The sequence below is a fragment of the Metopolophium dirhodum genome, chromosome 1, assembly GCF_019925205.1.
Source record: "Metopolophium dirhodum isolate CAU chromosome 1, ASM1992520v1, whole genome shotgun sequence".
Lineage (NCBI taxonomy): Eukaryota > Metazoa > Arthropoda > Insecta > Hemiptera > Aphididae > Metopolophium > Metopolophium dirhodum.
Window position 1 is genome coordinate 134,659,220 of NC_083560.1, and position 144,179 is coordinate 134,803,398.

At 37.5% G+C, this 144,179-nt stretch overlaps 10 protein-coding genes across 11 annotated transcripts; 4 read left to right on the top strand and 6 right to left on the bottom strand.

Annotated features, from left to right (window-relative positions):
* Positions 1 to 2,884: 2,884 nt before the first annotated feature.
* LOC132935613 (uncharacterized) lies at positions 2,885 to 16,805 on the top strand. 2 transcript variants are annotated; one of them, XM_061002210.1, is made up of 7 exons: positions 2,885 to 3,433; positions 9,698 to 9,958; positions 10,104 to 10,355; positions 10,723 to 11,019; positions 11,097 to 11,431; positions 15,506 to 15,689; positions 16,454 to 16,805. In XM_061002210.1, exons 1-7 carry the CDS (start codon positions 3,409 to 3,411, stop codon positions 16,630 to 16,632), a joined length of 1,533 nt encoding a protein of 510 aa, XP_060858193.1. In that variant the 5' UTR covers positions 2,885 to 3,408; the 3' UTR covers positions 16,633 to 16,805. The 2 variants fall into 2 exon arrangements, with proteins under 2 accessions (XP_060858193.1, XP_060858192.1); XM_061002209.1 differs by having other exon boundaries at positions 2,886 to 3,433; positions 10,041 to 10,355.
* Positions 16,806 to 23,725: 6,920 nt separating this feature from the next.
* On the top strand, positions 23,726 to 28,313 carry LOC132935015 (uncharacterized). The gene is made up of 3 exons (XM_061001447.1): positions 23,726 to 27,531; positions 27,587 to 27,824; positions 27,893 to 28,313. Exons 1-3 carry the CDS (start codon positions 27,401 to 27,403, stop codon positions 28,157 to 28,159), a joined length of 636 nt encoding a protein of 211 aa, XP_060857430.1. The 5' UTR covers positions 23,726 to 27,400; the 3' UTR covers positions 28,160 to 28,313.
* An 8,240-nt stretch (positions 28,314 to 36,553) lies between these two features.
* LOC132932538 (uncharacterized) lies at positions 36,554 to 37,799 on the top strand. Its single transcript, XM_060998924.1, has 2 exons — positions 36,554 to 37,206; positions 37,274 to 37,799. The coding sequence occupies exons 1-2, from the start codon at positions 36,554 to 36,556 to the stop codon at positions 37,797 to 37,799; spliced, it is 1,179 nt and encodes a 392-aa protein (XP_060854907.1).
* A 301-nt stretch (positions 37,800 to 38,100) lies between these two features.
* LOC132932539 (uncharacterized) lies at positions 38,101 to 39,358 on the bottom strand. Its single transcript, XM_060998925.1, is given in 4 exon segments — positions 38,101 to 38,331; positions 38,391 to 38,469; positions 38,555 to 38,618; positions 38,650 to 39,358. Coding segments are annotated over 4 exon segments (1,083 nt in total).
* Positions 39,359 to 57,523: 18,165 nt separating this feature from the next.
* LOC132932540 (uncharacterized) lies at positions 57,524 to 58,285 on the bottom strand. Its single transcript, XM_060998927.1, has one exon. It carries the CDS (start codon positions 58,283 to 58,285, stop codon positions 57,524 to 57,526), a length of 762 nt encoding a protein of 253 aa, XP_060854910.1.
* Positions 58,286 to 63,232: 4,947 nt separating this feature from the next.
* On the top strand, positions 63,233 to 64,038 carry LOC132932541 (uncharacterized). The gene is made up of 5 exons (XM_060998928.1): positions 63,233 to 63,299; positions 63,445 to 63,519; positions 63,626 to 63,697; positions 63,788 to 63,832; positions 63,905 to 64,038. Exons 1-5 carry the CDS (start codon positions 63,233 to 63,235, stop codon positions 64,036 to 64,038), a joined length of 393 nt encoding a protein of 130 aa, XP_060854911.1.
* Positions 64,039 to 64,322: 284 nt separating this feature from the next.
* LOC132932542 (ATP-dependent DNA helicase PIF1-like) lies at positions 64,323 to 79,820 on the bottom strand. The gene is made up of 5 exons (XM_060998929.1): positions 79,737 to 79,820; positions 68,029 to 68,469; positions 66,714 to 67,970; positions 66,478 to 66,649; positions 64,323 to 64,393 (listed from the first exon to the last, which is right to left on the bottom strand). The coding sequence occupies exons 1-5, from the start codon at positions 79,818 to 79,820 to the stop codon at positions 64,323 to 64,325; spliced, it is 2,025 nt and encodes a 674-aa protein (XP_060854912.1).
* A 2,509-nt stretch (positions 79,821 to 82,329) lies between these two features.
* LOC132932543 (ATP-dependent DNA helicase PIF1-like) lies at positions 82,330 to 83,148 on the bottom strand. The gene has a single exon (XM_060998930.1). The coding sequence runs from the start codon at positions 83,146 to 83,148 to the stop codon at positions 82,330 to 82,332; it is 819 nt and encodes a 272-aa protein (XP_060854913.1).
* A 2,636-nt stretch (positions 83,149 to 85,784) lies between these two features.
* On the bottom strand, positions 85,785 to 86,744 carry LOC132932544 (uncharacterized). Its single transcript, XM_060998931.1, has one exon. The coding sequence runs from the start codon at positions 86,742 to 86,744 to the stop codon at positions 85,785 to 85,787; it is 960 nt and encodes a 319-aa protein (XP_060854914.1).
* Positions 86,745 to 87,631: 887 nt separating this feature from the next.
* Positions 87,632 to 92,218, bottom strand: LOC132932545 (uncharacterized). Its single transcript, XM_060998932.1, has 5 exons — positions 92,157 to 92,218; positions 91,918 to 92,089; positions 89,159 to 89,482; positions 88,496 to 89,109; positions 87,632 to 87,890 (listed from the first exon to the last, which is right to left on the bottom strand). The coding sequence occupies exons 1-5, from the start codon at positions 92,216 to 92,218 to the stop codon at positions 87,632 to 87,634; spliced, it is 1,431 nt and encodes a 476-aa protein (XP_060854915.1).
* Between the last annotated feature and the right edge of the window lie 51,961 nt (positions 92,219 to 144,179).

Sequence of the window (144,179 nt, forward strand, 5' to 3'; positions counted from 1 at the left end):
AAATATAATACAAGGCTTCTAATAATATATTGTTACAATGATGTTTGAAAAATATTAAAAATCCATAGTCAAATTTGTGTCTATTTGAGTCCAAAAGCGTGAAAAATTAATACAAGATTTTTATTTTTTTAGGTTACAGAATAACCTTCTTACGTGGAACCTTATTGTAAGTTTTCAATCCTTAGCTATAAAAGTTGAACATTATACAAATATTTAACTACAAAATCATTTTTAAATTTTCAATTTGATGTTTTCAAAAATCGAACTTTATATACTTATAAAAAAAAAATTGCGCTTATGTATTTTTAATATTTTTCAACTCCTATTGTAACAATATATCAGGAGGCTTGTATTAAAATTTCACGCTTTTATTGATATTTACTGCTCTACAGTAGGTTACAAGTGGGGCACTGTAATGGATGGTGTTAAATTTGAATTCAATGGTATAATATTGTATAAGAAAAAACGATTCTGAGCGAAAACGGTCAGTCAGCCTATGATATTACCAAGTATATTTGATGATATTATTGTGAATAAAGTAATTTATATACAACCAACTTACGTGGAGCCTTGTTTTAAATTTTCTATCCTTAGCTATAAAAGTTGAACATTTTATAAATTTTTAACTACAAAATAATTATTAAATTTTAAATGTGATAAATATTGTCAAAATTTGAACTTTAAATGCTTATAAAAAAATGCCGTGCCAATGTATTTTTAATATTTTTCAACTGCTATTGTAATGATATATCAGAAGCCTTGCATTAAATTTTCACGCTTTCTTACTCAACAAATACAATTTTATTGATATTTATTGAAAAAAAAAACTAAAAAAATTGAAAACTGACAAGTAAACAGCTCAAAAAGAGTTAAATTATTTTCAAAATTGTATCGTGCTTAGAAAATGCTGTATAGAAAACATTCAATGAAATTTTGAAGTATCTACAGTCACACGTTTTTGAATTACAACAAAATAAGAAAATTGTTACATGAGAAATCAAGTGAATATCAAATGATGTAAAAATATGAATTTCAAACGCTCATAAAAATTTAATTTGACTTTCTTGTAGACATTTTTATTTTGATAAAGGTAGACAAATTTATGGCTAATCTTGTATTACATTTTCAAATCTTAGATTTAAAATGAAAAATTTTTATGGATTCTCAATTCAAAATAATTAGCTAATTTTCGTGATTTTTTCGTATTTTGTCAAGATTTAAACTTTAAATGCTTATAAATAAAAACTGTGACTAAGTATTTTTAATATTTTTCAAATGTCATTGTAACAATATAGAAGGAGCTTTGTTTTAAATGTTAAAGCTTTTTTACCTAACAAATAAAGTTTTATTGACATTCATAGAAAAAAAGACTAAGGAAATTGGAAAACAGAAAATATTTCTAAACAGTTCAAAACAAATAAGAATATTTTCAAAAATTTATCGTATATAGAAAATGCAAATATAAACAACCAGTGAAAAATGCATGTATACACGTTCATTTGTTTTAAAGTTACACCAAAAACTAAAATTCGATTTTGCGTAAAAATTCCCGTTTTTCCTTCATTTTTATTTTGTTTTCCGGGTGCTTTTGAAAACTAATGAGAATTTTAAATTTTGACCTCCCCAATGTACCAACAATATTCACTTTCTCATCGAACAAGATATTGAAGTTGAAAATCAAAGCATTAACTAGACTACTTATCGTGTAGGTACACAGACAACAAATTTTTTTTTTAAAATAACACATCATTGTAAAACCAATACATTGATCGCTCCGTTCAGAATCTAAAATTGATTAAATCGTCAACCTCGAAAACCTTGAAAACTCAAATCGGGGCCTCGCTACGGCCGTTAATTTTAGCTGAAAAGACCTAAAGTATTGACAAAATTAAAGTTAGGTAACGTTGCCAGATTTTGATTCTGTAAAAAAATTTTAATTCACCAGGATTATTGTCTATAGATCCTACGAAGCACTTTGTAAAAACTAAATTTTATATTACTGTGGACTGTAATTGAAAACTTGAAAATATGAACTTTTTTGAATCATAATCAAAATATTTTTTCAGAATCAAAATCAGACAACGTTAACTAACTTTAATTTTGTCAAAACAAATGTATGTTTTTGTAAAATTCGTGTCGTGAAATTTAAATGGTTATGGAGTTATTGACATTCGTGTACAAAAGAGGTTTGATGGTGTGGAAGGAAGCGATACCGGCATTTAATTTCACTCACAATAATAAATAATAATCATTTACGACTAACACGTAGATCCCGGGCGGCTATGACAAGATTAGAAATTGCCTAAATGTTGCCCTTTAAATAATGACCGTAGCGAGGCCCCGTGTCGGTGCCGGTCATTTATTAAGGAGTAAAATTTAGGCAATTAAATTCACATGTTGTGTCGGCCTCGTGCGAAACGTGCATGTGTGTGATTATGTAAATCGATATTAGTGCGAGTGAGCTATAATATTACATGCGCAGAAGCTCGAATTTTTATTTTACTTTAAATAGTAGTAGAAAAATATGTTTGAAAAAGAACAAATTTTGTGCATTATTCAAATGCATATTCTAGCTTCTATAATTATAATTTTCAAAATCAAGCTTTGATCCGACCTACAAAATGTTCTCTACTTTTAAATTAAAAAAAAATTAAGGATTCCGACTATTCTACAGAGCGTGAGATTTTTTGCTGTAAGACATGTTTTTGTACTAAAAAACCCACCGGCTCCGACCACCTTAATTTATGAAAATGTCATGGTCGTTTGAATCAATTAAATTCTATTGCGTCAATTGGTCACCGAGATCTAGCTGTTGAGGGTTCTATGTGATCGTCGACCAGGTCACCTCACGTCGTTTGTTGACATTTTTCCTGATAACGATTTTTGTAGGCGATTCTCCGAAGATAACAGTGCGCCCTCCTTCACGACTGTACGTATCAGACTATTCCTTCATTTTTTATGTCAGTCCGAGTTTTTAAATTAAATAAAAATCTTTTAGTCTCGTGTTCAGTTTTGCTTCACCGTTATCGGACAACCGTCGGTATCGGCACCACAATGATGGCCGTCTTCCAGTATTTTGAAAGTTCCAGTGCCCCAAATTATTTGCAACACATGATTTAACAAATGCATTGGAAAACTGAACGATTGTGATTTCGTTTTGATCACATATTTGAGAACACGATGGACTTTGAATTACATTAGTGCGGTACAAAGTATTTGAAAAATTGTACCTCTATGGTGCTTGTTTTAGCACGTCAAGTACTGATTCTGTAATCTTGTGGTTGGCAAGCCAATGTCGTTTACTGGTGTTTCACTAGCGCCTGAATTCTAGATATGTTTGATACCGGCTATGTGAATAGCTATTAATTGTACTATAGTGTTGTTTTCCGTCATAGTTGGCTACAAGTTATGACTATGTACCAGCCAATAAAAGGTAAATATGTGTTTGCTGAAGAAAGAGAACTTACAATTTATACAACAATTTATATAACAATTACTATCGTGTACTTTATGTATACTTAATCAGGTTACCTATTAGTTCTACAAAGTATACATTGGTTAACATCACATATTGCAATATAATAATTGTATGTTCGTCTCAACATTTTTAAATAAATATAATCTAATAGAGCTAAAATAATACTTTAATTAGAATAATTTAATTAATATTTACCTATAGATACTGTGCCATAGTTAGCCTTAGTTGTGCCTTTATCAAAACAAAATGTTATATGCTTTGTATTACATATATTGAATGCATATTAAGAAGACGTCGGACCTGCATGTGTTGTTTTACTAATGCATAATAGATGATAATGTTCATACATTTACGTTTAATAATAGATCAATTCACTCTAATATTTAAGCTAACAACACAAAAATAAAACTGTTGGACGTACAATTTGATATATTATTATGCGTTAGTATGACTGAGACAACTCATACAGGTAAGACGTCCTCTTAAGAGAATATTGTACTCATAATCGCATTATCTTTGATTATAATTTCGTTGGTATAAATATATAAATGTATTACAGTTTTATTTATGTACAGGACTCAAAAAATAATTTCTTTACAATTTTTCTATACCAAATTATAAGTATTTTGGCTATCACCCATGTTGCCAACCTCTAGCTATGGCACTACACGTTTATTATAATCTATTAATTAGTAACACAAACTGAATTTTTAAATAAATATTTTACACATTTCTTATATTATTTAGTTTATTATTATTTATTTTATAATAGTCATTATTTTTTTTTTTTATGTTTACCTACCTTTATATAATAAAAAATGTATATAAATATTGAAATTTAGTTATATAAAGTATGTTGCGCATGCATTGGCACACATTAATATGTTCAAATTGAAAATAAACAATTGAATGCGTATTTGTTCAAATTTTTCTATAAATAAAGAAGTCTAATATTAAAATAAATATCTATGCAGTGGCGTATATAGGGGGTGGGCTGCAGCCCCCCCTAAATATCAGTCTTTTTAAGTAGAATAACAATATATTTTATTAGGTACAATTATAAGTTATAATATTTCATAGCCTGTTGAAAAATAATAAATACGAATATACTTATAGAAACTGTTAAATATATAGTAGACAGTAGCCTCTAAGTAATAGATCACTTGCTAGTTTCTATCTACTATAGCCCACCCCAAAAATTATTTCTATGTACGCCACTGTATCTATGAGTTATGAATTAACCTTAAATGGGTCGCGCGGGGTAATTTATTACCCCACTAATTTCAAACTATGTTTTAATATTATTTAGGTTGGTATAAGTGTGGTGGGATTTTATCTAGCTTCTATTTATATGTTGTGTATTATAAAAATAATGTTAATACTTTTTTAATTAGTTTAAAATAATATATCATTTATTTGTCTAATAAGTAATAAAATAAAACAAATGTAAAATGAAAAGTATTAATTACATTTCGTATTCTTTTTTTGTTATATACTTAAGAAAATATTAAATTAAAAATAAATAAATGTGAAAGAAAAATATATTATGTTTAATCAAGAGAAATTTTTACCCCGCGGGACGGAATAGGTACTCATAACTCGCGCGACCTACTAAAGGTTAATAACTATATTATTCAAATTAAAAAAAAAAAATAAATATTAAATAATAGCCCGCTGCCCACTGTCCGGACCAATCGGGAAAAGTCTTGATATCCTTCCGGCATAATCCACTTTATCGATATAGTAATAAATATTAAATAATAATGATATATTACAATAATAACAATGTACTTAATGTTAAATATTTTAATATTTTTTGTAATAGTAAAAATGTTTTACTATATTTGAGGGTGGTACTGCAAAACGTTCTAGTACCAAAAATTGTATTTTTCAAGAGAGCAGATTTAAGGTTTTTTACTAGGTATCAAATACCTATTCAATATATATATTTTTTTTAATTTAACTGTTACATAATGTGTAGTACATATTATTATAAGTTCTCATTATTAAAAGTATCATTTTATTTATAATTAATGCAATAAATCTAATTGCAAAATTGTATAGTACATCTAAAAGTTGCTATTTCTGCCAATAACACGTTATGTTGTGAAAAATGAATATAATACATTTTGTAAAAAATGAAAATTTTTGTCAAAACATATAAAAATTCAAAAGATGTTTATAATAAACTTCTCAAAAAATGTCTTAAAATTGTATTAGGTACTTTTAGTTAGTTATTATTGTATATAATATATTTCATGTAACTAGGGGGAGAGAGATATGATCCATATTTGCATAAATAATACTAATATTCTTGTGTGATATAAAAACGAACATTTTTATATAATATATTAACCAAAAAACTGAGTTGATAACAAACGTTAAATTATACAGCCAAACTTCTCTACTGTAGAAAGTTTCTGTAATGCTGAGCTTTGGTAAAGGCTGGTTTTGCATCATATCTAAACTGCCTTATATAGTATCATAAGCCTGAGTTGACTTAATTTAACTATTGATTTTGCTTTTTGTTCTTATAACTAAATTTGTAAAACTCTAATATCATCACCATTTTCGTTTTTATTTGACATAATTTTTGTGTACAAAATGAGCATACATCCTGGCTAGGATGTACAAAACTATGGTTCAAGTTTTTAGTGAATACCTTATAATATATTTTACAAAAAAGATGCCAAAGGCAGGTTGTAGAGTTGTTCTTTAATTTTTCCAATAACTCCACATTATTTTTACTGATAGTTCATGTTGTAAATAACTTTGGCAGTTAACCATCTTACAGTCGTCTGGTGGTTGCAGCCCGAGGAATTTGCGGTGGTTGTTGGATAATATTACGGATGTAAACTGTCTGTTGAAATTTCTCTTCCATCAAGAATTTTGTATATTTTTTTGATATCCGGGTTATAAGATAATCTAATGATTAAAATGGTCAATTTTTATGCATATCAATGCTTTTAATATTATTTAAAAAATTTTATATTATTATAATTGTAAATTGTTTGTGTTTTTTTTTAGTATTTTTGTGTATTTATTTTTTTTATTCTTGTCCAAGGGTATATATAAAAACAAATATAATATGAATATATGTATATGTTGCAATCACTTAGTGTAATTGTATTTTTCATGAAATAAGGTATCCATTTCATGAAACGGAAACCCTTATTTTACTCTTGTTTTAAAGCTTCTTTTAAGTGTAACAGTCGTTGCCACAACCCTAATAATATTTGTAATAATAAGTAATAATAAGTATTAATACATATTACATATTATAATATAATAATAAATAATAAAAATATTAATAATTATAATACAAGTAATAATAAATATATTTAATAGATTAAAAATTTAACTTAATTTAAAGTGGTTGTATTTTTTTGATTAGAGTTTAATATAAAACATGTTATATAGATTTGTGTAGTCGCGTCAATGTTATTATTTCAATTTCACAAAAAGTTACCTATTGATGTAATTAATTTATAAAATATATGTCCATTTATGAACTTAAATTTGACTTGCACAGTATGAACAAAGTTCATAAAATTAAAAATATGATTACAATAAGTAATTGCGACATATATATATATATACAATATTTACAATATACACACTTAGTTAATTGTATAATGTGTATTTATTAAATTTAAGGATAACATTTTTTTTATATAATTAAAACAGTAGTGGACTCTTTAATTGTAATAACTAGATATAGGTAAATAGATTTTCATATAACTTTTTAAATACATTGTTTTTATTAAATATTTTTTAAATAGATTTAAATTATAAAAATAAAAATTTTTAGGATGAGGTATTACATTGAGTTATTATAATTTAATTATATTAAGTATCAAATACTTGAATTTAAAGAAAGTTGAAAACAAAATTATTACATAATGATATGATATATATTATATGATACTATATTTAAATTTTCTAGTGTAATTTTGTTGTAATCGTTTTCACATTTAGAGTTAATTAAAAATGCCTATACTTATATTATAAATATATTATAGTTAATATTATACCGTTTATACTAATATAATAATGCACAATTGAGTATAAAATATTTTACTTCTTTATTTACTAATTATTAATGCTGGAAAACTTTCTTTGTTTGATGCAGTTTCATTATTTTTCAATTAATCTGTTACTTTATTTTTATATACAATAAAAAAATAATTTTAAATATCTGTTATTAAACTAATAATTTAAATCTATTTGTTAATTAAGAAAATATATTATTTTATAACAGATATTTAAAAAAATTGTTCTTACACGAAAATTGTAGCTATCTTCTGACAATCAGTTGGTGTTTTGTTAATTTGAGAAAAGTAAATGTTAAATAGATCAAAATATGCATAGATATTATATGAATAGTTTCAATTTATTATGAATAAAATAGCCTAACGTATCTGGTTATTCAGATAAAAATCAAATATACCTATAATCTATATATTAACTTAAATTATTTTATTATTCTGAATATAATCATTAATATTTAATTATATTAACTATTAAGATTAACTATTAACATTTTAATATTATTTAATAAAATGTATCTTACTTGTCAAACTGCATTACACATTTTGTGTGCCCTTTACATTTTGAATTATTAAAAACTATAATATTATGTAAAATATTAAATAAGAATATGAATCTAGATTCTAATTATGACGAAATACCATTATTTATTTTGACATGTTACTAATATTAACTTTGGTCATTGATTAATACTTACATTATCAATTACCACACATTTGCATCTGGATATCATAATATACCAACTTTATTTATAGAATTATAGTTACTGTTCTCGTATTGGACAACTTGTTTACTTATCAAATAATTTAACAATGTGATTAAAACATATAGCAAAAAAACTAAAACTATTGAAATAAAAAAAAACTAAAGTATATTTTTAAAATTAGTATTTATTTAGATACTTGGAATTAGTATGTTATATAGTAGAATGATAGTTTGTTTAGTAAACACCGTGGAAATAAAATATAATGATTAAAAAGTGGAATTGTTTTAAAATAATTATGGCAATAGTACATTTTGAAAAATAAGAAAAGTTATTCTCATATAAAATCCTTTGTTTTAGCACATTTTGCAACAAAATCGGATGTACCACATTTTGAAATAAAACCTCAATGGATGCAGTGTTTGGTTTGAGTGGTTTTTTTTTGAGCGTACCCATTATATTTTGTTTTGAGACTGAACACTGGGAACGTAACATTTACTTGTAAATTAACAAAGATAGTTCATAATATCAACATTAAATTTTGTGGACCTTGTTGATACATAATTTAATAATAATTGACTAATTTTATGTTTTAAAAACAATTATTACTAAATAAGTGTTTATATAATTATATATATAAATGTGTAGGACAAATTTAATATTGTTTTGGTGTGGTCGCTGTTGAAGGGGTGTACAGGGAAGAAGTACCTACAGTGATGTGATGGTTAATTATGTGTGGAATGCACTTTCATCCAATACCCGCTGAGTCCTCCTAATTTTTTTTCCAAATCAAGCACTGCATGGCAATAATACTGTTTTATCTAAAACTTTTTTTATAAATGAGTATATTAAGTTAAATATTGATGTTACTAACAAAACTATAGTACCATTTAATTTCAAGCCATTTTTAAAATACGAAAAGATTTACATACTTTTTTCAACACGTTTTGCAGTACAACCCTTCATTTATATTTGTAATAATGTAAAATTACCTTGATTTTAACATGTATGTATTATCTTATACTATAAGCCTTATAGAGTGTGACCCTGTAATCAATCAAAACAAAAATAATTAATGACTATTATTAAATAATGTATTATTTATTTTATAAATATGTTTACACTTTACCTTGCCAGGTTACATGTCAGAGCAGAATAATGCGTTATGATTTTATGTAACAATTTTCCTAATTTCGTAGTTAAGCCTCCCTGTGATTTGTACCTATTTTTGTAAGACGGAAACAACATATATGGGTGCAACGTCCTTAAGAGTTTAACCATCTTTATATTATATACATATTTTAAAAAGTAATATATTTTATGACAAACTATATTTGTATAATATATTCTCCATAAAATATAAATTGTATTTATATTGTAAAGTACCTATCTAAATCATGACTGGCTACAAAATTTACATGTTATTTGTTATGATGACATAACCTACTTTTTTTTTGTTTTTACAGAGTCAATTCAGTTGGTGACAACACCAACAAATCGTCCTAGATCAGTGTTAATAAACAGTAATAATACCAAACTAGAAGAATTCATATTGAATATTCACAATAATATGTCACCATTCAGATTCATTTTGTTTGTGATCTCAATTTTATTTGGTTTTGCTGTCATTATTGGTGTTTTATTTATAGTACCATGTGAATGGTCTAACTGTATTTCTTCAAAAAATATTAAGCTTATTTGGTCTGATTCTATTTTTATTGACATAGGTATTATTTATACTATCCTATATATAAATATTATTTTATTTTATTTCTTGTACCTAATTCATTATTGTCTGCATATTAACAGAGTTAAAAGGCAGGCCAAGTACGATTGAGTTAAATCAGAAACTTATACAATTGTTATTTATAGTAAGAGGATCAATTCTCAATAGTCAAAATGTACCACCAAGAACAGAACGTTTACCATCTATTGGTGGGGGTCTTTTGCAAATTGACGCAATTACTGGTAAAGAAATGTGGCGTAAACGATTGGATTCACTACCCGATACAATCGATTGTACATTACTAAATAATCAGTTCAAAGAAAATAAAGAAGTATACTGTATAGTAGGAGCTTCAAATAAAAATATATTGGCTGTTATATCCAGCAGTAAACATAAAGGTACTACTTTATTTGGATTTACATTTTTTATTAATATTAGCAGAGTAACATTTAATATTATTTTATTTTAAGTGTAGGAGTTATAACTTATGCAACTTGTTTGTTCCATGTTTGCTTAAAAATAATGTTTAAAAAAAATATTTTATTACTTTAGAATTTAGTTGTAAAATACCTACTTGAATTAAAGTATTTTACTTATTGTAAATCTTAATGTTTTGGTCCACTATTCTATAGGCTTAATTCCACTAGTCTATAGGTACTGTATATAGGAAAAAATAACTATAGATACCTATGTTTATCCATAAGAATCTAATATTTTAAATTATTTATGTTGCACCATAAAAAAAACCATTATTTTGTTCAATAGGTGAACTTGTTTGGAAGAAAAATCGACCAGAAACAAACACTACTAAATTAAATAACAAAAATGATTTAGTTTACATGGAATTTCCTGTAATTATACCCGATTGCAATTCTGATGGTGTAAATGAAATGGCTTTTGTGCACCATGAAAATAATATGCCTACATTAGATATTTTATCTGGAAAAAGTGGAAACAAATTAATGAGCAGTATAAGTAATGATAATTGTACTAAAATGACTGATCTTATTTTAAAATATGATATGTCTTTAGTTTATTTTTGTCGTAAAAATACTGTTGTAGGTATGTACATTGATACAGCATACTTAGTTTAAATATATTTTACAAACATTTATTATAATTTATGATTATACATTTAGACTCTCTAGAATCAATTCCAATTAAAACTATGTTAAATTGTTCTGGTGATTGGATACCAGATTCTGTTCACCAAACCAAGCGAGAACATGATCAAATTGAAGAAAATCAATATTTGCTAACACTTGGGCCTTATTATCTTAAGATCAATAACAGCTATTACAATTGTCCAACCGATTGTATGGCAGTTGTGTATGTCACAAATAGTTCTAAAGAAACAGTTTGGTCTAAAAAAATTGATCGTTCTTATGTAATGAAGCCAGTAACATTTGAACTCCGCAATAATATATCTGGATTTGTTATCAAAATTTGGTCTTGGGATAGTGAAACAATTGAGGTGAGACTTCCTTTATTTATAATAATAATAAATAATTAATAATGTATTAGGTATTAACATTTTTAATTACCATTTACCTAATATTACAAAATAAGCTAGAACATAAATAAATAAAATAGGCAATAATGTAATATGTTTTTACTGAAGAGAATGTCACATATTCGATTTTTTAGATTATTAAAAACGGTACATTATTCATTTCATAATTTAGATCTAAAAGCCTCATAAATTATATCTACTAAGAAAAGTCGTTGTATTTCAGTCATATAAAAAGTATTTACTTTATGTGGAAATTATTTTTCGATATTTTAATTAAGATTAATAAACCCAATAAATTTTGATGGATAAAGTTGAGTATTAATTTTATCATTTTTTTTTTGAAGAAAATTCAAGTTTATAAAATATAAATTATATAAAATACGGCATGAAACCGTTTATGAAAAATTTGGTTACCAAAAACTTTTTTGTAAGTAGTTACCAGTTACCAAAATGATTTCTAAAAATTTAGTTACCGCTTATCAGTTTGGAAGCGGTTTTAATTCTTCAAGATAACCGGTACCCACTTCGGAAACGGTTTTTTCCATTTGTATTTTTCAGAAAATTTTAGTTTTACTTTAATTTACACAAAACAAATATCAACTTCATAAAATGGTTCAGGACAAGCTTAATTAATTAGTAAATACCTTTATCATTTGAGGCTATGGATAAATATAAATTTAAATTAAATTAGTAAATTACCCATAACCATTGATTGAAAAATAGTTCATGGAAAAGTGTTAATCAACGTCAGTTACAATAAAATAAAATAAATAATAATCATCTCATATGTTCCATAATATGTCTATGAACCAATGAATCATAATTAGTATTTACTTATTATCAGAAAGTATACCATCTTAAATCTTACTTATTATCTTGTAAATAAAATTATTAATCAAAAAAATAGATTACAATTTCCAAAAAAAAATTAATAGAAAATTATAATGTAACGTTTTTTTTTTGTTGATATTTTTGGTTTTGTTGAATTGACTAGGTTTTTTAAAAAAAGGTTACCATTACTCGTTACCTCTTAATTGAAGTTAGTGGTTACCGGTAAAATTTATACTTAAAACCGGGAAGCAGTTACCAGATCCAAAATTGGTCACGGTAACCGGTTTCCGTTAAAAACCGGTAACCGGTCTCCAGCCCTATTATAAAATAATATTATACCACATAATATTATACCTTTAAAAACATACAAAAAAGCAGAGTGACATATTTTTACAAAATTAAAATCATATCATTTTAAGAAAACATCTTCAGGTGGAAAAACCTATAGTGGTTTGTATTAGTTTCTCGTCGGAAAAAATATTCAGTTAATATATTAAAAGTACATTTAAACCTAAAATGTAAATAGCTGGAAACTTTGCATGATCACAAATTGTGAAAAGGGATTTGAAGGGAGAAGGAACAGGAAGGCTACAGTTATAGATATAAAATTAAATTTGTTTAATTTTTTGGCGTAAAATGTTAGTGAATAAAATTTGTATACGTTTTTTAAACATAAAATTAACAAAAATTATTATTATTTCATAGCGATATCAAACAAATTTAAATTATATTGCACGGTCAAAGTTTTAGTCTTTTTATGGTATACATTTTTTTTAACTAGGACTGAAGCCCAGTGCCAACCTAGCCACCAAAGATTCCTAAAGATTTGTTTTGTTTTTTATTTTTAAACTTTTTCTCTTTTATAACTAACTAGCTATAGGTTCCTATCGGATCTCTTGCTATGTCGTATACAATACAGGTCGATACATTTTTTTAAAAATTACGTTTAGTTTTCACAGTTATGCTGGTATATGCCATATTCATAACAACAATAACAAAGTTATTATTAATTATAAATATTCACATTTCTGTTTACAGTATTTTGTGTTTAAATTTACTCATTCACCAAAATTAAAGTGACAATAATATAACATTTCAATAGTTTACTTCAGTCAACAACTATAGTCAACTACTATATAATGTTAGGTATATTGACTAAATACGCGTGTACAAAAGACAGTTAATAATTGGCAATATTTTATAAATCTTGGGGCCTGTGGGTGGCCAGGCTGATACTCAAGTGATTCTTTCCCAAACAACATTTTTTTTAACAAACAATTTATGGATGTGTTTTGTAGTTGAGATTTAACTTCAAAAACATTGGTTATTTTAGCATTATTAGCTTATCCAATATTTAGATATATGTTTATATATTATATATATCAATAGATACTTTTGCTTGAATTAAACCTACTAAATATTTGAGGTGATTTAATTTTTCCTAATAATGTCAGTATTGTGTTTGGAAGTTGATTAACAAACTAAATAGTAGTGATACACAACAATATATTTTCAATTATCGATATCGGTTCATTTTTATCAATATCATATCGCAATATCAAAATACAAACGATATCGATTTCGACCATATCGATATAAATTATGAAACTATTAAAAGTTTTAATACAATTTAAATAATTTTGAATATCATTCTATTAACTAGATTTTTTGATGCACACTGTTGCAAATGTTAATTAGTAGTATTATCACTGTACGCAATAACACTCACACTCACAATAGTAAACTTGTTTCTTATTTATCACTGTACCTACCATTACTATTTATTTGAAAGGCAAAGTGTTTCCATATAATATCACTATAGCCTCCAGGTAATTGTATTAACTTAAAATCACTCATAATTGTTAATTATTAATTTGTAATTGTAACAGTTATTGTTTATTGGTTTACAACAAAATAAGAAAATCGCTACATGACATATCGAGTGAATATCCAATGTTGTAAAAATATGAATTTCAAACGCTCATAAAAATATAATTTGACTTTCATATAGACATTTTTATTTTTGATAAAGGTAGACAAAGTTATGAAGTTATATAAGTTAATTATCATATTTAAAATTTAATTATTTAATTATTTTGTAGTTAAAAATTTATAAAATGTTCAACTTTTATACCTAAAAATTAAAAATTTAAAACATTGTTCCATGTAAGTAGTTAATTCTGTTACCAAAAAATCTAAAAAATACATACTAGTTATTTTAAGTTCAAATTTGGAGGAAATTAAGTTTTTTTTTCTATGAATGTCAATAAAATTGTATTTTTTTTAAAGTTCAAAGCTTGACAAAATACGTAAAAATCACAAAAACGTGCAGTTTATTTTGAGTTAGAAATTCATAAAAATTTTTCTTTTTAAATCTAAGATTTGAAAATGTAATTCAAGATTTTTCATAAGTTTGTTTACCATTATCAAAAAAAAAAAAATGTCCACCTGAAAGTCAAATTAAATTTTTATGAACGTTTGAAGTTCAAATTAAGATTGGATATTCACTCGATTCCTCATGTAGCGATTTTCTTATTTTCCTGTAATTAATAAACAAATAATTGTAAATACTTGAAATTTACAACATATGTTTATTTTATCAATGCATACACTTATTAAATTTTCAACATATTTTTATTCATTTTTAGCTGTTGACGGACATTTTCAATTTTTTTGTTTTTTTTTTATATGTGTCAATAAAATTATTTCTTGGGTCAAAAAGTGTGAAAATATAATACAAAGCTCCTGATGTATTGTTACAATAGCAGATGAAAAATATTAGAAATACATATGCACACGTTTTTTTTGTAAGCATTTAAGTTAGAATTTTGACAACATTTATTAAATTTAAAATTTAAAAAATTTAAAACAAGTCTCCTTGTAAATAGGTTTTACTTCAATCACAATAATATCATAAAATATACTTAGTATTACATCCATCATGTACTGACTGACCGTTTTTGCTCAGAATCGTTTTTCGTATACAATGATATATCATTGAATTAAAATTTAACACTATCCATTACAGCGACTGACTTTTTTTTTTTGATGTGTGTGTTGCTAGTTATATAACTAGTGTCTTACTAATATAGATTTGTCTGTAACTAGTTACGAATAAAAATCTTAAAAAAAAGCCATATCACCATAATAAATAATTAAAAAATAGTAATAATTACACAACTTTTTTTTCATAATGTCTTTTAGAATGATATTAAGCTCACTAACATTGAAAAGGTTGAATATATTCAAGAACAAATTATAGTTATTACATATAATTCATCCAGACCTGAAGATTTCTACATTAAAAACATAAGTTCGAACAGAATTTTACAAGTATGTGAAAATGTGTCTAACTGTCAGCCAAAACTAGAATATCAAAGATATTCATGTAAGTATAGTACTTGGCAAGCTATTTTGTCATATATTTCTTCGGGTTTCAACTAAATTATTCGAAAATATTTTGGTAGTTAAGGATAATTCTCAGTTTCTCTTATACATATAATTGATTGTTTCTAATAAAGAAAAAATTAACTTGAAAATGTTTTTAAATTTATATATTTTAAGTAAATAAATTACATGACATAATAAACCCAACTGATGTTTATAACTCCTAGCAAAATATATCCTACTAAATATATTATATAGATAACTTAAAAATTATATAGAATTAAATTTGTGGTATTTTGCTACATTTTAAGTGTACAAAAAAATATGTAGCTATTGATGCATCAAAAATCTAGATAGTATTTTGTCTAACAATAATATATTTAGAGAATATGGCTTGAAGTTGCAAAAGTAAATTTTTTATATGTTATATATTGGTTAAACAAAGATAAATCATATTGAATATTCTGTAAATATTAACAAAATATATATATGTTAATTCACTGGAATAAAGTAATTTAGTAAACTCTTATTGTAATTAATAATATATAGATTATGTATAAACTATAAAGTAGGTAATTCAAAATTAATATTTTTTTTATTTGAAATTTGTTATAATTTCTATTAATTTGCAAACAAATCAAATTTTTTTTATAAATATTGAATTATAAGTATTGAACTAATTGATTATTAAAATTAAAACACAGGGTTTCAATCATACATATGAGGTTTTATTAATAATCTAATTAATTTTTTTATTGTTTCTAGTAAATGTGATGGATATAGACAACGATGGTTACAGAGAATTAGTTTCTGTATCGGTAACATATCAATTTATCAATGGACTTGGTCAGTTCTACATGAATGATAAACACTCACTTCAGCTTATATCTAAAGTTAATGTCTATCAATTAGAAAGCCAACTTATTGGACATTTTGAAAATTAAATGTATGTTTGAATTGATTTATTGTAAGAATCTGTTAGCTAAAATATATGTTCCCTAGTTTTCGTAACATAATTATAAATGAGATTAGGGGTGAACAGATATTTTATCTGCAGTTTCATCCTTGTCAAAAAATTGAGTTTACAAATTACAGACATTTTGTCCTTGGCATAATATTATATTAAGATAATACATTTTGTCCTTGCCCCAGTAACATTTATAATATGCAATGTTAGTGCTTATGCACTGTACTTTGAGTACAATTCACACATGTTTCCAGTATGTGGAAAAAATATTGTATGAGTGCATAATGACAGCTAACGGCAAAATCTTACCGTAGTATAAAAACCTAATAAACACAGTTCTCATTTAGAACCACGATGAAAAATTGTTTTTGGTCACTAACAATGCAGAGGTGCTGATTATTACCGTGCCATCTGCTTTCATAGTGACTTCATACGTTAATGTGTTCATATTATTATTTCGGGACTCGTGAATCGTACTTATGTAGTTAGCACACACGGTGTTTTAGTGTTTACAAAATATATTCTATTGTAATAGTTATTATATACGTATTGTAGTATATCCAGCTATTAATCTTCCTAATTAGTAATAACTATCATAATATATAAGATGCAAATTTAATTTAACTACACTTAGTGACTCGCTGAACAATTTTTATATTTGAGGCATAACAAAAGATTAAGTACCCACTTCCCCAAAATATTGTTATTATGCCCTATAAATATTAACTAATAATAATAATACTAAACTAATTACCTAACTATATTGACTATTGTATATCTCTACATTTTATAGCTTATATTATTAAATAATAAATTAAATACAACTTAATATTATTATTTACTGTCTGAAGAAGCCTTTTAGGTTCTGGGCAAAGATTTTAAATGATGTGTTTTTTTTTTAAATTTTTTATTTTTGTGTCTGTCATCACTCTTTAGGACAGTGAAAATGCTTGGATTTTCTTCAACAATAACTTTTCTGATAGGAAAGTGAATTTAGTTGGTACTTTGGAGGGTCAAAAGTAAACATTTTCCAGTAGTTTTCAAAAACGACGTGAAAAACAAATGAAAAATTAAGGAAAAACGGGAATTTTTACGCAAAATCTGTTTTTGAGAAAATGGATTTTGGTTTTTGGTGCAACTCTTAAACAAATGATCGTAGGTACATGACATTTTGACTGAATGTTTATACTAACATTTTCTATACACCATAACATTGACTTATTTTGAGCTGTTTACGGACATTTTCAGTTTCCATTTTTTTAGTTTTTTTTTCTGTAAATATTAATAAAATTTTATTTGTTGGTTAAAAAAGCTTGAAAATTTAATAGAAGGCTCCTAGATTTCAAAGGTAGATAAAAAAAATTAAAAGCCAGTCACAATTTTTTTTTTATGAGCATTTAAATTTTAAATATTGACAAAATTTTATATAAGCACCCCCCTAACCCTAGAACAAGAAGTTTTACCTTCACTAATTAATAAAAAAATACCACTATACCAGCTACCAAGCTAACGTTTTGTCATGAAAACGAGAAATTATCTAGTGTTTACGAGAAAATTATATCGTTATAACAATATGTACTGTCGTACAAACGACAGAATATCTAGTGCCAACAAGAAAATTATATTGTTATAACCATTTAGTTTGTGGTACGAACGAGAAATTATCTAGTGCTTACAAGAAGTTATGTTGTACGAACGAGATATAATTTTTTTTATTGTGATTATAAGTTGGCCCTTCTACAGTTCTACGCCTCCGTATAGATGAGTATAGAGTACAGACTACACCAGTATACTGACCAAATTATTTTTTTATATATATACAAGTAGGTAGAACAAGCAGCGGGCAAGGAAGATTATCTCATAGCTCAAGAGTTGCCTATATGTTGCTCCTTATGTTTGAACAATCCCGAAAAAAACATATTTCCCAAATTTCAGTTTTCCATTAATATCTTTCCAGTCAAATACTTTCTTGTTAAATATTTTAATTTCCTGTGTAATATCTTTCCAGTTAATAATTGTCCTGAATGAAATTTTTTTGTCTTAAGGGGCTTTGCTATGGAATTGATTTAAGGAGAATCATTTAGGCAATTTCTAGTCTCATCGTCGCCGCCCGAGATCTATGTGTTAGTCGTAAATGATTATTAGTGTATGTGGCGTCCATGCGGGTCAATTGTAGCGCTACGGAGGGCTCCTGCACGCACTCGCACACACATGTCAGTATGTAATATTGTGATCATGAAAAAATGTTTATTTTTCATTCAAACATACGATTCTAATTCCAACAATACGTAGCAACGATTACCTTGATTTGCATTCTGACAAAATATTATTTTTTTCTACAACATGTACAAGGGATCGATCGAGGCACATTTTTAAAATTGTATTTAGTTAATTAAATATTTAAGTTGGAAATTCAGATTTTTTTTTGGATTTTTACAATTTTTATTGCAATTTAAATTACAAAAATTAAAAATCTGGCTCGATCGTTCCCTTGTATATAATACGGACAATCCTAATATTTTTTCAGAATAAAAATCGTGATATGTCGACACGTATCGTTAGAATTAGAAACAGTAGTTTTTGACAACCAGTTAGTAATAATTCCAATATCTCATTCGTGCTTAAACTTAAGATTATTACAATATATTTGTTTTCTTGTACAATATATATATATATATATATACTAATTTAGTAATTTATTACGTATATTTTATCTCCAACACCATGTTTATAATATTCTCTCAGAATAATATTTATTTTGAATATTTTCCAAAGTTATTCCTATATTTTCTTTTCATTTTCAGTGTATATGTAATATATATCTCCCAATTTTATAATATCTAAAAAAAAATGTTTTCTTTTATCTATTTATTTCTATTTTTTTTTATTATGGCTTCTTATTATTAATTTATTTATCTATTATTAAAATTTTTTTTTCTACATTAATGTTTGTTTGCTCTTTTTTTATCTTATTAATCCAAATTTGAGTGTACAACTTCTATTCACTGTATTTTTCAATTAATACTGAATTTAAATTATTTAACCTTGATTTCAACCTTTGATTCAACTGCATCATACAAGTATTAGAAGATATTACCGTTTTTTATTGTTATACTATTCATATTTTCATACATGCCAAAAAAAAATTAGTTTATTTTTCTAATTATTTTCCCTTATATACCTTACTTCTAATTCATAATTATTCATTTTCCTCGTATTGTAGATTGAGTTTTCTAATCTACTTGTTCTTACTATTTCTATTTACTATCAAAATTTCATGAAGTTTATTCCCGCTTCTACATTAATATTATTATATTATTATAGAATTCATTCTGTACACGTTGTGCCAGGTTCATAGACTCCCTTAATTGTTCGTCTGTCTCCTCCCTTATCACGGCAGGTAGTTTCACTTGTTTAAATATTATGGTCTAGCTCTGTTTTAAACCAGCAGTGGTCCATCTATAGCCAGATGATATTGAATCGGTATATCCGAGATCATCCGGGAGTTCAGAAGTCTGAACTGGTCTATCAACCAACCACAGATATTCGACATTCTCGATATCCTAAACTATGTGTATGTAGAGTGTAGACCATCCAGTCCACCATACTGGTTTATAAAAATCGATTTGAATGAATGCCGCTCCCGATGTACGAAAGGTTCCGCCCCCATATATTGGAAAAAACTCCCTTTCTCTTATATATTCACCCGCTCTCTTCAATACCACCACTAATAATTAACCGCCTGCTCGTTCGACCCAAGCCAATTCAAAATTCTGATTCTTCGTTAAACGACTCGTTTCCCGTAAAAATAATTACTTCCGTTGTTGCATAGTTGTGTGTAACTAAAATTTCCTATAGTACTTCGTCCCTACAATATTATTAATTTTTATTAATAATTGTATTTTTACATACACCATCTAATTAATGTCAAACTACTCACTCAATGGTGTTTGAGTCCTGTATTATTCTACTTCAATAACTACTACTATTATTATCTATTACAATCATTTTATAACATTAAACATTAAATTTTATACTTTTTATTTCATTTATAACTAAAATAATTTAATTAATTTCATGTACTTATTATTATTATTTTCCTAAAATTCCGTTGTCGCTACATCTGGATTATCATTTACTTGTTGTTCCGTTGACCTTTAGTTATTTTCATTCCCACATTTATATCTATATCCTACGCCTACTAACACCACTACTACGATCAACATCATTATAACTAGTATTACAGCATTGTATAATTTATTTAATTTTCTTTTTCCTGATCTGATTTAATAACATTAATTACTGTACTTATTTCTAACCTTTTTGACAAAATTTTTCCGATAATCGTCTTCAACTGACGTTGTTGAACTCCCCCTGTTTTTGACTATTGTTTAAAATTTCATAAACATTGATTTTTGGTGTCGTTGTTCTTTGTAATGTGTTATTCGTTGTTACAATTAATTAATTTTTTTTTTTTATTTATTTACTCCCTCAATTGTACCGTCTACATTGTTTAAATATTTTGCTTTATAATTTTTATTTTTCCCGCCTATTGAATTGTACAACACTTTTGCATATAATATGTTCTAGATTTATTTAGAATTCTATCCATTATAATATTTTGATTCGCACAATTCGCATTTTATTTGTATTATTTCAACATAGCTGTTTTCGTAGTTCAAATTTGGAATGTAAAATTCATCATCTACTTGTTTCGTGACATTAATTAAATCCAATTGGCCTCTGAATATTAATTCTATTACTTTTCCTATTAAATTTTCATTTTCTGCCCTTTGTCCTTTGAATTTTATTGCAATCATAAACCTATAATAGTATTTCTATTTATTCTACAGTTATTTATAATTATTTTATCTTTACTAGAATTAACTCATTATTGCTATATATATTATTACGTATTTTTATTTTTATTTTACTTTGTTTAAAGACTCGTGAGAGCTATTTCTTCCCTATTCTGAACGTCGCGTCTTGCTGTAATAGTCAATGTTTGCACTAAATACCTGTACCTTTCTTTCCTTACTAATTTATAATATTTCACTATGTCCATTATTATTAATATTATTCCTAGTATCACATATACTATGTAGACTATGTATACATACTCTATTTCACGTTCTTCGGGTTACATGCAAATATGCAATTGTTTCATTCTTTTTTATTTGTACTTTCGGTTTTGTTATTAAAATATTGTGACTCCTTGTGTTCATTTGCTTCCGGTTCACTTTCCGTGGTGTAAAAATCTAAACTCGACGTCCCGTCTGTTTGTACTGCGTTCGTAGTATTATTCATTACATTTTCTCAGGGCTTGAAACCGATTTCAAAACCGGTTTCAGAAATCGGTATAAACCGTTAAAAAATCGAAATCAAAATCGAAAACGAAACCGAAAAAAATTGGATATCGGTATTATAATCTAAAACCGAAACAGAAAAAAATTGGATACCGGTATTAAATATAAATTCAAAACCGAAATCGGAAAAAATTTGAAACCGTTGTTATAACTTATAACTCATGTCGTCAGACAGTCGTCAAAATAATATTATTTAATATATGTATATGTAATATAGGTGGGAATATTTTAAATTGTAAATTATTGACATAGGTCAGGCCAGCGAAGCAATAATGTGCTGAGGCGATAATAATATTTTCTATATAACACCGCCGTACTCGCAGGCACGATCCCCCGTTGTCGCTGAGTGATTCGGCGAGCACGTAGCTACGACGTGCGTGTGAAACGCCGATCGTAGTACGGGCTAGGCGATCTGAATTTGCTAAGTGTTTTATTTATGTTTGTTTTAATACAATAAAAGTGTTTCCGACCTGAAAACCCGAGTTAAACATTATTTTAGTTCTTACCTTTTATAGCAGGGGTCGGCAATAGGCGGCCCGCGGGCCATGTCCGTCCCGCGGAAGGAAAAAAAATGGACCGCCAAAAATTTTCTTAATTTTCCTATATTTCCTATGCATCACTCCCCCCACCCTTCATAACAAAAATTAAACTAATATTGAAATCGATTTTATGAGGCGCTTAGACAATAATAACGGTTTATCATTATCTGTGTTGTTGTTGAACGTGCCGCAGTAATAATGTATTACTTTATAAATAATTAAATATTAAATACTTTGTCTTAAAATGTGTTTTTAATACAAACATAAATACATTAATGATAAAATTATGTTTAAGATTTTTTTGGCCCTCGAAATTTTTTTTTTTTAAATATCTGGCCCGCCATATAAATTAATTGCCGACCCCTGTTTTATAGGAACAGCGCCGGGATATACGTACTATGTGTCAATGAAGTTTTATTAAACTGAATAGTGCCAAGGTATATGTAATCTTTGAGTCATTTTAACTAGATAGGACATAGGAACGAACTAAGAATTGACAAGCGCATACCATCGTACCTCAACGACTTAACAGTGCCATTCTAATTAACTTTAGAGAGTGTCATTAACTAGAGAATACGAGGGTAAGGCGTATAGTTGGTTTAATATTGTCTAATACGGGTGATACCACAGAGTAGCGCCCAACAGGGTTCTTTCACAGGCGGAGACATTTTTTTTTTTTTTTTGTGCGTGTGCCCTGGTACCTCAACCTTGGCACGTTTAATTTTTCGAAGTATTTATGTACGAGAAGTACAACAGTTTTTACGTGTGGTCTGGGAAAAATTCCCTTGGCACACCAATTTTTTGTACAAGTGAAGTTCGACTAATTGTACATTTCTTGTAGTGTAACCGGGAGCAAATTTATAAAAATTTAAGTTAAAGTTATAAGAGTTTGGGGTGCAGTAGAAACCCAGATCGCAATTGTGTGCGTGTATACCGATTAACTAACAAATACGCCTTTGATTTTTTGTCTTACCGACAAGACAACGTTTGTGCCGCGTGAGTACAATTTTGCTAACCGTGCGTCTACACATATACGCCAAGGTCAGCAACGTTTTGTAATATACTTAAATATTAATATTAGGATTGTAGATTAGTTTTTTAATAATTTAAATATTTTTTTTTATTAGTTTAATTTTCGTTCGTTTTTCAAAATTGTATTTAGTTTATTTCAAAAAAAAAAAAAATATTTTTTAATTTTAATTCTTAAATTATTTAAAAATTAAGTAGTTATTGTTAAGTATAAATATATTAATAAAAATCAACCTCCTTCATTACAAAATTTTTCTTTAATTCAATTAAATCTTAATATGATATGAATGACAAAGAGCTTATAGCCTCGGGTTCGAAAATTACTAAATTAACAGATATTTATTCACATAAAAAATCAGAACTTATCGACCTATGCAAATCTAAGCAATTAAAAAGCGTAGGAACCTTAGATAATCTAAGGGCTAGATTTTTAGAATATTATAAAGGGATCACAGAATTAGACGACATTGAAGAAACCTTAAGCGAATAAAAACACGAAGTTCAAGAAAATTCAATAAAAGATAAAATCGACATTAAAGATTTACTCATACAAAGTAACTTAAGTGATTCAAGTCCGGAAACAAGTAATAGTACTAAAAATAAATCAATTACTAACGACATTAAAAATATAACTAACGATTTAGAAATTAACGCTAATAAATTAATAATTCAGGCAGACAATAGTATAGTAATACTTTATATCAAAATAATTTAGAGCAAACCTCTGACAATAATTATAATAATTTAATAAACTTAAATCCTAACGAACCAACAAAAAATGAACACATATACGAAGATATCGAAAGTCCAATTAAAACTGAATCGAACTTAAATACCACCTTCTTTAGCAACTCACAACTTGTAATAGAAAACACACCTGAAAAACTAAATAATTCAAAAAATAAAAATCCAAAACACAAAATGAAAAAAATGATAATTAAACCAGAGTAGTATGAAAAAGGGGATTCTAGAGCCTCATCCTCATCCCTCATCCTCATCACCTCATCCCTCATCCTCATCACCTCATCCCTCATCCTCATCCTCATCACCTCATCCTCCTTGCCGCCGATTCGTGACGTATATTATATCCCTGCGCGCACCCAGCTCAGCCACATACGTATACGATATACTCCGCCACCCCGCTCTTCCCCCTTCTGCTGATCATCTATTACCAGGGCCTTGCACCCGAATCATTTATTCGGGTTTCGGGTTTCGGGTGCTGGATGTATTTGGGTGTTCAAACACCCAAATAAAAAATTTAAGCAAACATTAGGGTTTTCAAAACCGTTATTATTCGGGTTAATATTGGTTAATATGGGTGCTGAGAAATCTGGATAAAACAGAACTTTTGATGACCCCCCCCCCCCCAAAAAAAAAAAAAACAGAAAGTGTTCATGTTTGTGTTATTTATAATAAAATATAAATGTTTTACCCAAATTCGCAACGTTTGTTTTTAACTAAACTAGGTTAATTAATGTACAGTAGTTACCTTTTTCTATGAACTATAAGAAATAAGACAATGGGAAAGTAATTATTTACCTATACCTATTCGTTTTATTATAGGTATAAGAGTCCACGTAACTCATTTTTTTTTTACTATATAACATGTCTAAATCTAAATAGGTACTGGAATTAAATAACATACTAGCATATTTAAAAAAAAATTGTAGGTACTTATTAAAAATATTCAGAAAAATTTTATTTGATAAGCAAACAAAAAACAAAATGTTTACAAGGCTTTCTGTGGTCAAAAAATAGCTAACTTGCTAGAGCCTAATCCCATTTAAAAGTAAATACAAAAACATAATGAATAGGTATATTTTGCAAAATCAACAGTTACAACAGATTGATATTTTAATTTTGCATAATGTTACGTACCTATTATATAACAGAATAGGTGTTGATTATTTTGTGATGACTTAAAAATTAAAAAAATTAATCTTTATAAATATTATGAATAATATTATTATACTATAACTAAAAGGTAATATAAAAAATATATAGGTATTCACAAATTGTACGGTGAAATAATAATAAAATTGAAAATTGAGTAGGTACGTATAGTGAGAGGCGCGTCGTAGACTCGTAGACCGAATGTAATACAAATTAAAAATGTACAATTTCCCACATGCCAAGTCGATGGATATAATAAATAATAAAATATTAAAATGTTTAAAATAGATGGCCATAGGCGGGGCGCTGACTGTTGAGCCATAGACAAATAAAATAAAATATAAATTATGATTTCGTGATTACCGAAAAACTGGTAAATAATAAATATAGCCGCGTATTACGATATTCGAGTTACTAAATTAGATATCATAGGACATAGGTAATTCCGCTTTGGAAGTTCGTCGCAAATAATGAAATAACACAAGTTATTATTATAGTTATTAGTGTTTGGTATTTTGGTCACGGCTGTCAATACTTTCAGTTTTGTTGAGACCACGTCTATTTTATATTGCTATTGGCTATATTTGGATTTATTTTACTAATATAGTAATAAAGTAATAAATTATATCATATAATGGGTATGAGAAATAATTAAATACTTAATATTTTAATCAGAATCAATTAAATTATTAAACATTTTAATGGATTTTATTTTCAAGAAATTACCTATGATTGTTTGTTAGATTGTTCCTGTTATTATTATTATTGATTATTTAACTCTACAAAATCGAACTCACCACAAGAAATACATACGAAATGATATGTCGCATGAAGAATGAGAAAAAAAATTATTCGGGATTTCGGGTTAACCCGAATATTTATTCGGGTTTTGTTTAACACGGGTGTTTTGAAAACAGAATCATTCGGGTTATACGGGTTTCGGGTGTTTGATTTTTTAAAGGTGTTTAGGGGTGTTAGGGGTTCGGGTTAAATCGGGTGCAAGGCCCTGTCTATTACACACGTGTATTTCATCAGCGCGTGCGTACAACAGTCATGAGACCAACATATATATATATATATTTATAAATATTAATATAGTTTTAAGTCTATACATTTTTAGTGACTAAACTAATGACAAACTATTGTATATATATATATATATATATATGTTTAATGTAAAATATATCAAGTATATCAATAGCATATGGGCGAGGTTAACCCATTATAATGAATTTCGATTTAAAATGTCTAACACATTAATTACCGATATTAGTACTTTCTGTCGGATGCCTACAATAAAGAAATAATATTCGTTCTTTACATACTTATTCGCTCGAGTCGCCAGGATGTCGCAGACTATTAATAGCCCTGGTATAGACATGTCCTATCCATTCTTATATTATATATATGTATATTATACCCCCCACCTTACCCGCAACCTCGACCCGTCGCCCGATTGCGTACGTGTACGGCTATGCGTTATCACTTCTCTCGTTATCATATATTAAAAAAAAAAAAAAAAAATATAATATTCTGCGTTAGAATCGAACCGGGAGGGTATGAACGTATCATTACCCCTCCTTCCCACCTAACCCGTTGAACAATATAGTCAACACTGCTATATTTAAATATACGCTAAATAATATACATATAGCGTATCATTGTCTAATGTACATTAAATATAGTTTTCCTCGCCATTTATATTGAAATACCCTTTACGCGTATAATAGGTTTATTATTCGTATTTACACACCGCCTGGATATTAGTGATTGAAAGACATTTCCTACCCGGCGTCTTGACAATAGGAGACATTTCTACTAATTTGTAAACACAGTGTCCCTACGATTACGTTTAGTACGTCTGCCGTCTTAAACCGTGTTACACTTACTTTTTATTTATTTTTTTGTGAATTTAAAAATGTTTGACAAATTAATGTTATTTATATATTATTTCATAAACCCACTTCGGAGTCGTACTGCAGATGATGACAACCGCGTTTTGTCCCGTTACGACATAATAAGGATACACGGAGAAGGTTTTCAGGATGAGTAAGCTAAAATAATTTTTATATTTATAATTTTCTACATATAACAATTTTCACAGTGAGATAAATAATACTACAGATGACAACAACATTGAAAATAATATTCGATTAAATTCTTTTTCATTACGCGAGCTTTATGCAGAATATTTGGTGGTCCGGGACCGTAACATAGGATTGAGTGAATGGGCATCACGTGCGGGATTAATATCAAGAGAACTTAATTTAGAGTTTAGTGTATTGGGATTGGTGATGGTTGATGATTTTATGAATAATTCAATTCCCATGGATGAATTCATGGTAAGTTTAAACATAGAAAAATATCTTAATTAAAATAAATAGATTTACTTACAACTTGAAACTTTCAGATACAGATATCAGTTCAGGACTTATTTTTTATGATTGGGAGAATCACTCAACTCCATACACAGCACTATTTATTTATGCAATTACTATACAGAGGTCGTAGAATAACGGAAATGGAGAGAATATGTGAAATCAACTCAGATGATGCTAGAAATAGTCGAATTGATTGGAAGATGGTGACAGTTATGATTTTATCATTTTATGGCTTGACGGGTGATACATTCAGTTTTATATTAGAGATGTTAGAAAATAAAATTATTGTTAGATAATCACTTTTTTTATAATCAAAGTTATTTCTAAAATTATTTATTAATAACATTTTTTTTATCTCTCTATGTATGTTTTGGTGTTTATTAATATATACATATTAATATATGTTTTGTATTACAAGTTATTCTAAAATTATTTTTATCTCTATGTATGTTTTGGTGCTTATTGATATATGTTTTGTATCACAAGTTATTCTAAAATTAATTTATTAATAAATAATGTGTTTATTAATAGAGGTTTTAAACATTAAACATTTCCTAAAGGCTAACAGGAATAGATCAATAGGTATCCTGATTAAATTAAATACTAATATTCACACAAACCATTATTATTACTGAAAGACACATTCGACATTATCGGTAAACAAAATTATATATTTATGACACACAATATTATGAATTTGTGTAACTAGTAGGTATACTGACTAAGGAGAATAGAGGATATCGACTCTGAGGGTCTTAGACGTCGTCTTTGAGTATATAGTTTGGTCACTAAATGCAACAATTATACTATCCTATTTCGACTTCACCGTTTATATACCTACTACATTTATTTTAATGTTTGAAATAATACAACATTTAATCTAATATATTTGAATTAAACACAAATATGCTTATACTTACTTTTCATTTTAATATTATATTTTTTGTGTAAAATAAAAACAACCGTGATATTTAAAAACAAGTTGTAACAATTATAAATATAATAATATAACATATTTATATGTTACATAACACTTATGTATATAATACGAACTCTACCTTATGTACGATTAACTGCTGATCGATACATTAATATTAAAACACACACACATAATTGCAAGGGCTATGACTAACACACACCATGGATTAGTAAAGCAGTTCACTATATAAACCTAACCTAACCTAACCTAACCTACGATACAGTCACATATTATAATAGAACATAGCTTAGGTATATTATATTTGCGAGTATTATTATTTATCAGTGCTTAGTAGACAATAAACCATAATTATAACTGAAATGGAATCCTAGTAATTTAAATATATTATTTAAGATTCTGATATCTACATATCTGCCCCTAACCTGTGGTATTTATATCTATAGGATCCTACGATTCTCCCTGAATATATTATATTTAACTGCTCGTCCCCCCGATCATGATCCAAAGTTTTTTTATTTATTGGTAATAATGCTACATTAGCTTACACCACAGCCGTCTTAATCAACATTCGCCAAACACCCCGCACCAGCACCTACGCAATGTGAGACGTAGATTATTCTAATATTTATCGGAAATTAAATAATTTATATGAAACAAAAAGACACGATATATAAAAAGTATTTTCAATTATTAAAATAATATTAAGGTTTACAATAAATATTTACAAAGTTCTTACTTATCCATTAAATGGATTATAAAATTGTATCATTATCTGAGTAACATATATTTCTCGGTATTTCAACATCTTCTAGGTAATAATATATAAAAACGTATATGATGCCTCATCCATATTATATATCCAACGGTATATTAATTTTCATATATCCTTTATACTTTCGAACCAACGGATACATTATGTATCAAACAACGTCTTGATCAATTGTTATGTAATACATTTATACATCTGAGAAAAACAACATTCATCAAGACTAGTCATGCATCTACATGTTTGTATGCCAATAAAACCTTAACTATTGTTAATCAACAATTGATATATTTTAAGAACGCATGAGAAAAACATACATGTAAAAGCCATATCACTTGTGTAATATTTATTTTTTACATTATGTATCACACCTACCATATTATTATTACACATATACCCCTCTTGATCACTAATCCTTAATCATAACCTATCACTTATTCTTGATCCCTCGATCCTCTGATCTCGTGTTCTATATTTTTCATACCTGTGCATGAGAAAACGCATACACGAACGCGCATACAACAACTTACATATTATCAATAACCTGACCGACATATATATATATTAATTCATGCATGTACACGGGAAAGACACATACCATTACCAGTCACAATCACGGGAAAAATATCATAATTTCATTAAATATATGTAATATTATAAAAAATATCATACCCATGTCTAATTACCATCAAAGGCATATATACAGTTTAGTTATTAAATGTATCTAAATGCATGACCATCACTATAACGAGTCATTATTACAAGTTTCAACATCCGAAACATATCGTTGCACTATAATATAATAGTTAATACATATACATACATACATACACACACACACACACACACATACACACGTACATACATTTGCTTACATATTTACTTAAACAGCATTCATGCATACATATAGACTCGATTGATTATTTCAAATAATAATTTATATAAAATACTTTTGATATATACCTATTTTATTTAATACCTGAATTCTTAAACATATATTTACAGTAGATATATGAAATATATCACAACGTCGCTGTGCATACTAATACTACAATTAAATGCAATATAATACCTACAAAATCATATTTAAATTCCATGGTATTCGATAATAAGAAAGATAATATTATATAGTTATTTTCATCACATATTAGCAAAAACAAAATAAAATGTACCTACGTCAAGCTGTGATAATCTTTCACTTATGATATCATTTAGTAAACCATATATATTTCAATTATTTTTAACGCATATCTTACACAGATGGCCCAGCATTTATTTTATACAAAATAATAGGAATTTATTATTTATACAGTTATATCTATACTACATGGATGCTTATCGCTGATACTTTTCATGTATTAGGTATTCTATATATGCATGTTCTGTAAAATAATCATGAAATCGCATATTACCATCACAAGTTAGGATATATCTTGCCATATCTATGGGATGAGAGCGCTTCTTCATCATACATCTAACCTAAACTAACCTGTACATATTTGTGTAACATATAGACTTATAAATACTCTAACCTTTTTGTAACCATGTACAAATAAAAAACACAAAGTTAAAATATTATTGTTATATTTTTAAACCATTCAAACTTTGTTATAAAAAATAGTATAATTCTATGTATATTTGTGTTGTAAATAATTGTTATGTATATTGTGAATAGTTTCAATGTATATTATACCCATGTTTGTTTGCGTAAAAATAAAAACCAATGTTAAAATATAATATTATGTTTATTAAACAAAATGTACATACATTCATATTTTTTAAGAATTATTGATAAACCATTTTCTTATAGCAAAAACTTTATAAAATGTACATTGTTTAGGATTAAATTCCATATGAAAAATACAACAAGGTAAAGTTTCGTCATCACATATTTGATCCAAACAAGGGTAGCGCAAGTCTTCAATGTTGATGAGTGCGACGTGTGGTATATACTCCATAAGAACTTGTTTTTTCTGTTCGCCTTTGACGTAAATGCATCTGAATTTTAATGAATTCAATATTTTACCGACTTCTTCGTACTCGACATCACCAAACTCTATAGCTAGTTGATGATAATTACGTTCCAACCACTTGTTGGTCTTACGACTTTTGTTTTCCTGCATCGAGTTTGAATGTTTGAAAATCCAATGCTGAGTTGCCCATGTTTCTGTGTATACTATAGACATTTCTTTAATCATATATTTATTGTTGACGCCAAGTACGCATTGCATGTCTAATATGGCCGAAGACATTATGGCTTGTCTTTATAATAAGTTTCTATAGTGTTAAGACGACTCAGAATAGCTGCTATTATGTTTTTCAACCATTTTGTACTTTCTTTGATTGATTGTAATGATACTTCAACTCTTGTTATATGCTCAGTTATTTGTATACATGTCAATTGTATCGCTTCTACTTGTTCTTCTTGAATTTGAATGGATTTATGATTTTCTTCGAGTAAATGCTCAATTTTATCGAGTTTATTCGAATACGATTTAACAATTTGTTCGAGATTTGAAATATTTTTTTTTGTTTCACCAGACTGAGAACTACCAAACACGTTCATGTCTGTAGCTCGACTGATACTATTTTCTAATGTCACCTGTATTTATCCAACTATTATGAGTGTTATCAAACCCGAGCCATTTCTCAAACATTAGATTTCCCTTCCTACGGATAATTTTTTCTACTAAATAGTCATTTGGATAATTTGTTTTCAATATTTCTTCTAAATAAAAGCAACCAGCAATCGGTTTTCCAGTATAATCTTGTAGCTGATAGATAGTAGGTAACGTATTGTTTATTTTAACAATTTTGAATATTTCTGTAGAACAGCTCGGTAAATAACCTTTTGCAAATACACCTTTATATGTGCTTATACGAACGTTATCGCCTATGTTAAATTTAATTTTTCCATTAATAATTTTTCTTTGTTTAATTTTGACTGTCATTGGATCTGCATCAGCTTGCACTGGTGTCATGCCTATGGTTCTGTGTTTTGAGTTGTTGTACTCGTTAATCAACGACGGTAAAATGGAAACCCATTCATGTGAACCTCGTGCAGTGAACTCTCTATACATTTTTCCTTTAATTGTTCTGTTTAGGCGTTCCACGATGCACGCTTTCGTTGTACTATACGTAGAATATTTATGTATATTATGTTTCTTCATCAACGCGTCGAATGTCGTATTGTAAAATTCTTTTCCGTTATCGACTTGTAAAAGTTTTGGTGACCGATCAAGTAATATTGTAGCCATAGCGCTAGTAACTTCTTTCCCTGATTTACTCTTTAATGGTTTCACCCAAGAAAGTTTTGTAAATGCATCAATCACAACCAGAAAATATTTGTAACCACCATTAATCTTTGAATAAGGAATCATTTCAACCAAGTCGGCTTGCCATAGATCGTTTTTACGATAAACATTAACTCTATGCCTCGTATAATTTTTTCTAGCTGGTTTTTGGAGTTCATAAGCTATTTCACGTTTAGACATTTGGAATTCGTTTTATTATTCCCGCTTCATGTAATTCTTCGAAAATGGATATTATTTCGTTTGAAACACCTGTATTACCAGCTGACTTTGACGCCAACAGTAACTGCAATCGATCGACTAGCTCATTAGGATCATTCCAGTATACTAAATTATGTTTTTGCAGTTTCACTGATAAGCCTCTACCCGATCGAAACAAATTTTGGATTATATCATGATATTTATTTCCACCTTTTTTAATTTTTTTCTTGTCTGCTGTGAGATGAGCTGATGTTTGAATCAATATAGATTTATATGCGTCTAAATCATTTTTGGTGTATAATTTAGGATTTTTTGAAAATATTAAATTACCAAGTCCTTGTGTTAGTGGGTATAAAGTATCTTCAATAGTCAACGTATTGTCGACGAGATTAATTTCTTTTTTACCTAAAACTACTCTTCCATTTTTTTGCACTTTAGGTCCATACGTTTTGTCTATATCGTAAGATTTATACCAGTCGAACAAAACTAGCGAATCGTCTGTGTCGTTAAAATATTGAGAATCTTGAATATCAATGTCTTGCTTTGTGAGTGGAGCTTGAAATGTTGTTTTATTAATATTTTGTTTCAATGGTTCGATAATCGGACTTAACGTTTCTGATACTAGTGAATATCTGCTTTACCTTGTTTTAAAGCGGTATACTTGCGTTTAATATTTTCTTTGGCTTTAATCAGTTCTCCGAGTACTTCACCACTGACAGCCATGACTGTGAATGAAGCATTTCCACAATGACTACACTTTATATAACGACAAATGTGTCAAATCCATGACGATATCGACCGTTGTCACGTTCACAGTCTTTGTTTATGACGATAAACTCAAATCTTCCCAGACGCCAACACGAAGTGCAAAAGTCCTTAAACTCTAAGTATGACATATCACCAGAGCAATGTTCATTGTATACATGCCTTAAATTAGTCTCATCTTGTTTGAATAATACAATAAAATTAGCGTTATCGCGCGAAAGTTGTTTTGGTACTTTTGAATAACTCTGAGCCAGATAGAAAACATCGACTAAATTATGACGACCTCTGGAGAAGGAAGTTCTCGCAATCTTTTGGTTTTCAGTAATAATATCGTCGAAAATAAACACAGAGTTTGGTAAAGCTTTCTCAGGTTCAATAACTTGCTCATTTTCATAGAACGTAAATAATTGTATACCATCAATATCTGATAATATATCACTTAGCATTTTATATTTGGGTTGATCCAATGTTTTTGAATATATGTATACGTTGTGAAATCGTATTCCGTTTATGTTGGTTAATAAAGTGAAAATTAAATTCGTTTTTCCGCAGCCGGAAGGACCGACAATAAGCGCACGTATCGTATTAGGTAGAAGCGCTCCGTGTCTGTGTTTTTGATCCGATGTAGGCGGGTCCACGTTTTCAACTTTCAGTTTTATTTCTTGTTTGATGAACTTCATTATAAATAACTGAGCAACGATGATAAATCATTCAGTACACAATGTCACTCGCTCGAAGAAGCAACAAGAATAAAGGCGCTGGCCTTATCAACACGCTTATAAACAAATTACCAATCGAGCTTCACGTACCTGGTATTATATATATATAAACCTTATAATATTATATACAATAATCTTTTTATATTTTAGGTTATCAATACTGTGGACCTGGAACAAATTAAAAAAAAACGATTAGCTCGTGGTGACAAAGGTATAAACCTTCTAGACTCTGCTTGTAGAGAACACGACATTGCGTACGAACATAGCAACTCTATCGCAGATCGTAACAAAGCCGATTATATATTAGAGCAGCGAGCCTGGGATAGGTTCAAGTCAAAAGATTCGAGTTTAAAAGAAAAAGCTGTGGCTTGGGGTGTGACTACTGCCATGAAAACTAAACGTAAAATAGGTGGAGGTTGTGGGTTTAAAGCGGCACTTAAAGCGACTAAGAAAGTTTTAAAGAAAAATATTGGTGAAAAAAACTTGATGAAATTGACTAAAAAATGTGTAGCCGTCGCGCGAAAAACATTCAAAACTAAGAAGACTAAAGTTCCACGAACAATAAATATTCCGAAAAAAGGAGGTGTTGTTTGCCACTCATTCCGATTTTCGCCGGGTTGTCAGCTCTGGGAGCCCTGACTGGTGGCGTAGCCAACGTTGTAAAAATGGCCAATGAATTTAATAGAAACACTCCATCCCATTTGGGCAAAGGACTATATCTCACACCGTATATAGGCAACTCATACAAAATAGAAACACCACATAAAAGTGGTGGGGGTGTAAAAGCGAAAAAAAACTAATATCTACGTTACCCAGTAGAGCGTTCTACGATTTCGAACTTATAAAAATCGCTCGTTTAATGAAAATACCTCATTTCGTCGGCGTGTTTACCAGAGATAGGTTATCTACACGTCCTAAACGACAAGAATCAGCGATTATTAACTTGGATGCGGAAAACGGTACAGGAACGCATTGGGTAGCGTATAAAAAAATCGGAAAAAAAGTCGAATATTACGACAGTTTTGGGAATTTACCTCCACCATTAGAAGTACAACAATATTTTCACGGATGTGACATACATTTCAATTACAGCAGAGAACAGAAATATAATACCACAAACTGTGGACACTTGTGTTTAAAGTTTTTATCATGTTCACATTAACGTTAAACGGAAACTCTAGTGAGTTGTCATGCGAGATCTTTCCACCGTTGGAAGTAGAAAATACTGCACAGATTTGTGTTTTGAGTTTACAGACAAATAATTCTATACCAAACATAGAACCTGGTTGCAATACTATTGCCTTCCGTAATTTCATCAATGAAAAAGAGTACGTAATTATACCTACGGGGACGTATGAGTTGGATCAGTTAGAGTCTATTATACAAAAAATGATGCCCGACTATGTCAGTATGTTTGAATTAAAAGCAAACAGCAGAACATTAAAGTGTGTGATATCGTGCAGCCATGATGTTGATTTAGGGGTCGATAATAGCATAGCGAAATTGCTAGGTTTTAGAAATGTACGATACACTACTGGTGCTACTCATGAATCTGAAAATATTGTCAACATAATGAAAATAAACTGTATAAAAGTAGAGTGTAACTTAATCACCGGCTCATTCTGCGACGGAGCACCGAGCCATATCATACACGAGCTTTATCCTACTGTACCTGCAGGATATAAGATTGTTGAGGTACCTAGGCATCCAGTTTTCTACGGACTAAACACGACTTCAATAACTAAAGTAAATATAGTGCTACAAGATCAAAACGATTGTCTAACTAATCTGCGCGGTGAACCGATAACAATTCGTTTACAAATTACGCGTGGATATGGGGCTCAAATTTAATATAAAAAGAGCTTGAATCAAAAAACCTATCAGTATACCACCTGCCGTTAAGAAGTCTACATCGCTAGCAGCGAAGAAGTACAAACCTGTCCAAACCAAACTCACAAAAACAATTTAAATTTTCTCCGTTCTTTACAATGATGGATGACTCATATTTAGACGTGACAGCCGACTATGTCGACGATTGTAAAATAACTCAAAAAAGTTACCATTCGTTCACACCGTATTCAAGCACCGCTCTATCATACAATGAGGAAATTAGAATTAATGTTCAAAACATGGATTCTTACACTTTACCGTGTGACAGTTATATTTTCATTGAGGGGAAAATAAATAAACCTTCCGATGCAGTTGGAGAAGTTCGATTTTCGAATAACGGACTGGCATTTTTATTCTACGAGTTGCGATATGAAATAAACGAAATAGAAATACAGAAATTGAAATCACCGGGAGTTGCGTCTTGTTTGAAAGCATACTGCTCGTACACTCCAAACGACTTGAAGACATTAGATAACGTGGCTTGGGACTCGGCGATGGATAGTGAAGATAATAAAAATTTTATGACCAATAATATATTTTCCGGATGTATTCCATTAAAACATGTATTCGGATTTTGTGAAGATTATAAAAAAATATTACTCAATTGCAATCAGCAACTGATTTTGAATCGCGCATCTACCGACCTTGGTGCGATACATGTTGTGGGCGAAGGCGCAACCGCTGCCGTCGATAAAAATAAAAAAAATACAATTGAACTGACAAAGGTGGAAAATGCCAATTATCAGAGTGAGCGATAAAGAAAAATTAAAGTTATTGAAAGTATTAGATTCTCGTAAAACACTATCTTGTGCGTTCAGAACCTGGGATCTATGCGAGTATCCCGTGCTCCCTAGAAACACTTCTCATTCGTGGACTGTTAAGTCTAGCAGCTTGCTCGAAAAACCAAGATTTGTGTTGTTTGGACAACAAACAGATCGGAAAAAAAATATCGGAAACGATGCTGGTCGGTTTGATCATTGTCAACTGAAAAATCTCAAGGTACACTTAAACTCTGAAGTGTATCCATATGAAGACTTTCGAGCTGATTTTAAAAATAATACCACCAGCATACTCTACAAAGCTTATACAGACATTCAAAAATCGTATTACGAAAGAGATAATTGTGAACCGTTGTTATCAAAACATATTTTTCAAAACTATGTGCCAATCGTCGTTGTCGATTTGCCGTATCGGAATGATAACGTTAAATCATCGACCGTAGACCTACGAATAGACTTTGAAACGGAGACAGTTATTCCAGAAAAGACATCGGCTTATTGTTTAATAGTACATGATCAGATTATAACTTACAATCCGTTTAGTGGAGATGTTAGAAAATTGTAAACCTTGTAAATAACTCTTATATTTTTTTTTTTTTTTATATACTTTATAAATATCTTATATTATTTTATATACCTTGTAAATATCTTATAATTATTTTTATATACCTTTTAAATATCTTATAATTATTTTTATACCTTGTAAATAATATCTTGTTTTAAATATAAATTGTAAACCTTATTGTATAAACTTAATCTAATATATAAAAAAAACTTGTTTTAAGTATCACGCTTGTTTTTATTTTCACATAAATTTAGTACAAATATTAAAATAGTTTGCGTTTTACGCTCCGCATAGATGGTTTTTATTCTGCCAACTTTTGACCCGTGAATCCTAGAAGAGCTGGAGGGGATGATGGTGAGAGGTTGAAAGACGTTGGACCGTCATTCTCATCAACTGCAGGACTTGGTGGTGAAGATTCAATATATTGAGGCGCTGTATACCACGGAGGGGGCTGTGCAAAATTGTCTGAATCAAACGATGCGGGAAGAGTGTCTATGATCGTCGTCGGTAGACTGCCAGGATCATCAAAAGGCTAAACAAATAATTATTTTTTAATATATATTCATCTTAAAAATTAAATGTGAAATTTACCAATGGTTTTGTTTTCCGAGCTGGTGCCCATGTCGCCTGTGTTAAAAATTCATCGATACCACGTTCCTCGTCAACAAACCTAAATAATTATTATAATTATTAATTGTATCATTTTTTTAATTTATAAATTATAAATTACCCTTGCTTATGAAAGGTCTTCGTGCATTGGAGACATACTCGAATATCTCGGGGGTGAAATGAGCCTCATTTCAGATTCGGCGAATAACTATAAAATAATAATTATACATTAAATATTTTTCTGGTGACATTTCTCCATTCCATCGTTGCGCCCATTGTTCAGCTAATTGACTTGTTACAAACATTTTCAACTGGCTAACAAAGTTTAAGTCGGAATTCGTCGTGATTCGTTCATTCCGGAGGTTTTTAATAAAAATCATCATTTCACCGTTTGTTTTTGGCGGTTTTTCAACTTAAGTGAATTATCGATCAATATAATTACCGATCATCGCAAATTGATTTAAAACAACTGGTCGTATGATATTGGTTTTTCCTATGACCGTTTCAAAAATACTCTCCTCTAGATATTGTAATTTCAACAAATTTTTTCTATCGAGCAATACACGACATCCTTCCTTTTTCTTAGACTCTATGACTAGCACATTTTCTCCTTTATACACCATGTATGATATGACGGTAAATTCATCCTCCAGAAAAATCTGTTTTCTACATTTTTGTGGAGGATCTAATATGAATGACAGTATATTCCCCATCGTCGAGAATGTACGTTTTAGAAAATCCGGTGTTATTTTGACATAGCGCGACGGTGTTGTTATATGAATAACAATATTGAAGTTGTCTTTCGAATCAAGTCCAACATTTAAAAACTTATGATCGGGGAAGTCTAGTATGAAATTGTTACAGTCGATGAGCTCTGCAGGCGGTGTCGGAGGAACGTACATATAATTCTTCTTATAAATTGCTGCCATGTTTTCAATCGAACCAGCCATGTTAATAATTATTTTTGAAAATGAAAAATCACTAAAATTTTTAAAGACGGAGCGAACGATACGTGTATAACGGTTTAAGGCAGTAGACGGACTAAACAACTGCCGGCTCTTTCAATCAAGAGTCTCTATATAGGTGGGGACATTTTTCAATATTAATTAATTTTGCTGGAATGCAATTAGTTAATTGAACAAGGAAATGTCCACCATACAACTCTAAGTATTCAGGTGCAAGCTATTAGTATTTCGATTCAAATATAAAATGGCTATTAATAGTCTGCGACATCCTGGCGACTCGAGCGAATAAGTATGTAAAGAACGAATATTATTTCTTTATTGTAGGCATCCGACAGAAAGTACTAATATCGGTAATTAATGTGTTAGACATTTTAAATCGAAATTCATTATAATGGGTTAACCTCGCCCATATGCTATTCATATACTTGATATATTTTACATTAAACATATATATATATATATATATATATACAATAGTTTGTCATTAGTTTAGTCACTAAAAATGTATAGACTTAAAACTATATTAATATTTATAAATATATATATATATGTTGGTCTCATGACTGTTGTACGCACGCGCTGATGAAATATATATTATATGATAACTATGTAGACTTAAAACTAAATTAATATTTATCGTGTACACTTTAACGGGTAAAATATATTAGGTTTGGAATCGACTAAGTACGGAAATATGATAACTGATAACAGTGATAACTGATTAAATGTATGTTGCACACGTGCGTGATCGGGCGGCCGTTGGTAAGGTCGGGCAGGTAAATATATATATATGATAACAAATGATAACTGATTACAATAATATATGATTAGAATAACGTGTAATATATATGTTGATAACGTGAGTGATAAAATATAATATGTTGATTAAATACAAGTCCACGATCGGGCGGTCGTTGGTAAGGTATAGTGGTGGCGGTAGAAATTATACGTCTCGTACGTATGAGAGCAATTGTCGTAAACACCAGTGAAATTAGATAGAATACACATCTCAAGCGAATAAGTTGCGCAGCGGTGCGGTGATCGATCGGCATGCGATGGGCTCGGGTTCGAATCCTGGTCCTGTGATTAAAATTTTTTAATTTGCCGCGGCGGCAGTGTTGGCCGGTGGCGGCCAATAGATATGGAAGAGCGGGGTGGCGGGGGTACATCATACACGTCGTGTGTAATAGATGATCAGTAGAATGGGTAGCGGTGAAACACGATTGAGCACGGTCCCTATTTTGAAACAACCCGATTGAGCACGATCCATATTTTTTAACAACCCGATTGAGCACAGTCAAATGAATGCAACGTTGCCAATTTTTCTGTCCGACTACAACCAGCTAGGCTACACTCGTATTTTGAAATACTAGTACCTATATATAAAGCCGGTGGGAATATTTGTCAATCTTTGTGCTTTACTAGTCGTATGGGAGGTATTTAACATAGAATGGTGATTATTTTCAATCGTGGTTTCCCATCTTTTGAAAGCGGCACGAGTATAATCGATAAATAATATACGAGTCGTGTAGGAAATTAGGATCGACATAATCGTCGAAATAGGTACACTCATGCATTGTCGATTACGCCAATTAAGATTATCTGTACGACTGTAAGATTGGATATTATTTGTTATCTATATAATATATAGTCATATAGAAGTGGGCTTTTGTATTGCCAAAATATAAGTAACTTAGACTCAATACTATCAGACGTTAGTGGTTAGTGGTCGTTCGTCGTTAAGCGTTAGTACGTTACACAGTTTTATTTTAGATAACTTTTTTTATATACGTAGAACGCGATGGACAATAGTGAAATAAAAGTTATTTTATCCGAGAGAGGAAAAGAATTAGCCAATGTTGGTACTTTTAAGTACAGATTTATTGGATCGATTAAAAAAGGCGAGTTATTAAAATGGCGATGCACAAAAAATAATTGTACAGCTATGATTTATTCTGGACCAGATAAAAATATCGTTATTAAATCAAGTGGACAACATAAACATAAAGAAAATTCACCTAATAAATTAGAAAGGCAAGTATTACGTGAAAATTGTAAAAGACGTGCTGAAGAGTCACTATCAACTCAACCTTTAAAGTTGATTAGAAGTGAACTTTTAAATAAACAATCTTCAATTGTTCATAAAGATTTAAAAACGGTTCGTAAAGCTATGTACGATAGACGACGAAAAGTACTTCCCAAATTGCCTAAGTCACCGGAAGACGTTTTTTAGATTCTGAGTGAAACGATGAATGTATTGATTTTACAATGATGTGTGTTTTTTTTTTTATTTTTTTTTTTATTTTTTTTTATTTTTTTATTTTTGTGTCTGTGTACACGATAAGTAGTCGAAATAATGCTTCGATTTTCGACTTCAGTATCTTGTTCGATGGGAAAGTGAATATCGTTGGTGCATTGGGGAGGTCAAAATTTTAATTTCCCAGTAGTTTTCAAAAGCGATGTGAAAAACAAAAGAAAAATTAAGGAAAAACGGGAATTTTTACGCAAAATCGATTTTTAACAAAATCGATTTTGGTTATTGGTGTAACTCTAAAACAAATGACCGTAGATGCATGAAATTTTCACTGGTTGTTTATATTTGCATTTTCTATACACAATACAATTTTGAAAATAATTTGACTTTTTTTGAACTGTTTACGGACATTGTCAGTTTTCAGTTTTTTTAAATTTTTTTTCTATAAATATCAATAAAATTTTATTTGTTGGGTAAAAAAGCTTGAAAATTTAATAGAAGGCTCCCAGGTTATTGTTTCAAAGGCAGATGAAAAAAATTAAAAATCCTTAGTCACAGTTTTTTTTTATACACGTTTAAAGTTCAAATCTTGAAAAAATACGGAAAAATCACGAAAATTTGCAAATTATTTTGAGTTAGAAATTCATAAAAAATTTTCTTTTTAAATCTAAGATTTTAAAATCTAATACAAGATTCCTCATAAGTTTGTCTAACTTTATCAAAAAAAAAATTTCTACAAGAAAGTCAAATTAAATTTTTATGAGCGTTTTAAATTCATATTTTTACAACATTAGATATTCACTCGATTTCTCATGTACCGATTTCCTTATTTTCTTGTAATTCAAAAACGAATAACTGTAGATACATGAAAATTTCACTGAATGTTTATATTAGCATTTCCTATACACCATACAATTTTGAAAATATTTTGACACTTTTTGAGCTGTTTACGGGCATTTTCAGTTTTCAATTTTTTTAGTTTTTTTTTCTATAAATATCAATAAAGTTTTATCTGTTGGGCCAAAAAGTGTAAAAATTTAATACAAGACTCCTGATATATTTTTACAATAGCAGTTGAAAAATATTGAAAATACATAGGCACAGTTTTTTTTTATAAGCATTTAAAGATCAAATTTGGACAGAATTTATCAAATTTATAATTTATTAATTATTTTGTGGTTAAAAATGTATAAAATGTTTAACTTTTATGGCTAAAGATTGAAAATTTAAAACAAGGCTCCGAGTAAATAGGTTATATATAAATTACTTTATTCACAATAATATCATCAAATATACTTGGTAAAATCATAGGCTGACTGACCGTTTTCGCTCAGAATCGTTTTTCTTATACAATGATATTATATCATTGAATTCAAATTTAACACCATCCATTACAGTGACCCACTTGTAACCTACTGTACAGCAGAGCGACATCCACTTATCCACCTTTTTACAATTGAATTTAATGAAAACTCAAGATGATTTTAAGTTTCGTGGACAACCATTCATACATATTCCCGAAGACAATAGTTTTGTATGCATTACTTCTGATTTCAACCTACTATTTATGATTAAGCATGATTGTATTGATTTTTTCGCCGATGGTACATTTAATTACGCACCCAAATATTTTGAACAACTATATACTATTCATGGATATAAAAATGGCTATTATTTGCCGTTGGTTTATTTTTTTTTATTTAAAAAATCAAAAGATACATATAAAAAAATGTGGATATTCCTACAAAACTTATGTGTTGAATATACAGGAAGTCAGTTCATATTAAAAAAATAAACCGTTGACTTTGAAAAGGCAGCCCACCAAGCCACGTATGAAGTTTTTGAAAATGTACAATTAATAGCTTGTCGATTTCATTTAGGACAATCATGGTGGCGAAAAGTAAGTTCAAAATAATTTCAAATCAAAGAATTATACATTCTTAATTATTATTATAGATAAACAGCGATTCTATTCTCAGAATAGCCTATAAAAAAGAAAACGACGAACTAGGAAATTGGCTTAAGAGTTTTTTTGGGTTAGCTTTTTTACCTAATCATGAAGTAGCCGATGCATTCGTCGAACTCATGAGTGTCTGCCCAAATGATAAAGTCTGCTCAGAATTTAGCGATTATGTTTTCAATAATTATATAGATGATGAATCTCCATTTCCCCCAAATATATGGGCTAAAGAACCTATGTTTGATCCAAGGTAGATCATCCAAAATCTAATTATATTAAATATAAAAAAAATGTTAATTTAATTTCTATGAAATGTTTTTTTTAGGACAACCAACGCTGTTGAAAGTTTTCATAGAACTTACAATTCACAATTTTATAAGTCTCACCCACACATACACTTGGTAATTATGGTTTTACAAGAAACGCAAGCTGAAACGATGACAAAAATTCGGTCAATTGAAACCGACAGTTATAAAAGTATGAGTTTTATTGAAATGCAAAAAATTAATGCAACTATAATGGCTTACGATGAATATTTAAGAAATAAATGTTCTAAAGATTTACTAAAATATTTATTAAAAGTGGGAAACAAGTATTTAGGGATACCACTAAGAAGACGTGGGTGCAACAACCAGACATCTCCATTTTTATCAAAAATTGGTTTTTCATGGAATATTATTCATGGAAGAAATATCTATATTTTGGTACATAAATCAGAAAAATCTATTGATAAGTTCCAAAGATGTTGCAAAATGATTTTTTTCCGCCATTGGTGATAAATGAGATGACAAATTTTCTTTCGCTTATCCTGAAAAATTGATAAAAACGGAGAAGTCTGGTTGTTGCACCCACGTCTTCACTTTAAAACGTTGACACATAATACAAATATTCAAATCAAATATATAAATTAACTTTAAGACTAATCTGTATAAGATATGAATTATATTATATATTTATAAAACAAATGAACTTTAATGGAACGGCAACATTGTACTTATTTCTATGCTCAATCGTGTTATATTTTGGATTTCTATTGTTTAATTGTATCTATGTTCAATTGGGTAATGAAAAAGGTAAACTGTGCTCAATCGGGTTCCAGCCATGGGTAGAGAGGGTCGGCGGGTGTATATCGTATACGTATTCGGCTGAGCTGGGTGCGCGCGGGGATATAATATACGTCACGAATCGGTGGCAATGATGATGAGGTGATGAGGATGAGGATGAGGGAAGAGGTGATGAGGATGAGGGATGAGGATGAGGCTCTAGAATCCCCTTTTTCATACTACTAACCAGATAGTTTTTCCGGACAAGGAGACATCAAAATATTTCTTAGACAGTACGAAAAAGCAGCACAAATTAACAATTGGGACGACAATGAAAAAATGAAATTCTTATCAATATTTCTGAAAGATACTGCCAACAAATTTTTACAAAACTTGGAAAACAAAGGAAGAAAGTGGTCATGGGAAAATCTAAAAAGCGAGTTCATAAACGAAATTCAACCAATAGGATACTCTATAATACTGAAAGACAAATTAGAAAATAGGAAACAAAACGACTTAGAGTCAATTTCTAGTTTTGTTACGGAAATAGAATATTTATGTAGTCAAGTAGACAAGGATATGAAAGAGGAAGATATTTGTGTTTACATTCTAAAAGTTATAAGGGAACTTATATTACACGCAATTTCACTTCACGACAACAGTACCTTAAAAAAGTTAAAAGAAAATTTAAAAAAATATGAACTATAAACAATTTAGAATTAATTCAAGAAGCTCAGGACTTAGCGAATACACAGAAATTTTGAACAAACAAGTAATGCAATTAAATACCGAAACAAAAGACAGCATTCAAGAAATTAAACGTTTAAATACAAAATTAGAAGGAATAGACATATTACAAAAACAAAATTGATCAACTATGTACCGAAATGAACAATTTAAAAAAATACGACAAGACAGTACATTTTGAAGATAGATCACGCAACAGAGACAAAAGTCCATATCCACACAAATCAGATTACAAAGGCAGGAACAATTATAGGGAAAAAAGTCCTTATCCCGATAGGTACAACGACTATAAGTTCAGAGAAAGTAGGAATGATAGATATTATAACCATAAATACAGAGATAACAGCAGAGAAATGAGCAATAATAGAGATAGGTCTTATTCAAGGGATAGGAAAAACTCCTACGACAGGTCCAGAGATACAAGCAGAAATAGATATAACAACAGAAATCGTGGAGATGACGCAAATAGAAAACGGCACAGTAGGGACAACAGTAGAGAAAGATACTTAACACCGGAAAAATTTAATGGAAGAGAAAACATAATATGCTACAAATGCAATGAAAAAGGACATTATGCAAACGATTGCAATTTTTCAAAAAACGAATAGCACCCGAGTTAAGAAAAAAAACGGAATATCTACCTCGGGGAACAAATAATATTAATTTAAAAATCGACACCTCTAAATTTAACAGAGATAAAAAAATTGAAAAAAATAATTATATTTATTTTGTAGAAAATTGGTACAAATCAAAAAATTCAAATAAACTAATAAGTAATAACTAATGAAGTAAACGACGATGACGAAAAAGCTATAGAAAACATCGTAACAATAAGTAGTTTGAACCCACTAAAGGAATTTCAAAAATTCCTACTCAGCAATAACGATAGAACCGACTTCCTATGCGATTACAGTGAACAGACAGTAAATATTTTATCATTACGAAATGATATCGCAATCGGCCATTGCACAAGTCAATGCCTTACTATGTCGAAAGGGATCGCATTACAATTTAGAAATAAATTTAACAACGTTCAAAATTTAATAGACCAAAATAACCGAAATTGCTTATTTGAAAAACGGAAGACAATGGGTTCTATATCTCATAACAAAACATGAATATTACGACAAATCAGCGTACACTAACATTTTTAGAACACTAGCAATACTAGGAAATTTTGTATTGAGAATAATATTACTACTTTAGCATTACCCAAAATCTGCACTGGACGAGACAAAAAGGATTGGAAAGTTATTTCTACTATGATTAAGTTTATTTTTCAAGACACGCAAATAAAAATTTTAATATGCCTACTACCAAACAATGACGATGAAAAACAAAATAAATATTTTAAAAACAATGGTTCACAAACTATTAATATCACGTTAGGAAAAAATTTCAATAACACAATTAACGATAAATTAAAGAATGAAATCTCACAAATCGCGGGTTCATTCATAAAAACGGAAAACGTTCCCGGAGACGGTGACTGTGGTGCCTACGCACTACGAATATGCCTTAAACAACATGGTATATATAGAAAGACAGTAGAATTATTAAATATGCTCGGCATTCCTAATTGTAAATCTGGCTACTATCTTAAAGATGACGATCTAGCGTTTATCTGTGACCAATTCAATTTCAACTTATATTTAATACACGAAAATTCCGAATATAAAAATGCCATAATTTACTGGAAATTAAATAGGAAAAACATAGGGATATTCAATAAAAATTGCCATTGGACACCAGGAATCATAACAGAAACATATAACCCTCGTCAATTCAATAACATAACAATAAACACACTTCTTCCCGACTTTAATACTATAGAAGAAAATGTAGACCATTTCTTACACGAATGTTTCGATCGCTTAAAATTATCCCAACAAAACCCTACAGAGAAAAATAAAACCGACAGTAATTTTAAAACAGACAAATCCACAATATGGTACTCAAAATTTTGTCAAGACTGCGAATATTTGTCCACATCCAAGGACATACTAGACGACCAAGATGACAAAGAACAGTATTGGAGCGAGGGGGGAAACGTTATGTTATGTGAAATATGCGGAAACTACTGACGCGGTACGCAGCGGCCACCAGTACAAAGTACAGGTACCGCAGCGACCAGTCTACACTTTTCGTCAACCGCCACTACGGGCTACAGCGCGACAACGCCAACTCCCCCACCGCGCCACAAAGGCACAAGGTGGGACGGGAAGGTGTTGCAAATGCTACAATTAGAGATTACAATCCCGGCCCGATTTTATGATCCCGGGATTACGGGATATTTAGCTATTAATCCCGGGATCCCGGGATTATCCCGAAATTTAATAAGAAAATGTTTAAAAGTTTATTATTATACATAAGAATAGATATTAGTTAATAAAGTTTATATTAGTTAAATAAGTTTATAAATATACATTGGTTTTAATTATTTTGAAAATATGAACGCAGAAATAGTAGAGCGTCTAATGATCCGTCTCCCAGTCTGCTTCTTAGCTTGTTTCCAATATAGGCTGCTGCTGAGAATGCACGTTCGGACTCGATACTTGTAGGAGGAATAGACATTAAATACTTAAATGCTAGCTCTAAGTGATGCCCGCAAGTTCCTCCATTTTCAAATAAATTCATCTCTTTTTTGATTATTTTTATCAAATCAGTTTCTTTTTGTGTTATAGGATCAATTGTTCTTTTACTTTTTCCTATTTCAAGCTCCAACTTTTCTTTTAATGTCATTTGAGTGAGTGTAATAGATTCAATTTCTGTTTGTTCAAAACAATGTTGTTGTTCTTCCTTAGGTGTCATTAGGTGTTTATTATAATGTATCCTTTCAATTAATTTTATTATTTGTTTTCTAATAAAATCATTTTTAGGGATTAAAAATATATCTTTCAAATATGTAATTTTATCATAGTCATCATGAGGATTCAGTAAATAACTCAATACGCCAGACAACTCTGGACGTCGTCGTTTTTTTATACGATCACTCAAGCATGTCCTCATTTTATTAGCAAGTACTGAATTTTTTTTTTTGACAATTCCTTGAAAAGAAATTTAAATGCAGCATCAGCAGTGCACAAATTGGAATCACGACGACCAATTGCTTCCACTGTCAGTTTAATAGGGGCAAGTACATCTGTTATCTCAGTAATTAAGTTATAATCAGAATCTTCTAAACTGACTGGATGGTTGAGATCTATAAGCGATTTTTGAATACTGGTTTTTAAAAGGATAAAACGTTCCAACATAGCAAGAAGACTATTCCATCTCGTTTTACAATCCAGGAGTAGTTTAATTTCTTTTCCATGCTCTGCTTTAACATATTTTTGAAGTATAGTGTCATTTTTTGTCAGAGATCTTTTAAAATACATAACAACTTTGCGTATTTTTTTAATTACCACATTGATATTATATTCATTGGTTAAATCTGGCATGTCTTGAATAATATCATTTTGCGGAAGAATATTTAAACCTGAATCCGGAAAGTCAAATTCTTCATCGTCATCTTCATCAAATTCTTCATCGTCATCTTCATTTATATCATTTGCAGTTGATTCATCTCGAATATTTATATTTTTTTTATTATAAAGTACATCACAAACAGCTAAATGAATACTATGCGCGAAACATAACTGGTGTTCAGTGTTAACAATTTTTCCTACTTTTAGCATAACATTTGGTCCATCGGTTACAATTGCGACAATATCTTCTTCTAGTGAAATATCAAATCGACTTAATCGTTCTTTTAATACACAAATACAGTTTTCAGCTGTCATTGAACCATCAACTCGAATAAGACCTAAGCTCCAAAATTTTGTTTACGAATGGACGTTAATATTCATAAAACGTTTGTTGGCCGTGGAAGTCCACTCGTCAAAAGTTAAACTAAATCGTTCACCTTTTTTTTTCAACCGTTTAAATTCGTCAATTATTTCTTTTCTGATTGTTAAACTAAAATTGACTACACGATTTCGAATTGTTACGGCTGATTTTGGTAAATCAGAGTAACCTTTGGATATTAATAACTGTCTTAAATCATTAGAAGTTATAAAAACAATAAATGGGAAACCATCCAAAGCTGTCATTCGAGCCAAAACATGATCTAGTGTATCACTCTTAATAAAATATTCAACTAACTTTCGTTTAGCTGGTGGCGGTGTCGAATTTTCTTCTAACGGTTCTCCATGTCCATGCCCAGTTGATGAACAATTGCTTTCAGATAATACTTTAAAATTATGTTTGGATAACAAATGCGTGAGTAAACCTTTTGTTGATCCTCCCAATGTCTTCAATACTGCTAAACATCGTTTACAAGGCATGTGTCCGGTACGTGATGGGCAGCATTAATTATTATATAAAGGACAATGTAATAGGTACAAGGAAAGTATGATATAATTTGTTATATAAAAGCAAGGCTACACGTAGCAAGGATGTACGTGTAGGTACTCCTTTTCCTTGTATCAATGCACCTATATAAGAGGGACCCTAACGAAAGGCTCATCACTCTATAGTTGGCAGGCTACTAGTTGACGGTATCCATGCTGATTATTTATGTCTTAAATTGTACCTACAAGTTCAATAATTTGAAACTATTCATAATTGATTTGTGTTTTATATTTAATAAACTTATATTATAATCAATTCGAATAAGAGTTATTTGTTCGACTTTGAAGCTTATCAACAGTGTCTCTCATCTGGTTCACAACAGGAACAAATTTTGGTGCCGAAACCAGGGATCTTCACATACATCGTATCAACACGACGAAGATTCCGACCCGAATCATTCAAGGGAAACCTGATCAATTTCTCCAGGATCATTCAGAACATCTGCAGTCGATCGGAAGGCGTTTGGAAGCGACGAAGTCAAATACAAACAACTAAGTAATGTACAATAGTTGGTAAGCATAGTCTTATGTCACAAAGCCCAAGGTGACACCGTAACAGTTTAAACGTAACGTTAGACGATAGTTTTGAAATAGACCTTTCCGAAAGTCATATATTTGAAGTTGTATTCAGATCACCAGTTAGCATGACAGGTACTAATAGCAGCGCGTCAAGCGGAAATACGAGTGTAGCAAACTATACAGTTACTATAGATAAAACTGTAGAGCACGTAATACGGTTAGTACCCGAGTTTAGTGGGGGTATAGATGAGAAATTAGTATTTTTCATAAATTCATGTGAGTTAGTTGTAGATATAACTCCAGTGGCTAATTAGGACATAATGTTAAGGACAATCCTAAATCGAATAAAGGGCTTAGCTTACGAGGTAATAAAGTACGAAAATATTACTAGTTGGGATATGTTAAAAACGTTATTAAAAACTACATATGATAAACCCACCAATGCAGCGTACCTACAAACCGAATTGTTTAGCGCGAAGCAGCGATATAAAGAAACATTAATAGAATACGTTAATAGAATACGTAATTTAGTGCAGGCTGTATCAGAAGGTAGCACACAAGGTAAAAGTGCAAGCGACGCATTAGCCGTACAGAATAATATAAGGGAACAGGCCTTATTAGTATTTTTGGAGGGGATATCCGATAGAATTAAATTAATGGTAAAAAGTAAACATCCCTCCACCCTTGAACAGGCTATTCAAATCGCGATTATAGAAGATAAAAATACAGCTCCAAGTGAAGTAAAGCAAAAGAGTAGCAACTTCCAAAATAAAGGAGAAACCCAAAAGTTCAATAAAGGTAATTGTCATGTATGCGGGAAATACGGGCATTACGCTAGGGACTGTAGGTTCAAAAATCATAAAAATGAAGGGAAAATAAATATGAATAAGCCTATCGCTAGGACATACATGGTATGTGAATATTGCTCGAAAAAAGGGCACACCATAGATAAATGTTTTAAAAAGAAAAATGAAGATAAACGTAGTAAAGGAGAAAGCTCCAATTCGGGAAACGGCTCTCGGCCACATGAATAACAGGTCCCTCTGTGGTTAAGGATTTAAGGGAAATATATGATATAAAGCAAATTACGGTCGCAATGGAAAATCAGCACATTAAAAGTAGGTCAGTAAATTTTATAAATGAAACGTTGGAATTTTTAGTAGATACAGGTAGCAGCGTAAATATAATTCGTTTATCCGAATTAACGTCGGATACGAAGTTAGTACCAGCCACCAGGTGAAACAATTTCTTTAAGAGGAATAAGTAATACATTAGAAACCACCATAGGTATAGTAGAAATACCAATAGAAATAGGTACGGAAATATTTGAAAATATAAAATTTTATATAGTTAAAAACGATATGCCACTCATTAAAGCAGGTATATTAGGTAGACCATTTTTCCAGTTTCAAAACACCACGATAAATATGCCATACGGGTGTAGCGCGCACACGTTAACATTAGGAAATCATATACGAATACCTCCGCGTGTAGAATATATAATGGCAGTAGGTGTTGACACTGGGACGGTTAAGGATAATGAGGTAATAACTATTCATCAAGGGAAGCTACAGGAACAAGTATTTATAGGCAACGTAATAAACACAGTAAAGGACGGGCACGTGCTAGTAAACGTCATAAACTTATCTGATGAGGAAAAAATATTACGACCGGTGCGATTAAGTCAATTAAATTACGAAATTTATAGGGAAGAACCGATAATGTATAATAACACTACCGAAAGTGAAACCTTGCCAAATTATTCCGAAAGGGTACAACATTTAAAAAAGGAATTACGTACCGAACACTTAAATTCGGAAGAACGCGAAAATATTGAGAAAGTATGTATAGATTTCATGGACATATTTCATTTAGAGGGCGATAGGTTAACCCACACCACATCCATAGAACATGAGATCAGAACTCCGGAGGGGGAACCACCCATATATCAGAGACAATATAGGTTACCGCATAGTCAAAGAAATGAAATAACGAAACAAATAAGACAAATGGAAAGCGACGGTATAATAGAACCTAGCAGTAGTCCTTGGAATAGTCCTATACTTTTAGTCCCGAAAAAAATGGACGTATCAGGAAAGCCAAAATTTCGTTTAGTAGTAGATTTTCGGAAATTAAATAACATAACGGTGGGGGATAAAATGCCCTTACCACAAATACAAGACGTGTTAGATCGATTAGGTAGGTCTAAGTACTTTTCTATTATAGATTTAGCCCAAGGTTTCCATCAAATTTCGTTAAATAAAGAGTCACGGGTTAAAACAGCCTTTAGTAGTGACATCGGGCATTGGCAATATACGAAACTACCAATGGGTTTAAAAAACAGTCCTCCCACATTTCAACGATTAATGAATAACGTTTTATGTAATTTAATCGGTTTAAAATGTTTAGTATATTTAGACGATATTATAGTTTTTTCTACCGACTTATATGAACATGACAAACGAATTAGAGAAGAGTTTACTCGTTTACGAACACACAATTTAAAGTTACAACCAATTAAGTGCGAATTTTTAAGAAAAGAAGTAATATATTTAGGGCATAAATTAACCGAAAAAGGGGTACAGCTCGACGAACGAAAAATTGAATGCGTTAAAACATTCCCCATACCTACAACGGTAAAAGAAATAAAATCTTATCTAGGATTGACAGGTTATTATAGAAACTTTGTACCTGATTATGGAAAAATCGCGAAACCAATAACGAATCTATTACGAAAGGGAATAGAATTTAAATGGACAGTAGACTGTCAAGAAGCTTTCGATAAATTAAAAAATATTTTATGTAGCGCACCACTATTACAATATCCGAATTTCGAACAACCATTTATTATTACGTGTGACGCTAGTAATTACGCGGTAGGATGCGTACTAAGCCAAGGTGTTATACCGGCCGATCTACCTATCGCATACGCGTCACGTACACTCAATAAAGCCGAAATAAATTATTCAACAACCAAGAAAGAACTAGTAGCTATTATGTTTGGTGTTAAACAATTCCGACCATACGTTTATGGACGAAAATTTACAATAGTAACTGACCATAAGCCATTAACATGGTTATTCAGTGTCAAGGACCCAGGCAGTAGGTTACTTAGATGGCGAATAAAATTAGACGAGTTCGATTATGAGATTCAATACAAGAGTGGTAAGACTAATTAAAATGCAGATGCATTAAGTAGGATAAAAGAAATAAATCTAATCGAAGCTACTACCACGTACGACGTATTTTGGGAAGAGTTCAATTCCAAAATAATTATAAATACTCGAATAAAAGAAATAAGCGGGCAGATAGCAGACGCACCTAGAGATTCAATAAAATTGTAGTAATAGATATACCAAGGGATAAGAAAGTAATAGACGGACTAACGCAAGCAATAACGAAAGAGGTAGACATAGCTAATATTAATACCATTATAGGGGATATAGTATATGTAGAAAATAGTAAACTAATCTGTTTAGTAACCAAAGAAAAGGATAGTGACATATCTACGTATGAAAATATATATAATGTCATAATAAAGTTAAGGCAGTTATGTGAAACTAATAGAATAGGTAAACTAACAATATTCAAAAATGAGGTAAATTATACGAAGGATAAATTGAATTGGTCACAAGTAAGAGCCATAAGATACATATTCAAGGGCACGCAAGTAAACGTACTAATATATTCCGAAACCATAATGAGTAGTCAGGATAGGTTAGATATAATTAAATTATATCACGACTCACTCATGGGTGGTCATTTTGGAGTTTCTAAGACATTAAAAAGAATAAGAACGCACATACAGTGGAAGGGAATGAGAAAGGACGTACGACAATATATAGAAAAATGCGAATCATGTCAGAAAAATAAAAGCTCTAAGAAAATTAAGTTACCAATGGCGATCACTACGACGTCAACAAAACCTTTTCAAAAGATATTTCTAGACATTGTAGGTAAGCTACCCACGTCTTATAGGAATAATTCTTACATACTTACTATCCAAGATGACCTGACCAAATTTCTATTAACAATACCTTTAGAAGACCATAAAGCTAATACAATGGCTAAGGCATTTGTTACTAATTTCGTATGTATTCATGGCATACCTATGAATATATTAACAGATAACGGACCAGAGTTTGTGGGTGAAATATTTACTGAAGTATGCAAAATTCTCAAAATTAATAAAACAATGGCTAGTGCATATAGACCTGAGACAAACGGTTCTCTTGAACGAGCTCATAGGGTAATTAAAGAAATGCTTAGGCATACGATAGACCAACACGCGCAAAATTGGTGCGACCACATACCATTTGTTACATTTGCATATAATTCAGCTGTACACGAAAGTACCAACTTCCAACCATACGAGTTACTATATGGTAATCCAGTCGAGTTTCCGTCACCTTTGCAAAGGCAAACTGAGCCGTGCTATACATATGATAATTACGCATACGAAATGAAACAAAAAATGCAAGCCGCACACGGACTCGCGAGAGAGCTGCTTATAAAAACGAAACATAAAACAAAAGAGTATTAAGATAAACGACAGAATGAACAAGACGTTCACGTAGGAGATAAGGTACTAATACTGGACCAAGCTAGGAAACATAAACTTACACCAATTTGGGTAGGACCATATCCAGTAATAAAAGTATTGGATTATAACGTAAAAATACAAAAAGAAAAAAGGATAGCTACCTTACATAAGAATCATGTTAAAATATTTAAGGAATAATGTTATAAGTTGATTATTCAAATTACATATAATTTTAGGTTTATAATAATAGTAAATGCAAATTTCGCCATACAATGTTTCAACAATTCCGCACGAGAGTGGGATTTACTTCGAAAATCGAGGACCACTAAGGTTAACCAATTCGGACTGGAAATTATTAATATATATTAATTTAGATAATTATAATAATAGATATGTAGAAACAATTAACTTTTATAATAAAACAGAAAAAATATGTAAGACTCTACAAAAAGAAAGCCCTGAGACGTTTAATACCACATGTGGTAATTTTGCATTAACCTCCGCGTCATTATTACAAGAAATTAGTAGAAAAAGGTCCAATATGTTGCAATCTATAGATATAGAAGAAATTAACAAACGTGAAAAACGGGGATTGATCAATATAGTAGGACATATTCAGAAGACGTTATTCGGAACGTTGGATGACGAGGACGGGGAAATGTACAATACGCAAATAAGGGAACTCCAAAGTAGTAGAGTAGGTTTGCTAAAAATAGTAGATAAACAAACTAGCATATTAAAATTAACAAATAGTGTATTTAAGGAAGCGCAATTAATGGAGAACCAAATTCGAAATTTAAATATATCGTGTAACAATCTCGAAACCGGCTTAAAACGCGTATGGTATCAAATAGACGTATTAGAAATACGAACGACAATAACGAATTTAATAACAACATTGTTACTGCTACTACAGCAATTAGTATTCGAAACGGATTTGGTAGGTGATATAATATCTGCAGCACAAAATGGTATAATACATTCAGGTATAATATCCACTAGGGAGTTAAGAATGCAGCTGCGGGACATACTAATAAGTCTGCCCGGGCAGTTGAAATTACCTTTTGATGTAAATTACATATCACTGTACGAATTAAGTAAGATTTCAAAACTGGCCATAGTATATATGAATGGAACTCTCGTCTTCGAGTTAGTGATTCCATTACTAAACCCAGTAGAACTAACATTATATCACATAATACCATTGCCGGTACGTAAAGAGCAGCTCTATATGCACCTCACACACGAATTCGAATACATGGCAATATCAAAAACACACGAATACTATTTAACGATTTCCGTAACACATTTAATGAACTGTAAAGAACTAGCGAGTATAACAATGTGTCCCGAAACCTAACCATTACGTATGGGGTCCGCGGGGTTACGATGTGAAATCGAATTATTCATGAAACCAACGATAATTCCGAGAACTTGCGCGATAAAATATTTAGAATTATCACGTAGCATTTACCACAAGTTGAAATATCATAATAAATGGATTTATCATTTATATAATAAACACATTGGACGATGTAGCTGTCACCTGTGATCAGTGGGACAACGCTAAGAATATACAATTAAGGGGCGTAGGCATAATAACCTTAAGTGAACAATGCAGGGCGCACACACCGCAAGTAGTACTAACACCTAACCGGCATCTGAAGTCCGTTCAGTATACCGACTTTATTCCTCCGGTAAACATACCAGCTAGTGTAAAGATTCCGTTACTACCCAGTGCTAAGCTCGACAGTTTACTTATCCACCAAAATCCGGTAGTCAAGCTAAACGACATTAGTGACTTTTCCAAAACCATCGAGGAGTTGGAAAGCGCCGTCCAAGAGGAAAAAGATAAGAATATTTTAAAATCAACCAGTGGTATGCATACTAAAATAATTATTATATTAAGTATAATATTAGGTCTGATAATAGCTTATAAACTATTCAAAATATATACTAACCGTAGATACCATAGTCATAGAATAATCGTGCCTAGAGTAGAAGTAACTTCTTTATGAAATATTCTGTAGGAAAATATGAGCTCGGCAAGAGACTTAGTTAGATTTATGGATCATCTTCGCTATACGCTACACAACGATGAGCATACAGTACAATTACGTGAGGGTAGCCAGGCTCCGGTCTGTCTATTAAAACATTTAGCAAGAGCCAACCGGAGAAGCGGGTTCCTTTTAAACCGGACAATGATACTTGCGCTACAAGAAGTTTTAACCACCTTTGTTGAATGGCAAAAAGAGGAAGGGGCTCTGGGGGGCATGAAACACCGTGCCACTTGCTTTTCCACTCTATACAAACAGACACTGTAATTGTAGATACTTTAACGGCCATATTATTTAACGTCATAATAAATTAAATAAAAAAAAAAAAACTACTGACTATGTTGATGTAAGGGTTACGTTTAAAAACTAATTTTTTGTATATGTTGCTTTATAATGTTTTACTTTAAATAAGACTATGTTTTTTCCACTATTATATATTTTGTATTTAATAAAAAAAATAATGTATGTAATAATAATAAAAAAAAAATATTTGCATGAAATAAATAAATTGATTAAGTGTATGAAAAAAAAAATACATATATATAATAATAAAAAAAAAAAAAATGTAATGTACTAACATAATATTAAGAATTTTGTAAACTACTAATAACTGTTCATATTTGTAAAGGATGGATTTCATGATACTAGTAGTTTAGCATTCTGAGCAATAGTTAGAGGCCTTATTAACCATAAGCCCTCGTTTTGTGGGGGAGGTGTTGCAAATGCTACAATGTACCTATAAGACCACACGCAGCTCGGCATCTTACTGCATTTATTGCATTTAATATTCTTTTTATTCGCGTTATTTTTCCCGTAATTTTTGTTAGTGTTAAAACGGCGATTAATGTGTAGTAAATCCTGTTCTTCTTCGGTTGCTATAGAAACGGCTTTTTCAAAAGAGGATACGTCGCGTGCTTTTAATAATGCTCTGATTTCAGGTCGCGTCCCGTTAACAAATGCGGTAAGCGCTCCCGTTTTATAAGATGCAGCTACTGCTGTGGCTGATGCTGGCTCTAGTCCTACAGTTAGTGCTCCTACTAATTCATGAAAACATTTTTCCGTACGCCCGGCGAAGCTACGTATGTCTTCGGCGGAACGTTGTTTAATATTGCTCATTTGCGATTGTAAATAACTAATGGAATGTGGTGTTCCAAAAACAGCTCGAAGGTGGGCTTTAAGTTCGGCCCAGTCTGCAAAATTTCGGTATCGGGCAGACTGGAAAGCGGTCCCCTTTAATTTAGCTACTATATTGTTAAAAACTACCGTTTTAAGATTTTCGTGAATATTGTTCATTACATAGTCACATTCGATTATGTATGAGGCTAAATCTGCCTCAGTGCCCCCGCTAAAGTTAGGTATGCCGCGCAAGGCGGAGTCAATTCCTAATGTTACGCTCATAATTGTCGTGTGTAAAGTTTGCAGGTTATATCTAACTACTGACCAACACCTATTTGGACTCTCAGATATATACTATATAATTGCTTAAATAACAACTTACAGTGCGAAATTCATTGCTCTTTTGTCCGGTCCTAAATGGTTGCATGCTGACGGTTCTGCTGACTCGTCGCTGATGCTCTGCTTGGCTAGTTGAGTGAAGGTGAAATGTTGAATGCAGTTGAACTGTTGATTGCAGTTAAAAAATGTTGAATGTAGTTGAACTGTTGATTGCAGTTGCAAATGTTGAATGTAGTTGAACTGTTGATTGCAGTCGAAAATGTTGAATGTAGTTGATGGCTTGGCTTGGTCCTCCTATTGTCAGCAACGTGGTTGAACTCGAGGTCCACTGATGTACTCGATTCTAGGTTGGATACTAGAATTCTTCCTTCAGGTGACCCCACACCTGACACCAAAAGACGTGTAGTGATCCCTCACTAACGCTTATATTTTTGAGTTGTGACGACGTTGCTGTATGTGGTAGGATTTGTATTGACAGAGGTTCAAGTCACAGGTTTCAACAATTAGTTATAATAGTTTATTTAATAAGATAAAGTAATTTGTTACAATAAATGTTATAAAAATTTGTGGACAGCACGTTAAGTTACTGCCCGAGAACTAGTTAAATCTACATAAGATTACTGGAAATGTACTTAGTCTGGCGGCGGTGTAGAGTGCGCGGACTCTACGACCAGGTAAGTACTACATGTAGGACTATGGGACTAATTCTAATTCTGCTATGGATGGAGACTCGTATATATACCAAGTCTCCCTTAACGATTAGGTACACGGTATCGACTTAGGAGGTGGATCGGAAGAGCACCGGCGAAGGAGTAACGAGTACCGACGCAGGTGTGAATGTTGTTGCCAAATCCTTGAGTTGAATAGGTACCGGATTATTTGTGATTCTCAGAATCTGGAGACTTGCAACAACAACCAGGCGTGGTACGAGGTTTTAATTTATAGTGACGTGACAAATAGTTGAATAATAAAAATAATAGTAAACTGTCGTCTGTTTACTACAAAGTTCAAATTTCCTTCATCCTGTTCGCCATCATTCTTAGGTTCATTCACGCGGGAACGGGTAGTCATACCGACGGTATTATTGGTATTCGGCATTTCCCGTATTTATTAAATCAACTTATTGTACTTTCAAAATTAATAATTAAACATTCAAATTAACATTAACATTCATAAGTAAAAAAAAAATTATCACACGCGCGATCCATAATCCCACTTCTGAAAACTGTAAGGGAATGATACACACATGACAAACAAAATATATATAAAATGTAAAAACTGGTCTGGCACGGGCGGCGATCGGTCGCTCTCGATCTTATCAACCGATAACCAACAATCCCCAGAAAACCCGCAATTATATAAACGGACTAAGGTATCCGTACGATTAATTTAATACTTTATGAACATAAATTCTTACACTATTAAAGTAGTAAGATTAAATTATCATTTAAGCATAATTTTATAGTCAACGACGCGAATAAGCCGAGACAGTAACCTAGTAATAATATAAGTTTAGTATTTAATTTAGTAATAAGACATTTTTATGTAGCAATAGCATTAAAAAATGAGGGCATTTTTTTCCAAAAAACAACGGGGTCTGTCGTATATTGCAGACAGTCGTCAAAATAATATTATTTAATATATATGTAATATAGGTGGGAATATTTTAAATTGTAAATTATTGACATAGGTCAGGCCAGCGAAGCAATAATGTGCTGAGGCGACAATAATATTTTCTATATAACACCGCCGTACTCGCAGGCACGACCCCCCCCCCCCCGTTGTCGCTGAGTGATTCGGCGAGGACGTAGTTACGACGTGCGTATGAAACGCCGATCGTAGTACGGGCTAGGCGATCTTAATTTGCTAAGTGTTTTATTTATGTTTGTTTTAATACAATAAAAGTGTTTTCGACCTGAAAACCCGAGTTAAACATTATTTTAGTCGTTCTTAGGTAAGAACACCTTTTATAGGAACAGCGCCGGGATATACGTACTATGTGTCAATGAAGTTTTATTAAACTGAATAGTGTCAAGGTATATGTAATCTTTGAGTCATTTCAACTAGATAGGAACGAACTAAGAGTTGACAAGCGCATACCATCGTACCTCAACGCGTTAACAGTGCCATTCTAATTAACTTTAGAGAGTGTTTACCGCGTATTATCTAATACGGGTGATACCACACTCAATTTTTTTAATTTTAATATTTTAAATAATGCTTTTTTTTTTAATTAAAGTAAATTATTTTAAAATGTACGTAAATACGTAAATTGCATTGATACACACATGGGATTATGATTAAAATGTTGATAACCATTTCATTATTTGAAAAATTATTATAGTTGTTTTATACTTTTACTAGCTCTCTGAGCGTCGCTGGGGGAGACCCCCAAACCCCCCGGGGTTGGCGAAGAGTTTTAACCGATGTCGGAAGCTGCAGTGGTCCTTTGGTCTGGTTGACGGTCTCGAGTCGGTTGGTGTGTGATAAGGAGGTCTGGTGATAAGGTTAGGACTACCGCGGTTCGACGTGGTAGCCCGGGTTATGCCGCTGTAAATTCGAAATTCCGTAAAAAAATCATATAGCCGCCGCGATTTTTTTGGTGTCTAGCAGGTCAGTCACCTCAGTTATCCGGGTAAGCAAATTACGTGAAAAAAAAAGTATAACATTTCGGGCGTCCATGCAAATCATATAGCCACCGTCTTTTTTTGAGTATCTAGCAGGTCAGGCACCTCGAATGACGTTCGCCGTAGTTATAAGGGTAGACTACTGGGCGGAAAATGTGCGACGGCCGGGTCTCGTCGTCAGGTATGCAATCCGACTGCGTAGAATCGCGGACAGCGTTCATTACTGTCACCGAGAACACAAAAATTAATTACGTGAAAAAAAATTCAAAACATTTCGGGGGTCCATGAAAATCATATAGCCACTGTCTTTTTATGGGTGTCTAGCAGGTCAGTCACCTCGAATGACGTTCGCCGTAGTTATAAGGGTAGACTACTGGGCGGAAAATGTGCGACGGCCGGGTCTCGTCGTCAGGTATGCAATCCGACTGCGTCAGATAGCGGACAGCGTTCTTTACTGTGAAAAAAAATGTAAAACATTTCGGGCGTCCAAGCAAATCATATAGCCAACATCTTTTTTTGAGTGTCTAGCAGGTCAGGCACCTCGAATGACGTTCACCGTAATAATAAGGGCAGGACAGCGTTCTTTACTGTGAAAAAAAAATGTAAAACATTTCGGTCGTCCATGCAAATCATAGCCGCCGTCTTTTTTGGGTGTCTCGCAGGTCAGTCATCTCAGTTGTCCGGATAATTATATTTATACAGTACAATGTATATACTATGGATGTTATGTATATATGTAAATAAACTTTAGGTACATAATAAGCAAATCCATATAATGTTATAATAACCAATACGATCTTCAAAAACATTAAACATTTCCATGCGTATTATATATTGGAAATATTATGTGAATTTCGAGCGGCCACGTTAATAGTTTTAGTCGTCATAAGCTTAGTAGTAGAGTAGAGCAATATAGAAGCGAAACTCGATCAGCGGATCGGGGTTCTGTTTCCCATACGAACCTCCGAAAACACGGAAACGTTTCCGCGCACCAACGTGATGTTGGACCAAGGTCTCTAGTATCGTGTAATCGTGGGGATACATTACGCGGGGTCGGCTTGTTAAAAGTCGCGCCTACTGTAAGTCATTCGCTGATAGCGAGAGGATCGACGATAAACAGTCGGTGGTTAGGCCTACCGCTTTGGTGGTATTCTGTCAAAGGCGGAAATGTTTGAAAACCATGTTTGCGTGTGTATCAATGAATTCGAGTGATGATCTTATGGCATTATTATGACTATGAAAATTGTTTGCAAAAATGAAAAAAAGAATGATGGTCAAAAGTGTAAGGTGTAATGCTGTGTTCGAATGAATAATAAAAATATAAAATATCAATATAATATGTCAATTCAATAAATTAATTAATCAGCCGTGCGATATTGTCACCCGCATGGGTTACCTGGCTTGACTCTTGTTATTATCGCCGTTCTAAGACAATGGACTGCGCCGACGCCCGAGTGTCCGACTATAACCGTTATTAAACATCCGACAGCCATGGCCCGTGATCGACTAACGGAAAACACGTGAGTATACAATATAATATTGTATTATTAATTTAATTTGTTGCTTTTTGAAACGTTGACCGCAGATCGTAGGTATTAATCAATCAATGTAATGAAACACATGCTTTCCGTTCAACGAATTTAATATTTTATCATACCATCGACATAACAATACCAACAGATCACTTATTGTTTGTTTTACTATACACTTTCTTTATTGCTTTTTATTTGTCAACTTCAGAATGAGTAACAAAGTATAAAACATTAACGGCAATTGCCAAGCGTACATCAGAACCTTGTTTTTTTAACACGTCCAACGCGGATCGTATATAATAATTTATTAATTGATATTATTATAATAATAATATAAGTGTTTTACTATACACTTTCTCTATTTTTTTTTTTTATTTATCGACTTTAGAATGAGTATAATAAGATACATTAGATTGTATTTATGAATTAATAATAAAATAATAATATAAATTTGCGAAGAAAATCGAGCCTTAGTTTTGTCTGCAACACATGCTTTCTGTGAAACTAAATGTTTTTTCTATTTTTTGTTTTTGTTTTTAACACGGTCACCACCGATCGTATTTAAAATTAATGTAATGTATATTGTTATACCATATAAATTTTCGAACCCTGGCTTAGTTTTAGTGTGCACCATATGCATTTCGTTAGACGAATTGAATATTTTATAATGCCACAAACATAATAATGCAGACCAATCAATTGTTCTTTTCAACTGTCTTTTTAAAGTTAGAATGAGCGTCTTCAACATAAGCCGGAGCTGCACCGTCTATATAGACAACGGGCAAAACCGCGCTCGACGTAAGTATAAATTTGTATAAGATCATTGGTTAATATATATATTATATTTTATAATAAAATTAGAAACGATCAAAATATTATTACCCGTTTCAGAATGTTATAACTGTTATGTATATTATGTATATAATTGTAATTTATATTGTAGCCAAGCCCAGAGGTGGCCCGTCGAAAGGGGGCGGTGGTGGTGATGATGGCGATGGCGGTGGATGTCGCGACCGAAGTAAGCATACATTTGTATAAGATTAATGGTTAATGCTGAGTGTTTACTTTACATATTCCTTAATAACAGTCTAATATTATTTATATAATTGTAATTTATAATTTAGCCAAGCCCAGGAGTGGCCCGACGAAAAGGGGCGGTGGTGGTGGTGGTGATAGCGGTGGAGGTCGCGACCGACGTGAGCATAAATTTGTATAAGATAATTGGTTAATATATATATATATTGTATACAATTAGAAACGATTAAAATGATATCTACCCGTTTCAGAATGTTATAACTGTGGTAAACATGGTCATATGTCCCGGGATTGCGGTGAGTGTTTACTTTACATATTTCTTAATAACAGTCTTAATATTATGTATATAATTGTAATTTATATTGTAGCCAAGTCCAGAGGTGGCCCGTCCAAAAGGGGTGGTGGCGGTGGCGGTGGCGGTGGCAGGGGTCGTGATGGCGTTAGGCGGGGGGAGGTAGTAGGGTTGGTGATGGTGGTAGGCGGCGGCCGTCGTCAAGCGTAAGGATATATTAGTATATTTAAAAAGACATTCAAGTTTTCGAAATCAAAAAATCTAATTAAACAAATTATTTTCAGGACGGTCTTCTGAAGACGGCCTCGCCGCGGCCGAAGAAGGTAAGGATATATATTTAGTATATTTAAAAAAAGCGTTCAAGTTTTCGAAATTGATAAATCTAATTAAACAAATTTTTCAGGACCGTAGGCAGACGGAAATTCGGAGGCCGTAGAACGTAATGATATATTAGTATATTTAAAATAATTATCAAGTTTTTGAAATTTATAAATCTAATAAAACAAATTATTTTCAGAAGGGCAGCAGTAGTCGAGCCGCAGGGACGACGGCAGACGTGCTGCTGCTGCCAAACGTAAGGGATATATTAGTATATAATATATTTAAAAAAACTTCAAGTTTTGTCGTAATCAAACACATAATTTTCAGGAAATGAGTGATGTCTCCTATGTCACCGGGGCAAAAACATGTAAGGATATAATATAAATACTTTAGTTTTTGAAATTAATAATTCTAATCAAACATATCATTTTCAGGTACCGATAGCAGACACCCAAAAATTAAGTGAGTTTTTAACAGGAACATTTTTTCTCAACAAAAATTTTTCTATGTTTATTCGTTATGTTTTTTTCAGATGATCAATAAAATAATTACATTTATGACAAAAACATGACTATATCATTTAAAATTATATTTTATTTTCCTTTTCCTCTCCTACTGGATATTTTTAAATTACTATGTGTGTACTTTGGGTACAGTATGAAGGATTTTTTTAAATTTCTATTAGTTACCAATACATAATATAGTTCATACTATTACAACACAATAAGAGTTATAAATAGTTATAATGGTTGTAAGGATGTCAGTGAAATTAATGACATTAGGTAGGTATTGCATGGGATGTCTAAATATTTGCATGTAACAAAATTAAAGATTTTAGAATTATTGATTACTACAATGAGTAAAACAAATACAACCTAAATTGTATAAATATTTCCATTGTAAAGTAATTTAATTTCATGTATAATAATAATATAAAACTAATTACACAACTATTGAATATTTGACAATTACATTATTCCAATAAAATAATTAAATTAGCAGTGTACAAAGTCACTGTATGTACAACTATTGAATGGTACTTAAAAAAGTATATAATATATGTGTTTCCGTCTCATCCGAGAGTTACTTTTCATAGCAATTGCTCAAGTGGCAAAATAAATTATATCAATTCACAGTGACCTAGTATGTAGTAGCACACTACATAATATTAAAGTTTTTAGTGAATAAAATAGTATCATCAATGGTGATTTAATATGTAAAACAGAAATAATAATATAAAAAAAAATAATCAACAGCAATTTGCAGTGTTGTAGTGTGTACAAAATGTTGCATTACACATTATCTTATATAATAATTTATAATGCATTATTATCTATTAAATATTGTTATTAAGATATCCACTTGTGTGTACGGTATCAATGGTTTTTTAAATTGTTATTAGTTATATTAGTTAGCTTAAGTTCTACTCATGTACCAAATAGGACAAAACTGTTGTGCTTATAGCATTTGTTATCAAAATAAAATATTTCATTTATGAATTTACTGTGTGTATTTAAAAAAAAATTGTTATTGAACAAATGGTGTTTAACACAAAACAAATACTCTTTTACTGAGCAAAACAATTAATATAATGTCAATTATATAAATATTGAAATAATTACATTTATATATAGTAAGTAAATAGTAATAAAATCTAATTATATAGAATCTAATAGTAATAAAATCTCAATCATGAGTAAAATAATTAATAAAAATATGTCAATACGTTAATACAATTAAGTAATGTCTCAACCATTAATACAATATAAATCAATCAAGTAGTTCAGCGAAATACAGTGTACAAAATATTAAAAATATTGTGAGTACAGTGAAATTGACTGATTAATGTCAATAGCATATATATGATTACATAAAAACAAAGGAGAACCATTAATACAATATAAATTAATACTACTTAAGAAAGAAATACAACAATAAAATGGTGTAATAAATATTGGGAACATAGTGAAATTAACTTATTAATGTTATTTATACATCATATAATATAGGTACATTAGAATCTCAATGTGTGAAATAAAATACAACATTTAAATTAAATTGTCTGTACTATCTGTACTATATCATACTATTCAATAGGATGTGGTACAATACAAATAACACAGACATTACATACATTGTTTGACATTAGTTACGAATTCACATTATAGTGAATTCGCATCCAGAGAGAACCACGAGGAGGTTGTCAAACTTTCTCTCCGTTTAGCCCGAAGGCAAGGTCCACGAAGTACCTCCACACAGACCACGTAGAACAGCGGTGTAACGTATTATGTTTGAAAAATATGTCACACATGTTAGGTTTAAAGTCACCTAGACTATCATCATCATCTTTGAACATCGGGCACATGTAGAATAACTGCGACTTGTTGATGGTCATGGCGAACGACAACCTCACCGGGAATTGAAGGTGCCGCAGTGAGATGGGCAGGTCGTCCTCACCGCTGGACGTGAGCGGTATCTTGGGCACGACGATGTCGTCGTCCTGTGGGTCACCGCCCAAAATTCTCACCTTGAAATTGTGAGTCCGCAGTTCGGTGACCACCAACCTCGTACCGTTGCACAGTCGGCTCCTCGGATCGAGATTTCTGAGCAACATCACGATGCACCCCAACTTCAACGTCAGCCGGAACGGCGGCAGGCCGTCCGGTTCCAAACTGTTGAGGAACTCTGTGTGCCACTTCGTCGGCCTCGTTCGCCATCATGGTGTCTACGGCCTCGTAGGTCTTCGGATTACCGTCGACGCGCTCCAGCACGTCCCCGTTGACACCTTCGTTGGTGGGACAGACGACGACTCTCCGAGCAAATTCTTCGACGTTGGCCAACGATATTTGCTGCGGATACACGAAATCGATTAAATCAGCGACGTCGCATACCATTTTCCGCGGGATTTGCACGGTGTCCGGAACGCCGTCGACCGCGGGCAGTTGGCCGTTGCCGAGCTGAAGCAACCAAGACGCAAAGTCCGCGTCGTTGCCCACGCGCATGTTCTGGACCAGATTGAAGCGCTCCATGACGCTCCAAAGACCGTTGTTCTTGATCGACGACATGACGATATCGGCTCTCGTCCCTCTCCGGATCACGGGCAATATCTGTCTGAAGTCGCCGGTGAACAGCATGGTTTTACCGCCGAACGGCAATTCTGATACCATGACGTCCCTGAGCAGGCGGTCCACCACCGTCAGTTGCAGTCCCGGCGACATGGGGGCTTCGTCCCAGACGATGAGCGCCGCGTTGCGTATCTTCTGCGCTCGCTCGGACTGCATGGTGATGTTGGACGTCGAGTCTTCGGTCAGCGTGCCGAAAGGCAGTCCGAACGTCGAGTGTACGGTCATGCCGCCGTCCATGAGCGACGCGGCGATACCGGTGAACGCCACGCACAACACCTCCCGCGGCTGTGGTCGGTGCCGAAGCGACCATATCAGGCATCCGTACAGCGTGATTTTTCCGGTACCTCCGGGTCCGTCGACGAAGAAAGTTCGCGACACCTCGCGTTGGTCGTCGACGTCTGCTATCACGCGGTCGTACAGCGTTCGCTGTTCGGCGTTCAAGGCGTCCACTCGTGGGGCCCACCGTGCCGCCGCGTCTATTTCTCGGAACAGCGCATCGTCCTGCAACGGTTCCAATAGACAGGGGTCGGCGAGGGGCAAATCGTAGTCGACTATCGACTTTCCGTGCGCACAAAGTAGATCCTCGATGGTTGCTAGACACGCGGCCCTCGCGCGGTCGATGTCTTGGAGACGCCGGTCGAAGTCCTCCATCAGGTTTGCTTCGTTCGCCTCGTACAACGCCAGCGTGTTTGAGGGCTGGCAGAACACCAGTATAGTGACGAACAGATACCGCAGTTGCCGCGGCGTGTCCAACGTCGCCGATTCCGTCAAACAATCCCGCCACGCTCAGTCGTCTTCCAATAGTCCGAGTACAACCGCAGCCACCGTGAATGTTTCGTGAACGACTCCGTCCACCGTCCTTATGTCTTGAAAGGACTGCGGGCCTCTTCGGTTCAGAAGTAGCAGTCTCAAGTGGAAACGGTCCCGGTCCAGTGGGTTCACTATGTACATCCGAGCCAATGTAACGTTTGCCATCCGAATCAGCCGCGGACACCATTGTTTGACATTTCCGAGATTTCTTTCCGGCCAACACCTGCCAGGTGTAATGCGTCGGTATGTCGTGGTACAAATATTGTCGAGCCGCCACGTTTGTCGCGTTGAGCGCGAAGAACTGCGTGAGTTTTGTGTGACGTACAGCTTGGTTCTGTAGCCTTTCTACTTCTTGGCTCGGCGCAAAGTACACGTTCTGAAGACCCTTCAAGTGAACAGGAAGCCTGACGAAAAGTCACGTCTTTTGCCGTGCAAATTGTACGAAAACAATCGCCAGATGGCTTCTGGCGGGCTGACGTATCTCGAGTTGACGGTACCTAAAAAGAATTATTGAAAATATGACTAACAATATATTGACTGGCTCAATAAAAGATGATACCGTTTGGTGTTGTGATTGGTATTATTATTATTATTACTATTATATAATTCAAGTGAATTTAATTTATTTTTTGTTCTGTAGACGCATAGCATTGCGTTGCAATGTAATATTATATTACAATGTTTAATAATTTTAATTTATTTTGAAGCGAAGCGAATTGAAACATTTAATCATACTAAGAACTAATTTTTTTAAATTGTACGAAGACTTACAGCTCTTTACTTTAATTGTTAGTGAACAGATACACCATCGGTGTGCCATTATTAAAATTGAAAAATATTATGCAAATGACGAAGAATCCCTACAACCGTTGAATTGTAAAGTTTGCCATACAAGAAATGTGACTGATATATTATATGTTTTGATAAATAATTTGTAGTAGCACACGTAAAACAAAAGTGGCTTGAGTAGCTTAGTATTAATATTAATTAATATAAGTTTACAATTTAAATAATTTACAAAGTATATTAGGTGATCAAGGCGAGAACAGTATATAATTGATGTATTTTGTACTGTGGAAATAACACATCAAATGTAAAGTTAAATAAAAAACTTGTATCAGCTGGAATACATTATCTGTGTGACTGTGTATAAATCACTGTATAATATTATATAAGAATGGCAAAGGTATAGGAATATTAATTTACGTCAACGAAAATATCAATCCTTGAGGAGTGGGTTTCGCTTGTATGAAAAAATATAAAATAACACATTAAATGTAATAATAATAAAAATAATACCTAAACAACACATTAAATGTAAAGTATATGATATAGCTAGTATACAAAAGTAAAAAAAAAAAAAGGTATTGGATAGTTGTATAACTATCCTAAAAACCTAAAAGACAGGGAGTAAAATAAAACACTGGACACACTGCTAACAATTACACATCCATAAAATATTGTTATATGCTAATGTAGACCACCTATAGAACACTCTGTAGAAGTACATAATATATGGTACACCTATGTATATATTATAATATATAATTATAAAACTCTTAGACACTATTGATGGGAATTATTAAAAATAAATAAATGATTTATTAGTTGACTATTTGTTTAATTTATGTTTAATACTGTATGTAATAGAATGTTTATTATACCAAGCTTGAATGAAAAGACATGAAATAACGCATCAAATGTAATAAATCATAATACCTAAACAACACATTAAATATATATATATATACCTATTGAAGTATAAGACTTAAAGGCAATGGTGAATGTATACAACTGCCCTAAATATTAATAATATAATTCATACACACTGAACACACTAAATAAACGCATACAATCCACCATAATAATCATAGAAATTAATTTAAATTTTAGTTTTTGCCCAATGTCAAACCAAAGTAATTTTAATATTTTTTCTGGGTTGCTAATATCAAACTAAAACGTACATATTTATACTTGAAAACAAAATGAGAGTCATACAATGAAATAAAAACAAATATAATTAAGTAACAGAATGTTTAGAGTTTCAAAATAAAATTTAAGAAAATAAATAAGATTATAAATTCCTGAACATTGTCAAAATATGACATTGGCCCTCCTTGCACCAAGCCACATAACATGATATAATCAAATCTTATTCTATAAAATCGCAAGAAAAACAGATGATCTATAGGGAATTCATGGAGGATCTCATGGTGGAATAAATTAAACACCGCTCCGTTTCTCCAGTCCGCCGGACCGATCCCGTCGATTCCCTATAGCGCGACCAATCGCGTACCTTCGCAGCGGCGGCGGCGGTCGGTTTTTAAACGTTTTCGAAAAATGTTACGCTTTTTACGCTGTTTTTCGACTTTTAGACATTTTCACATATAGTTCGTTTCTTTTAAAAGCCGCGTGGTTTGTACGCGATATCGGTCCATAGCCATCGCAATCGACGCCAGCGTAGGTCGTTATTATCGCTTTTCGTGTCGTCTTTTCAATTGCCGTTTGTGCTCTATTTGTTAAGTTTATTTCTTTTGGTTAGTACACTTAAAAATTCGCGTTCACGAAATGTCAGTCGGTCTTCGTTCCAGCGCACAAGTGCACAATAAATATATATTGTTTTTTTTGTTTTGTTTTTGATTCAATAAATATTGCATTATGCGTGATTGTAGACGTATTATTTGGTCCTTAATAACGTAGCTGGTATATTGCTTAACGTAAACACAATTAAATATTTAAATGTATTATTAAACACAAATAAATGTATTATTCAAGCATACATAATAACGGTCAGATAAGTGAATAAAATACAATTAAAGTTTAAACAGTGTGTAGAATTACGATACATAGAATTATATACGATTACATCGATGTATATCGAATATATTGGTTTACGTCGCTCCGTAGACACACAGCTTAATTGTTAAAGTTTTGACCGTGGTTTGCATCACAAACTGTGGCTCGATAGGTTAGGCGTAGGTTCCCCAAACGTAGTATGATAGGTAGGTCCGGGTTCGAAACCGTCGTAGCTCTCTTCGGGCGGCAACGACTGTACCGTGTATTCTAAGGCACGGCCGCCCGTAAATCGACTTTTTTGCATTTTTTTTCACTTTATATTTCATAAATAATATAATAATATACATGTTAATTTTACATTATATGACTGTATATTATATATTATGTAACTATATGTTATTTAAATTATTAGGAATTTAACTCATATTATTTTCTTTAAATTGCTCTTAATTTTTCGTAAGTTATTTCGAATGTTGTGTGATTGGGTTTTTGGAAAATACTATTTTTTCTCTTCACTTATAGAAGCTATACATACTAGACTTATTTTCTGCAGCACATTGTTCGCTACCTAGCAGACGAACTTTAAAGTTAATAGATTTTGACTTGATATGACTGACTTTCTAGACACTCCAACACGGTTTTCGACTTTACACTTTTTACATAAGAAAAAGTACCGGACATGCGACGGCACATACCTACCATTCAATCCGCCGTAAACGGATTGCTCATTTTGGTTTCGTCTTAGATGGTGATGACTGACTTCCTTAACACTTAAACATGCAGGTTTTTGCATTTTTTTTTTTTTGTTGATATAATTATATATACATTACAGGTACATGTTTATATGTATTGTTTTGGTTAATATAATATTATGTATCTATATGTTATTTTTTTTATGAATTATAATAAATAGGTACAAAATATTATATTTGTTTGTATTTATATTGTATAGTTATAGTTTGTATTTTTCGCAAATTATTTCGTAAGTTGTGTGATAGAGTTTTCACTTATAGACGCCCAACGTCGGGTCTGCAATCCACCGCAGGTGGATTGCCTACTTGATATGCTGTAGCACATTGTCCGCGATCCGACGAATTCGGATTGCCTACCTAGGTGGCTAATTGGATGTTAATCGATTTTGATTTGAGATGACTGACTTGCTAGACAATCCAACTCGGATTTTGACTTTACACTTTTTACATAAGAAAGAGCACCGGACATGCGACGGCACATACCACTATATCCGCCGCAGGTGGATTGCTTATTTTTGTTTTGTCTTAGATGGGTAATGACTGATTTGCTGGACACTCTAACATGCAGATTTTCGAATTAACATTTTCTTACACGTATGAAAAAAGCACCGGACATACGCTGGGGGATAGTATCATCATTGAATTGCCGGTTTTCATGGGCCATGGGAGATTTCTAGACACTGAATCTTGACTGTCAAACGTTCCCACCTTCGAAACGAGACCGCCGAAGAGCCAAGTCATATCAGAAATTCTTATCACCTTCTATATGTATAAGTGCGACATTTATAATTCGAATGTGTCTCCAAAATCGGTACTCACTTACGACTAACACGGTCAAGGGGTCCAACTATTTTTTCTATTATTCACCTATCTACGCAACTAACGGGGTCCGCAATCCACCGCAGGTGGATTGCATACCTGGTGATATACGCTTCGTATATAGTCCGCGATCCGACGCAGTCGGATCGCCTACCTATGTGATTTTATGACTGATATCTAGACAATCAAATAAACCTATCGACTCTACACTTTTTAACAATTTTAACAACCAAAAGCAGCGGAGAAACGGGATATGATCCTGGAGATCGTATCCAGCCTATACATTTACAACGTTCGTGACGGATTGCTAGACGCTCAAACTTTTAAACATTCCCGCCAAAGCGCCAAGCCTTATCTCCAATCCATATCACTAATCCTTATCACAAATCCTAAACTTTCGTCTTACAGCCTTTGCGACTTTTATATTCCAAAATTGGTACCCACTCTCAGCGAGTCCAACTTTCCCAGAGTTTCACTTAGAGCTAGTCTAATACTATAAAATCGCAAGAAAAACAGCTGATCTATAGGGAGTTCATGGAGGATCTCATGGTGGAACAAATTAAACACTGCTCCGTTTCCCCAGTCCGCCGGACCTATCCCATCGATTCCCTATAGCGCGGCCAATCGCGTACCTTCGCAGCGGCGGCGGCGGTCGGTTTTTAAACGTTTTCGAAAAATGTTACGCTTTTTACGCTGTTTGTCGACTTTTAGACATTTTCACATATAGTTCGTTTCTTTTAAAAGCCGCGATATCGGTCCATAGCCATCGCAATCGACGCCAGCGTAGGTCGTTATCATAGGCGCAAATCACCCAAAAATATCAGGGGGGCTTAAGCACCAAAATTTTTTGAATTTGTTTTTGAATTTTTAATAAATTTAGTTGTAATGGAAATATTATGGTGATAGTACTATAAGTTATAATCACAGGATTTGGGGTGCTAACATAAAATTCAGGATGCTAAGCACCCTTAGCACCCCTGCGATTTGCGCCAATGGTCGTTATTATTGCTTTTCGTTTCGTCTTTTCAATTGCCGTTTGTGCTCTATTTGTTAAGTTTATTTCTTTTGAACCCCGTGAATATGCGGTTTGTACACTTTAAAATTCGCGTTCACGAAATGTCAGTCGATCTTCGTTCCAACGCACAAGTGCACAATAAATATATACTGTTTTTTTTGTTTTGTTTTTGATTCAATAAATATTGCATTATGTGATTGTAGACGTATCGTACCAAATAGGTCCTTAATAACGTAGCTGGTATATTGCTTAACGTAAACATGTTATGATCTAGCAATTGAGTTACTGCTTAGCTCATAAAGTTGGAGGTAGCAAGACTGATTGTAGAGGATTTCTTCAGGTAGAGTTAATAAATAATTTAATACTGGTTGAAAAGTTAGTTGTTTTATTGAAAATATTCTAAGTACAATTTGACAAATTATTGCGTTGTCATTCGTGAAGGTGCTCGCCTGTACTGTGGTGTTACACGTCTGATCTACAGGCCGTTTCGGGTCTGGTTTTATAGGGCCTCTTGTTCTCCTACTTCCCCCCTAGTCTATCGACTTATCTGCGGATTTCACAGGACGTTGTTCAATTAATTATCGATACATTCCCACACCTGGTTATTCCAAGAATCGTGTCCTGTTATCGTGTTTGCAATATATGTTATACGCTTATACGCCATCCGTCAATATTTAGATACTGTGCATTACATATATATATATATATATATATATGTATATTTCATAAGCAATATCTAAATATTATATTCATACATTTATGATTTATGATTCAGGCGAGGTTGTAGGACCTATCGAAATGCGGGTTCAAGATCATATTGCCCTCTCGTTATATTCTCATAGGTTTTCTAATAGGATATATGACTTTGATTTATTTAATCGAATTTCTATGTGCTAATGTTCGGTGCGTATGCCAGTTTGGACTTTACCCTAACGTTATCGTCGCGGATAATGTTCAACGCGCGACCGTTCCGTTATCTGTGTACCGCCGGCGGTCTCTCCCCCGCCGCATGCTTGTCCGTCGCAGTCGTCGCAGTCGCAGTCGCAGTCGCAGTCGCTGTCGCAAGTCGCTGTAGCCGTCTTGACAAAATATATCGCTCGCCTTTTTTGTCGTCTGTGTGTCCGGTGTATGTGCGAACCGGTGCGCCGTCGCCGTCAATCACCTCGCTAAACCGTTCAGCTTCGTTAAGCTTCGCTCAGCCACCCGTAGCCCCTCGCGCCACGTGGTTGGTCGTTCCGACTGGTACGTGCACCTACTCAGTCGTTTGAACACCTCGCACTTTCCCGCGTCACGCCCTCGCCGTGACCGCGTATCATTCTGGATATAGGATAGTTGTCAAATCACGGCGTATCCATTTCGTCCTCGCTTCAGTTTTGTTTTAAAGTCAAAATATTCGCACGCGCTTCGGCGCCCGCACACGTAGTGTTGTAACCGCCGTTGTTACCCGCACGCGTAGTGTCGTAATCGCTGTTGTTACCCGCACACGCAGTCATTATTGGCCGTCGTCCGACGACAGCCTACGCACGCACGCGTCGACCACCGAACGCGGATCAGTTGTTCACCACCGATGCAGATTGTCCAGCTACTCCGTATCAGGTCGTACCGTCTACGCAATCACATTTTATTATCATCCACCTTTTATTATTATTATTATTGTTTACGCTCGTAATATTTTGTCACTCGACCATTGAATTATTATTTTTATAAGTTTATTATTTGTCATTTTTTGTCCCTTTGTATTGGCGATCGCTTGTGGTCGGCCCCCACCTACTACTAACATAATATTAAGCGTAATTTTCCCTGTAGCAACGGTTAATATACATCATATTTATTTGGTAATTTTTATACAGAAATTCAACGACATTATTATTTCTCACTTTCATTTTCCGTCACCCATTCTCAATTTTCCTATTTACAGTCCACTACTATCGCACGACAATTACCATACGCATTCATAATTCGTGAGCGGGCAATACCTGACAATCACATATACGCCGTCGAACTGCGCGGCTGCTTTAACTCAGGTTGCCTCCACACAGCTAATATTTATCTAGTCTTTATGTTGCCTAATGTAGCCGAAGGCGGAACGATCACAATAATATATTATGTGTATTATTGGGTTCGTTACAAACACAATTAAATGTATTATTAAACACAAATAAATGTATTATTCAAGCATACATAATAACGGTCAGATAAGTGAATAAAATACTATTAAAGTTTAAACAGTGTGTAGAATTATGATACATAGAATTATATACGATTACATCGATGTATATCGAATATATTGGTTTACGTCGCTCCGTAGACACACAGCTTAATTGTTGAAGTTTTGACCGTGATTTGTATCACAAACTGTGCCTTGATAGGTTAGGCGTAGGTTCCCCAAAACATAGGATGATAAGTAGGTCCGGGTTCAAAACCGTCGTAGCTCTCTTCGGGCGGCAACGACTGTACCGTGTATTCTAAGGCACGGCCGCCCGTAAATTGACTTTTTTGCATTTTTTTTTCACTTTATATTTCATAAGTAATATAATAATATACATGTTAATTTTACATTATATGACTGTATATTATATATTATGTACCTATATATTATTTAAATTATTAGGAATTCAACACATATTATTTTCTTTAAATTGTCATTGTTATTATATCATACTAATTATACTAATAATCATACTTATTTTTCGTAAGTTATTTCGAATGTTGTGTGATTGGGTTTTTGGAAAATACTATTTTTTCTCTTCACTTATAGCAGCTAGACATACTAGAGACTAGACTTATTTTCTGCAGCACATTGTTCGCTATCCGACTAAGTCGACTAAGCCGACTAAGTCGGATAGCCAACATAGCTGACGAACTTTAAAAGTTAATAGATTTTGCCTTGATATGACTGACTTTCTAGACACTCCAACACGGTTTCGACTTTACACTTTTTACATAAGAAAAAGCACCGGACATGTAACGGCACATACCTACCATTATATCCGCAGTAGACGGATTGCTCATTTTGATTTCGTCTTAGACGGTGCTGACTGACTTGCTTAACACTTAAACATGCAGGTTTTTACATTTTTTTTTTTTTTTGACATAATTATATATACATTACAGGTACATGTTTATATGTATTGTATTGGTTAATATAATATTATGTATCTATATGTTATTTTTTTTATGAATTATAATAAATAGGTACAATATATTATATTTGTTTGTATTTATATTGTATAGTTATAGTTTGTATTTTTCGTAAATTATTTCGTAAGTTGTGTAATAGGGTTTTAACTTATAGCCGCCCAACGTTGGGTCTGTAATCTACCGCAGGTGGATTGCCTGCTTGATATGCTGTAGCACATTGTCCGCGATCCGACGAATTCGGATTGCCTACCTAGGTGGCTAATTGGATGTTAATCGATTTTGACTTGAGATGACTGACTTGCTAGACAATCCAACTCGGGTTTTGACTTTACGCTTTTTACATAAGAAAGAGCACCGGACATGCGATGGCACATACCACTCTATCCACCGCAGGTGGATTGCTTATTTTTGTTTTGTCTTAGATGGGTAATGACTGATTTGCTGGACACTCTAACATGCAGATTTTCGAATTAACATTTTCTTACACGTACAAAAATAGTACCGGACATACACTGGGGGATAGTATCATCATTGAATTGCCGGTTTTCATGGGCCATGGAAGATTTCTAGACACTGAATCTTGACTTTCAAACGTTCCCACCTTCGAAACGAGACCGCCAAAGAGCCAGGCCATATCAGAAATTCTTATCACCTTCTAATGTATAAGTGCGACATTTATAATTCGAATGTGTCTCCAAAATCGGTACTCACTTACAACTAACACGGTCAAGGGGACCAACTATTTTTTCGATTATTCACCTATCTACGCAACTAACGGGGTCCGCAATCCACCGCAGGTGGATTGCATACCTGATAATATACGCTTTGCATATAGTCCGCGATCCGACGCAGTCGGATCGCCTACCTATGTGATTTTATGTCTGATAGCTAGACAATCAAATAAACGTATCGACTCTACACTTTTTAACAATTTTAACAACCAAAAGCAGCGGAGAAACGGGAGATGATCCTGGAGATCGTATCCAGCCTATCCATTTACAACGTTCGTGACGGATTGCTAGACGCTCAAACTTTTAAACATTCCCGCCAAAGCGCCAAGCCTTATCTCCAATCCATATCACTAATCCTTATCACAAATCCTAAACTTTCGTCTTACAGCCTTTGCGACTTTTATATTCCAAAATTGGTACCCACTCTCAGCGAGTCCAACTTTCCCAGAGTTTCACTTAGAGCATAGACGTATAATATCATTATAATATTCATGACTAAATTTATTTTGTCATGATAATATTATCAATTTTAATATTTAAAACGCTGTGGCTAGAAACCCGGCACCGGGTATCTCATCGTTCTATGCTAATACGTACCCGGACACTGTCTGTTTTGCGCATACTTGGGGACTTCCATAGACCTATAAAAGAATTATTTTATACGTCTATGGGGACTTCCCCTATTTTCACCGCGATGTTATCAGGTAGGTCAGGTGTTATCAAATACCGCGTAAATTTGAATTATTCTATATTATATTTTTATTCAAATGTTTTAAAATACCGGTTTCAGTGAACTGGTTTGACAATTGCAATTTATTACCTACCTCTTGATAAAATACTGTCATTTTGATTGGTTACTCCTTATTGCTCTACCTAGTTTATAATACAAATGTAAGGGTATATTATTTATTTAACAATAGACAAAGGCTGTTGGTTTTCTGGTTTTTTTTTTTTTTTATTTGTTTGAATTTAACAGTGACAGCATTAACAAAGTTTTATAAGTATAATAAATTAAAATTTAGTCTTAAAATTATAATACCAACATTATCAAGATACGCATAGGTGATACATTTAAAAATTATGTAGATTTTGAAAAAGCCTTAAATACTTTCAAAACATCAAACTTTGTGGTCTATTACATTAAAGACTACAAGACTATTTCATCCCAAAAAAACCGGTACCCTAGATTGGCAAATACGTCTGAAGATCTGAAATACTATTATGTTAAACTTATGTGCATTCATGGAGGGGTCCACAAAAAAAAAGATTTACCAAGATCAACAAAAGACCTCGTATATAATAATATGATACAAAACTTAAAGGTATTGGTGAATGTTTACAACTGCCCTAAAAAGTAGTAAATAATTCATACACACTGAACACACTAAATAAACGTATACAACAATCCCCCATTATAATCATTATACCATACACATGTATACATTATATTACCTACTAGCTCTCCGAGCGTCGCTGGGGGAGACCCCCAAACCCCCCGTGGTTGGTGAGGAGTGTTGTCGATGTCGGATGCCACAGTGGTCTTGTGCGGTCTGGTTGTCAACCGATGTTGGTTATGAGTGTTATGATAAGAACGGTGGATATTGATAAGAAAAGTGGATACGTGATAAGGATTATGGATTGCTGATAAGGATGTAGGATTAATTATAAGAATGGTGGATTTGTGATAAGGATAGTGGATTAGTTAACCGGAGAGCTGTAAGTTTGTTACTACCTTCAAAAACGCCAAATCAAGTAATAGAATTCAAATATTTCGGATAATCATATAGCCACCTCGATTTATTTGGGGTCTAGCGGGTCAGTCACCTACCTCGACGTTGGACTTATATATCTCGGCAACAGGTATGCAACGTTCAAAACGTGAAACGTGAAAAAAATTGTAAAACATTTCGGGGGTCCATGAAAATCATATAGCCGCCGTCTTTTTATGGGTGTCTAGCAGGTCAGTCACCTCGAATGACGTTCGCCGTAGTAATAAGGGTAGGCTATTCGACTTTGATGCGCCTTCGTCCCACAAACCGTTCTTAAACATCCGACTGCCGTCCGACGGACAACACGTGAGTATATTTTGTATTATTAATTTAATTTGTTTTTTTTTAAAACGTTCACCGCAGATCGCAGGTATTTATCAATCAGTATAATGTAACACATGCTTTCCGTCAGAAAATTAAAATATTTAATGTTGAATTTTAGATTTTTTGTAAGCACCTGTCCACGCTTTCCGACAAAGTTGTTAAATATCTATACTGTGTCTACGTTGCACAGGTCGGGGAGAAAAAACAAATATATTGCGCTGACATACTGTAAATGTTGCATCTTTTTTCTTTTTAGAATGAATAATATAAAGATAAACTTTAATGCGGCGGTGCAAATCATATACCTGAGCACCGCCCCTGCACCGCCGGCTGAGACCGCCGTCGTCGCACGCCACCCGCCGGCCGAGACCGCCGTCGCCGCACGCCATCGCCATCCACCGCCGCGAAAGGCACCCCCCAAACGCCGTAAGTACATAGGTGATAGGAACATTTAAAAGTTTACTATTAATTAACGCCTACATCGTGTTTCAGGATGTTATAGATGTAATAACTACGGGCACAATGTCCGGCAATGCCTCGGCGAGTGTATATCGCATTTTCATAATAAAATAAAAATAAAATTAATAATGTTTGTTATATTTATAGCCCCCCAAACACCTAGGAGAGCACCAGCCACACAACGTGGTGGGGGGTTGAGTTCCGTTAGGATAAGGCCGCCGCGGAGTCTGAGTGCAAGGTCGACACGCACTCAGACTCCCGGTCCCCAACCTATCGGAGCATCAACCCCGATTGCATCAACCGTAAGTAATATTTTTAATCCTAATAGTGCTAAATAAATACAAAATTGTAAGATATGAATGCACACAAGTGGTATTGGAGAGACCACAGTTAGTTGTAAATTTGAGAATACCTTTTAATGCCATGTTTAATTTGTTTATATAAATTGTAGACGTTGTATGAATCGATGGCTGGTGGCACTTGTGAATCGGCGTTGCGGCAGTTGGAACAACTGATCATATCAACACCGTAAGTTAATCCTAACAATATTTTTTCCTCTAATATTTTTCAGATCTGATGAATAAAAACTTTTTTTTTTCACATGTCTTGTTTTTATTTCTTACCTTAATATAATAATCATGGTTAACACATTATTTAATAGTAGTAATATTAGAGTATAATAATATGAGTAGCCTATGTGTTAGATGTACAATTTCTAGGGGTCTGATGTGATATGTTTACTTGTGTAATTATGTATTTGAATAGTTTGTGCCATTGGTAGATGTGTATCACAAAAATAGGTAGTGTAATACAAAGAACACCAACCAATACTGATGTGTCATTATAATACGGTGACGATACAAATAAAACTTTAGGCTATTAAATATAAGTCATGATTCGCCTTGCAACATTATTTTTATTCTTACATAGACGTTACAAATTATTTACAAATTACCAGTAATTCTAAGTGATGAGAGGTAAAATAGCTTATAGTGTAATAGGTAGGTAATAATAATAATAAGGTAGCTAGTAAAATATTGATGATACAATTAAAACGTTACCTATCACAGTAAAAATAATACAAACATAACAATACAGTCTACTTGAAACTAACTGATATTTGGACTATTATTTAAAATAATTCATACTGATATAAATCACAAAGTTCTTGACATAGGCGTTTAAATGTATTATATTATACAAACATTGTAATGACAATTGGTGGTCAAACACCAATAAAATATTGAATATAATTAACTATACATTACAAAGTAAAAACATATGTAAAAAGTTACTTAATATATTAATATATGTACAACAAATCAATAACAGATATTTAGATTGTTATTAAAAGTTATTCATACAGACATGAATAGCAAAGTTATAGAGAGCTAAATATAAAGCTAGAGTACTATAATAACAATTAGTGGTTGAATACCAAATTATCTTATATGGTACATTGGTACAAATTAAAAAACAAATGTAAAAAGTTTCATAATAGCATAGTATAACAAATATAAATACAATCACAGTATAGGATTGTGAATGCAATTTCAACTATAATAATATTATATTAACAAATATTTAGATTAATATAAAAAGTTATTGCAAATTGTGTTTAAAATTTAATATTATATAAGTAAAAGTAAAAATTATATAAGTAAAAGTAAAAACAAATTTAAAAAGTTACTCATACAGACATCAATATCAAATCCATTGTATGATATTAATACTGACAAAACATATAAAAAGGTCAAATAATTTAAACTAACGTTAGAAAGTTACATAATATTATTTAAATGTTTTTTTACATTTCATTACATTGACCATGTATTTTGAAGTAGGTATAAATAAATAATTATTGATATAGTGTAAATTAATTATTGACAAATGTATGTGTGACTGTACAATATTATAAAATCCTAACAAACCGTTTGACATTAGTTACGAATACACCTTTGAGTATTCGCATCCAGAGAGACCACGTGGAGGTTGTCAAACTTTCTCTCCACATCACCTAGACTTGAACATCTGGTGTGACGCTAGACTTGATCATTGAGCGTCACCTAGACTTGATCATCGAGCGTCACCTAGACTTGATAATCTAGCGTCACCTAGACTTGATAATCTAGCATCACTCAGATTTGAACATCGAGCGTCACCTAGACTTGATCATCGAGCGTCACCTAGACTTGAACATCTGGTGTGACGCTAGACTTGATCATTGAGCGTCACCTAGACTTGATAATCTAGCGTCACCTAGACTTGATAATCTAGCGTCACCTAGACTTGATAATCTAGCATCACTCAGATTTGAACATCGAGCGTCACCTAGACTTGATCATCGAGCGTCACCTAGACTTGAACATCGAGTGTCACCTAGACTTTATCATTGAGCGTCACCTAGACTTACACTTACCATTGTCAACACATATTGCATTACAGAACTTCCCTGTACACAATGTTCTTGGTGACGAATCGCCCGCTATCATCGGCGTACATGCCAACTCTCACGGACTGTGCGTTTCTCACCCTCGAAAACGCTACGTACAGCTGCCCGTGCGTGAACACAGGCGACGTCAGTAGCAAACCTACCCTGTCGAACGTCTGACCCTGCGACTTGTTGATAGTCATGGCGAACGACAATCTCACCGGGAATTGAAGGCGCCGCAGTAAGATGGGCAGGTCGTCCTCACCGCTGGACGTGAGCGGTATCTTGGGCACGACGAAGTCGTCGTCCTGTGCTTCACCGCCCAAAATCCTAGCCTTGAAATTGTGACGCCGCAGTTCGGTGACCACCAACCTCGTACCGTTGCACAGTCGTCTCCTCGGGTCGAGATTTCTGAGCAACATCACGATGCACCCCACCTTCAACGTCAGCCGGAACGGCGGCAGGCCGTCCGGTTCCAAGCTGTTGAGGAACTCCGTGGGAAAATTGGCCACTTCGTCGGGATCGTCCGCCATCATGGTGTCGACGGCGGTGTAGCTCATCTGAGCACCGTCGACGCGCTCCAGCACGTCCCTGTTGACACCTCTACAGTCTTCGTTGGTGGGACACACAACGATTCTCCGAGCGAATTCGTCGACGTTGGCCAACGACATTTGCTGCGGGTACACGAAATCGATCAAATCATCAACGTCGCATACCATTTGCCGCGGGATTTGCACGGTGTTCGGAACGCCGTCGACCGCGGGCAGTCGGCCGTTGCCGAGCTCAAGCAACCAAGTCGCAAAGTCGGCGTCGTGGTCCGCGCGCATGTTCTGGACCAGATTGATGCGCTCCATGACGCGCCAAAGACCGTTTTCCTTGATCGACGACATGACGATCTCGGCTCTCGTCCCTCTCCGGACCACGGGCAATATCTGCCCCGGTCCAGTGGGTTTACTATGTACATCCGAGCCAACGTAACGTTTGCCATCCGAATCCGCCGCGGCAACCATTGGGTGACATTTCTTACGAGTACGTTTTCTTGATTACGTGGCATCTGCCAGGTGTAATGCGTCGGTATTTTTTGGTACAAGTATTGTCGAGCATTCACGTCTGTTGTGTTGAGCGCGAAGAACTGCGTGAGTTTTGTACTACGCACAGCTTGGTTCTGTAGCTGTTCTTCTGCTTGGCCCGGCGCAAAGTACACGTTCTGACGACCCTCCAGGTGGACAGGAAGTCTGACGACCGTGTGACTTTTGCCGTGCAATTTGTACGAAAACAACCGCCAGATGCCTTCCGGTGGGCTGACATATCTTGAGTTTACGTAACTGAAAATTAATATTGAAAAGATAACTAACAATGGCTCTATAGATGATACCGTCTGGTGTTGTGATTGGTATTATTATTATTATTATTATATAATTCAAGTAAATGTAATTTATTTTTTGTTCTGTAGACACAAAGCATTGCATTACAATGTTCATATGACGAAGAATCCCTACAACCGTTGAACGATATATTATGATGTTTTGATAAATGAATGTCGTGAAATCAAATTGTTAATGTCAACTCGAGTAGCTAAATATAATCATAGTGGACGTCTAGTGAATGTTATGAATTAATTTATATAAGTATACAATTTAATCTATAATTTACAGAGTTGGTATTAGTATATTAGTAGTATATTAGGCGATCAAGGTGATAACAGTGTACAATCGGTGTATTTAATTCGATTTATATTTTGTACTGTGAAAATTACACATAAAATATTCAAAATTTATAATATTATTATTATTATATTATATTATATTGTATCAGGTGGAGTACATTAAAGCTGTAGGAATGTTAATTTATGCCAATGAAAATAACAATCCATAAAAGCGTGTTTCACATTGCCGAGGTGTTGAAGTTTACAATTTGAGACAGTATATTATGTGATCACGGTTAAACTTAGATCAGGTTATAAACCAAAATTTATATCTATTAGGTATATTAGTTAATTGGTGTACTTAATGTCATTGATGTTTAGTTCTGTATGGAACGTAATGTGTATAAACAACTTGAATGAAAAAGCATAAAATAACAAATTTAATGTAATAATAATAATACCTAAAGAACACACATTAAATGTTAAGTATATAATATAGCTAGTATACAATAGTAAAAAAAACTAAAAGTTACCGGTAAACGATTACAACTACCCTAAAAACCTAAAAAAATAGTGAGTAAAATAATTCATACACACTGGACACACTGCTAAAAATGACACATGCATAAAATATTGTTATATGCTAATAATGATGGAATGGTAATAATTTTCAATGTAATACCTATAATAAAAATCTATCAATAATAATGTACACCACCTATAGAACTCTCTGTATAGAAGTACATAACATAAGGTACAAACTACATATTAATTAATATATAATTATAAAAATCCTAAGACACTATTAAATCATTTATTAATTAACTATTTATTTAATTTATGTTTAATACTGTATGCAATAGAATGTTTATTGTACACAGCTTGAATGAAGACACATGAAAAAAAGGATTAAATGTAATATAAAATTATAAAATTAATATATAATATTATAAAAATCTGAAGACACTATTAAATCATTTATTAATTAACTATTTATTTAATTTATGTTTAATACTGTATGCAATAGAATGTTTATTATACACAGCTTGAATGAAGACACATGAAAAAAAGGATTAAATGTAATATAAAATTGTAAAAATCTTAGACACTATTGATGGGAATTATTAAAAATTAATAAATGATTTATTAAATTGATGTTTATTACTGTATGCAATAGAATGTTTATTATACACAGTTTGAATGAAAACACATGATATAACGCATTAAATGTAATAATAATAATAATAGTTTATAAATGTAGAAGTTCCTAAAGTTTTGCTCAACTGAATATTCTTATTAAAATGAAGTAGAAATGATTTCATAAAAAAGTAAAGTTCTTTAATCATTAAAATTTTAGTTTTTAGCCAATGTCAAACCAAAGTAATTTTATTATTTCAAACTAAAACGTACATATTTAAAATTAAAAACAAAACAAGAGTAATACAAATTTTAAATTTAAGATTTTTATGTGAATTTTAAAAATTGTCCAATTTAATATTTAAAATTCCTGAACATAAAAAAGTAGTAAATAATTCCTACACAAAAAACACACTAAATAAACATATACAATATACTATTGTAATCATTATACCATGTATACATTATATCGTTTATTTAAAATTATAAAATTAAGTTAAGACTCACTTGGCAATCTCATCCTGGTCCTGAACTTCCAACGTCACACGGTCGTGTCCCTTGTATATATACTTGTAGATATACATGACACTCTTTATGGACGTGCATATCTCGACGTTGATGTGCGCGTCATACTTGGCCAGAAGGTAAGGGTTGTATGGCACTACACACTCGTTACCAACCTCACGACCTCTCACAAGTACCACCCGGCCGGCGGTACTTTGGATATCCGCCGTCCGCAACGTACACAGTCTCCTCTGCATACGCTTTCGGGAAATCTTTGGAGCATTTGTTGTCCACCATGCACGGACACTGTGGATTGACTGTTCCACACGGCCCGTGGATCATGTGAGACTTGACGCAGTCGTGTAAGCGCCTGTCGATTGCGGGGTCCGGCAAGAAGGCGCAAACCACGTCGTCCACGTCCTCGGCCGTGCGGAACTTACAGTCCTCCGCCAGGATTATCAGTATATGCGCATGGGGCAGACCACGTTTCTGAAACTCCATAGTGTACACGTAAGCGCTGACATTACCAAACACACGATGTACAGTTATGTCACCTATTAGCTCCTGTAGCTTACTGTTGAACAGTCTGGCCACCAGGTCTGGCCTGTCGCTTGCCGTGCTGTGGGCAGCCAGGTTTTCAGTGATCTCTGGCCACCTGGGATTGCACGTAAACGTTATGAACAGGTCGGGTTTCCCTTTGGTACGCACTATGGTGATGGCGTCTTGATAATTCATCTTGTTGAATCGGTCGCTACCCGTGAACGTCGACGGCAATATGACCCTACGCCCGACCGCCATGGGATCGACGTGGAGCTGTTGGTTCACATGGTCCATGAGCCCTTGATACGCTTCGGCGAGGAGATCCCTCTGGTGCAAACGTATGTAGTTCAGATTGTTCGACTCCATTCGAACATACTGGTCGCACACATACATCTGCAACAAGAACCGACCCTGATGTAATAAACTAAACAGTTCATGTCTTTGGTCGTTATTTCCCTGATATCTAACAGCCAAACGGTAGCACTCAAACTCTCTGATACTGTTGCGATTGCGGACATTGTTTCGTCGGTTGCCCGCTTGCAACATCCCGTTATGCCAACCGGCCTCGCCGTACGGGAAAAACAGCGGATACAACATCGGATCCGAGTGACACGACCCTTGTGAAATGTAACGAATGGTATATATTATTTAAAGTGAATTGCTAAATCAACGATTTGTAGTAGCTGGGGGTTAGAGGATGGAGTTGTGATTGTGTTGTGAGTATAGCAAGTACATAACCGCAAAAGAAAGGTAATGTATAAAAAAAAATATAAACTCTGATCTCTTTGTATTCCAAGGATTTATAGTGTATATTTGTAAGTGATGTCTGTTATGAAGTCCAAACAAATCATGAAATTAAGCACCGAAGTAATGTGACTATATTATGTTTGATTATTGATAAATTATATAGTACACTACATACAAATCATAAGACGACTTATTGTCATACTATCACTACAAGATGAATATAATTTATAATGAATATGGTTGTAAGGAATTTAATATTGTTAATTTAACTTTATCTAATATTTTATGTATACATAGGTCCCCTAGCTCGAATAGCAATACATGATCTATTATGATTAAATTATGTCCTGAATAGAATTCCTGGCCTGTCTATCTAACATTCTAATCACTGATAAATCTTTGAACGACACTTATTGTCGGAGATGCGAACAATAATATAATTATCCTTCATAGTCTTTCATCTGTTTATTTCGCAAAAAAAATTTGTCAAATTATCAGTAAAGGTTATTAAAATAATTGTACCTCAGATTGTTTAAGTAATAGAATTTAATAGATTCATTCAAAAGAATGTCCAAAATGTAGTGTATACTTAATGTAAATTTAAAATCGCAGTGTCAGCTTTACTGTACAACAAAAACTATGATTCTATTTGATGGTGTTGATATTAATGTGCAATAAATATAGTGAATATAAGTGAACAATTTGAGTCAGCTGTGTTTATAGGAAATAATTATTAACTAACCCGCTGGTATGGTTTGCGTCCTGTGTTGCGGGTTGATTGGATTCGTATCGTAGATGACCAGATTAATGTCTCTTGGCGGACGACCCCCTTCGCCTACGAACACGGCCGCAACTTCGTTTGCGGTAGGCAGGTTGTTTCGCCCGTCGTCCCGGGCCGCATCTCGGACAAAATGCATCGTCACTGGCCTAGGTCGCACACCTGCGGGATCGGCGTCGGCTAGGTCTCTTTCTGCCAGCCACACCTCACGCATGTTCCTGGAACAAATATAGACATGTATATTTTTATACTTAGACAGACTCCACGTAGAAATCATAAATAAATCATTCAGTGCATTTAACTCTATAATTGTATAATTAACATAATACATCATAATAAATATATATATTATAAATGTGTGTGAAGTGTAGTAAGCTTAGGAGACCACATAGGTGAGGCAATAACAATAAAACCTATACTTCGTATAAAATATAAAAACGTCCCAGCCCTAAGTTATATTTAATGTTACCTGTATCATTCATAAGTACATATAACTCTGTTGGTAGCAGAGTAAAATTATAATAAACACATAAAATACATATAATATTTAATATAATTTAAGTAATAAAGGTAAGAAAATTTTTTGCTTTGTATACTATTTTGAATGAACATTAAGTAATAACTGCAGTATATTGGTAGCCGTGAGTGTCTAATATCAACGTAATATCTAGTTTGACAGTTAACATAGTTAGTTGATTGGTTACAGTGTGTAAATTGTTTTGTTTTTTCTGTCTACTTTGAGAAAGGGATCTGTAAAAGAAATTTACTCTAAGGGGCAATTCATATTCCTAATGTTAATAAATACAATAAATTTATATCTTACTTAAAAGCCATTGCGTACGGATTTACGTCCCGCAGAAAACCGTCCAATAGTCCCATCACAACTACTGACAGTTCACGATGATTTCTCTGCAGAGCCATCCCAACGCGGCGGGCGTTGGCCTCTGCGGACTCGAGGAAATACAACTGACAGTAGTTGGCATCTACTCGGTCAACGGCCACGTCATTATTTATCCTCTGATAAGTTTGGCCTTGGATACACATCGTTCGCGGTCCACGCCCTCGCAAACGCCTGTCGTCTGTGCCACAGCTAAACGCAGCGAATGCCAGGGCGTTGTTGTACCGGCGGATGTCGTCTCGGAATCTACGACCATCCTGTGAATCTCCAATCAACAAACTCATTAGTAAAAAAGGGGCGGGCAACAACGCGTGCTGTCCTGCAGCGGTCACTTGACCGTTGTTACAGCAAGTGGAGAAGTGCCTATTGGCATCCCGGCCCACAACCTCGCCTTCGAAGTGGCGGGCGTTACACTGTGTGCAGATTCTGTTTAACGCGCCCGCGTTGTGCTGCTCTGGAAGCGGGTGTGTCACGCCTGCCTGCCTGTCAATTATTGGCGCACGCCCTCGGGGTTGTTCACCCACGGCAAGTGGTCGGAACTGCAATTTAAATGATAAGTTTTATTTATGGTTTTTTTATAAGTAAGACATATTTACTGACCTCTTCGTCGACGTCTGGCTGCAAATCGTCGAGCATGTCCACAAACTCCAGTTCCAATTGCACTTCGTCCATCTGCACTTCTACCACTTCCACGTCATCCCCTCCGTCCATCTGGACTTCTACCACTTCCACGTCATCCCCTCCGTCCATCTGTACCTCAACAAATTCCACGTCCTCCACCACCTCCACTCCTTCCACATCATTCCCTATATCCACTGGGACGCCAACGACTTCCACGTACTCCACACCCTCCACTGGGACGCCGACGACCTCCACGTCCTCCCTTTCTTCCATCTCGACATCCCCAAGCACCTAAAAGTTAGGTTGAGTTTAGAGTAGGTACAATTGTATTGATAATTCTATATAATTATAATAATAACAACAATAATTATTGCTATCTATGACAGTAAGCGTAGGTACCTATAATATGCAATAAGTGAATATTTATATGAAATAAGGTTTATGTCACACAAATAAAAGCATACATGTTGTAGTTAGAGTGATTCTAAGTCTAAGAGTATCACATGTGAAATGATAAAATACCTATCTAGTGCCCAACTTACAAATGAAGGAGAGTAAACCTGGGTCAGTAGTAAATAGTGATGTGGTGGGGGTAATATTAAGAAGTTTGCGAGAAAAGTATTTTGTTTATTGGTAGTAGAATGTATATTATTACTTTCACTCAACTGTATAAACACAATATTAAGTATACAATATCAGATATGTGAACATATTGCATGGTTACTGTAATCATTGTTACGAATGTATACAATATATAGTTTGTGGATAATGTAGCAAAGTAAAGAAGCACACTTGTATGTTAATATAAATGTTTTTTTTTTAACTGTGTAAGAAAACTTTCCAAATGCCTATAATAATATAATAACTAACTGTAACCGTAGAACTTGTATAATACTACTAAATGCCATTGAAGGTGTGTAAAACATCAATACAACAATATAGATAGTATAAGATAAATGTTGTTAAGAGATTTTCAAGAGAAAAAGGTCTACCTAAATAACATCAGTACAATGCTCTAGGTTAAGATATCTGTTGTATTTACAAGTACCAATCATAGAACAAAGAAATCCACAGAAGAATATTTAAGTTGTTTCATACATACTAATAATCTTTCTAACAACAATAACTTTGAAACGTTGTAAAACTGTATTGCACTGTATAAAAGTATAAAAGTATACATGTTGTAGTCCAGATCATTTTTCAAAGAGTTGTACAAAATAATGTGTGTGACTACGCCTAAATCTAAGCTCTGTCCATCCTAACATCAGTACAATGTTGTATTAAGTATTAAAATAAAATACTAATAAAATACTTATCTAGTACACAACTTACAAATGGCCTAGTTCAGTAGTAAGTAGTAGTAGTAGTAGTAGTAGTAGTAGTAGTAGTAGTAGTAGTAGTAGTAGTAATAGTAGAAAAAAAAATGTGTTATTTAATACAGAACTTTAACTTACAACAATAAAAAGAAAACATTTTAATGATTGTGTGTTCAATCTTGTGTTGGTTAGGTATTACTGTAACAACAACAATAACGACTTACATTTAAAAAATGTATTGCACTCTATAACAGTAAGTGTAGATACTCGTATGCAATAAGTGCATTTATATGAAATCATTATATGATAAGTTGAATGTAAGGTTGAATATAAAATCATATATGTGGTGTTATTTTTTAAAGAGTCTTCAATGTGATAAAATCAAGCACACCTATATTTATCACCACTAAGTATTGATATAACACACATCAGTAGTAAATATGTTACACCGTAGTACAAACAAAGTTAGTTGTATAAATAAAGGAGAGAAAGTATTAAAATAATCTTAACATTGCTAACAGTACGGCAATATGTGAAATTATAAAACACTTATCCAGTACACAGTTCACAAAAAAAGGAGAGGTTAGTTAGGAGTCTCTAGTAATACCTACTTTGTGTAGTAGTAACATTAAGAAAATGTAAATTTATGTGAGAAAACCTTAAGTGTTCTATAGTAAAAGTTGATATATTAGTATAGTTATGAGTTAATCTAGGTAAAATAAGCTTTACCCAGTGTTTGATAAGCAAAGTGTTTGAAATCTGAAACAGCAGTAACACAATTGAATGTCGTTCAAGTTATTCTACAATTTAATCATAATATAATAAGTTGAATGAAAGTTTTATGATAAAATAGAAATTTAGTTTTCAAGAATGTTGTACCGAGCCAGTATAGTATGGTAGTATAGTAGAGTACAGAAACAATGATATGCATCTAAGAGCACAGTGAATAATTAAGCATGTAAGGAATTTTAACCGCAGGTTGGGTACTACTCATTGTCATTGGCTTAACTTTAAAAATTACATACTATGGAATAAACGTAAACAAATGAAATGAAATTAGCACTGCAGAAATTGTAAATGTTGTGAAAATTGATCAAACTTGAAATAATGAAGATATGTGATCCAAATGAGTGTAATATCATGAATTTTGTTATAATATGTCATTCACTTGATATTGTGTATTAAACCGTATTTATAAGGTCTAGAAGTATACTTTTGTGAGGTCATATGTATTATGTTACAACAAAAAGCTTGAATGCCATTGAGTTAAGTTATGAAATTAAGTTAGGTTTGAAATACACAGTAGGTACATCAAACTCACGAGAGTATACAACAGTATTAGAAGTCCAGTCAGACGGGCATACAGTCATGGTGTACTGCAATGAAATGATATTTATTGAACACACTCACCAAAGAAGGCACTGCCATGGGCCACAGACGGCGGCGCCGCGCGTTTCCCACAGCGTAGTCGACACCGGGGACGAAATGCCTCGAACACAGCTGAGATGTTTGGTTCACGGGAAAACCATGGTCCACCACAAATGCCACCCACTCAATACGACGATGTACGGCAGTTGGAAATCTAAGAGGCGACACATTATTTATTATAATATATATATCGATATGTATCAACGTGTTGTGTGAAATACCTGTGTACGGAAACGTCATCGATGTTGTCCACAACTCCGCATAAAGCACAGCGTTTGACCATTTTGAATAGCCTAAAAACATCATCACGAACGAACATATTATAATAATAGGAATAATAATAAGTGAAAAGTAAATACTGAATATTATGAAAACCTCGTGGTAAAAAAAAAACGACTGAAACAGTTTGTTATCAGCGGTGATGTATGAGTATCGTGTGTTATTTTTAGAATTAATAGGTACACACCGGCTTACATGATGTACATAAAGAATAGAAAAATACGAAAAATTACATACCCAGCTCGCAGTAGCACAATATTATGAATTAACCGTAAAACACGTGTCCGCAATGGCAACGCGCCGAAACGGCCAACGGACTTACACGTCTAATACGTATTCAGCTAATACGAATGCGGTTTAATTAACGTTGTAGGTATTCAAAGTGTACGAAAAAAACTCGAAATGCGCCGTGAGCAGCGGAGAACGATGTCTGTAGGCGGTGAAAATATGTTCGTTGGCGATACGCGCCGCCACGAATACACCTGTAGTTTATCTATCTAAATAGTATAATATAGTAGTAGTAGATATAAAAGTTTACTCACCGGTTTGTGAAAAGCGCCCAATGCAGAACAACAAAACTCAAAGAAAAGCACTGAATATTAAATAATACAACGTATTAGGCTTTTCGGTGAGATTTGATGTACGTTGCAAGAGCGCCGGTCACGAGACACGGGCGCGTTTCGCGTCGCCAAAGTTGTCCCCCCACGGCTCCACTCCACCCCACGATAAGCGTATAATGTTGCGTATAATAACGGTCGTACTGTATTATCGCGCGTAGTATTGTGCACTGTATAATATTGATGGTCCACTTTTAATATTTCTCACGCACGCATAAACACTTATACCTATTATTGTATTGTGGGTATGTACGCACACAATAATTATAAGAAAAAACAACCACATAACCTAACGTACTTATATTTACCTACGTCATTAGTGTACAATTGAACGCAAATTGGTATACCTACACTTGAAGTAATAGTTATTATAATAATTATTATGTGTCAAGACATTCGGTACCGACCCAACGAAAACATCGTGACCGTTATGTTTATATATTTATTATGTAGGTACATGATATAATATTATTATAAGTTACCATACGATATACGTGTTTAGTATATTGGTGTCTTTTATCAGATACACGTGTAGGATAATAAGAACCTATACGACCTACATAAACATTAAGCATGATATGTATATCTATATACATATATTTGAAAAATCGCGTGAAAAAAATGCTCTTCGTCGCATATATTCAAGCCTAATTCATTTATTTTCATGCGCTCACCGCGACGTCAATCGGTCAAACGGGGAGTCAGAATTATAAAAGGCGAAAAAAGAGGTCCGTTATTACACGAGCGCCACAAATTAACTTCAATCCCGTTGGCCGGCATCGAAACCACGACACCGGGTCATCCGCACTAACGCCTTACCTACCTATCTACCTACTGAGTTGGAAACTGGTGCCCCGGGACTCGTACAGGAGAAAGTACAGTGGCGCGCGGCCTATAAATTTAGAGGGGAACGCGAATAAGGGGCAAACGGGGAGGGCAGACCCCTCGAAAAGGGCTAAAACTCGAATATTTGAAAAAAAAGGCAAAAAACGCGTGCAACGGCGGCGGACGTAAAGCGCGTCGTCTCGGCCGCGGAGGGCAAAAATGTACTCAAAATCTGACGGGGAACGCGAATAAGTCATCAACGGGGAGGTCTGACGTCTTCGATAGGCGTAAAACTCGAATTTTGAAAAAAAAACGTAAAATGTTGGTTAAATACGAATATCACGATATGGCGGAAGCGATGGCGAAAGTTAAATACCGAAAAAAAAAAACGCGAAAAAAAGAATTCCGAATTAACACGGCCGCCGCAAAATATTTTCAATACCGGCGTCCGGCATCGAGACCACGACCCCCGGGTCATCCGCACCGACGCCTTACCTACCTACCTACCTACCGAGTTGATAACCGGTGTCGAATCTATGACTCTTAAGCCGTTTCGCCGTCCCGGCGAATTACGAACGCGGATTCGACGTCCGCAGAGGGCTTTCGAGCCGGCGATCCCACGGCTTCGGGCAGCGGACGACCGGCTCCGCCACCCTCGGACGTCGAAAACGCGATATTCGCGAAAAATATCGGACCCTCTGACGCACGTATTTATGCCTGTATATAGTAATACCTACTCGACGGCGGCGATATCGGCACTCGACTCTCGGCGCCGTCCCGCGGCCCCGGGAATCGTACCGGTGAAAGTTCGGCCGCGCGCGGCCTACAAATTTAGCGGGGAACGCGAATAAGGGGCAAACGGGAAAGGCTGACGCCTCGAAAAGGGCTAAAACTCGAATTTTTGAAAACAAAGGCAAAAAACGCGCGCGACGGCGGCGGACGGTTTGCACGTAATCGCCACCGCGGCGGGCCCGCCGGGAAAAAAGTACGGCCGCGCGCGGTACGTAAATTTAGCGGGGAACGCGAATAAGGTCCGAACGGGGCCGCCCGGTGACCCCCGGGAGGGTAAAACTCGAAAATCTGCAAAAATGTTGAAAAAAATCGCGAAAAGTGATAAGAAGGAGTGATAACGCCGGGAACCCGTTTTCCCACCAAAATTCACTAAGTCAGTTCGGAAATTCGCCACAGGCCGCGCCACACGGGTCTTCGTTTTATACTATAAGACTAGCTCTCCGAGCGTCGCTGGGGGAGACCCCCAGACCCCCCGTGGTTGGTGAGGAGTGTTGTCGATGTCGGATGCCGCAGTGGTCTTGTGGTCTGGTCGTCAACCGAAGCCGACGCGGTGTATGGGTGATACAGAGGTCTAGTGATAGGGATCTGTGAAAAAATTAAGTGATAAGGATTTTAGATTTTGATAAGAAAAGTGGATTTATGATAAGGATGGTGGATTAGTGATAAGGATTTTGGATTTCTGATAAGGATTCTGGGTTAATGATAAGAATAGTGGATTGTGAATGGTGGACAATGTGCGACAACTGGGTAACTTCGTCAGGTATGCAATCCGACTGCGTCGAATCGCGGACAGCGTTCATTACTGTCACCGAGAACGGAAAAATTAATTACTTGAAAAAAAATTCAAAACATTTCGGGCTTCTATGCAAATCATATAGCAATCGTCTTTTAAGGGTGTCTAGCAGGTCAGTCACCTCAGTGGTCCGAGTAGGCAATCCGACTTCGTCGGATAGCAGACAATATGCGTCGGCCGGTCGTCAGGTATGCAATCCGACTGCGTCGAATAGCGGACAGCGTTCATAACTGTCGCCAAAAATGCAAAATTAAGTAATAAATTACGTGAAAAAAATTGTAAAACATTTCGGGCGTCCATGCAAGTCATATAGCCGTCGTATATCTTTGAGGGTCTAGGTGGTCAGTCACCTCAAATGACGTTCACCGTAATAATAAGGGTAGGGTGTCTAACAGGTCAGTCACCTCAGGGGTCCGAGTAGGCAATCCGAATTCGTCGGAAAGCAGACAATATGCGACGGCCGGGTCACGTCGTCAGGTATGCAATCCGACTGCGTCCAATTGCGGACAGCGTTCATTACTGTCGCCGAAAACGTGAAATTAGGTAATAAGTTTCGTGAAAAAAATTCAAAACATTTCGGGCTCCTATGCAAATCATATAGCAATCGTCTTTTAAGGGTGTCTAGCAGGTCAGTCACCTCAGTGGTGTGGGTTGGCAATCCGACTTCATCAGATAGCAGACAATATGCGACGGCCGGGTCACGTCGTCAGGTATGCAATCCGACTGCGTCCAATTGCGGACAGCGTTCATTACTGTCGCCGAAAACGTGAAATTAAGTAATAAATTACGTGAAAAAAAATTATGCAAAATTCAAAACATTTCGGGCTTCTATGCAAATCATATAGCAATCGTCTTTTAAGGGTGTCTAGCAGGTCAGTCACCTCAGTGGTGTGGGTAGGCAATCCGACTTCGTCAGATAGCAGACAATATGCGTCAGCCGGGTCACGTCATCAGGTATGCAATCCGACTGCGTCGAATAGCGGACAGCGTTCATAACTGTCGCCAAAAATGCAAAATTAAGTAATAAATTACGTGAAAAAAAATTATGCAAAATTCAAAACATTTCGGGCTTCTATGCAAATCATATAGTAACTGTCTTTTTAGGGTGTCTAGCAGGTCAGTCACCTCGGTGGTCCGAGTAGGCAATCCGACTTCGTCGGATAGCGGACAATGTACGACGGCTGAGTAACTTCGTCAGGTATGCAATCCGACTGCGTCGAATCGCGGACAACGTTCATTACTGTCACCGAAAACGGAAAAATTAATTACGTGAAAAAAAATTCAAAACATTTCGGGCTTCTATGCAAATCATATAGCAATCGTCTTTTAAGGGTGTCTAGCAGATCAGTCACCTTAGAGGTCCGAGTAGGCAATCCGACTTCGTCGGATAGCGGACAATGTGCGACGGCTGGGTAACTTTGTCAGGTATGCAATCCGACTGCGTCAAATCGCGGACAACGTTCATTACTGTCACCGAAAACGGAAAAATTAATTACGTGAAAAAAAATTCAAAACATTTCGGGCTTCTATGCAAATCATATAGCAATCGTCTTTTAAGGGTGTCTAGCAGGTCAGTCACCTCAGTGGTCCGAGTAGGCAATCCGACTTCGTCGGATAAAGGACAATGTGCGACGGCTGGGTAACTTCGTCAGGTATGCAATCCGACTGCGTCGAATCGCGGACAGCGTTCATTACTGTCACCGAGAACGGAAAAATTAATTACTTGAAAAAAAATTCAAAACATTTCGGGCTTCTATGCAAATCATATAGCAATCGTCTTTTAAGGGTGTCTAGCAGGTCAGTCACCTCAGTGGTCCGAGTAGGCAATCCGACTTCGTCGGATAGCAGACGATATGCGTCGGCTGGTCGTCAGGTATGCAATCCGACTGCGTCGAATCGCGGACAGCGTTCATTACTGTCGCCGAAAACGCGAAATTAGGTAATAAGTTTCGTGAAAAAAATTGTAAAACATTTCGGGCGTCCATGCAAGTCATATAGCCGTCGTATATCTTTGAGTGTCTAGGTGGTCAGTCACCTCAAATGACGTTCACCGTAATAATAAGGGTAGGGTGTCTAGCAGGTCAGTCACCTCAGGGGTCCGAGTAGGCAATCCGAATTCGACGGATAGCAGACAATATGCGACGGCCGGGTCACGTTGTCAGGTATGCAATCCGACTGCGTCGAATCGCGGACAGCGTCCATTACTGTCGCCGAAAACGCGAAATTAGGTAATAAGTTTCGTGAAAAAAATTCAAAACATTTCGGGCTTCTATGCAAATCATATAGCAATCGTCTTTTAAGGGTGTCTAGCAGATCAGTCACCTTAGAGGTCCGAGTAGGCAATCCGACTTCGTCGGATAGCGGACAATGTGCGACGGCTGGGTAACTTTGTCAGGTATGCAATCCGACTGCGTCAAATCGCGGACAACGTTCATTACTGTCACCGAAAACGGAAAAATTAATTACGTGAAAAAAAATTCAAAACATTTCGGGCTTCTATGCAAATCATATAGCAATCGTCTTTTAAGGGTGTCTAGCAGGTCAGTCACCTCAGTGGTCCGAGTAGGCAATCCGACTTCGTCGGATAAAGGACAATGTGCGACGGCTGGGTAACTTCGTCAGGTATGCAATCCGACTGCGTCGAATCGCGGACAGCGTTCATTACTGTCACCGAGAACGGAAAAATTAATTACTTGAAAAAAAATTCAAAACATTTCGGGCTTCTATGCAAATCATATAGCAATCGTCTTTTAAGGGTGTCTAGCAGGTCAGTCACCTCAGTGGTCCGAGTAGGCAATCCGACTTCGTCGGATAGCAGACGATATGCGTCGGCTGGTCGTCAGGTATGCAATCCGACTGCGTCGAATCGCGGACAGCGTTCATTACTGTCGCCGAAAACGCGAAATTAGGTAATAAGTTTCGTGAAAAAAATTGTAAAACATTTCGGGCGTCCATGCAAGTCATATAGCCGTCGTATATCTTTGAGTGTCTAGGTGGTCAGTCACCTCAAATGACGTTCACCGTAATAATAAGGGTAGGGTGTCTAGCAGGTCAGTCACCTCAGGGGTCCGAGTAGGCAATCCGAATTCGACGGATAGCAGACAATATGCGACGGCCGGGTCACGTCGTCAGGTATGCAATCCGACTGCGTCGAATCGCGGACAGCGTCCATTACTGTCGCCGAAAACGCGAAATTAGGTAATAAGTTTCGTGAAAAAAATTCAAAACATTTCGGGCTTCTATGCAAATCATATAGCAATCGTCTTTTAAGGGTGTCTAGCAGGTCAGTCACCTCAGTGGTGTGGGTAGGCAATCCGACTTCGTCAGATAGCAGACAATATGCGTCGGCCGGGTCACGTCATCAGGTATGCAATCCGACTGCGTCGAATAGCGGACAGCGTTCATAACTGTCGCCAAAAATGCAAAATTAAGTAATAAATTACGTGAAAAAAAATTATGCAAAATTCAAAACATTTCGGGCTTCTATGCAAATCATATAGCAATCGTCTTTTAAGGGTGTCTAGCAGGTCAGTCACCTCGGTGGTCCGAGTAGGCAATCCGACTGCGTCGAATCGCTGACAACGTTCATAACTGTTCATAACTCCCCGGGTCATCCGCACCGACGCCTTACCTACCTACCTACCTACAGAGTTGGAAACTGGCGTCGAATCTATGACTCTTAAGCCGTTTCGCCGTCCCGGCGAATCGCGAACGCGGTCCCGGCGTCCGTGGAGGGCTTTTGAGCCGGCGATCCCACCGCATCGGGCAGCGGACGACCGGCTCCGCCACCCTCGGACGTCGAAAACGCGAAAAAATCGGACCCTCCGACGCACGTATTCATGCCTGTATATAGTAATACCTACTCGACGGCGGCGATATCAGCACTCCACTCTCGGCGTCGTCCCGCGGCCCCGGGACTCGTCCCGGACGAAGTCCGGCCGCCCGCGGCCTAGAAATTCAGCGGGGAACGCGAATATCACGTCGGCGGGGAGGTGAGACTTTCGAGAGAGCGGTGAGATGCGACTTTAGTCGAAAAACTCGGAAAACTCGGTAAGACGGCGACGACGCCGCGCTTTTCGCTATCGTTCTCTACGCCGCGGCGCTCTAAGATATTCAAGTACGGCCGCGCGCGGCCTATAAATGTAACGGGGAACGCGAATAAGTCGCGAACGGGAGGTGAGACGTTTCCAAAACAGTTAAAACTCGACTTTTCGAAAAAATTATCGAAAAACGCAGGCGACGGCGGCACTCCTATCGCACGTCGTCTCGGCCGCGGCGGGACGGGCCGAGACAAAGTATGGCCGCGCGCGGCCTCACAATTTAACGGGGAACGCGAATAAAGTCCGAACGGGGCCGTCCGAGGTGCGCGAAGGCGTTAAAACACTAATTTTGAAGAAATTTTGAAAAAATTCATCAAAAGTGATAAGGCGGAAGTGATAGCGAAAGGAAAATAACGAAAAAAAAAAACGTGAAAAAAAAATTCCGGATTAACACGGCCGCCGCAAATTATCTCCAATCCCGGCGGCCGGCATCGAAACCACGACCCCCGGATCATCCGCACATACGCCTAAACCTACCTACCTACCTACCGAGTTGAAAACTGGTGTCGAATCTATGCCTCTTAAGCCGTTTCGCCGTCCCGGCGAATCGCGAACGCTTTCCCGGCGTCCGCAGAGGGCTTTTGAGCCAGCGATCCCACGGCTTCGGGCAGCGGACGACCGGCTTTGCTACCCCCGGACGTAAAAAACGCGATATTCGCGAAAAAAATCAAACCTTCCGACGCACGTATTTATGCCTGTATATAATAATACCCACTCGACGGCGCCGCTCTCCGCACTCGGCTCTCGGCATCATCCCGCGGCCTCGGGACCCGTCCCGGAGGAAGTACGGCCGCAGGCGGCCTATAAATTTAGCTGGGAACGCGAATATCGCGTCGACGGGAAGGTGAGACTTTTGAGAGAGCGGCGAGACGCGACTTTAGTCGAAAAAGTCGGATAAATCGGAAAGACGCCGCGGCGCTCTAAAATATTCAAGTACGGCCGCGCGCGGCCTATTAATGTAACGGGGAACGCGAATAAGTCGCGAACGGGAGGTGAGACGTTTCCAAAACGGTTAAAACTCGACTATTCGAAAAAATTATCGAAAAACGTGGGCGACGGCGGCACTCCTATCGCACGTCGTCTCGGCCGCGGCGGGACGGGCCGAGACAAAGTATGGCCGCGCGCGGCCTCACAATTTAACGGGGAACGCGAATAAAGTCCGAACGGGGCCGTCCGAGGTGCGCGAAGGCGTTAAAACACTAATTTTGAAGAAATTTTGAAAAAATTCATCAAAAGTGATAAGGCGGAAGTGATAGCGAAAGGAAAATAACGAAAAAAAAAAAACGTGAAAAAAAAATTCCGGATTAACACGGCCGCCGCAAATTATCTCCAATCCCGGCGGCCGGCATCGAAACCACGACCCCCGGATCATCCGCACATACGCCTAAACCTACCTACCTACCTACCGAGTTGAAAACTGGTGTCGAATCTATGCCTCTTAAGCCGTTTCGCCGTCCCGGCGAATCGCGAACGCTTTCCCGGCGTCCGCAGAGGGCTTTTGAGCCAGCGATCCCACGGCTTCGGGCAGCGGACGACCGGCTTTGCTACCCCCGGACGTAAAAAACGCGATATTCGCGAAAAAAATCAAACCTTCCGACGCACGTATTTATGCCTGTATATAGTAATACCCACTCGACGGCGCCGCTCTCCGCACTCGGCTCTCGGCGTCATCCCGCGGCCTCGGGACCCGTCCCGGAGGAAGTACGGCCGCAGGCGGCCTATAAATTTAGCTGGGAACGCGAATATCGCGTCGACGGGAAGGTGAGACTTTTGAGAGAGCGGCGAGACGCGACTTTAGTCGAAAAAGTCGGAAAAATCGGTAAGACGCCGCGGCGCTCTAAAATATTCAAGTACGGCCGCGCGCGGCCTATAAATGTAACGGGGAACGCGAATAAGTCGCGAACGGGAGGTGAGACGTTTCCAAAACGGTTAAAACTCGACTATTCGAAAAAATTATCGAAAAACGTGGGCGACGGCGGCACTCCTATCGCACGTCGTCTCGGCCTCGGCGGGACGGGACGGAACAAAGTACGGCCGCGCGCGGCCTCACAATTTAACGGGGAACGCGAATAAGGTCCGAACGGGGCAGTCCGAGGTGCGCGAAGGCGTTAAAACACGAATTTTGAAGAAATTTTGAAAATTCGTCAAAAGTGATAAGGCGAAAGTGATGGCGAAAGGAAAATGACAAAAAAAAAACGCGAAAAAAAAAATTCCGAAATATCGCGGCCGCCACAAATTAACGAAATTCCCGGCGGCCGGCATCGAAACCACGACCCCCGGGTCATCCGCACCGACGCCTTACCTACCTACCTACCTACTGAGTTGAAAACCGGTGTCGAATCTATGACTCTTAAGCGGTTTCGCCGTCCCGGCGAATCACGAACGCTCTCCCGGCGTTTGCAGAGGGCTTTTGAGCCGGCGATCCCACGGCTTCAGGCAGCGGACGACCGGCTCCGCCACTCCCGGACGTCAAAAACGCGATATTCGTGAAAAAAATCGAACCTTCCGACGCACGTATTTATGCCTGTATATAGTAATACCCACTCGACGGCGGCGTTCTCCGCACTCGGCTCTCGGCGTCGTCCCGCGGACCCGGGACTTGTACCGGACGAAGTACGGCCGCGCGCGGCCTATAAATTTAGCGGGGAACGTGAATAAGTCTTCGACGGGGAGGTCCGACGTCTTCAAAAGGGGTGAAACTCGAATTTAAAAAAAAAAAACGTCAAATTTTCGTCAAATCCGTATATCACGATAAGGCGAAAGTGATGGCGAAAGGAAAATGACAAAAAAAAAAACGCGAAAAAAAAAAATTCCGAAATATCACGGCCGCCGCAAATTTACGAAATTCCCGGCGGCCGGCATCGAAACCACGACCCCCGGGTCAACCGCACCGACGCCTTACCTACCTACCTACCTACCGAGTTGAAAAGTTGTGTCGAATCTATGACTCTTTAGCGGTTTCGCCGTCCCGGCGAATCGCGAACGCGGTCCCGGCGTCCGCGGAGGGCTTTTGAGCCGGCGATCCCACCGCTTCGGGCGGCGGACGACAGGCTCCGCCACCCCCGGACGTCGAAAACGCGATATTCGCGAAAAAAAATCGGACCCTCCGACGCACGTATTTATGCCCGTATATAGTCCCGCGGCCCCGGGACTCGTCTCGGACGAAGTACGGCCGCGCGCGGCCTATAAATTTAGCTGGGAACGCGAATATCGCGTCGACGGGGAGGTGAGACTTTCGAGAGAGCGGCGAGACGCGACTCTAGTCGAAAAAGTCGGAAAAATCGGTAAGACGGCGACGACGCCGCGCTTTCCGCTATCGTTCTCTACGCCGCGGCGCACTAAAATATTCGAGTACGGCCGCGCGCGACCTATAAACGTAACGGGGAACGCGAATGAGTCGCGAACGGGGAGGGCGGACGCCTCGAAGAGGGCTAAAACTCGAATTCTCGAAAAAAAAAGGCAAAAAACGCCCGCGACGGCGGCGCTCGGTTTTCACGTAACGGCCCACGCGGCGGGCCCGCCGGGAAAAAATTACGGCCGCGCGCGGTACGTAAATTTACCGGGGAACGCGAATAAGGTCCGAGCGGGGCCGCCCGGGGACCCCAGGGGGGGGGTAAAACTCGAAATGTGAAGAAATTTTGAAAATATCGAAAGAAATCGCGAAAAGTGATAAGAAGGAGTGATAACGCGGCGACGGCTCCGCCGCCGCCGGGAGACCGCCCGTCGAATTTTTTCATTGGTAGTCTCTTACGCTGGTACGGAAAATCGGCACAGGCGGCGCCACACGGGTCTTCGTTTTATACTATAAGACTAGCTCTCCGAGCGTCGCTGGGGGAGACCCCCAGACCCCCCGTGGTTGGTGAGGAGTGTTGTCGATGTCGGATGCCGCAGTGGTCTTGTGGTCTGGTCGTCAACCGAAGCCGACGCGGTGTATGGGTGATACAGAGGTCTAGTGATAGGGATCTCTGAAAAAATTAAGTGATAAGGATTTTAGATTTTGATAAGAAAAGTGGATTTATGATAAGGATGGTGGATAAGTGATAAGGATTTTGGATTTCTGATAAGGATTCTGGGTTAATGATAAGAATAGTGGATTGTGAATGGTGGACAATGTGCGACAACTGGGTAACTTCGTCAGGTATGCAATCCGACTGCGTCGAATCGCGGACAGCGTTCATTACTGTCACCGAGAACGGAAAAATTAATTACTTGAAAAAAAATTCAAAACATTTCGGGCTTCTATGCAAATCATATAGCAATCGTCTTTTAAGGGTGTCTAGCAGGTCAGTCACCTCAGTGGTCCGAGTAGGCAATCCGACTTCGTCGGATAGCAGACAATATGCGTCGGCCGGTCGTCAGGTATGCAATCCGACTGCGTCGAATCGCGGACAGCGTTCATTACTGTCGCCGAAAACACGAAATTAGGTAATAAGTTTCATGAAAAAAATTGTAACATTTCGGGCGTCCATGCAAGTCATATAGCCGTCGTATATTTTTGAGTGTCTAGGTGGTCAGTCACCTCAAATGACGTTCACCGTAATAATAAGGGTAGGGTGTCTAGCAGGTCAGTCACCTCAGTGGTGTGGGTAGGCAATCCGACTTCGTCGGATAGCAGACAATATGCGACGGCCGGGTCACGTCGTCAGGTATGCAATCCGACTGCGTCGAATCGCGGACAGCGTCCATTACTGTCGCCGAAAACGCGAAATTAGGTAATAAGTTTCGTGAAAAAAATTCAAAACATTTCGGGCTTCTATGCAAATCATATAGCAATCGTCTTTTAAGGGTGTCTAGCAGGTCAGTCACCTCAGTGGTGTGGGTAGGCAATCCGACTTCGTCAGATTGCAGACAATATGCGTCGTCCGGGTCACGTCATCAGGTATGCAATCCGACTGCGTCGAATAGCGGACAGCGTTCATAACTGTCGCCAAAAATGCAAAATTAAGTAATAAATTACGTGAAAAAAAATTATGCAAAATTCAAAACATTTCGGGCTTCTATGCAAATCATATAGCAATCGTCTTTTAAGGGTGTCTAGCAGGTCAGTCACCTCAGTGGTCCGAGTAGGCAATCGTCGGGTAGCGGACAATGTGCGACGGCTGGGTAACTTCGTCAGGTATGCAATCCGACTGCGTCGAATCGCGGACAACGTTCATTACTGTCGCCGAAAACGCGAAATTAGGTAATAAGTTTCGTGAAAAAAATTCAAAACATTTCGGGCTTCTATGCAAATCATATAGCAATCGTCTTTTAAGGGTGTCTAGCAGGTCAGTCACCTCAGTGGTGTGGGTAGGCAATCCGACTTCGTCAGATAGCAGACAATATGCGTCGGCCGGGTCACGTCATCAGGTATGCAATCCGACTGCGTCGAATAGCGGACAGCGTTCATAACTGTCGCCAAAAATGCAAAATTAAGTAATAAATTACGTGAAAAAAAATTATGCAAAATTCAAAACATTTCGGGCTTCTATGGAAATCATATAGCAATCGTCTTTTAAGGGTGTCTAGCAGGTCAGTCACCTCGGTGGTCCGAGTAGGCAATCCGACTTCGTCGGATAGCGGACAATGTGCGACGGCTGGGTCACGTCGTCAGGTATGCAATCCGACTGCGTCGGATAGCGGACAGCGTTCTTTACCGTGAAAAAAATTTTAAACCATTTCGGGGGTCCATGAAAATCATATAGCAATCGTCTTTTTATGGGTGTCTAGCAGGTCAGTCACCTCGAATGACGTTCACTGTAGTAATAAGGGTAGGCATCCGACAATCTGCGACGGCTGGGTTACGTCGTCAGGTATGCAATCCGACTGCGTCGAATCGCGGACAACGTTCATTACTGCCACCGAAAACGGAAAAAAAAATTCAAAACATTTCGGGATTCTATGCAAATCATATAGTAACCGTCTTTTTAGGGTGTCTAGCAGGTCAGTCACCTCAGTGGTGCGGGTAGGCAATCCGACTTCGTCGGATAGCGGACAATGTGCGACGGCCGGGTCACGTCGTCAGGTATGCAATCCGACTGCGTCGAATCGCGGACAACGTTCATTACTGTCACCGAAAACGGAAAATTAAGTAATAAAATTCAAAACATTTCGGGCTTCTATGCAAATCATATAGTCACCGTCTTTTTAGGGTGTCTAGCGACCTGCCGAGTCAACTCGGTGGTCCGAGTAGGCAATCTGACTTCGTCGAATAGCAGATAATATGCGACAGTCAGGTCACGTCGTCAGGTATGCAATCCGACTGCGTCGGATAGCGGACAGCGTTCTTTACCGTGAAAAAAATTTTAAACCATTTCGGGGGTCCATGAAAATCATATAGTCTCCGTCTTTTTATGGGTGTCTACCAGGTCAGTCACCTCGAATGACGTTCACTGTAGTAATAAGGGTAGGCATCCGACAATGTGCGACGGCTGGGTTACGTCGTCAGGTATGCAATCCGACTGCTTAGAATCGCGGACAACGTTCATTACTGCCACCGAAAACGGAAAAAAAAATTCAAAACATTTCGGGATTCTATACAAATCATATAGCCATCGTCTTTTTAGGGTGTCTAGCAGGTCAGTCACCTTTGTGGTCCGAGTAGGCAATCCGACTTCGTCGGATAGCAGACAATATGCGACGGCCAGGTCACGTCGTCAGGTATGCAATCCGACTGCGTCGGATAGCGGACAGCGTTCTTTACTGTGAAAAAAATTTTAAAACATTTCGGGGGTCCATGAAAATCATATAGCCTCCGTCTTTTTATGGGTGTCTAGCAGGTCAAACCTCGAATGACGTTCGCCGTAATAATAAGGGTAGGCAATCCGACTTCGTCAGATAGCGGACAATGTGCGACGGCTGGGTTACGTCGTCAGGTATGCAATCCGACTGCGTCGAATCGCGGACAGCGTTCATTACTGCCACCGAAAACGGAAAAAAAAATTCAAAACATTTCGGGATTCTATGCAAATCATATAGCCATCGTCTTTTTAGGGTGTCTAGCAGGTCAGTCAACTCAGTGGTCCGAGTAGGCAATCCGACTTCGTCGGATAGCAGACAATATGCGACGGCCGGGTCACGTCGTCAGGTATGCAATCCGACCGTGTCGGATAGCGGACAACGTTCATTACTGTCGCCGAAAACACAAAATTAAGTAATAAATTCAAAACATTTCGGGCGCATATATTCAAGCCTGTATAAGATAGTAATAGCGACACGACGGCGGAGCTTTCCGCGATGTCAATCGGCCCCCGGGACTCGTCGCGAACGAAGCGCGGCCGCGAGCAGCCTATACATCTAGGAGGGAACGCGAATAAGGTTTCAACGGAACTGTATGGAGTTCGAAAAGGAGGTAAAACTTGAATTTCGAAAAAAATATTGAAATTTTCGTTAATTACGAATAATATAGGCGGAAGTGATAGCAAAAGTAAATAACGGAAAAAAAAATACGGATTATCACGGCCGCCGCAAAATATCTTCAATCCCGGCTGCCGGCATCGAAACCACGACCCCGGGTCATCCGCACATACGCCTAAACCTACCTACCTACCTATCGAGTTGAAAACTGAAGTCAAATCTATGACTCTTAAACCGTAATGCGCAAAAAAATATATCCCTCCGACGCATATATTAAAGCCTGTATATAGTAATAACGACTTGACGCCGCTAAATTAATTATTGTTGTTAATCAATTACTTATTTAAAAACAATAGTTACTAAACTTATCTATACATAAGCAATATCAAACAGTATAGGCATATCATTATACAATTTAACTACCAGATTTTACTGAAATATATGAAAATCTATTTGTTTATTAATATTGTATTATATGGTATCTGCAGCATTATAATTTTTAATTTCCTCAACCAATCAAGTCACCTAAAAACTGTAATGAATTAAGTGGGTACTATATAGTTATATTGTACTATTGTCTATTCAAGTAAAGAACCATATAATGCAGCCCTTGTTAAATAATATAGGGGGGTCACTCAATAAATGTGTAGATAATAAAATAGTATTAATTAAATATTAATTATTAAATAGTTTAATGGTATAGTCATATCATAATACAATTTAACTGCCAGAATTTAATTAAATACATAATATGTTATTTTTTGTCTATTAATATACATAATTTGACTCACCTAAAAACTGAAATATTTTATTATATATTTAATATTTAACCACATAATCGTTTGACATGGGCTCAAAACCTATCCATATAGTATAGTCATATCATAATACATTACCTCAACCAATTAACTCACTTGAACTGTAATATATTGAGCACAACATACTATACGTTAGTTATGTTACTATTGTCTATTCAAGTAATTAATTTATTATGTATTAAATAGTTTTTCATATAATATTCATAATTAAACCTACCTATTTAAGTTGTTTCAAATAGTATATAGTCATATAATCATACAATTTAATTTCCAGACCTTAATTAAATACATACATTTTTACTTCCTATGTTTATTTATATTGTATTATTTAAAATCTGTAGCATCGTTAGTATTTTACACCAAATTTGACTCACCTAAAAACTGTAGTACCCACTACATAGTATATTATATTTTTAATATTTAATATTCGAGCCCATGTCAAACGATATGGGAGTGTTGCTTTATAAACGTAGATAATAAAAGCAATAGCTGTGTATATTTGTTTTTTATTAATTTGATTTTATGCTAAAGATTGAACCTATCAAACGATGCTTAATAAATGTAGCTAACAATTTATCAAATAGTTTAATTGATCACTTGCTACTCATAACTAAACCTACCTACATAAGTAATATCGAATAGTATAGCCATATCATTATACAATTTAACTGCCAGAATTTAATTAAATACATGTAGATCTATTAGTTTATAATAATTATTATTGTATTATATAGTATATGCAGCAGCTATGCATCATACATAAAATTTATAATTAGCAAATCATATTACCTCAAAGAATCAACTGCCATAAAAATTTTAATATATTTAGTACTACCTTCATAGTATACATGTAGGTAAATTATATTACTATTGTCTAATTCAAGTATAAAAGAACCGTCCCATATATTCCATAAGTTCTATTTTGTTATTGTATTATTTAGAATCTGTTGCAGTAAATTTATGATTACCAAATTTGACTAACCTAAAAACTGTAATATATTAAGTACCTACTGCATAGTATAGGTATTACATATTTAATATTTAACCACATAATCGAGTCCAATAAATATTGCTCAATAAAGGTAGACAATAAAAGCAATAGCTGTGTATATCAATTTGTTATTTACCTTTAAATTAACTGTTTATTAATTTGATTTTATGCTCTTTACGGGGTAAATAAACTCACTTGAACTGTAATATATTTAGCACAACATAGTATGCATGTACATTAGTTATGTTACTATTGTCTATTCGAGTAATTAATTTATTATGTATTAAATAGTTGATTTCATATAATACTCATAATTAAACCTACCTATATAAGTTGTTTCAAATAGTATATAGTCATATAATCATACAATTTAATTTCCAGACTTTAATTAAATACATACATTTTTATTTTCTTTATTAATATTGTATTATTTAAAATCTGTATCATCTTTGTATGCTACAACAAATTTGACTCACCAAAAATCTGTAATGAATGAAGTGGGTACTACATAGTTAACATTTAGTTTAGTTATTATAAGATAATAAAAGCATTAGCTGTGTATATTTGTTATATTTTATTAATTTGATTTTATGCTAATGATTGAACCTATCAAACAATGCTTAATAAATGTAGCTAATTATTTATCAAATAGTCTAATTGATCACTTAATACTCATAACTAAACCTACCTACATAAGTAATATCAAATAGTATAGCCATATCTTTATACAATTTAACTGCCAGAATTTAATTAAATACATTAAGATCTATAAGTTCATAATAATTATTGTACTATATAGTATCTGCAGCAGCTTTGTATCATACATAAAATTTATAATTAGCAAATTATATTACCTCAAACAATCAACTGCCCTAAAAACTGTAATATATTTAGTACTACCTACATATTATACAATGTAGGTAAATTATATTACTATTGTCTAATTCAAGTATAAAAGAACCGTCCCATATATTCCATAAGTTATATTTTGTTATTGTATTAATATTATTTAGAATCTGTTGCAATTCGTTATTATCAATTTGTTATTTACTTTTAAATTAACTGTTTATTAATTTGATTTTATGCTCTTTACTATGTAGTAGGTACATACTATATTGCAGTTTTTAGGTGAGTCAGAACTGGTAATCATTAATATAAAGTTAAATTGTATAATGATATGGCTATACTATTTGGTATTACTTATGTAGGTAGGTATTGTGTATTTAATCATGAGCATAAAATCAAATTAATAAATAGATAATCAAAAGGTAAATAATAAATTACAGTTTTTAGGTGAATCAAATTTGGTAAACAAAAATTTAGTGTGGCATACAAAATATACCTACCCGTGGTATAGTCATACCGACCAATCGATCAATAATAATATATGTATTGTAATGCACTCTGCGTTGAAGTATTCGAACGTTTCCGTCACATCCATCGTCGACTCGAGCTAGGATATTATTATATAATTCAACTAACCCAACGACCGTATCAACTCTTAACATTTAGGCGTTTATTTAATTAAGTATACATGTACCTACAGTAACTTCTGTGGCTATATCGTGTATCAAATATATATGTATACCGATATGAGTAGCTCACGGCGTCACCGAGACCGAGTAGGCAAAAGTCTGTAAAATATAAAATCGAACGCTTCGACGCATATATATATAATATATGCCTGTACATAATAATAACGACGCCGTCCGATCTCGCTGTTCGCGAACGAAGTACAGCCACAGGCGGTCAATACATTTAGCGGAGAACGCGATTAAGTCATCAAGGGGGAGGTCCGACGTCTTCGAAAGGGGTAAAACTCGAATTTTGAAAAAAAAGGTAAAATTTTCGTTCAATACGAATATATAATATGATAAGGCGAAAATGATAGCGAAAGGAAAATGACAAAAAAAAAAATGTGGAAAAAAAAATTCCGATTTAACACGGCCGCCGCAAATTAACTCCCGGCGGCCGGCATCGAAACCACGACCCCAGGTCTTCCGTACCGACGCCTTACCTACCTACCTACCTACTGAGTTGATAACTGGCGTCGAATCTATGACTCTTAAGCCGTTTCAACGTCCCGGCGAATTACGAACGCGGTCCCAGCGTCCGCAGAGGGCTTTTGAGCCAGCGATCCCACCGCTTTGGGCAGCGGACGACCGGCTCCGCCACCCTCAGACGTTGAAATCGAACCCTCCGACGCACGTATTTATGCCTGTATATAGTATTACCCACTCGACGGCGGCGATATGGGCACTCGGCTCTCGGCGTCGTCCCGCGGCCCCGGGACTCGTCCCGGAGGAAGTACGGCCTATAGATTTAGCGGGGAGCGCGAATAAGGGGCAAACGGGGAGGGCAGACCCCTCGAAAAGGGCTAAAACTCGAATATTTTAAAAAAAAAGGCAAAAAACGCGCGCAACGGTGGCGGCCGTAAAGCGCGTCGTCTCGGCCGCGGAGGGCAAAAGGTACTCAAAATCTGACGGGGAACGCGAATAAGTCATCAACGGGGAGGTCCGACGTCTTCAATAGGCGTAAAACTCGAATTTTGAAAAAAAAAACGTAAAATGTTGGCTAAATACGAATATCACGATAAGGCGGAAGCGATAGCGAAAGTTAAATACCGAAAATTAAAAACGCGAAAAAAAGAATTCCGAATTAACAAGGCCGCCGCAAATTATTTTCAATCCCGGCGGCCGGCATCGAAACCACGACCCCCGTGTCATCCGCACCGACGCCTTACCTACCTACCTACCTACTGAGTTGATTACTGGCGTCGAATCTATGACTCTTAAGCCGTTTCAACGTCCCGGCGAATTACGAATGCAGTCCCAGCGTCCGCAGAGGGCTTTTGAGCCGGCGATCCCACGGCTTCGGGCAGCGGACGACCGGCTCCGCCACCCTCGGACGTCGAAAACGCGATATTCGCGAAAAAAGTATAACCCTCCAACGCATGTATTTATGCCTGTATATAGTAATACCTACTCGACGGCGGCGATATCGGCACTCGACTCTCGGCGCCGTACCGCGGCCCCGGGAATCGTACCGGACGAAGTACGGCCGCGTGCAACCTGTAAATTTAGCGGGGAACGCGAATATCGCGTCGACGGGGAGGTGAGACTTTTGAGAGAGCGGTGAGACGTGACTTTAGTCGAAAAAGTCGGAAAAATCGGTAAGACGGCGACGACGCCGCGCTTTCCGCTATCGTTCTCTACGCCGCGGCGCTCTAAAAATTCAAGTACGGCTGCGTGCGACCTATAAATGTAACGGGGAACGCGAATAAGGGGCAAACGGGAAAGGCGGACGCCTCGAAAAGGGCTAAAACTCGAATTTTTGAAAACAAAGGCAAAAAACGCGCGCGACGGCGGCGGACGGTTTGCACGTAATCGCCACCGCGGCGGGCCCGCCGGGAAAAAAGTACGGCCGCGCGCGGTACGTAAATTTAGCGGGGAACGCGAATAAGGTCCGAACGGGGCCGCCCGGTGACCCCCGGGGGGGTAAAACTCGAAAATCTGCAAAAATGTTGAAAAAAATCGCGAAAAGTGATAAGAAGGAGTGATAACGCCGGGAACCCGTTTTCCCACCAAAATTCACTAAGTCAGTTCGGAAATTCGCCACAGGCCGCGCCACACGGGTCTTCGTTTTATACTATAAGACTAGCTCTCCGAGCGTCGCTGGGGGAGACCCACAGACCCCCCGTGGTTGGTGAGGAGTGTTGTCGATGTCGGATGCCGCAGTGGTCTTGTGGTCTGGTCGTCAACCGAAGCCGACGCGGTGTATGGGTGATACAGAGGTCTAGTGATAGGGATCTGTGAAAAAATTAAGTGATAAGGATTTTAGATTTTGATAAGAAAAGTGGATTTATGATAAGGATGGTGGATTAGTGATAAGGATTTTGGATTTCTGATAAGGATTCTGGGTTAATGATAAGAATAGTGGATTGTGAATGGTGGACAATGTGCGACAACTGGGTAACTTCGTCAGGTATGCAATCCGACTGCGTCGAATCGCGGACAGCGTTCATTACTGTCACCGAGAACGGAAAAATTAATTACTTGAAAAAAAATTCAAAACATTTCGGGCTTCTATGCAAATCATATAGCAATCGTCTTTTAAGGGTGTCTAGCAGGTCAGTCACCTCAGTGGTCCGAGTAGGCAATCCGACTTCGTCGGATAGCAGACAATATGCGTCGGCCGGTCGTCAGGTATGCAATCCGACTGCGTCGAATCGCGGACAGCGTTCATTACTGTCGCCGAAAACGCGAAATTAGGTAATAAGTTTCGTGAAAAAAATTGTAAAACATTTCGGGCGTCCATGCAAGTCATATAGCCGTCGTATATCTTTGAGTGTCTAGGTGGTCAGTCACCTCAAATGACGTTCACCGTAATAATAAGGGTAGGGTGTCTAGCAGGTCAGTCACCTCAGGGGTCCGAGTAGGCAATCCGAATACGACGGATAGCAGACAATATGCGACGGCCGGGTCACGTCGTCAGGTATGCAATCCGACTGCGTCGAATCGCGGACAGCGTCCATTACTGTCGCCGAAAACGCGAAATTAGGTAATAAGTTTCGTGAAAAAAATTCAAAACATTTCGGGCTTCTATGCAAATCATATAGCAATCGTCTTTTAAGGGTGTCTAGCAGGTCAGTCACCTCAGTGGTGTGGGTAGGCAATCCGACTTCGTCAGATAGCAGACAATATGCGTCGGCCGGGTCACGTCATCAGGTATGCAATCCGACTGCGTCGAATAGCGGACAGCGTTCATAACTGTCGCCAAAAATGCAAAATTAAGTAATAAATTACGTGAAAAAAAATTATGCAAAATTCAAAACATTTCGGGCTTCTATGGAAATCATATAGCAATCGTCTTTTAAGGGTGTCTAGCAGGTCAGTCACCTCGGTGGTCCGAGTAGGCAATCCGACTTCGTCGGATAGCGGACAATGTGCGACGGCTGGGTCACGTCGTCAGGTATGCAATCCGACTGCGTCGGATAGCGGACAGCGTTCTTTACCGTGAAAAAAATTTTAAACCATTTCGGGGGTCCATGAAAATCATATAGTCTCAGTCTTTTTATGGGTGTCTAGCAGGTCAGTCACCTCGAATGACGTTCACTGTAGTAATAAAGGTAGGCATCCGACAATCTGCGACGGCTGGGGTACGTCGTCAGGTATGCAATCCGACTGCGTCGAATCGCGGACAACGTTCATTACTGCCACCGAAAACGGAAAAATTAATTACGTGAAAAAAAATTCAAAACATTTCGGGCTTCTATGCAAATTATATAGCAATCGTCTTTTAAGGGTGTCTAGCAGGTCAGTCACCTCAGTGGTCCGAGTAGGCAATCCGACTTCGTCGGATAGCGGACAATGTGCGACGGCTGGGTAACTTCGTCAGGTATGCAATCCGACTGCGTCGAATCGCGGACAACGTTCATAACTGTCACCAAAAACGGAAAAATTAATTACGTGAAAAAAAATTCAAAACATTTCGGGCTTCTATGCAAATTATATAGCAATCGTCTTTTAAGGGTGTCTAGCAGGTCAGTCACCTCAGTGGTCCGAGTAGGCAATCCGACTTCGTCGGATAGCGGACAATGTGCGACGGCTGGGTAACTTCGTCAGGTATGCAATCCGACTGCGTCGAATCGCGGACAACGTTCATAACTGTTCATAACTCCCCGGGTCATCCGCACCGACGCCTTACCTACCTACCTACCCACAGAGTTGGAAACTGGCGTCGAATCTATGACTCTTAAGCCGTTTCGCCGTCCCGGCGAATCGCGAACGCGGTCCCGGCGTCCGCGGAGGGCTTTTGAGCCGGCGATCCCACCGCATCGGGCAGCGGACGACCGGCTCCGCCACCCTCGGACGTCAAAAACGCGAAAAAATCGGACCCTCTGAAGCACGTATTTATGCCCAGACCCCCCGTGGTTGGTGAGGAGTGTTGTCGATGTCGGATGCCGCAGTGGTCTTGTGGTCTGGTCGTCAACCGAAGCCGACGCGGTGTATGGGTGATACAGAGGTCTAGTGATAGGGATCTGTGAAAAAATTAAGTGATAAGGATTTTAGATTTTGATAAGAAAAGTGGATTTATGATAAGGATGGTGGATTAGTGATAAGGATTTTGGATTTCTGAGAAGGATTCTGGGTTAATGATAAGAATAGTGGATTGTGAATGGTGGACAATGTGCGACAACTGGGTAACTTCGTCAGGTATGCAATCCGACTGCGTCGAATCGCGGACAGCGTTCATTACTGTCACCGAGAACGGAAAAATTAATTACTTGAAAAAAAATTCAAAACATTTCGGGCTTCTATGCAAATCATATAGCAATCGTCTTTTAAGGGTGTCTAGCAGGTCAGTCACCTCAGTGGTGTGGGTAGGCAATCCGACTTCGTCAGATAGCAGACAATATGCGTCGGCCGGGTCACGTCATCAGGTATGCAATCCGACTGCGTCGAATAGCGGACAGCGTTAACAACTGTCGCCAAAAATGCAAAATTAAGTAATAAATTACGTGAAAAAAAATTATGCAAAATTCAAAACATTTCGGGCTTCTATGGAAATCATATAGCAATCGTCTTTTAAGGGTGTCTAGCAGGTCAGTCACCTCGGTGGTCCGAGTAGGCAATCCGACTTCGTCGGATAGTGGACAATGTGCGACGGCTGGGTAACTTCGTCAGGTATGCAATCCGACTGCGTCGAATCGCGGACAACGTTCATAACTGTCACCGAAAATGGAAAAATTAATTACGTGAAAAAAAATTCAAAACATTTCGGGCTTCTATGCAAATCATATAGCAATCGTCTTTTAAGGGTGTCTAGCAGGTCAGTCACCTCAATGGTCCGAGTAGGCAATCCGACTTCGTCGGATAGCGGACAATGTGCGACGGCTGGGTAACTTCGTCAGGTATGCAATCCGACTGAGTCGAATCGCGGACAACGTTCATAACTGTCACCGAAAACGGAAAAATTAATTACGTGAAAAAAAATTCAAAACATTTCGGGCTTCTATGCAAATCATATAGCAATCGTCTTTTAAGGGTGTCTAGCAGGTCAGTCACCTCGGTGGTCCGAGTAGGCAATCCGACTTCGTCGGATAGCGGACAATGTGCGACGGCTGGGTAACTTCGTCAGGTATGCAATCCGACTGCGTCGAATCGCGGACAACGTTCATAACTGTTCATAACTCCCCGGGTCATCCGCACCGACGCCTTACCTACCTACCTACCCACAGAGTTGAAAACTGGCGTCGAATCTATGACTCTTAAGCCGTTTCGCCGTCCCGGCGAATCGCGAACGCGGTCCCGGCGTCCGCGGAGGGCTTTTGAGCCGGCGATCTCACCGCATCGGGCAGCGGACGACCGGCTCCGCCACCCTCGGACGTCGAAAACGCGAAAAAATCGGACCCTCCGACGCACGTATTTATGCCTGTATATAGTAATACCTACTCGACGGCGGCGATATCGGCACTCCACTCTCGGCGTCGTCCCGGACGAAGTCCGGCCGCCCGCGGCCTAGAAATTCAGCGGGGAACGCGAATATCACGTCGGCGGGGAGGTGAGACTTTCGAGAGAGCGGTGAGACGCGACTTTAGTCGAAAAACTCGGAAAACTCGGTAAGACGGCGACGACGCCGTGCTTTTCGCTATCGTTCTCTACGCCGCGGCGCTCTAAGATATTCAAGTACGGCCGCGCGCGGACTATAAATGTAACGGGGAACGCGAATAAGTCGCGAACGGGAGGTGAGACGTTTCCAAAACAGTTAAAACTCGACTTTTCGAAAAAATTATCGAAAAACGCAGGCGACGGCGGCACTCCTATCGCACGTCGTCTCGGCCGCGGCGGGACGGGCCGAGACAAAGTACGGCCGCGCGCGGCCTCACAATTTAACGGGGAACGCGAATAAAGTCCGAACGGGGACGTCTGAGGTGCGCGAAGGCGTTAAAACACTAATTTTGAAGAAATTCATCAAAAGTGATAAGGCGGAAGTGATAGCGAAAGGAAAATAACGAAAAAAAAAAACGTGAAAAAAAAATTCCGGATTAACACGGCCGCCGCAAATTATCTCCAATCCCGGCGGCCGGCATCGAAACCACGACCCCGGGTTATCCGCACCGACGCCTTACCTACCTACTGAGTTGAAAACTTGTGTCGAATCTATGACTCTTAAGCGGTTTCGCCGTCCCGGCGAATCGCGAACGCGGTCCCGGCGTCCGCGGAGGGCTTTTGAGCCGGCGATCCCACCGCTTCGGGCGGCGGACGACCGGCTCCGCCTCCCCCGGACGTCGAAAACGCGATATTCGCGAAAAAAAATCGGACCCTCCGACGCACGTATTTATGCCTGTATATAGTAATACCTACTCGACGGCGGCGATATCGGCGCTCCGCTCTCGGCGTCGTCCCGCGGCCCCGGGACTCGTCTCGGACGAAGTACGGCCGCGCGCGGCCTATAAATTTAGCTGGGAACGCGAATATCGCGTCGACGGGGAGGTGAGACTTTTGAGAGAGCGGCGAGACGCGACTTTAGTCGAAAAAATCGGTAAGACGGCGACGACGCCGCGCTTTCCGCTATCGTTCTCTACGCCGCGGCGCTCTAAAATATTCGAGTACGGCCGCGCGCGACCTATAAACGTAACGGGGAACGCGAATAAGTGGCAAACGGGAAAGGCGGACGCCTCGAAGAGGGCTAAAACTCGAATTCTTGAAAACAAAGGCGAAAAACGCGCGCGACGGCGGCGGACGGTTTGCACGTAATCGCCACCGCGGCGGGCCCGCCGGGAAAAAAGTACGGCCGCGCGCGGTACGTAAATTTAGCGGGGAACGCGAATAAGGTCCGAGCGGGGCCGCTCGGGGAACCCCGGGGGGGTAAAACTCGAAATGTGAAGAAATTTTGAAAATATCGAAAGAAATCGCGAAAAGTGATAAGAAGGAGTGATAACGCGGCGACGGCTCCGCCGCCGACGGGAGACCGCCCGTCGAATTTTTTCATTGGTAGTCTCTTACGCTGGTACGGAAAATCGGCACAGGCGGCGCCACACGGGTCTTCGTTTTATACTATAAGACTAGCTCTCCGAGCGTCGCTGGGGGAGACCCCCAGACCCCCCGTGGTTGGTGAGGAGTGTTGTCGATGTCGGATGCCGCAGTGGTCTTGTGGTCTGGTCGTCAACCGAAGCCGACGCGGTGTATGGGTGATACAGAGGTCTAGTGATAGGGATCTGTGAAAAAATTAAGTGATAAGGATTTTAGATTTTGATAAGAAAAGTGGATTTATGATAAGGATGGTGGATTAGTGATAAGGATTTTGGATTTCTGATAAGGATTCTGGGTTAATGATAAGAATAGTGGATTGTGAATGGTGGACAATGTGCGACAACTGGGTAACTTCGTCAGGTATGCAATCCGACTGCGTCGAATCGCGGACAGCGTTCATTACTGTCACCGAGAACGGAAAAATTAATTACTTGAAAAAAAATTCAAAACATTTCGGGCTTCTATGCAAATCATATAGCAATCGTCTTTTAAGGGTGTCTAGCAGGTCATTCACCTCAGTGGTCCGAGTAGGCAATCCGACTTCGTCGGATAGCAGACAATATGCGACGGCCGGGTCACGTCGTCAGGTATGCAATCCGACTGCGTCGAATCGCGGACAGCGTTCATTACTGTCGCCGAAAACGCGAAATTAGGTAATAAGTTTCGTGAAAAAAATTGTAAAACATTTCGGGCGTCCATGCAAGTCATATAGCCGTCGTATATCTTTGAGTGTCTAGGTGGTCAGTCACCTCAAATGACGTTCACCGTAATAATAAGGGTAGGGTGTCTAGCAGGTCAGTCACCTCAGGGGTCCGCGTAGGCAATCCGAATTCGACGGATAGCAGACAATATGCGACGGCCGGGTCACGTCGTCAGGTATGCAATCCGACTGCGTCGAATCGCGGACAGCGTCCATTACTGTCGCCGAAAACGCGAAATTAGGTAATAAGTTTCATGAAAAAAATTGTAACTTTTCGGGCGTCCATGCAAGTCATATAGCCGTCGTATATTTTTGAGTGTCTAGGTGGTCAGTCACCTCAAATAACGTTCACCGTAATAATAAGGGTAGGGTGTCTAGCAGGTCAGTCACCTCAGGGGTCCGAGTAGGCAATCCGAATTCGACGGATAGCAGACAATATGCGACGGCCGGGTCACGTCGTCAGGTATGCAATCCGACTGCGTCGAATCGCGGACAGCGTCCATTACTGTCGCCGAAAACGCGAAATTAGGTAATAAGTTTCGTGAAAAAAATTCAAAACATTTCGGGCTTCTATGCAAATCATATAGCAATCGTCTTTTAAGGGTGTCTAGCAGGTCAGTCACCTCAGTGGTCCGAGTAGGCAATCCGACTTCGTCGGATAGCAGACAATATGCGTCGGCCGGTCGTCAGGTATGCAATCCGACTGCGTCGAATCGCGGACAGCGTTCATTACTGTCGCCGAAAACGCGAAATTAGGTAATAAGTTTCGTGAAAAAAATTGTAAAACATTTCGGGCGTCCATGCAAGTCATATAGCCGTCGTATATCTTTGAGTGTCTAGGTGGTCAGTCACCTCAAATGACGTTCACCGTAATAATAAGGGTAGGGTGTCTAGCAGGTCAGTCACCTCAGGGGTCCGAGTAGGCAATCCGACTTCGTCGGATAGCGGACAATGTGCGACGGCTGAGTAACTTCGTCAGGTATGCAATCCGACTGCGTCGAATCGCGGACAACGTTCATTACTGTCACCGAAAACGGAAAAATTAATTACGTGAAAAAAAATTCAAAACATTTCGGGCTTCTATGCAAATCATATAGCAATCGTCTTTTAAGGGTGTCTAGCAGGTCAGTCACCTCAGAGGTCCGAGTAGGCAATCCGACTTCGTCGGATAGCGGACAATGTGCGACGGCTGGGTAACTTTGTCAGGTATGCAATCCGACTGCGTCGAATCGCGGACAACGTTCATTACTGTCACCGAAAACGGAAAAATTAATTACGTGAAAAAAAATTCAAAACATTTCGGGCTTCTATGCAAATCATATAGCAATCGTCTTTTAAGGGTGTCTAGCAGGTCAGTCACCTCAGTGGTCCGAGTAGGCAATCCGACTTCGTCGGATAGCGGACAATGTGCGACGGCTGGGTAGCTTCGTCAGGTATGCAATCCGACTGCGTCGAATCGCGGACAACGTTCATTACTGTCACCGAAAACGGAAAAATTAATAACGTGAAAAAAAATTCAAAACATTTCGGGCTTCTATGCAAATCATATAGCAATCGTCTTTTAAGGGTGTCTAGCAGGTCAGTCACCTCAGTGGTCCGAGTAGGCAATCTGACTTCGTCGGATAGCGGACAATGTGCGACGGCTGGGTAACTTCGTCAGGTATGCAATCCGACTGCGTCGAATCGCGGACAACGTTCATTACTGTCACCAAAAACGGAAAAATTAATTACGTGAAAAAAAATTCAAAATATTTCGGGCTTCTATGCAAATCATATAGCAATCGTCTTTTAAGGGTGTCTAGCAGGTCAGTCACCTCAGTGGTCCGAGTAGGCAATCTGACTTCGTCGGATAGCGGACAATGTGCGACGGCTGGGTAACTTCGTCAGGTATGCAATCCGACTGCGTCGAATCGCGGACAACGTTCATAACTGTTCATAACTCCCCGGGTCATCCGCACCGACGCCTTACCTACCTACCTACCTACAGAGTTGAAAACTGGCGTCGAATCTATGACTCTTAAGCCGTTTCGCTGTCCCGGCGAATCGCGAACGTGGTCCCGGCGTCCGCGGAGGGCTTTTGAGCCGGCGATCCCACCGCATCGGGCAGCGGACGACCGGCTCCGCCACCCTCGGACGTCGAAAACGCGAAAAAATCGGACCCTCCGACGCACGTATTTATGCCTGTATATAGTAATACCTACTCGACGGCGGCGATATCGGCACTCCACTCTCGGCGTCGTCCCGCGGCCCTGGGACTCGTCCCGGACGAAGTCCGGCCGCCCGCGGCCTAGAAATTCAGCGGGGAACGCGAATATCACGTCGGCGAGGAGGTGAGACTTTCGAGAGAGCGGTGAGACGCGACTTTAGTCGAAAAAGTCGGAAAACTCGGTAAGACGGCGACGACGCCGCGCTTTTCGCTATCGTTCTCTACGCCGCGGCGCTCTAAGATATTCAAGTACGGCCGCGCGCGGCCTATAAATGTAACGGGGAACGCGAATAAGTCGCGAACGGGAGGTGAGACGTTTCCAAAACAGTTAAAACTCGACTTTTCGAAAAAATTATCGAAAAACGCAGGCGACGGCGGCACTCCTATCGCACGTCGTCTCGGCCGCGGCGGGACGGGCCGAGACAAAGTACGGCCGCGCGCGGCCTCACAATTTAACGGGGAACGCGAATAAAGTCCGAACGGGGCCGTCCGAGGTGCGCGAAGGCGTTAAAACACTAATTTTGAAGAAATTTTGAAAAAATTCATCAAAAGTGATAAGGCGGAAGTGATAGCGAAAGGAAAATAGCGAAAAAAAAAAACGTGAAAAAAAAATTCCGGATTAACACGGCCGCCGCAAATTATCTCCAATCCCGGCGGCCGGCATCGAAACCACGACCCCCGGATCATCCGCACATACGCCTAAACCTACCTACCTACCTACTGAGTTGAAAACTGGTGTCGAATCTATGACTCTTAAGCCGTTTCGCCGTCCCGGCGAATCGCGAACGCGGTCCCGGCGTCCGCGGAGGGCTTTTGAGCCGGCGATCCCACCGCTTCGGGCGGCGGACGACAGGCTCCGCCACCCCCGGACGTCGAAAACGCGATATTCGCGAAAAAAAATCGGACCCTCCGACGCACGTATTTATGCCTGTATATAGTAATACCTACTCGACGGCGGCGATATCGGCACTCGACTCTCGGCGTCGTCCCGGACGAAGTCCGGCCGCCCGCGGCCTAGAAATTCAGCGGGGAACGCGAATATCACGTCGGCGAGGAGGTGAGACTTTCGAGAGAGCGGGAGACGCGACTTTAGTCGAAAAAGTCGGAAAAATCGGTAAGACGCCGCGGCGCTCTAAAATATTCAAGTACGGCCGCGCGCGGCCTATAAATGTAACGGGGAACGCGAATAAGTCGCGAACGGGAGGTGAGACGTTTTCAAAACGGTTAAAACTCGACTATTCGAAAAAATTATCGAAAAACGCGGGCGACGGCGGCACTCCTATCGCACGTCGTCTCGGCCTCGGCGGGACGGGACGGGACAAAGTACGGCCGCGCGCGGCCTCACAATTTAACGGGGAACGCGAATAAGGTCCGAACGGGGCCGTCCGAGGTGCGCGAAGGCGTTAAAACACGAATTTTGAAGAAATTTTGAAAATTCGTCAAAAGTGATAAGGTGAAAGTGATGGCGAAAGGAAAATGACAAAAAAAAAAACGCGAAAAAAAAAAAATTCCGAAATATCACGGCCGCCGCAAATTAACGAAATTCCCGGCGGCCGGCATCGAAACCACGACTCCCGGGTCATCCGCACCGACGCCTTACCTACCTACCTACCTACTGAGTTGAAAAATTGTGTCGAATCTATGACTCTTAAGCGGTTTCGCCGTCCCGGCGAATCGCGAACGCGGTCCCGGCGTCCGCGGAGGGCTTTTGAGCCGGCGATCCCACCGCTTCGGGCGGCGGACGACAGGCTCCGCCACCCCCGGACGTCGAAAACGCGATATTCGCGAAAAAAAATCGGACCCTCCGACGCACGTATTTATGCCCGTATATAGTAATACCTACTCGACGGCGGCGATATCGGCGCTCCGCTCTCGGCGTCGTCCCGCGGCCCCGGGACTCGTCTCGGACGAAGTACGGCCGCGCGCGGCCTATAAATTTAGCTGGGAACGCGAATATCGCGTCGACGGGGAGGTGAGACTTTCGAGAGAGCGGCGAGACGCGACTCTAGTCGAAAAAGTCGGAAAAATCGGTAAGACGGCGACGACGCCGCGCTTTCCGCTATCGTTCTCTACGCCGCGGCGCACTAAAATATTCGAGTACGGCCGCGCGCGACCTATAAACGTAACGGGGAACGCGAATGAGTCGCGAACGGGGAGGGCGGACGCCTCGAAGAGGGCTAAAACTCGAATTCTCGAAAAAAAAAGGCAAAAAACGCCCGCGACGGCGGCGCTCGGTTTTCACGTAACGGCCCACGCGGCGGGCCCGCCGGGAAAAAATTACGGCCGCGCGCGGTACGTAAATTTACCGGGGAACGCGAATAAGGTCCGAGCGGGGCCGCCCGGGGACCCCAGGGGGGGTAAAACTCGAAATGTGAAGAAATTTTGAAAATATCGAAAGAAATCGCGAAAAGTGATAAGAAGGAGTGATAACGCGGCGACGGCTCCGCCGCCGCCGGGAGACCGCCCGTCGAATTTTTTCATTGGTAGTCTCTTACGCTGGTTCGGAAATTCGCCACAGGCCGCGCCCTCGGGTTTCTGTTTTATACTATAAGACTAGCTCTCCGAGCGTCGCTGGGGGAGACCCCCAGACCCCCCGTGGTTGGTGAGGAGTGTTGTCGATGTCGGATGCCGCAGTGGTCTTGTGGTCTGGTCGTCAACCGATGTCGGTTATGAGTGTTATGATAAGAACGGTGGATATTGATAAGAAAAGTGGATAAGTGATAAGGATTTTGGATTGCTGATAAGGATGTTGGATTAATGAAAAGAATGGTGGATTTGTGAGAAGGATAGTGGATTAGTTAACCGGAGAGCTGTAAGTTTTTTACTGCCTTCAAAAACGCCAAATCAAGTAATAGAATTCAAATATTTCGGATAATCATATAGCCACCTCGATTTATTTGGGGTCTAGCGGGTCAGTCACCTACCTCGACGTTGGACTTTATGTCTCGGCAACAGGTATGCAACGTTCAAATCGTGAAACGTGAAACGTGAAAAAAATTGTAAGACATTTCGGGGGTCCATGAAAATCATATAGCCGCCGTCTTTTTATGGGTGTCTAGCAGGTCAGTCACCTCGAATGACGTTCCCCGTAGTAATAAGGGTAGGCAATCCGACTGCGTTGAATCACGGACAACGTTCATAACTGTCACCGAAAACGGAAAATTAAGTAATAAAATTCAAAACATTTCGGGCTTCTATGCAAATCATATAGTAACCGTCTTTTTAGGGTGTCTAGCAGGTCAGTCACCTCAGTGGTGCGGGTAGGCAATCCGACTTCGTCGGATAGCGGACAATGTGCGACGGCCGGGTCACGTCGTCAGGTATGCAATCCGACTGCGTCGAATCGCGGACAACGTTCATTACTGTCACCGAAAACGGAAAATTAAGTAATAAAATTCAAAACATTTCGGGCTTCTATGCAAATCATATAGCCACCGTCTTTTTAGGGTGTCTAGCGACCTGCTAAGTCAACTCGGTGGTCCGAGTAGGCAATCTGACTTCGTCGGAAAGCAGATAATATGCGACGGTCGGGTCACGTCGTCAGGTATGCAATCCGACTGCGTCGGATAGCGGACAGCGTTCTTTACTGTGAAAAAAATTTTAAAACATTTCGGGGGTCCATGAAAATCATATAGCCTCCGTCTTTTTATGGGTGTCTAGCAGGTCAAATCTCGAATGACGTTCGCCGTAGTAATAAGGGTAGGCAATCCGACTTCGTCAGATAGCGGACAATGTGCGACGGCTGGGTTACGTCGTCAGGTATGCAATCCGACTGCGTCGAATCGCGGACAACGTTCATTACTGCCACCGAAAACGGAAAAAAAAATTCAAAACATTTCGGGATTCTATGCAAATCATATAGCCATCGTCTTTTTAGGGTGTCTAGCAGGTCAGTCACCTCAGTGGTGCGGGTAGGCAATCCGACTTCGTCGGATAGCGGACAATGTGCGACGGCTGCGTAACTTCGTCAGGTATGCAATCCGACTGCGTCGAATCGCGGACAACGTTCATTACTGTCACCGAAAATGGAAAAAATAATTACGTGAAAAAAAATTCAAAACATTTTGGGATTCTATGCAAATCATATAGCCATCGTCTTTTTAGGGTGTCTAGCAGGTCAGTCAACTCAGTGGTCCGAGTAGGCAATCCGACTTCGTCGGATAGCAGACAATATGCGACGGCCGGGTCACGTCGTCAGGTATGCAATCCGACTGTGTCGGATAGCGGACAACGTTCATTACTGTCGCCGAAAACACAAAATTAAGTAATAAATTCAAAACATTTCGGGCGCATATATTCAAACCTATAGTAATAGCGACACGACGGTGGAGCTCTCCGCGATGTCAATCGGCCCCCGGCACTCGTCGCGAACGAAGCGCGGCCGCGAGCAGCCTATACATCTAGGAGGGAACGCGAATAAGGTTTCAACGGAACTGTATGGAGTTCGAAAAGGAGGTAAAACTTGAATTTCGAAAAAAATATTGAAATTTTCGTTAATTACGAATAATATAGGCGGAAGTGATAGCAAAAGTAAATAACGGAAAAAAAAATACGGATTATCACGGCCGCCGCAAAATATCTTCAATCCCGGCTGCCGGCATCGAAACCACGACCCCGGGTCATCCGCACCTACGCCTTACCTACTGAGATGAAAACTGGTGTCGAATCTATGACTCTTAAGCCGTTTCGCCGTCCCGGCGAATTACGAACGTGGTTTCGACGTCCTTCAAAGGGGTCGTAAAGGGGGACGCGATCGCGTCGGGAAGCGGACGACGTGCTCCGCTGTCTTCGGACGTCGAAACGGCGAGATTCGCGAAAAAAATCGAACCTTCTGACGCACGTATTTATGCCTGTATATAGTAATACATGTATATAATAAGGTCCGAACGGGGCCGTCCGAGGTGCACGAAGGCGTTAAACCACGAATTTTGAAGAAATTTTGAAAAAATTCGTCAAAAGTGATAAGGCGGAAGTGATAGCGAAAGGTAAATAACGAAAAAAAAACGCGAGAAAAAAATTCCGAATTAACACGGCCGCCACAAATTATCTTCAATCCCGGCGGCCGGCTTCGAAACCACGACCCCGGGTCATCCGCACATACGCCTAAACCTACCTACCTACCTATCGAGTTGAAAACTGAAGTCAAATCTATGACTCTTAAACCGTAATGCGCAAAAAAATATATCCCTCCGACGCATATATTAAAGCCTGTATATAGTAATAACGACTTTACGCCGCTAAATTAATTATTGTTGTTAATCAATTACTTATTTAAAAACAATATTTACTAAACGTATCTATACATAAGCAATATCAAACAGTATAGGCATATCATTATACAATTTAACTACCAGATTTTACTGAAATATATGAAAATCTATTTGTTTATTAATATTGTATTATATGGTATCTGCAGCATTATAATTTTTAATTTCCTCAACCAATCAAGTCACCTAAAAACTGTAATGAATTAAGTGGGTACTATATAGTTATATTGTACTATTGTCTATTCAAGTAAAGAACCATATAATGCAGCCCTTGTTAAATAATATAGGGGGGTCACTCAATAAATGTGTAGATAATAAAATAGTATTAATTAAATATTAATTATTAAATAGTTTAATGGTATAGTCATATCATAATACAATTTAACTGCCAGAATTTAATTAAATACATGTAGATCTATTAGTTTATAATAATTATTATTGTATTATATAGTATATGCAGCAGCTATGCATCATACATAAAATTTATAATTAGCAAATCATATTACCTCAAAGAATCAACTGCCATAAAAATTTTAATATATTTAGTACTACCTTCATAGTATACATGTAGGTAAATTATATTACTATTGTCTAATTCAAGTATAAAAGAACCGTCCCATATATTCCATAAGTTCTATTTTGTTATTGTATTATTTAGAATCTGTTGCAGTAAATTTATGATTACCAAATTTGACTAACCTAAAAACTGTAATATATTAAGTACCTACTGCATAGTATAGGTATTACATATTTAATATTTAACCACATAATCGAGTCCAATAAATATTGCTCAATAAAGGTAGACAATAAAAGCAATAGCTGTGTATATCAATTTGTTATTTACCTTTAAATTAACTGTTTATTAATTTGATTTTATGCTCTTTACGGGGTAAATAAACTCACTTGAACTGTAATATATTTAGCACAACATAGTATGCATGTACATTAGTTATGTTACTATTGTCTATTCGAGTAATTAATTTATTATGTATTAAATAGTTGATTTCATATAATACTCATAATTAAACCTACCTATATAAGTTGTTTCAAATAGTATATAGTCATATAATCATACAATTTAATTTCCAGACTTTAATTAAATACATACATTTTTATTTTCTTTATTAATATTGTATTATTTAAAATCTGTATCATCTTTGTATGCTACAACAAATTTGACTCACCAAAAATCTGTAATGAATGAAGTGGGTACTACATAGTTAACATTTAGTTTAGTTATTATAAGATAATAAAAGCATTAGCTGTGTATATTTGTTATATTTTATTAATTTGATTTTATGCTAATGATTGAACCTATCAAACAATGCTTAATAAATGTAGCTAATTATTTATCAAATAGTCTAATTGATCACTTAATACTCATAACTAAACCTACCTACATAAGTAATATCAAATAGTATAGCCATATCTTAATACAATTTAACTGCCAGAATTTAATTAAATACATTAAGATCTATAAGTTCATAATAATTATTGTACTATATAGTATCTGCAGCAGCTTTGTATCATACATAAAATTTATAATTAGCAAATTATATTACCTCAAACAATCAACTGCCCTAAAAACTGTAATATATTTAGTACTACCTACATATTATACAATGTAGGTAAATTATATTACTATTGTCTAATTCAAGTATAAAAGAACCGTCCCATATATTCCATAAGTTATATTTTGTTATTGTATTAATATTATTTAGAATCTGTTGCAATTCGTTATTATCAATTTGTTATTTACCTTTAAATTAACTGTTTATTAATTTGATTTTATGCTCTTTACTATGTAGTAGGTACATACTATATTGCAGTTTTTAGGTGAGTCAGAACTGGTAATCATTAATATAAAGTTAAATTGTATAATGATATGGCTATACTATTTGGTATTACTTATGTAGGTAGGTATTGTGTATTTAATCATGAGCATAAAATCAAATTAATAAATAGATAATCAAAAGGTAAATAATAAATTAGTTTTTAGGTGAATCAAATTTGGTAAACAAAAATTTAGTGTGGCATACAAAATATACCTACCCGTGGTATAGTCATACCGACCAATCGATCAATAATAATATATGTATTGTAATGCACTCTGCGTTGAAGTATTCGAACGTTTCCGTCACATCCATCGTCGACTCGAGCTAGGATATTATTATATAATTCAACTAACCCAACCACCGTATCAACTCTTAACATTTAGGCGTTTATTTATTAAGTATACGTGTACCTACAGTACCTTCTGTGGCTATATCGTGTATCAAATATATATGTATACCGATATGAGTAGCTCACGGCGTCACCGAGACCGAGTAGGCAAAAGTCTGTAAAATATAAAATCGAACGCTTCGACGCATATATATATAATATATGCCTGTACATAATAATAACGACGCCGTCCGATCTCGCTGTTCGCGAACGAAGTACAGCCACAGGCGGTCAATACATTTAGCAGAGAACGCGATTAAGTCATCAAGGGGGAGGTCCGACGTCTTCGAAAGGGGTAAAACTCGAATTTTGAAAAAAAAGGTAAAATTTTCGTTCAATACGAATATATAATATGATAAGGCGAAAATGATAGCGAAAGGAAAATGACAAAAAAAAAAATGTGGAAAAAAAAATTCCGATTTAACACGGCCGCCGCAAATTAACTCCCGGCGGCCGGCATCGAAACCACGACCCCAGGTCTTCCGTACCGACGCCTTACCTACCTACCTACCTACTGAGTTGATAACTGGCGTCGAATCTATGACTCTTAAGCCGTTTCAACGTCCCGGCGAATTACGAACGCGGATTCGACGTCCGCAGAGGGCTTTTGACAGGGCAATCCCACCGCTTTGGGCAGCGGACGACCGGCTCCGCCACCCTCGGACGTCGAAATCGAACCCTCCGACGCACGTATTTATGCCTGTATTTAGTATTACCCACTCGACGGCGGCGATATGGGCACTCGGCTCTCGGCGTCGTCCCGCGGCCACGGGACTCGTCCCGGAGGAAGTACGGCCTATAGATTTAGCGGGGAACGCGAATAAGGGGCAAACGGGGAGGGCAGACCCCTCGAAAAGGGGTAAAACTCGAATATTTTAAAAAAAAGGCAAAAAACGCGCGCAACGGTGGCGGACGTAAAGCGCGTCGTCTCGGCCGCGGAGGGCCAAAAGGTACTCAAAATCTGACGGGGAACGCGAATAAGTCATCAACAGGGAGGTCCGACGTCTTCAATAGGCGTAAAACTCGAATTTTGAAAAAAAAAAACGTAAAATGTTGGCTAAATACGAATATCACGATAAGGCGGAAGCGATAGCGAAAGTTAAATACCGAAAATTAAAACCGCGAAAAAAAGAATTCCGAATTAACACGGCCGCCGCAAATTATTTTCAATCCCGGCGGCCGGCATCGAAACCACGACCCCCGTGTCATCCGCACCGACGCCTTACCTACCTACCTACCTACTGAGTTGATTACTGGAGTCGAATCTATGACTGTTAAGCCGTTTCAACGTCCCGGCGAATTACGAATGCAGTCCCAGCGCCCGCAGAGGGCTTTTGAGCCGGCGATCCCACGGCTTCGGGCAGCGGACGACCGGCTCCGCCACCCTCGGACGTCGAAAACGCGATATTCGCGAAAAAAATATAACCCTCCGACGCACGTATTTATGCCTGTATATAGTAATACCCACTCGACGGCGGCGTTCTCCGCACTCGGCTCTCGGCGTCGTCCCGCGGACCCGGGACTTGTACCGGACGAAGTACGGCCGCGCGCGGCCTATAAATTTAGCGGGGAACGCGAATAAGTCTTCGACGGGGAGGTCCGACGTCTTCAAAAGGGGTGAAACTCGAATTTAAAAAAAAAAACGTCAAATTTTCGTCAAATCCGTATATCACGATAAGGCGAAAGTGATGGCGAAAGGAAAATGACAAAAAAAAAAAACGCGAAAAAAAAAAATTCCGAAATATCACGGCCGCCGCAAATTAACGAAATTCCCGGCGGCCGGCATCGAAACCACGACCCCCGGGTCAACCTCACCGACGCCTTACCTACCTACCTACCTACTGAGTTGAAAACTCGTGTCGAATCTATGACTCTTAAGCGGTTTCGCCGTCCCGGCGAATCGCGAACGCGGTCCCGGCGTCCGCGGAGGGCTTTTGAGCCGGCGATCCCACCGCTTCGGGCGGCGGACGACAGGCTCCGCCACCCCCGGACGTCGAAAACGCGATATTCGCGAAAAAAAATCGGACCCTCCGACGCACGTATTTATGCCTGTATATAGTAATACCTACTCGACGGCGGCGATATCGGCGCTCCGCTCTCGGCGTCGTCCCGCGGCCCCGGGACTCGTCTCGGACGAAGTACGGCCGCGCGCGGCCTATAAATTTAGCTGGGAACGCGAATATCGCGTCGACGGGGAGGTGAGACTTTCGAGAGAGCGGCGAGACGCGACTCTAGTCGAAAAAGTCGGAAAAATCGGTAAGACGGCGACGACGCCGCGCTTTCCGCTATCGTTTTCTGCGCCGCGGCGCTCTAAAATATTCGAGTACGGCCGCGCGCGACCTATAAACGTAACGGGGAACGCGAATGAGTCACGAACGGGGAGGGCGGACGCCTCGAAGAGGGCTAAAACTCGAATTCTCGAAAAAAAAGGCGAAAAACGCGCGCGACGGCGGCGCTCGGTCCGCACGTGATCGCCACCGCGGCGGGCCCGCCGGGAAAAGAGTGCGGCCGCGCGCGGTACGTAAATTTAGCGGGGAACGCGAATAAGGTCCGAGCGGGGCCGCCCGGGGACCCCCGGGGGGGTAAAACTCGAAAACGTGAAGAAATTTTGAAAATCTGGAAAAAAATCGCGAAAAGTGATAAGGCGGAAGTGATAGCGCGGCGACGGCTCCGCCGCCGCGTCCCGACCGTCCCATTGGCGGGTTCTCTGTTTTCCCTCCATTATCCTCTATGCTGGTACGGGAAAACGCCATAGGGGGCGCCCTCGGGTTTCTGTTTTATACTATAAGACTAGCTCTCCGAGCGTCGCTGGGGGAGACCCCCAGACCCCCCGTGGTTGGTGAGGAGTGTTGTCGATGTCGGATGCCGCAGTGGTCTTGTGGTCTGGTCGTCAACCGAAGCCGACGGGGTGTATGGGTGATACAGAGGTCTAGTGATAGGGATCTGTGAAAAAATTAAGTGATAAGGATTTTAGATTTTGATAAGAAAAGTGGATTTATGATAAGGATGGTGGATTAGTGATAAAGATTTTGGATTTCTGATAAGGATTCTGGGTTAATGATAAGAATAGTGGATTGTGAATGGTGGACAATGTGCGACAACTGGGTAACTTCGTCAGGTATGCAATCCGACTGCGTCGAATCGCGGACAGCGTTCATTACTGTCACCGAGAACGGAAAAATTAATTACTTGAAAAAAAATTCAAAACATTTCGGGCTTCTATGCAAATCATATAGCAATCGTCTTTTAAGGGTGTCTAGCAGGTCAGTCACCTCAGTGGTCCGAGTAGGCAATCCGACTTCGTCGGATAGCAGACAATATGCGTCGGCCGGTCGTCAGGTATGCAATCCGACTGCGTCGAATCGCGGACAGCGTTCATTACTGTCGCCGAAAACGCGAAATTAGGGAATAAGTTTCATGAAAAAAATTGTAACATTTCGGGCGTCCATGCAAGTCATATAGCCGTCGTATATTTTTGAGTGTCTAGGTGGTCAGTCACCTCAAATGACGTTCACCGTAATAATAAGGGTAGGGTGTCCAGCAGGTCAGTCACCTCAGTGGTGTGGGTAGGCAATCCAACTTCGTCAGATAGCAGACAATATGCGTCAGCCGGGTCACGTCATCAGGTATGCAATCCGACTGCGTCGAATAGCGGACAGCGTTCATAACTGTCGCCAAAAATGCAAAATTAAGTAATAAATTACGTGAAAAAAAATTATGCAAAATTCAAAACATTTCGGGCTTCTATGCAAATCATATAGTAACTGTCTTTTTAGGGTGTCTAGCAGGTCAGTCACCTCGGTGGTCCGAGTAGGCAATCCGACTTCGTCGGATAGCGGACAATGTGCGACGGCTGAGTAACTTCGTCAGGTATGCAATCCGACTGCGTCGAATCGCGGACAACGTTCATTACTGTCACCGAAAACGAAAAAATTAATTACGTGAAAAAAAATTCAAAACATTTCGGGCTTCTATGCAAATCATATAGCAATCGTCTTTTAAGGGTGTCTAGCAGGTCAGTCACCTCAGTGGTCCGAGTAGGCAATCCGACTTCGTCGGATAGCGGACAATGTGCGACGGCTGGGTAACTTCGTCAGGTATGCAATCCGACTGCGTCGAATCGCGGACAACGTTCATAACTGTCACCAAATACGGAAAAATTAATTACGTAAAAAAAAATTCAAAACATTTCGGGCTTCTATGCAAATCATATAGCAATCGTCTTTTAAGGGTGTCTAGCAGGTCAGTCACCTCAGTGGTCCGAGTAGGCAATCCGACTTCGTCGGATAGCAGACAATATGCGTCGGCCGGTCGTCAGGTATGCAATCCGACTGCGTTGAATCGCGGACAGCGTTCATTACTGTCGCCGAAAACGCGAAATTAGGTAATAAGTTTCATGAAAAAAATTGTAACATTTCGGGCGTCCATGCAAGTCATATAGCCGTCGTATATTTTTGAGTGTCTAGGTGGTCAGTCACCTCAAATGACGTTCACCGTAATAATAAGGGTAGGGTGTCCAGCAGGTCAGTCACCTCAGTGGTGTGGGTAGGCAATCCGACTTCGTCAGATAGCAGACAATATGCGTCAGCCGGGTCACGTCATCAGGTATGCAATCCGACTGCGTCGAATAGCGGACAGCGTTCATAACTGTCGCCAAAAATGCAAAATTAAGTAATAAATTACGTGAAAAAAAATTATGCAAAATTCAAAACATTTCGGGCTTCTATGCAAATCATATAGTAACTGTCTTTTTAGGGTGTCTAGCAGGTCAGTCACCTCAGTGGTCCGAGTAGGCAATCCGACTTCGTCGGATAGCGGACAATGTGCGACGGCTGGGTAACTTCGTCAGGTATGCAATCCGACTGCGTCGAATCGCGGACAACGTTCATAACTGTCACCAAATACGGAAAAATTAATTACGTAAAAAAAAATTCAAAACATTTCGGGCTTCTATGCAAATCATATAGCAATCGTCTTTTAAGGGTGTCTAGCAGGTCAGTCACCTCAGTGGTCCGAGTAGGCAATCCGACTTCGTCGGATAGCGGACAATGTGCGACGGCTGGGTAACTTCGTCAGGTATGCAATCCGACTGCGTCGAATCGCGGACAACGTTCATAACTGTTCATAACTCCCCGGATCATCCGCACCGACGCCTTACCTACCTACCTACCCACAGAGTTGAAAACTGGCGTCGAATCTATGACTCTTAAGCCGTTTCGCCGTCCCGGCGAATCGCGAACGAGGTCCCGGCGTCCGCGGAGGGCTTTTGAGCCGGCGATCCCACCGCTTCGGGCGGCGGACGACAGGCTCCGCCACCCCCAGACGTCGAAAACGCGATATTCGCGAAAAGAAATCGGACCCTCCGACGCACGTATTTATGCCTGTATATAGTAATACCTACTCGACGGCGGCGATATCGGCACTCGACTCTCGGCGTCGTCAGATAGCAGACAATATGCGTCGGCCGGTCGTCAGGTATGCAATCCGACTGCGTTGAATCGCGGACAGCGTTCATTACTGTCGCCGAAAACGCGAAATTAGGTAATAAGTTTCATGAAAAAAATTGTAACATTTCGGGCGTCCATGCAAGTCATATAGCCGTCGTATATTTTTGAGTGTCTAGGTGGTCAGTCACCTCAAATGACGTTCACCGTAATAATAAGGGTAGGGTGTCCAGCAGGTCAGTCACCTCAGTGGTGTGGGTAGGCAATCCGACTTCGTCAGATAGCAGACAATATGCGTCAGCCGGGTCACGTCATCAGGTATGCAATCCGACTGCGTCGAATAGCGGACAGCGTTCATAACTGTCGCCAAAAATGCAAAATTAAGTAATAAATTACGTGAAAAAAAATTATGCAAAATTCAAAACATTTCGGGCTTCTATGCAAATCATATAGTAACTGTCTTTTTAGGGTGTCTAGCAGGTCAGTCACCTCGGTGGTCCGAGTAGGCAATCCGACTTCGTCGGATAGCGGACAATGTGCGACGGCTGAGTAACTTCGTCAGGTATGCAATCCGACTGCGTCGAATCGCGGACAACGTTCATTACTGTCACCGAAAACGAAAAAATTAATTACGTGAAAAAAAATTCAAAACATTTCGGGCTTCCATGCAAATCATATAGCAATCGTCTTTTAAGGGTGTCTAGCAGGTCAGTCACCTCAGTGGTCCGAGTAGGCAATCCGACTTCGTCGGATAGCGGACAATGTGCGACGGCTGGGTAACTTCGTCAGGTATGCAATCCGACTGCGTCGAATCGCGGACAACGTTCATAACTGTCACCAAATACGGAAAAATTAATTACGTAAAAAAAAATTCAAAACATTTCGGGCTTCTATGCAAATCATATAGCAATCGTCTTTTAAGGGTGTCTAGCAGGTCAGTCACCTCAGTGGTCCGAGTAGGCAATCCGACTTCGTCGGATAGCGGACAATGTGCGACGGCTGGGTAACTTCGTCAGGTATGCAATCCGACTGCGTCGAATCGCGGACAACGTTCATAACTGTTCATAACTCCCCGGATCATCCGCACCGACGCCTTACCTACCTACCTACCCACAGAGTTGAAAACTGGCGTCGAATCTATGACTCTTAAGCCGTTTCACCGTCCCGGCGAATCGCGAACGCGGTCCCGGCGTCCGCGGAGGGCTTTTGAGCCGGCGATCCCACCGCTTCGGGCGGCGGACGACAGGCTCCGCCACCCCCAGACGTCGAAAACGCGATATTCGCGAAAAGAAATCGGACCCTCCGACGCACGTATTTATGCCTGTATATAGTAATACCTACTCGACGGCGGCGATATCGGCACTCGACTCTCGGCGTCGTCAGATAGCAGACAATATGAGTCGGCCGGGTCACGTCATCAGGTATGCAATCCGACTGCGTCGAATAGCGGACAGCGTTCATAACTGTCGCCAAAAATGCAAAATTAAGTAATAAATTACGTGAAAAAAAATTATGCATAATTCAAAACATTTCGGGCTTCTATGGAAATCATATAGCAATCGTCTTTTAAGGGTGTCTAGCAGGTCAGTCACCTCGGTGGTCCGAGTAGGCAATCCGACTTCGTCGGATAGCGGACAATGTGCGACGGCTGGGTCACGTCGTCAGGTATGCAATCCGACTGCGTCGGATAGCGGACAGCGTTCTTTACCGTGAAAAAAATTTTAAACCATTTCGGGGGTCCATGAAAATCATATAGTCTCAGTCTTTTTATGGGTGTCTAGCAGGTCAGTCACCTCGAATGACGTTCACTGTAGTAATAAGGGTAGGCATCCGACAATCTGCGACGGCTGGGGTACGTCGTCAGGTATGCAATCCGACTGCGTCGAATCGCGGACAACGTTCATTACTGCCACTGAAAACGGAAAAATTAATTACGTGAAAAAAAATTCAAAACATTTCGGGCTTCTATGCAAATTATATAGCAATCGTCTTTTAAGGGTGTCTAGCAGGTCAGTCACCTCGGTGGTCCGAGTAGGCAATCCGACTTCGTCGGATAGCGGACAATGTGCGACGGCTGGGTCACGTCGTCAGGTATGCAATCCAACTGCGTCGGATAGCGGACAGCGTTCTTTACCGTGAAAAAAATTTTAAACCATTTCGGGGGTCCATGAAAATCATATAGTCTCAGTCTTTTTATGGGTGTCTAGCAGGTCAGTCACCTCGAATGACGTTCACTGTAGTAATAAGGGTAGGCATCCGACAATCTGCGACGGCTGGGGTACGTCGTCAGGTATGCAATCCGACTGCGTCGAATCGCGGACAACGTTCATTACTGCCACCGAAAACGGAAAAATTAATTACGTGAAAAAAAATTCAAAACATTTCGGGCTTCTATGCAAATCATATAGCAATCGTCTTTTAAGGGTGTCTAGCAGGTCAGTCACCTCAGTGGTCCGAGTAGGCAATCCGACTTCGTCGGATAGCGGACAATGTGCGACGGCTGGGTAACTTCGTCAGGTATGCAATCCGACTGCGTCGAATCGCGGACAACGTTCATAACTGTTCATAACTCCCCGGGTCATCCGCACCGACGCCTTACCTACCTACCTACCTACAGAGTTGGAAACTGGCGTCGAATCTATGACTCTTAAGCCGTTTCGCCGTCCCGGCGAATCGCGAACGCGGTCCCGGCGTCCGCGGAGGGCTTTTGAGCCGGCGATCCCACCGCATCGGGCAGCGGACGACCGGCTCCGCCACCCTCGGACGTCAAAAACGCGAAAAAATCGGACCCTCTGACGCACGTATTTATGCCTGTATATAGTAATACCTACTCGACGGCGGCGATATCGGCACTCGACTCTCGGCGTCGTCCCGGACGAAGTCCGGCCGCCCGCGGCCTAGAAATTCAGCGGAGAACGCAAATATCACGTCGGCGGAGAGGTGAGACTTTCGAGAGAGCGGTGAGACGCGACTTTAGTCGAAAAAGTCGGAAAACTCGGTAAGACGGCGACGACGCCGCGCTTTTCGCTATCGTTCTCTACGCCGCGGCGCTCTAAGATATTCAAGTACGGCCGCGCGCGGCCTATAAATGTAACGGGGAACGCGAATAAGTCGCGAACGGGAGGTGAGACGTTTCCAAAACAGTTAAAACTCGACTTTTCGAAAAAATTATCGAAAAACGCAGGCGACGGCGGCACTCCTATCGCACGTCGTCTCGGCCGCGGCGGGACGGGCCGAGACAAAGTACGGCCGCGCGCGGCCTCACAATTTAACGGGGAACGCGAATAAAGTCCGAACGGGGTCGTCCGAGGTGCGTGAAGGCGTTAAAACACTAATTTTGAAGAAATTTTGAAAAAATTCATCAAATGTGATAAGGCGGAAGTGATAGCGAAAGGAAAATAACGAAAAAAAAAAACGTGAAAAAAAAATTCCGGATTAACACGGCCGCCGCAAATTATCTCCAATCCCGGCGGCCGGCATCGAAACCACGACCCCCGGATCATCCGCACATACGCCTAAACCTACCTACCTACCTACTGAGTTGAAAACTGGTGTCGAATCTATGACTCTTAAGCCGTTTCGCCGTCCCGGCGAATCGCGAACGCTTTCCCGGCGTCCGCAGAGGGCTTTTGAGCCGGCGATCCCACGGCTTCGGGCAGCGGACGACCGGCTCCGCTACCCCCGGACGTAAAAAACGCGATATTCGCGAAAAAAATCAAACCTTCCGACGCACGTATTTATGCCTGTATATAGTAATACCCACTCGACGGCGCCGCTCTCCGCACTCGGCTCTCGGCGTCATCCCGCGGCCTCGGGACCCGTCCCGGAGGAAGTACGGCCGCAGGCGGCCTATAAATTTGGCTGGGAACGCGAATATCACGTCGACGGGGAGGTGAGACTTTTGAGAGAGCGGCGAGACGCGACTTTAGTCGAAAAAGTTGGAAAAATCGGTAAGACGCCGCGGCGCTCTAAAATATTCAAGTACGGCCGCGCGCGGCCTATAAATGTAACGGGGAACGCGAATAAGTCGCGAACGGGAGGTGAGACGTTTCCAAAACGGTTAAAACTCGACTATTCGAAAAAATTATCGAAAAACGCGGGCGACGGCGGCACTCCTATCGCACGTCGTCTCGGCCTCGGCGGGACGGGACGGGACAAAGTACGGCCGCGCGCGGCCTCACAGTTTAACGGGGAACGCGAATAAGGTCCGAACGGGGCCGTCCGAGGTGCGCGAAGGCGTTAAAACACTAATTTTGAAGAAATTTTGAAAATTCGTCAAAAGTGATAAGGCGAAAGTGATGGCGAAAGGAAAATGACAAAAAAAAAAACGCGAAAAAAAAAATTCCGAAATATTACAGCCGCCGCAAATTAACGACATTCCCGGCGGCCGGCATCGAAACCACGACCCCCGGGTCATCCGCACCGACGCCTTACCTACCTACCTACCTACTGAGTTGAAAACCGGTGTCGAATCTATGACTCTTAAGCGGTTTCGCCGTCCCGGCGAATCACGAACGCTTTCCCGGCGTTTGCAGAGGGCTTTTGAGCCGGCGATCCCACGGCTTCGGGCAGCGGACGACCGGCTCCGCCACTCCCGGACGTCAAAAACGCGATATTCGTGAAAAAAATCGAACCTTCCGACGCACGTATTTATGCCTGTATATAGTAATACCCACTCGACGGCGGCGTCCTCCGCACTCGGCTCTCGGCGTCGTCCCGCGGACCCGGGACTTGTACCGGCCGAAGTACGGCCGCGCGCGGCCTATAAATTTAGCGGGGAACGCGAATAAGTCTTCGACGGGGAGGTCCGACGTCTTCAAAAGGGGTGAAACTCGAATTTAAAAAAAAAAACGTCAAATTTTCGTCAAATCCGTATATCACGATAAGGCGAAAGTGATGGCGAAAGGAAAATGACAAAAAAAAAAACGCGAAAAAAAAAAATTACGGCCGAAAAAAATTTACGAAATTCCCGGCGGCCGGCATCGAAACCACGACCCCCGGGTCAACCGCACCGACGCCTTACCTACCTACCCACCTACCGAGTTGAAAAGTTGTGTCGAATCTATGACTCTTAAGCGGTTTCGCCGTCCCGGCGAATCGCGAACGCGGTCCCGGCGTCCGCGGAGGGCTTTTGAGCCGGCGATCCCACCGCTTCGGGCGGCGGACGACAGGCTCCGCCACCCCCGGACGTCGAAAACGCGATATTCGCGAAAAAAAATCGGACCCTCCGACGCACTGTATATAGTAATACCTACTCGACGGCGGCGATATCGGCGCTCCGCTCTCGGCGTCGTCCCGCGGCCTATAAATTTAGCTGGGAACGCGAATATCGCGTCGACGGGGAGGTGAGACTTTCGAGAGAGAGGCGAGACGCGACTCTAGTCGAAAAAGTCGGAAAAATCGGTAAGACGGCGACGACGCCGCGCTTTCCGCTATCGTTCTCTACGCCGCGGCGCACTAAAATATTCGAGTACGGCCGCGCGCGACCTATAAACGTAACGGGGAACGCGAATGAGTCGCGAACGGGGAGGGCGGACGCCTCGAAGAGGGCTAAAACTCGAATTCTCGAAAAAAAAAGGCAAAAAACGCCCGCGACGGCGGCGCTCGGTTTTCACGTAACGGCCCACGCGGCGGGCCCACCGGGAAAAAATTACGGCCGCGCGCGGTACGTAAATTTACCGGGGAACGCGAATAAGGTCCGAGCGGGGCCGCCCGGGGACCCCAGGGGGGGGTAAAACTCGAAATGTGAAGAAATTTTGAAAATATCGAAAGAAATCGCGAAAAGTGATAAGAAGGAGTGATAACGCGGCGACGGCTCCGCCGCCGCCGGGAGACCGCCCGTCGAATTTTTTCATTGGTAGTCTCTTACGCTGGTACGGAAAATCGGCACAGGCGGCGCCACACGGGTCTTCGTTTTATACTATAAGACTAGCTCTCCGAGCGTCGCTGGGGGAGACCCCCAGACCCCCCGTGGTTGGTGAGGAGTGTTGTCGATGTCGGATGCCGCAGTGGTCTTGTGGTCTGGTCGTCAACCGAAGCCGACGCGGTGTATGGGTGATACAGAGGTCTAGTGATAGGGATCTGTGAAAAAATTAAGTGATAAGGATTTTAGATTTTGATAAGAAAAGTGGATTTATGATAAGGATGGTGGATTAGTGATAAGGATTTTGGATTTCTGATAAGGATTCTGGGTTAATGATAAGAATAGTGGATTGTGAATGGTGGACAATGTGCGACAACTGGGTAACTTCGTCAGGTATGCAATCCGACTGCGTCGAATCGCGGACAGCGTTCATTACTGTCACCGAGAACGGAAAAATTAATTACTTGAAAAAAAATTCAAAACATTTCGGGCTTCTATGCAAATCATATAGCAATCGTCTTTTAAGGGTGTCTAGCAGGTCAGTCACCTCAGTGGTCCGAGTAGCAGACAATATGCGACGGCCGGGTCACGTCGTCAGGTATGCAATCCGACTGCGTCGGATATCGGACAGCTTTCTTTACTGTGAAAAAAAAAAGTAAAACATTTCGGGCTTTTATGCAAATCATATAGCCACCGTCTTTTTAGGGTGTCTAGCAGGTCAGTCACCTCAGTGGTGCAGGTAGGCAATCCGACTTCGTCGGATAGCGGACAATGTGCAACGGCCGGGTCACGTTGTCAGGTATGCAATCAGACTGCGTCGAATCGCGGACAGCGTTCATTACTGTCACCGAAAACGCAAAATTAAGTAATAAAATTCAAAACATTTCGGGCTTCTATGCAAATCATATAGTAACCGTCTTTTTAGGGTGTCTAGCAGGTCAGTCACCTCAGTGGTGCGGGTAGGCAATCCGACTTCGTCGGATAGCGGACAATGTGCGACGGCCGGGTCACGTCGTCAGGTATGCAATCCGACTGCGTCGAATCGCGGACAACGTTCATTACTGTCACCGAAAACGGAAAATTAAGTAATAAAATTCAAAACATTTCGGGCTTCTATGCAAATCATATAGCCACCGTCTTTTTAGGGTGTCTAGCGACCTGCTGAGTCAACTCGGTGGTCCGAGTAGGCAATCTGACTTCGTCGGAAAGCAGATAATATGCGACGGTCGGGTCACGTCGTCAGGTATGCAATCCGACTGCGTCGGATAGCGGACAGCGTTCTTTACCGTGAAAAAAATTTTAAACCATTTCGGGGGTCCATGAAAATCATATAGTCTCAGTCTTTTTATGGGTGTCTAGCAGGTCAGTCACCTCGAATGACGTTCACTGTAGTAATAAGGGTAGGCATCCGACAATCTGCGACGGCTGGGTTACGTCGTCAGGTATGCAATCCGACTGCGTCGAATCGCGGACAACGTTCATTACTGCCACCGAAAACGGAAAAAAAAATTCAAAACATTTCGGAATTCTATGCAAATCATATAGCCATCGTCTTTTTAGGGTGTCTAGCAGGTCAGTCACCTTTGTGGTCCGAGTAGGCAATCCGACTTCGTCGGATAGCAGACAATATGCGATGGCCAGGTCACGTCGTCAGGTATGCAATCCGACTGCGTCGGATAGCGGACAGCGTTCTTTACTGTGAAAAAAATTTTAAAACATTTCGGGGGTCCATGAAAATCATATAGCCTCCGTCTTTTTATGGGTGTCTAGCAGGTCAAACCTCGAATGACGTTCGCCGTAGTAATAAGGGTAGGCAATCCGACTTCGTCAGATAGCGGACAATGTGCGACGGCTGCGTAACTTCGTCAGGTATGCAATCCGACTGCGTCGAATCGCGGACAACGTTCATTACTGTCGCCGAAAACACAAAATTAAGTAATAAATTCAAAACATTTCGGGCGCATATATTCAAGCCTGTATAAGATAGTAATAGCGACACGACGGTGGAGCTCTCCGCGATGTCAATCGGCCCCCGGGACTCGTCGCGAACGAAGCGCGGCCGCGAGCAGCCTATACATCTAGGAGGGAATGCGAATAAGGTTTCAACGGAACTGTATGGAGTTCGAAAAGGAGGTAAAACTTGAATTTCGAAAAAAATATTGAAATTTTCGTTAATTACGAATAATATAGGCGGAAGTGATAGCAAAAGTAAATAACGGAAAAAAAAATACGGATTATCACGGCCGCCGCAAAATATCTTCAATCCCGGCTGCCGGCATCGAAACCACGACCCCGGGTCATCCGCACCTACGCCTTACCTACTGAGATGAAAACTGGTGTCGAATCTATGACTCTTAAGCCGTTTCGCCGTCCCGGCAAATTACGAACGTGGTTTCGACGTCCTTCAAAGGGCGCGTAAAGGGGGACGCGATCGCGTCGGGAAGCGGACGACGTGCTCCGCTGTCTTCGGACGTCGAAACGGCAAGATTCGCGAAAAAAATCGAACCTTCTGACGCACGTATTTATGCCTATATATAGTAATACCCACTCGACGGCGGCGTCCTGCGGCCTGTAAATTTAGCTGGGAACGCGAATATCGCGTCGACGGGGAGGTGAGACGTTTCCAAAACGGTTAAAACTCGACTTTTCGAAAAAATTATCGAAAAACGCGGGCGACGGCGGAACTCCTATCGCACGTCGTCTTGCTCAAAATTTAACGGGGAACGCGAATAAGGTCCGAACGGGGCCGTCCGAGACGCACGAAGGCGTTAAACCACGAATTTTGAAGACATTTTGAAAAAATTCGTCAAAAGTGATAAGGCGGAAGTGATAGCGAAAGGTAAATAACGAAAAAAAAAACGCGAGAAAAAAATTCCGAATTAACACGGCCGCCGCAAATTATCTTCAATCCCGGCGACCGGCATCGAAACCACGACCCCGGGTCATCCGCACATACGCCTAAACCTACCTACCTACCTATCGAGTTGAAAACTGAAGTCAAATCTATGACTCTTAAACCGTAATGCGCAAAAAAATATATCCCTCCGACGCATATATTAAAGCCTGTATATAGTAATAACGACTTGACGCCGCTAAATTAATTATTGTTGTTAATCAATTACTTATTTAAAAACAATAGTTACTAAACTTATCTATACATAAGCAATATCAAACAGTATAGGCATATCATTATACAATTTAACTACCAGATTTTACTGAAATATATGAAAATCTATTTGTTTATTAATATTGTATTATATGGTATCTGCAGCATTATAATTTTTAATTTCCTCAACCAATCAAGTCACCTAAAAACTGTAATGAATTAAGTGGGTACTATATAGTTATTTTGTACTATTGTCTATTCAAGTAAAGAACCATATAATGCAGCCCTTGTTAAATAATATAGGGGGGTCACTCAATAAATGTGTAGATAATAAAATAGTATTAATTAAATATTAATTATTAAATAGTTTAATGGTATAGTCATATCATAATACAATTTAACTGCCAGAATTTAATTAAATACATAATATGTTATTTTTTGTCTATTAATATACATAATTTGACTCACCTAAAAACTGAAATATTTTATTATATATTTAATATTTAACCACATAATCGTTTGACATGGGCTCAAAACCTATCCATATAGTATAGTCATATCATAATACATTACCTCAACCAATTAACTCACTTGAACTGTAATATATTGAGCACAACATACTATACGTTAGTTATGTTACTATTGTCTATTCAAGTAATTAATTTATTATGTATTAAATAGTTTTTCATATAATATTCATAATTAAACCTACCTATTTAAGTTGTTTCAAATAGTATATAGTCATATAATCATACAATTTAATTTCCAGACCTTAATTAAATACATACATTTTTACTTCCTATGTTTATTTATATTGTATTATTTAAAATCTGTAGCATCGTTAGTATTTTACACCAAATTTGACTCACCTAAAAACTGTAGTACCCACTACATAGTATATTATATTTTTAATATTTAATATTCGAGCCCATGTCAAACGATATGGGAGTGTTGCTTTATAAACGTAGATAATAAAAGCAATAGCTGTGTATATTTGTTTTTTATTAATTTGATTTTATGCTAAAGATTGAACCTATCAAACGATGCTTAATAAATGTAGCTAACAATTTATCAAATAGTTTAATTGATCACTTGCTACTCATAACTAAACCTACCTACATAAGTAATATCGAATAGTATAGCCATATCATTATACAATTTAACTGCCAGAATTTAATTAAATACATGTAGATCTATTAGTTTATAATAATTATTATTGTATTATATAGTATATGCAGCAGCTATGCATCATACATAAAATTTATAATTAGCAAATCATATTACCTCAAAGAATCAACTGCCATAAAAATTTTAATATATTTAGTACTACCTTCATAGTATACATGTAGGTAAATTATATTACTATTGTCTAATTCAAGTATAAAAGAACCGTCCCATATATTCCATAAGTTCTATTTTGTTATTGTATTATTTAGAATCTGTTGCAGTAAATTTATGATTACCAAATTTGACTAACCTAAAAACTGTAATATATTAAGTACCTACTGCATAGTATAGGTATTACATATTTAATATTTAACCACATAATCGAGTCCAATAAATATTGCTCAATAAAGGTAGACAATAAAAGCAATAGCTGTGTATATCAATTTGTTATTTACCTTTAAATTAACTGTTTATTAATTTGATTTTATGCTCTTTACGGGGTAAATAAACTCACTTGAACTGTAATATATTTAGCACAACATAGTATGCATGTACATTAGTTATGTTACTATTGTCTATTCGAGTAATTAATTTATTATGTATTAAATAGTTGATTTCATATAATACTCATAATTAAACCTACCTATATAAGTTGTTTCAAATAGTATATAGTCATATAATCA

Bases quoted from the DNA above. Each gene is read 5' to 3' on its own strand.
- LOC132932538 (XM_060998924.1), top strand. From the start codon at position 36,554: ATGATGGATGACTCATATTTAGACGTGACAGCCGACTATGTCGACGAT. The intron at 37,207-37,273 runs GCGATAAAGAAA...TTGTGCGTTCAG, and splicing joins AATGCCAATTATCAGAGTGA to AACCTGGGATCTATGCGAGT.
- LOC132932540 (XM_060998927.1), bottom strand. From the start codon at position 58,285: ATGAGCGTAACATTAGGAATTGACTCCGCCTTGCGCGGCATACCTAAC.
- LOC132932544 (XM_060998931.1), bottom strand. From the start codon at position 86,744: ATGTTGTATCCGCTGTTTTTCCCGTACGGCGAGGCCGGTTGGCATAAC.
- LOC132932545 (XM_060998932.1), bottom strand. From the start codon at position 92,218: ATGGTCAAACGCTGTGCTTTATGCGGAGTTGTGGACAACATCGATGAC. The intron at 89,110-89,158 runs GTCTTACTTATA...TTTAAATTGCAG, and splicing joins ACGAAGAGGTCAGTAAATAT to TTCCGACCACTTGCCGTGGG. The intron at 87,891-88,495 runs GTAAGATATAAA...TATTTGTTCCAG, and splicing joins CCGTACGCAATGGCTTTTAA to GAACATGCGTGAGGTGTGGC.
- LOC132932541 (XM_060998928.1), top strand. From the start codon at position 63,233: ATGAGCGTCTTCAACATAAGCCGGAGCTGCACCGTCTATATAGACAAC. The intron at 63,300-63,444 runs GTAAGTATAAAT...TTTATATTGTAG, and splicing joins CGGGCAAAACCGCGCTCGAC to CCAAGCCCAGAGGTGGCCCG. The intron at 63,698-63,787 runs GTGAGCATAAAT...TACCCGTTTCAG, and splicing joins CGGTGGAGGTCGCGACCGAC to AATGTTATAACTGTGGTAAA.
- LOC132932542 (XM_060998929.1), bottom strand. From the start codon at position 79,820: ATGGCGTGCGGCGACGGCGGTCTCGGCCGGCGGGTGGCGTGCGACGAC. The intron at 68,470-79,736 runs GTATATGATTTG...GTTCACTTGAAG, and splicing joins GGTGCAGGGGCGGTGCTCAG to GGTCTTCAGAACGTGTACTT. The intron at 64,394-66,477 runs GTGACTTTAAAC...TACGTTTGGCAG, and splicing joins AGATGATGATGATAGTCTAG to CAGCAGCACGTCTGCCGTCG.
- LOC132935015 (XM_061001447.1), top strand. From the start codon at position 27,401: ATGTTTGACAAATTAATGTTATTTATATATTATTTCATAAACCCACTT. The intron at 27,532-27,586 runs GTAAGCTAAAAT...CAATTTTCACAG, and splicing joins GGAGAAGGTTTTCAGGATGA to TGAGATAAATAATACTACAG. The intron at 27,825-27,892 runs GTAAGTTTAAAC...TGAAACTTTCAG, and splicing joins TTCCCATGGATGAATTCATG to ATACAGATATCAGTTCAGGA.
- LOC132932543 (XM_060998930.1), bottom strand. From the start codon at position 83,148: ATGCGCGCGGACCACGACGCCGACTTTGCGACTTGGTTGCTTGAGCTC.
- LOC132935613 (XM_061002209.1), top strand. From the start codon at position 3,409: ATGACTATGTACCAGCCAATAAAAG. The intron at 3,434-9,697 runs GTAAATATGTGT...TTGTTTTTACAG, and splicing joins TATGTACCAGCCAATAAAAG to AGTCAATTCAGTTGGTGACA. The intron at 10,356-10,722 runs GTACTACTTTAT...TTTGTTCAATAG, and splicing joins ATCCAGCAGTAAACATAAAG to GTGAACTTGTTTGGAAGAAA.